Below are 144,179 nucleotides of genomic sequence, written 5' to 3' on the forward strand. Positions count from 1 at the left end.
GCAGAGGCAGGTGATCTCTGTGAGTTCAAGACCAGCTTGGTCTACAAGAGCTAGTTCCGGGACAGGCTCCAAAACCACAGAGAAACACTGTCTTGAAAAACCAAAAAAAAAAAAAAGAAAAAAAAATACCAATCCAAATTCTTACTCCCTCCCTTCCTCCCACTCCCTCCCTCCTTCCCCCCTCCAATCCTAAGAGGACAAGGCACCCTGCCCTGTGGCAAGTCCAAGGTCCTCCCTACTACATCTAGGTTGAGCGAGGTTGATCCAAAAAGAATAGGATCCCAAAAAGTCAGTACGTGCAGTAGAGACAAATCCCAGTGCCACTATCAGTGGCCCCTCAGTCTGCCACAACTGTCAACCACATTCAGAGGGACTAGTTTGTTCCCATGCTTGTTCACTTCCAGTCCAGTTGGAGTTGGGGAGCTCTTTTTAGCTCAGGCAAACTGTCTCAGTGAGTGAACCCCTCATGGTCTTGACCTCCTTGCTCATGTTCTCACTCTCTCCTCTCTTCAACTGGACCTTGGACCCAGGACCATCTGCCCAGGGGTGGCACCAACCACAGTGGGCTGGGCCCTCCCCCATCAATTGTTAATGAAGAATATGCCCACAGACCAGTCTGATGGAGGCAATGCCTCAGCTGAGCTTCTCTTCCCAGGTACGTCTAGGGTTGTGCTGTTGATAAAAATAACCAGTATCTATCCTTAAAGATTGATTTAATGTATCTTTGCCTGGTGCCCATGGATGCCAGAAGAGTGAGGAATGGATGAAGTCCTGAGTGAATGTGTATTGTTGATACAATCACAGCCATGTCAAGGATACGGAAGCCTCAGACCCACAGGAATGGCAAGGCCTCCCCTTTGTTTTGAGTATGGATATTGACTAACGAAAGATTGTATTTTAGCTAAGATCAGAATATGCATAAGGTACCTACTGCAGCTTTCTCATTCCCATGACTATAGCCTCAGACTTCTCCCCTACTTTTATGCTATATATAATAAGCATGCTGTTTCCTGTTGTTTGTGGTGCATCTCCATCCAAGGGCAAGGCCTAGCCCATCCCAGCTTTAAGTTACTTGTGCCTGTTTTTTCTTCATTCCTTGTCACTCCATACAGGTCAACTCTTAAAGCCATGCAGGTTAAGGTAGAAAATAGCAACAGATTCTCTGGAACTAGAGTTACAAGCCATTGCAGGCTGCCAAGTGGGTGCTGGCAATGAACCCGGTTCCTCTGCAAGTGCTTTTAATCGCTGACCCATCTTTTCACCCAGTCAGTACCCTTAAAAAAGGGACCTGTGAGTTCTTGACCGCTTTTTTACTCTGTGGGACTGCAAGGAGGAAATGGCAGCTTGCATCCTAGAAGACAGACAGGTTCAGAGTCTAGCCATACACATAGTCTGCTCTGACTTCCAGAATCCAGAATCGGGAGAAGCTTGTTCATAAGCTACTAAGTCTAATGTTTTATTACAACATCCCAAATTCACTAAGAGTAGCATTTAAATCCAAAGATGTTATTAAAAAGATAGTCTGCCCCAAAGCCACAGAGAAACCCTGTCTTGAAAAACCAAAAAAAAAAAAAAAAAAAAAAGATAGTCTGGAACCACACAGAAATCAGTTTGTTCAAAAAATATTTAATGAGCACTGTTATATTCTAGACATCATCTTGCTAGGGTGGGGAGGAAGAAAAGCAGGCAGTAAAAAGACGAGGGAATCCTGCCCTGTACACACAAGGAAAACGAACAAATAAATTATAGATATGATGAATCAGAAAAGAAAGTGATCGATTACGACCTGATAAGAGTATTCTGGGGCAAGGGAATGGCAGGTGCAAATGCCCTGAGGTGAGACCTACCCAAGAAGGAAAAGGGGGAGAAGCGCCTATAAAATAGAGGCTAGTTAATATGGCTGGAGAGAGAGAGTAAAGGGAACAGCTGGAGAAGGCGGGAGAGACAAGACCAGATAATGAAGCTTTAGCCAGTGTGTACTAAGCAAAAGGAAACCACTGAAGGGCTTCAGGACGGACAGTGCAGAGGACAAAGGCAGTCTGGAGTGAGAACGTGGACAGTGGCTCCGGAGGACTACAAGAGACGAAGGCAGCTTAGCAAAGGGATGGCGGGAGACGTGGGGAGAGAGGTCATACACCCAAGTGAGGACCCAATCCAGGCAGTCCTCACTTGTGTCAGAAATGTGTTAGGTTTCTGGCGTATCTGAATGGGTGTCTTTACTCAGGACTGTGGGAGGAAGGACAGGAGGGTACCTGACAACTCAAGCTCAGTAGGACCGGCATATGCTGGTCATCCATCCACAGGGACTGGAGCAGAGGGTGCTAAAGACAAATTCAGAGTTCCAGGGCGAGACCTAATGAAGACCGGAGGATAGGAGAGAAAGCATTTGAAGCCAGCGGAAGAGGATGAAACCCCCTAGGAAAGAGACTATGGTGGGACTCTGGGCTAAGATGATTCCAGCTCAGGAGTTACCTAAGGAGAAGCTAGTCGTTGAAGAGCAGGGGTAAGCTGGAAAGAGAGGAAGGGAGAGTGTATTTGGAAGAGGCCCAGGAGGGTCAAGTGCTGGGGCAGGACGATCTTCTAACAGGAAACTGAAACTAGGTAGACAGGAAGAGTGACTGACTATTCCTATAGTAAAGACAGGTGGAGCTCTGACTTTGGGAGGAAGCTTTTTTCTTACATTATTTATTTATTGGCTACATATACTACTGTGTACTATGGCTAAGTGCTGAGGTCAAAGGGCAATTTATGGGAGCTGGTTCTACTATGTGGGTCTGGCAAGCGACCCCAGATTATCAGGCTTGGTGGCAGGGGCCTTTATCCATCTCACCAGACCCAGAAGAATGTTTTTAAAGAAAGGAAGAGGCATTAGCATGCTTACAGTTCTGGTTTGAAGCAAAAGGAAAGTCGATACTCCAATGCAATGTCCCTGGGAAAGCAGGCCAGGATAGGACACAGAACGAAGGCAAACTTCATTACAAAAAGCCAGTAAGGGCCAGAGTCCAGCACGAACAAAATTATATGGAGTAGGCTGAGCGGTTCAACATCATCAACAAAAAGTTGGAGAGCTGGTGGTGGGGCAGAGAGCAGTTGCAGTAGCTTTAAGGCTACGGAAGTCACACTGTCAAGTTCTAGAGGTGCAAAGGGTGGAAGCCGCAGGACTGCGCTGCAGCTACACGCTACCGCTGCAGAAATGGCTGAGAAAAGGCAACACAGGATGTTGTCTTTAAAAAGTCAGGCAGGTAGGGCGAGGGTCTATTACGAGAGTTAACAGCAGCATCGGCCAGAGCAGATCACTTCTCCGGTCTAGGAGGGAGGACAAGGTACCCCCTGGCTTTGGCTGTACGCCCAGCGAAGCTGAATCTCAAGTGCCACGTGCTTCGTAGCTTTCATCCCGGTTAAAAAAAAAAAAATCAGTTCGCGCCCCTGAAGGCAGTTTCAGCAGATTCCCCCGGCCGCTGGCCGGCTTCTGCCTGCCCTTCCAGCGCCGGGCCCTCGCGGCCTGCTTCCGCCTCAGGATCAGACCGCGTGGGGGTTTCCATCAAGCACCCGCCACCCCGGGAATCCCCCCATCTGGCCACACACGAACCCCGCTTCCTCTAAATCTCCTCAGCCGGCGTTTGAAGCCTCCGCACGCCCGAATGAGGTTTGGACGTTCCTCCCGAGCCTGTGTAGGTCTCAACCCGCCTACACAGACCTTCCACCGTCAATACTCTCGGCTGCGCCCGAAAGGAGCCGAAGGCCTTCGGCAGGTTCCGCCGCCAGCGCGGAGGCGGGGCCTCTTGAGCGGCTCCGGGCCGAGCTCGGCTGTTTCCGTGAGTGGCCGCTGCGCACTCGGCACTGGGCGGCGCTGGCTGGCTCCCTGGCTGCGGCTCCTCAGTCGGCGGCGGCTGCTGCTGCCTGTGGCCCGGGCGGCTGGGAGAAGCGGAGTGTTGGTGAGTGACGCGGCGGAGGTGTAGTTTGACGCGGTGTGTTACGTGGGGGAGAGAATAAAACTCCAGCGAGATCCGGGCCGCGAACGAAAGCAGTGACGGAGGAGCTTGTACCACCGGTAAGAGGAGCAGGAGGAGGAGGCAGGAGCCGGAGAGAGCCGGGGGGACGGAGGGGGGCCGGGGAGGCGCCGGACACCAGCGCTCGGGGCCTTCCCCTCGCAGGAGGGGCCGCGGTAAAGATGGAGCCTCCGCCCGAGCCCCACAACACCGCCGCCGCTCGCAGCGAACAAAGAATAATGGCGGCGGACTGGAGCCAGCGGCGGCCGGGCGGCAGCGACTCTGCCTGCAGCCAGCGGCGGCGCTCATGGCGGGGGGCGGCCGGGGCGGGGTGCGAGCGAGCGGGCGGCCGGCCGCGGCAAGCTGGCGCCCGTGTTCCCGCCGCCGGCCGGGCCGGGCCGGGCCAGGCGCGGAGCCGGAGCCGGAGCGGAGCGGAGCCGCCCCGGGGGAGGCCGCCCGCCCGCCGCTCCCCGTTCGCCGCCGCCCGCCCGCCCGCCCGCTCGCTCGCTCGCCTGCCCCGGCTGTGCCGGGCTGGCAGCCCGGGCCGCCGCCTGGGTGCCCGTGGGGGGTGGAGGAGGAGGAAGAAGAAGGTGACAGTTGAGGGCAGAGGAGGTGAAGGTGCTGCCGCCTTGGCGGCGGAGCCCGCTCGGCGAGCGGACGAGCCGCAACGTCCGACCTGCTTTCCTCTCCGCTCTTGGTGCAATAAAGTTCGAAACCCAAGGTTTTCTCTGGTGCTGTATTTTGTTCTTGCCCGTCCCCTGCTCCCACGCGGTTGGAGAAAATGCTGTTTTCTGCCCTTGGCTACTCGAAGGGAGATTTTTGGCTATTTTCTTCATTCCTCGGTTTTGTAGATGAAGAATTAAAAAAACAAAAAACTCAGTAGTCATGGAAATGCATTCTTTTGGGAAGGAAAGGGGTGCTAAGAAAACATATTTGTAATAACTTTTTACAGAAACTGTTGGGATCTTGTAAAAGGGAAGCTGGTGTTTGAAAACAGTTTCGGTTTTAACCCTTTTCAATAAGATAATAATCACTTGAGGGCCATCACTCTGAAACTCTTTTAAGAAACGAATATTAGCTGAGGTACTTTTTTGTTTGATATCATTGGGGGGAGGCAGTCTTGCCAAGCTTTGAGTCATCGGATCTCCCCTTAATCTTGCTCACTCCTTGCCGTGTTTCTCACACACTTCTGTCTAAACTTTAATAGAGGATCGAAATAATTCTCACTCTAAAAATAGTCATTATTTGTGTATTGCAGTAGGTAATCCCAGTCCGAGGTTGTGACAATTCAAGCCGGTGGAGGTTGTGGTGTATCTTTTTTCCCTTCACCTAGAACATTGGCAAAGGGGACTGTCAAAAAGTCATCGACACATTAAAGATTGAAAGAGCATTGCAGTATGACCTATTTAAACCTGCCATATCTTCTCAAAAGTTACAGTGGGATTGTAGCCTCCCCTGGCATCACATCTGCCTTTAAAGATTTAGCATAAGATACTTTTGTGCCATCTATTAAAATTTTGTGCACCTACTCATCATTTCCTGACTTCAAAGCAAAACCCCAAGTAATTATTTTAGTTGCTTTGCTTTAAAAGATGCACAGTTTGTTTTTAAATAACCAGTTGTGATTGCTGCATGCAAGGCCTTTGGTTGGGAATCAATGCTGATTGATAGTAGAGTGTTTGATTTTTCAGTGTGTCAGTCAGGACTCTGAAACTTTGTTGCATTGTTAGTCTTTAGCACTTCAACAATTTGCTATTGTCAAGAAAATTAAGATGGGGTGAGGAGATGTTTCCGTAGGATTAAGAAGACACCACACAGTGAAGAATTTACACATGGTAATGATGTTGGTAAAGTAGTTTTTACAAACGATTCTTTTACAAACCAGTAGAGATGATACATGAAAATGAGTCTTTCCTTCTAAGAATAAGATTTTTCCTGGTGTGTCCTTTCGTCAATCTTGACCAAAAGATATTTTAAATTTTATTTTTGGAGAATCAGATTGACTGAGCAGTTGCAGAGGAAACTTGGGACACTTTTTGTCTGCTTTAGTTTTCAAGCATTCACCTGGAACCTGGCCTGCATTGTAATTCTCCTGGCTTGTAGGGGCCGGAAAAATCAAGCTGTGCCTTCTTCCTCTCATCCATTCATTCACTTACTTTTTATTTGTTTATTCATGGACATGTGCATGTAGGAACTAATGAATTAGCCTGGCAAAGGTGGCACACACCTTTAATCCCAGCACTCTCCGACGCAGAGACTGGTAGATCTATGAGTTCAAGGCCAGCCTGGTACACCAAGCGAGGGAGTTCCAGGACAGGCTCCAAAGCTTGTCTACAGAGAAACCCTGTCTCTGAAATCCAAAAAGCAAGCTAATGAATTATTTTTTGAAAGAATGTATCTAGTGGATACTAAAGGAACATTTCTTCTGGAGTTTGAAACTAGTGTTAGCCACTTTTGAATGAAACTTCATTCAAGAGCCTGAAGAAACAGAAACCCAATCCATAAATTTCCTTTTTCCACTTTCAGAAGCTAATGTATCAGCTCTAAATTAGAAATTTTTATTTTCTTAGAAAAGTAAAAGTGTCTCTCCTAAGGCATTGTTTTTGTTTGTTGTGAGTAGTTGTGGAAAATCAATTATGTATTTTTTAAATATCATCTCATATGCCCTTTTTAATCAGAGAATATTATTTGTGACAATGCTTACACTGGGTCACTGAAAAGTAAAATGTTAGTTCCATAAACAGGTAGATTGGTAGCTGCAGCCATACAAACTGCAGTTATATATTCATATAACCATATTTCTTGCTGTGTTACTTCCAGAACTAACTTCTGTATTTTGAATAGTTAGAGCTCAAATCTGAGCTTAAGGCTATAGCAAATATCAGAAAATAGATAATGATACCAATTCCCTGTGCATGTGTGAACTTGACTATACAGTTGTAACACTTGACAGTAGTCCATGGTGATTTGAATATTTAACACTTGCCGTGACACACATATCATGAGATGTGTCTATTTGTCGTGGAAAAATTACAAGTCTGGGTTTGAATCCCAGCATTGCCAGTCCTGTCATGTGCCTACACTTGGTAATTTTGTGACCAGGGGAAAGTGTCTACTTTCTCTGCCTCAGTTTCCTCATTTGTACAATTAGAATAATAGCATATTCTTTTGGTATTTTTAGATAAATAGAAAGGGCTTTTCCTTCAGCAAATTGTAATGTTCATCTTAGCTTTAACTTCTACCTTTGGGGCCTTTCACGGGTTTCTTAATTTCTCCAGACTTACTGTGTTTAATACACTGGGCAGAAAGTCCCACAAATCCAATGAGGAATTTCATTCTTTACTCTCAAGGAACTGCTGGCTCCACTATAGTGTAGACACATAGATAAAACATATGTGTGTTCAGGAATTCATGTTTTATTCTTCCTTCATTGATTTGTTAGAATTAAAATGTTTGACTCAATTTTATTCCTAATTATTTGAAAACAAACTCATTTGTGAAAGCAACTGTTATGTGACTATATTAAAAACCAAAATGTTTTAATTACAAAAAAAAGGAACTGCTGGAAACAGTTATTTATCATTAGAAAATAATCAAAGAAAAGAGAGCACTCTTTTTTTTTAATGAGAAGAGACCCCTCCCTCCCTTTCTTTCTTTCTTTCTTTCTTTCTTTATTATGTATACAATTTTCTGTCTGTGTGTGCCTGCAGGCCAGAAGAGGGCACCAGACCTCATTACAGATGGTTGTGAGCCACCATGTGGTTGCTGGGAATTGAACTCAGGACCTTTGGAAGAGCAGGCAATGCTCTTAACCTCTGAGCCATCTCTCCAGCCCTCAAGAGAGCACTCTTGGTGAAGTAAAAAGCAGTCCTTTTTTTGTATTTTCAGTTTTGTTTTTTAAATTAATTATTCAGATGGTTATAGTACAGAACACAAAGTTTAGCAAAAATGGCCCATGTATCTTCAGAAGCACTCTCCATACACAAGTAAATGTGTGTGTCTTCTTCACACAGGTAGTAGTACCTTATGCAGACCTGTCCGTCCCTATGACACTCATTGCCTAGGCTAATATAAATGACTTTGCAATTGGTTTGTATAAGCACTTAAAGACCGTTTAAAAAGATCTTTAAATTTTATGTATGCATGTATGTGTATGGTTGATTGTATGAATGGGCACTGTGTGTGTGCAGGAGCCTGAGATGGTCAGAAGAGAACATCAGATTGATCCCCTGGAACTGGAGTTTCTTGTGAGCCACCATGTGGATGCTGGAACCAAACCTGGGTCCTCGTCAAGAACAGTAAATGCAGCCAGGCGGTGGTGGCGCACGCCTTTAATCCCAGCACTTGGGAGGCAGAGGCAGGCGGATCTTTGTGAGTTCGAGACCAGCCTGGTCTACAAGAGCTAGTTCCAGGATAGGCTCCAAAACCACAGAGAAACCCTGTCTCGAAAAACCAAGAAAAAAAAAAAAACAGTAAATGCTCTTAACAATTCATCTCTTCAGCCTGGGTCCTTTTATGAAAGTATTTTTTAAGTATGGGTATGCTTAAATCTATTAACCTTTAGGTGAGCTGATTCTGTTTCTAGACCATACATGACCTTGTACATTGTAATGCCACCAAACTTGGTAGTAGTAGTGCACACCTTTAATCCCTGCACCCAGGGGGTTACCCAGCTGGATCTCTGAATTCAAGGCCTACCTGGTCTACAAGTAAATTGTAGGCAGGGCTTCATAGTGAAACCTGGTCTCAAACAAAAACTTTATTTAAGCAAGAATTATTTGAATGAAAAATAGTGGGGTAGTTTGTGAGAGGAAGTGACATTTAAACTACCTTATCTCTCAGCTCCACTTTATAAAAGCCTTTAGTTAAAGATTAAGATGTATACAGGGACAAGCAGATGTGTAATAAATTCAAGCCGGGCAGTGGTGGCGCATGCCTTTAATCCCAGCACTCGGGAGGCAGAGGCAGGCGGATCTCTGGGAGTTCGAGGCCAGCCTGGTCTACAAGAGCTAGTTCTGGGACAGGCACCAAAGCCGCAGAGAAACACTGTCTCTAAAAACAAAAATAAACAAACAAAAAAAGTTGATTCAAAAGGTGAGTGTAATCTGACTTTGACTTTGTTTCATTAAAATTCTTACCATCCTGACCTTTCAGTTACTATTTTAATCAAAAAAGTATTGGCAGTTTTCTCTATTGATAAATAAGAATGTTTCATTTAGTGGTTTTGTTTGGAAGGCAGGGTGATTCTTTTATATTTATTTTGGTTGTCTAAGAGAGGGTCTTGTGTGTAGTCTAGATTATGCTAGAACTCACTATGTAGCCCAGGCTGGTCTCGGACTTGAAATCATCTGCCTCTTTAATTTCTTAGTTGTAATTAGTATTTCTTGCTTAAATAGAAAATGAATAGTTTGATGCACAGCTGTCTCCTGAGAACCACGCTGTCCCCCCCCCCCCCCTTTGAAAGTCCCTAGTTGGTTAGCTGGACTAAGTAAAATACATTTCAGCCTCAGCAGAAAACAAGTCTTAGTGTCTTTTTGTTTCCTTCTTGGCTCCTAAGAGCAGCATTAAGCTATACTGCATTTTATGTGTTCATGTGACAGATTTTCTAGACAGCACATCCCACTTCTTTCTTTAGTTATTAAGTAAACCTGTCATGATAGATTGTTTGTAGATATAAGTTGAGAACGAAAGTGTTGTAGCCATACAGCCTACAGTTTTATAAGGCTGTTACTGTCACTTGGAGGCTTCCTTAGTATTATAAAATATTAACTTGCTATTTTTACCTGCTGCATGATTAAGGTGTGCCCAGAGCATTTATACAGATTTGGTGATGAGAACAGGTAGAGAGTTGAAGGTTCTAAAGGCAGATGACTTCTGAGTATTTGCAAACTATCAGTAAGGCAAATGTTTCCTCAGTGTGTTTGAGTTGTTCCCTGGGGTAGAATCAGCTCATTGATACATAAAAACTGATACCATGAAATGGCTATTTTGTTAGTTCTTCCTTCATTTTAATGTTTCATTAGAATCGTTGTTCTTGGTGTTGTTCTGTTTGTGTTTGTTTTGTTCTTGAGTCGTGTTCTCTGTAGCCCTGACTGTCCTGGAACTTGTACTGTAGAGCATGCTAGCCTTGAACTCTGCTTCCCAAATGTTGGGATTAAAGGCATGACAGTTTTAGAATTGTTGTTTTAAAATAAGTGTAAGCTTATTACATCTATAAATGTAGTTTTTTAAAATTATGAATAAGGGTAGCCATTTAGTTTTTTCCAAAATTCATTTCTTCCCTTAATTGGTACACACTCTTAAGTTCTAATTTTTTTGTTTTATGTTCTTCTCTTAATTCTTTCAAACAAAGACATTGAAAATATATTTTATTATATTTTGCCTAGATATTTGATTATCTATTGAATTACATCTTTCATATTCTCATTCATTGTAGCTTATAAATAAAAAGTGGTACCTCCCATAATACATACTTATCTATAACTTACTCACACATTAGACATTCTAGCCATGAAACATTATCCAGAACTACGAAGTAGTTCTAGCGGCTGTTTACACAAATCTCCAAACAGTAGTTAGGACTGGCCATGTAACTCCATGAGAGCACTAGCCTGTCATGAATAGGTTTGATCTAGACAAATCAAAGCAGGGTTTGGGGAAAAGGTCATCTAGGGGATTTACAGATTTTTTTGTCCTGAAAGGAGAAAAGATTGATCCTTGGTTGAAGAATAGTAAATTAAAAGCTGGGCAGTGGTGGCGCACGCCTTTAATCCCAGCACTCTGGAGGCAGAGGCAGGTGGATCTCTTGTGAGTTCACAAAGAGTGAATACCAGAACAGGCTCCAAAGCTATAGAGAAACCCTATCTCTGAAACCAAAACAACAACAAAAAAAGAAAGAGTAAGTTGATTGGGAATAGCTGACCTTGGGAATAATGACCTTGATGCAGGAGTAAAGGGTAGATCAGAAAGTAACCAGCCAGCAATGATGGAAGCTTTCTTTCCTGAACGTTAATGGATCTTTGAAACTAGGATTTGTTTAATGAGTTTCAGTTGTATCCTAATAACCTGGTTATTTGCTTGTGAGATTCTGGTTGCAGTTATGATATAGATGTAACAGACAATGTTTAATTTAACCAGGATTTAATAAAACATTATTGAGAGATTTACCCCTGCTTGCCTTAACAATGACAGGAAGAAACATGGAGGCATCCTATTTTTCATCACAAAGTGATAATTATTGCTTATTTAAAAGCATTTATATTCTTAGGCTTTTCTTTTTTGTGATTTATTTGGAGACAAAAGTCTCCCCTTCTCACTTGGCTGGCCTGGAATTCACTTTGTAGACAAGGTTGGCATTGGATCTAGAGATCTACCTACCTCTGCCTCCTGTGCTGTTGCCAGGATCGAAGGCATGCCCCACCACTAACAGCCATTATTACTCTTAAAGAGGATCGGAGGCATGCCCCACCACTAACAGCCATTATTACTCTTAAAGTGGTTTCTTGATTCAGTAGAAGCAGTATAGTTCACTGCAAATAACAATAGTAATATTCTGCTGTTATGTGTTGCTATTTATCAACCTAATTTGTTCATGGAACATTTGCTGATCATCAATTCGTAGTTGGTAGAATAATCACAGGGAAATGTGTTCAGGTACTTAAGAAAATAATTCCTGGATAGCAAGTGAAGATTGTTCAGGTGCTCTAAGTAGAATGTACATACTCTGTCTCACCCACAAAGAGCTTGAAGTGCACACTGTAGGGGATGGTGGTACAAGGGCACCTCACTGTTGTCATGAAGAACTACAGAGTTGTGAAAATTCATGTGGCAAATCTTGGTGGGCAGGCACCATTTCAGTGGAATATTGAATTTGTATAGGTGGAAGTGTATATTCTAGGCAGTAAAATATACTACAAAATGAGGACAGTGGTGTTCAGTGAACTTGCTATATATACAAATTGGTGAAGAGAGTGTTAGGTCACTGTGGATTGACAGTATAAGGAATCCTGAATATGAGGCACAAGTTTTAAGTTTTATATAAGAAACAAGAAAGATATATATATTCAGATAGAAAATACATTGAATTATCTTAAAATGTAGATTTCTTGACCTCCAGTGTATTGTAAAAGACATTATAGCGTCTCTATCAGCTTTATTGAAATGTTATTTACTATATATAATCCACCTGTTTGATAGATATAATTCAGTAGTTTTTAATGTTGTTACCAAATTGTGCATCTGTTGCCACAGTCAGCCCTGGAACATACTCATTACTTCAGAAAGAAACCATCACCCTCTAAAGTCCCTACACAGCAGCCCTAGACAACTGCTAATCTGCTCTGTGCTTTATAAATTATCTGTTTTGGACATTACATATGAATGAAATCATTTGATGCATTCTTAATAGTGGCGAGCTTCTTAGCATAATATTTTCAAAGTTCACCCATATAGTATTTATCAGTATTAATTTTTGTTGCCAAATAATAGTCTATATTATACTCATTATTTTACTCATTAGTTCTTGGACACTTTGACTAAATGATACAATGTAGACATAGTTTCATTATCTTGCCTAGATATCAAGGAAAGTGTTGGACCTTATGTCAGTCCAGTTGCAGCTGTTTGAGGAACTATCAGGACATTTTCTAAGGCTACCACACATATTCTATATTCCCACTAGCAGTGTATGAGGGCCATAATGTCTCCATGTCCGTATTAACATTTGCTATTCTATTTCTCCATTATATCCATTCTTGTGGGTGCCAAGAAAGCTATGTCATTATGGTTTTGATTTTTATTTCCCTAATGGTCTTAGACATCATTTCATATGTGTTTATTGGTCCTTTATGTATCTTTGAGAAGTATCTATTTAGATCCTTTGCCTGTTTTCAAAGTGAATTATTGATCCAGGTATAAGTGCCTTACCAGGTACATGATTTACATTTTCCTCTCTCAGTCTATTGATTGTCCTCTCTCTTTCTATCTTTCTCTCTCTCTCTTTCTTTCTTTCTTTCTTTCTTTCTCCTTTGTCTTTTCAAGACAAGGGTCTTACTATAGCTCTGGCTGTCCTGGAACTCACTATGTGCTGGTCTCAGATTTATAATACCTGCCTCTACTGTGCCTCCCTAGTGCTGGGATTAGAGGTGTGTGCTGCTACACCCTACTCTATCGCTTTCTTGATGTTATTATTTGAGGCATGGATAGTTTCATTTTTATTTCTAGTTCATCAGTTCTTTTCTTCTGTTGCTTGTGCCTTTAGAATCTTTGCCTTGTTTTTTCAAGATGGAGTTTCTCTGGCTGTCCTGGAGAACTGCGTTTGTAGACCAGACTGGCCTCAAACTCAGAGATCCATCCGCCTGTCTCTGTTTTCCAAGTGCTGGGATTAAAGGCGTGTGCCACCACCACCTCGCTGAATATTTTTCCTTTTTTTTTCTTTTAATTGTCTTATTTTCCAAATAATTCTGAAAGCCAACAAACAATACCATTTGTTTAATGAAAAGCAATTGAAGTCTCTAATGTATGTGGAGCTATGTTCTGCCTGCTGCTCTTCTTCATTGGTCTGTGTCCATATACCTTTTTTGGAGTGATTGGTGAAAGAAAACGAAGAACCAAGAAGTGACAATTTTGAACATGACATAATAATTGGCTACTTTCTGAGTGAATTTATGGTGTCAGCTTGGATTAGTGTATTTACTTAATTGTTCTATTTGGGAAATTCACTTTTAAGCTTACACGAGGTGAGTGATACTGTATTCGTTTTCTTTTAGAAATACTGAACTGTCCTTTGAAGTGTAAAGAATGAACTCACTGTCATAGGAAAGCATTTTATTTTTGTTGCATTATCTCTCTGGAAGAAGATTTCAAAGCTTTTATTAATCACTACTAAAGTTTGTCTCTAAGAAATTTCAGTTTTAATTTATAAATAGATGACTTGGAGTAAAACATTCTAGCGTAGGTCATCGAAAAATGAATTAATTTTTTATTTCATTCCTCAGATCTGTATCAATAGAGAGATAACAATAAGTGCCAGGTCATATAATCCCTCCCCAATTTCTTTTATCCCAGTCATCATTTCCAAATAGAAGTTTGCGGTTTTAAATAGCTAATTAAATAGTAATATTTGTTTAGAGGGAATATTTATAAGGAACTAGGCCATAAGTTTGCTTTATACTTGTCTCTTTTAGCAGAATTTCTCTGTGTAGCCCTGGCTGGCCTGGAACTTGCTCAGTAGACCAGAGATCCACCTGCCTCTGCACTACCACACCCGAGTACTGAGATTAAAAGTGTGCACCACCAGGCTCAGTTTAATTGCAGATTTTTTTATCTTTTTTTTTTTTTAACTTAAAGAGGAAATTTATTTTTTGTGATTTAAGGTGATTTGTACTTTGAGTTTTTATTAATTTTGATGTTTTATATAGTAGTGTCTTCCTTTAAAGAATAGTATTGAAGTTGTGTTAATCAAAATAATAATGAAAAAGTATGTCTACCTGGAAAGTTGGGCTTGATGTCGATTATTTCAAGACTAAAGATAAAAATACTGAACTTCAGATGTCTACTCAAAACCATACATAAAGAAAATTCCCTGTATAATAATACTATAATGGTGAATGCATGTCATAATATATTTGTCCACATTCACAGTGTGTTACACCAAAAATAAACCCAAATGTAAAAAATAAATACATACAATACAAATACATAAAATTTGTGCCATTGTATACAAGCCATTTGTCAGCTTCACAAAATATCCGTGTCTGCTCTAAATATAGTCTGCTAGAGCTTTGGGTTTTGTTTTGTTTTTTGGGTTTTTTGTTTTTTATTTTTTTCATTTGCTGACGGACTGGTAAGCAACATATAATTAAAGTGATTTGCGTATTTCTTTATATTCTGTAGGGTTTCAATGTTGACTATGTTTACAGTTCTCCACTTTTATAATACTGGTGACTGAGAGGGTAGCCCTGAAGCCTGTAAATTCCTTACAGACCTCAGCATCTCTTCCTGTCTGTGACCCATGCCCTAGCAGCAGTCTAACCTTAGGGGACTGAGTTTTCATTGTCCGTATCTGACTTGTAAACATTTCACCAAGAAAAGCATTTCAAGACCTACTTCAAAATAATTAACACTGCTTCTTCAACTTACAGACCTCTTAAAAGCACGTGGACAGTCAGTGTCCATTGAATGTAGTGGCCTCACACAACCACATCGAATAGAATACTGAACATTTAACTTCTGGTCATAACTTTGGGGTCTTTACAGTTTGGGAACGGAATTAGTTTATAAACCAGAACTTCAAATGTAAAGACTGCTTCACTCTTTCAATATGGAAACACTTTTATAAAAATATTTACTTTTTGAAGGTGTATAATCCTTGTTTCTAAGAAGCGAGCTTCCTGGTCCGTCTGGTGGCACTTTCCTTTAGATGTTACCTAAAGGGTCAGCTTCATGAAAAGCTGTATGAGATGAGTGTTTGCAAATGAAGTTCACTGGGAAGAGGTGGGATGAAAATGTTGCCCTGGGAAACGAGGCCAGTGAGATGGTTCAGGAGTCAAGGTACCTGCTGCGACGCCTGATGACCTGAGTTCGTCGCAGAAGGTGAGAATCCACTGTAGAGTTGCCCTCTGACTGCATTCTTGCACATGTACATGGTGAATAAGTGTTTTTTTTTTAATTCACTAATGCCATCATTTGAAAAGAAACCAAGCCCTTAGCATGTCACATGCTGCATAGTTGCAGCTGCCTGCCAGGCAGCACTGTCTGTTGTTGCCCAGACAAGGAAGCTTGTTCTCAGAGCCGCGTGGAGGCTCACCTGAAAGAAAATGAGAAACTTGGAGTTTTCAACTTGCTTCTTGAGAAGAACTGTATACTAGATATTCATAAATGACCGCTATAAGTTACACAGTGTTTACACAAATCACATAACACTTCCCTAGTTCACTCTTGCTGAATATTCACTTTGAGAACTCTTTTTCCTAAGCTAGGAAACTTTTTAAGACTGGCACTCCCATAGCATGGTAATTACAAAACTGCAGTAAGCCATAAATACTGAAATTAAAATTCTTCTGAGTTAAGCAAATAAATCGGGATTTATTAAGTAGTATTGCAGTGTTGCTGTCTGCCGTGTCCACATGGAGTGGTGGTTAGGTTATGCTGGTGTTCACTGTTGCTACAGATTGTCTTTGAAGTATGGAAAGTAAAGCCTTAATAGAATTTATTCAAGGATTTACCAGAGTGATGTGGTGTGTGTGTGTGTGTGTGTGTGTGTGTGTGTGTGCGCGCGCGCGCGCGTGCACGTGCCATGTGTTTCTGGGTACCTGCAGCAGCCAGGCGAGTGTGTCTCATTTCCTAGAACAGGAGTTAAAAGCAGTTGTAAACCATCTGATGTGTTGGAAGTAGCTAATGCTGACCATGGAAGAGTAAGCAAACACTTTTAACTGATGAGCTCTCTCTCCAGCCCCTAGAATTAATTTAAGTCAGTACGTTACAATCGCCTTCTTGTTACATCTTTTTTGTCTTCTGTTATCTAGAGAAGAGATTTAAGTATAGATTTTTCTGTTTAAAAAAGACCTTGTTTTGAAGGGCTCAGATATTTTGAGAACAGATTTAATCAACTTGGTGTAGGTAGCTATTTATTTTAGTTGATCTCATTGCCTGTCTTCACTCATTATCAAATCTCGGCTTTAGACAGTTGGGGTTAATGAGTATTGAGTAAGGTATGTGTCTAAAATGGTGTGCATATGATGACTGAATATGATTTTTTCTTACCTAGTTTCAGTGAAGGGATGCTATATTTACCAGGAAACTAGTAGTCTCAGAAACTTGGAACATTGCTCAGTTTTGAGTATTGACTACATACATTTCAATTCTGGTAGACATATCAAAGCAGACAAATAGCGAATGTTTTGAGGTGACAGCCAGGAAGAACTTTACAGGGGTAAAGCACTTCAGAGGAGTGCAGGCAGTACCACATGGCTATTGACTGTGAGATACCTCTGTCATTCAGAAGCTGGACTTCTTACCTTTTTCAGTAATACTTCAGGAAGAAGCACCTATCAGAGGTGGAAGGACAGGTTGGCAAGACTTTTAATTTTAAATTCTTTGAAAAACTAAAACAAGTACAAAACAACTAGAAATTACTGTATCCCATGGTGGGTATACTTTTACAAAACGTTTTTAATTAATGTATTTATAACAACAGAATTGTAAGATTTATTTTAAAGATCTCTCTCTCTCTCTCTCTCTCTCTCTCTCTCTGTCTCTGTGTGTGTGTGTGTGTGTGTGTGTGTGTGTGTGTGTGTAGGTGTGTACATGTAAGTGCAGGTGCATGCTGAGGCCAGACGTGTCAGATCCTAGAGCTAGATAGAACTAGAGCCGAGCGTGAGCTGATGGAAGGCAAGTGCAGGCCTCTGAATGAGCAGTGCACACTCTTAGATGCTGAGTCATCTCTAGCCCTAGACAGTTTTAAAATTGCCCCAATACGCCTTTTCCTCAAGTTGCCCTGGAAACCTCAGAGTTCTGTTTATGTGGTTCCCTTAAATCCCTGGAATTTTAGGAGATGAAAAAGAGTTCATGAGCTTGTTCTTCTGCTGGGAAATCTTTCCTTGTTTTAATTGAGGTCCTTTCCATCTTAAACAGCATGTGTTCCATTAGTTAGAAGTTCATTTCTTTGAACTTTTATCTCACATCTTGAAAAGAATTAAATTTGTGAATTTAGAGGCTTAAATAGCCATGTTATGAGGATGGATTTGTTCTCTTTTTTTTTAAAGATTTATTTTATTTTAGAAACATGCCTGCATATGTGAGACAAACGTGTTAGTGCAGGTGCTAGCAGAAGCCAGGAGACAGCCTTGGATCCCCTGACGTTGGAGATACAGGTTATTGTGAGCTGCCTGATGTGGGTGCTAGCAACCAGATAGGGCTCTGCAAGAGCTGTCAGTATGTACTCGTCACTACTCAACCATCTACAGCCCCCTGAAAACGGATTTGCTTTCCAAAACTTGCAGACTATTGAAGATTTAAAGAATTGAGGTTGTTAGGAAGATGAGAATAAAAATGAAGAAAAAGTGAAGGTTCACAGCCTCCTTTTCCCTTAGTGATTGTAAACGTGGCGCTTTGACTGGCGTTGATGAGCTTTCATTTGTGTTAACTTGGTGTAGACAGAGAGGTATTGCTGCCAAAGTTATTTCTGATACAGCACATTTCTGTGGAGGTGCCGCTTAGGAGAATTAAATGCTACTTGTTAGGACAGGTTCAGTGGTCAGCCTTCGTAATACTGAAGAATATACCACAATATACCCAAAATACTGCCACTGTTTTTACTAATCTGGTATTCCTGCACACTTCTACCATCTGCCGGGGTAGATATTTTATTTGCCTGCTCTCCTTCCCTGCTTCTGCACAGTAGAATATAAACTCTATGAGGAAAAGTTGTCTAAAATTTCATTCTTTTGTTTTCTCTTAGTAGTTTGATCAATGCTCAGCACAGATACAATGTTTTCATATAAGAATAATGTATATAATGTAAATTGATAAAATTTAAGGCTATTTTTAATAAAGTATGTATCAGTAAAGGGAATTATTTTGTTGTGAGTTAGCCCGCTGCACTTTAAAAATTCCTAGTCCAATCATTTTAAGAGTTACGATTTTAAAAAATAGCACTGTGCCTGTGATGGGGTAGTAGTGATGGCAGTCAGAGGATGACTGTGGAGTCGAATTTTTGTTTGTTTGGTTGGTTTTTTTGTTGTTGTTTTTCCTACCTTTGAGAGGGCTTCCAGGGATCAAACTAAGGTTGCCAGGCTTGCATGGCAAGCCGCTTTCCCTGTTTGTCTCCACCCCAGGCTAATTTTTATATTCTTTCTTGTTCAGGACCCCACAAATTGTTTCTGATAGGTTAATCTGTGTCTGGATATGACAGTTGGGTTGATGAAAAATCTGAAGATTCTACACATGTTGCTACACGGTCTGTTCTTCCCATACTAGAGGACATAAATGGCACAAGTTTTGAAGTGGGACATGAATGATCCTGTCAGCTCCGTCCAGCTGGCAGATTTCTGTTGTGTCGCCTTCAAGGTGAAAATCAGAAGAAGAATATCTGTTGTAGTTGAGTCCAAGAACCTTCTCATCTGCATGAAAATTCTTACCAGCACTGTTTCCTTATGAAAGACACAATTTTGCTGTTGCCAATTTGGTTGGTATCTGTTTAAGCTAAAAGTTAACAGTTTAAGCTTGATCCCTGCCCTGAGTAAGGGCTGGTAGCCATCTGCATGAAGTGATAATAAAATACTAACAGTTTAGTTGGGGGCTTGTAGCCCTTGGAAAAACCATAACTTCAATGAGAAAATATTATCTAATTAGAGTGGGGAAATAAGAAAATCATAGCCCTGTTTTGAGTGTCTGTGGCTGTAACTACTTAAATTTTCTGTTCTTTTATTATGATTTAGTACTGAATGCTATTTTCTAAACCAAAATCTCAAAAGAAGCCTTATACTTTATGGTTTTTTTGTTGTTGTTTTTTTTTTAAAAAAATGAGTAGTCTCAGTGTGTTGTAAATAGAAACAAAAAATGTGACCCATGTGCAGATTGCCTTTGATCAAGTGGTAGAGTGAAACTGTGTGGATGGCAGCGTAGCTGTAAAAGTACGTACGGCTTGGAATAAAGTCTTTATAAATGATTGTGTACATTTTATCTGCAAAGGGAGCATTATAGTGTTCATTTGTTGCTCCTGAAATGAGTTCTTTGTTCCACATATCATTTCCTCCAGGTCAGAAGTATAGATAAATTTTGGATAGCTAAATTGTTTTAATTGTTTTATTTTTACAAACTATATTTTTAAAAAAAAATTTAGAGTATAACTGTTATGATAATTTAAAGTTTCATGAGGGAATAATAACCAGGTTATTTCAGGTTTTTTCCTCCATTTGTAAATACAGCAAACAGTCAGCCAAAATGGTAATTTTAACGTGAGATTTGAGAAGATGTCAGTGGGTATCTCCAAGTCACTATTGAAATATAGTTTTAGTCAAAGCTCAGAAATGTTACTCATGACGTTTGATGTTGATATTTTTTTCTTTAAACTGTGCAAACACTCTTGAATCTTTAGAAGGAAAAAAATCTCCAACCAGTACTGATAGTAAAGTATGTAAAAAGAATACCAGACACTTGTCACCCTATAAAAGCCCTGTAGTTGCCACTTCCAGCTGAGCGTTTCATTTCTCACACTCTTTCCGTGGATGCAGCGTGACATCTATGCTTTTCCGTTTTGTCTGTGTGTGTGCTTTTAACGTAAATGAGATCCCTTTCCATTTAATGTCATTATGTTGTAGACAGTTCTCTTTTTACTAAAGTAATTCTTTTCATAGGTCTCTTAAAGATGATTTTATGATCTTAAAACAAATTCTACATCAAATACCTTTTAACTGCATTTTTGTAAAAGTTTCATACTGACTCAGTATTCCAACTTTGATGATTTTGTGGCGCTCATAGCAGTTATTTTCCCAGTGTCTTGGCGGCTTTATGACTGTTTTAAATAACCATTTGTCAAGTCTGTGACCCTTTAACTTTGTCGTCTGTGTTTTATGGGTGCTAGTATTTCTAACTTTGTATATTAATTTCTGAAGAAACATTTTATCATCATTTTAAACTTATAAATAAATAATGATGTATTTAATATTTGATACGTGTTGATAGTATTATAATGATCATAAGGATGTGTCAATTTTGATTCTTAGTTTTAGAGTTGTTTGGTAAAGCATTGAGATTTTCCGTTATGTGAGGAATGAGTATAGATATTGCTCATAGTACATTCATTTTTGTCTGGTAATATTTAGAACGGGTTGCTTCTTGTTACCTGAAAATTTACTATTGTACCCACTGCTGCTAGAGGCTCTGCTCCACTGACTTCTGCTGCCGTTAGGTGCCAGAGCACTATACAGATCTGCAAAACTCTTAGCAAAATGGGCTCTACATGTGCTAGAGTTCAGTACTGACAGTCAAGTATTTCAAAATGTGTTTTGCTTCTGTGTTGCACTCTGCCATGACTGAGGAGTGGAGTCTCTGATGCGGCTCTGGCTTTAATCTTACATTTTTACCTCTGTGGTCCACTGTGTGGGCTTTTGAAACCTGGGCTGATTTGCCTTGGTACCTTTTGTCTACTAGTGTGTGGCTTACAGTTGCTCTGCTTCTTGCTCTGACAGGAGGAAATGCCTAGAGGAGGGACCTGACGCTCGCCCTACTCTCTACCCTCTTTCTGAACCTGACCTGTGCAGCTTGAGAGAATGAGCTTTGCTGCCCTCTGCCCTCCTCGTTAGTAAAGGAAGAGTCATGAGAGGGACCATCCCTATTTCCTGTTAGCAAGAAACATCCAAGGAAGACTTTGAATTTCTTCATTGTTTGTTGTTTGAAGGTACTAGGTTTATAGCTCAGCAGATTTGAACAAATTGAGTAAAAGGTCAGCTCTATTCTGTTTTAACTAGATTTCTAAGTGCATTTAATAACCTAACCATCACATAGACCTATTTATAACTTTAAGTTTGCCTTTAAAGTCACGAAAGTACAAAGCACTGTAGTGCTTGTAACGTTCTTCCATGTTATTGTAGGTAACTAAATGACCATGGAATCTGGAGCAGACAACCAGCAGAGTGGAGATGCTGCTGTAACAGAAGCTGAAAACCAACAAATGACAGCTCAAGCACAACCACAGATTGCCACATTAGCCCAGGTATAAATACATGGAGAGATCCCAAGAGAGTATCAGAATGCCGACTCACTATTAGTATTAGCGTATGTTTAGAAATGATAGTAATGACTAATTAACAGTAAAATGCATCATTAAACATTAATATAGTTTGTGTAGTGACATGATCCAGAAATAATTACTTTTTTAATAACAAATTAATTGGCCCTCTCAAGGCAATAAAACCTTGATTATGACAGCTGCCTTGTTTTTTTTTTTTTGTTTGTTTGTTTTTGTTTTAATACCACACAGACTTATTTTGGGACCTGGAGGTACAGATATATTTGGAAACCTAAGTTTATATAGTCTGATACTAAAAAGCAGATTAAGCAAGCAAATTGAATCAGTCCTAACAATGATAGCAGTCTCTCCCCTGTGCATTCTAAGTACATTTAGTCTGGTTTTAAGTATCCTGTCCTTAAGGCCGTCATCTCTATATTTACTGTTTTTCTCTCACCTGTTTATTCTTTATTAACAAATCTTTACCTCAATATTCATGAAAACAGTGCTTAATATAAAAATACAAATATATATAAACCTGTAGGGTAAGACTGATACTTCCTTTCCCCATTTTTGGAGACAGAATGTCTCTGTGTAGCCCTGGCTGGTATCAAACTCGAGAGAGATCCACCTTCTTTTGCCTCCACAGTGCTAGGGTTAAAGGTGTGCACAGCCATGCCTGGCTGGTTCCTCTCTAAAGTGAAGCTCCCGAGAAAAATAATCCTGCCAGAGGCTTTGCTTTGCCCTAGCTCAGCTAAGAATCTGCAGTGGAAATGACTGATTAAAATCAGTCCTGAGAAATAAAGGGCTCGCCACAGGTGGGATGAGGGTGGGTGAGTCAGATACCGGAGCTCCAGCAGGAACAGAGTAGGCAGGCTGCCTGTCTTTTCTCGTAAGAAAACAGGGTTTCCCCTGCAGATCTCAGACGAGGCAGCACTTAGTGAATACAGGCTTAGTACAACATACTCAGAGAAGTTGGGGCTCATCTGAGCATTTAGCTAAGCAGGTTCCTTGATGATGACAGCCTTCAACATGTGTTCTTCTGGCCTAGTTGTTCCCTCAATATATATATATAATATATATATATTTATCTTGGGAATTCTTTCTCTTCTCATGACTTTCTTCGGGAATTTGTATTCTTAATAAGGTAGAGCATGAAAAGATTAGCTGGCATAAGAATTCTTGGTAAGAAGACTTTCTTGAAAATTATCAGTTATTTTCTATGGTCCACCTAGTGTTGTTTACAAAATTTGAGATCAAATTCATTTCTTATATCTAGCATATTATAAAGTACTTTAGGTCTCTACATAAAAAAAGTATTAATAAGTTGGTTCATTTCTGTTCTCTGTATTTAGTCATCCCCTCTTACAGTGAAAATTCACATCGTCACTTTGGGGCAGTTTCTTTCAGTTAATTGGTGGTTGTTTTGTATGTCTTTTAGGATCCTTGTGATCCAGATATTACGCTTCTGAGACTGTTTTTGTTTGTTTCTTTATTTTCCTCCTGTTTTCTTTGCTGCTTTTCATCCTTTTTGCTCTGCTTTTTTGGGAGGTTCTTCTATACACTCCATCCTACCGTTTGAATCTTTATTTTGCTAACATGTTTCCAAGTGTTGTGTTTGTTCCCTGGGTAGTCCTTTGGTGTTTCCGTAGTGTCTCTCCCTTTTCATAGGGCAGTGTCTTCTATCCTCAGGGGAAGGGGTTTGTTTGGGGGATGGTTTTCATTTTTGTCTTGTTTTGGTGATTATTTTTAGTTTCTCTTTTTTAGATGCTCATATAGCTCTTCATCTTCATTTCCATGTGTTTTGGTCTCCATCTTTCCCAGTAGAGGCGTCCACCAAATTCTTAACACTCTGGATGTCTGCCCAGGATTAAAGTGGGGGGAGATGAGGGGATAGAATTGTATGGTAGAACTTGTACTTAGCACATGCAAAGCTTTGGGCTCATGCCTCAACATTAAATGATAAGTAGATAGATAGAAATGACTAAGAAGCTACTTTGGAAGCTTTGTGGATATATTTGGAGTCCAATAGCTCCAAAGGATGAACTTAACTGTGGGGAATGGTGATCTTAACTGTTAGTGTCTTGGACCTTCTCCTTGAGTTTGACTAGGCCCCCAGAGGCAAGGGAGAGAAAGGGCTGGGATTTAATAGTGACCAGTCGTTCTGGTGTTCCGTGGTTAAGACCCATTATCTGTAGTACTTCTCCACTGTTCTCCTCTGTGGGCCAGACTTTTCTTCTACAGGGATTGAAAGGAACCATTTCTTTCTGAAGAGCCTCCAACCGCCCTTTTACTTACTTTCAGCCCTTCTCTTCATGCCACCTATTACAGTGTTGGAGATCCTCAGCACCTGGATTTCTGTGGTACAAATCAGACTTTCTCTTCCTCCATGAATTGGCCATCTATGGTCTTCTTAGTTTGTTACTATTAATCCATCTGCTCTTCAGCCTAGAAAACTCTGTTGCCTCCTTTCCTAGTTTCCACATTTATATGATTATACATATAAAAGTAAAATCAATTTCATGAAATATAATTTGGAATTCAAAAGGGAACATGCTCAGTTTATCATTAGGCAGCCCTCCAGCACTGAAGACTTAAAAGTGAAATGTGTAGTCAAGAGTGAACTTTAAGAACGCTTTTCTCCTTTCTTCTTATCTTGTTACAATTACATTTTTTTATTTGCCCATCTAAGTTCCTTTACAAATACACCACACTTTAAAAATTTTTTCTTTTAGTTTTTAACAGTTCGATACAGTCATATAATATATTTGGGTCATGCTCATGACCCCTTCTTTCCAAGGTCCTTCCACTCTGATGTCCTTCTGTTGTTACTGTTGTGACCCACTGAGTTTAATTATGGCTGCTTACATGAGCATGAGGGGGCGTTACTGAAGTGTGGACTTGCAAGGGGTTGTACTAGCAAAGAAGATGGCTGTCCTCCAGCAGCCATGAGCTGCACTAGGTCCTCAGAGAGCTTGGGAAGCCCCCCCCCCCATTCTCTCCATGATAGAACGTTATAGGCTCCATCCATACATCTCCTATGCAGTAAGGAGACCGTGTTGAGTTAGTGTACCAGCAATGTGCTGTCCAGAGCAAAGGGTTTCACAGCACCCCTTCCCTCCTGACTCTTACGGTCGCTCCACCTCCTCTTGTACTGTGTTCCCTGAGCCTTCGAGAGAGGTGTGTGTCATAGATTTTAACATAACTTCCTGTTAATTCTGACTCCGTATAAATTTTTAATACCAGCTTTTAAATGCTAGGAAAACATTGTAAAGCTAAGGCAAGATAAGATGATTATGATTTTGTCAATGAATAGGAGGGGCAAGAAAACAAAATCAGTGTAAATAAGAAAGATAATCAACATAAAATGATACATCTTATTTTCCTTTTAGAATTTAAAGTTTAAAGAAACCTGTGGTTTTGATGATGAGAATGTGCAGTTTTAGTTTATTAAGACAGTGCATCACTGTGTCCCTAGGCTGGCCTCACTAGAGCAGTCCTGCCTCACCCTCCTCAGTCTCAGGGTTCCAGACATTCACCACCCAGATGATAATGTAAAATTTTAATAAATCCAAGTAAAAAGTAATATAAGACTTATTAAACAAATTCTATAATACATTCTATTATGTAGTCATATTTTTAGTAAATATACAGAGATATTTATAATAGATTTTAAAACTGAAAAATAGGTTCCATGATAGAGTGTTGTAAAAACTGAATGCGTCTGTGTGCCTTGAGAACCACCTCTCAAGCGTATTTCACTTGGGAGCCACATGCTCCCAAGGTAGTTGTGAATGTGGCCCAACACATTTGTACATGACAATATCAAAGGTTGGACACCTGTGATAGGAAAGTGCCTCACAGGCATAGCAGGCACAAATAACAACAAATAAAATAAAAACATGGCAGATATGCTATGGTAGTGCTGGTAGTAGGAGTACATGGGAGTTTTAGCTAGGCCTTACAGTAACTGCTGTTTGGGAGTCTGAGGCAGGTGAACCCCAAGTTCAAGGTCAGCGGATAATTAATTGAAACCCTGTCATAAAAGTGACAAAAGGAGAGCTGGAGATAAACCCCGTGTTAGAGCTAGAGTACTTGTCTGTTTCCCGCCCACATACACAAGAAAGCAGTCCGGCTGTTTGGTACTCTATGTTAGACTACATGTCTGTGGAAAAGCTTAGGAATAACTAGGGTAGAAGTCACTGAGCTAGCTTGTTAGCTTCGCCTTTAAAGGATGCATGGGAGAAGACAACTAGGGGGTTAAGATGAGACAACCCAGAGTAACTTGAGGGACCGTATCCGCTTAGTTCGCTCTTCGATTCTGATGTTATGAATAGACTACCTATGTTACTCTGCAGACAGAGTACTCGGCACATTTAGAGAGCCAGGTAAAATTACACATAACTGCAAGTGACCAGAGAGAATAGAACTAAAAACAGAGATTTTGTAGCCATCTAAGAAAAAAGAAACTTCTAGTTTTATTTTTTGTGCTAAAGATAACTTGTCTTCAAAAGATCTTTTTCCCAGCTTGATGGAAGCATCCCCTTCCTGCTGTGTTTCTCTGCAAATTCATGGATAGTACTGCACCTTTCACCACACCCCAGCTCTCCCAAACCTGTTTGCCACTGCTAGCATCTTTAATTCCCCTCTTGCACTGGTCGTTCAGAAAGCCTTTCCTTACCACCTACTGCCCTCCTTCTGGCCTTTATCACCTACCCTAACTACTGTATAGGCTTTCTCATGGCCCCACCTCCCGTGCTCTCCCGCTGAAGTGTCTCTGTTATTCAGCCTCTAGAGTGACTTATCTAAAATGGAAACCTTACCAGGCTATTCCTCCTATATTCTCAGAATAGAGAAGGTTGTTTTTTCTTTTTAAGACAGGGCCTCAAATGGTAGCGTAGGCTGACTTTGTTTAAACTTGCAGCATCCTTCTGCCTCTACCTCTTTAGTATTGGTATTATGAGCATAGGCCACTCTGATTGATGAAAATGCAAGATTTTTATTTGTTTTGAGACAGCGTCTTACTGTACCCCTGGCTGGTCTGGAATTTGCAGAGGTCTCCCTACATCTGTGTACTGGGTTTAAAGGCACATGCCACTGTGCCTGGCTTGAAAACTCTTTTAATGTGTGTAGGTTTTTTTTATGATTAGACCACTGAAGCCTTTTGAGCTGCTGTATCTCTGCTTCTGACATTGAGCAGTGGTATGTGTCTTTCCCTGTATTACACACACACACACACACACACACACACCACACATCCTAAAATACCACCTGTTAACCAGTTTAGTCATTTTTTTTGGAATGGGAGGAATTGAAAGTTTTAATTATAATTCATATACTTTCTTATTAATGAAAAGACATGCTTATAATTAGTATAAACTAGAATATTATAATATATTTTAGATTGTGTTGTTCTAAACTTAGTAAGTCCTATTTGCCCAAATTTGAAAAGTTAAGGTTTTAAAACATGGTTTATTTATTTAACACCAGGGTATTCTGAAAATTTTGATGCTTAAGGCCAGCATGTCTGTTGTTGACCTTGGGTGAATTAATCTCTTAATATGTTTTTGTCTTTAAGTGAAGATAATTCTTATTACTTTGCCCTTAATTTTATAAAAAAAAGCAAAAGTAGATATCAAAGCAGGCCAGAAACTGTAAAGCAGCATATGAAGGAAGTATTCTGTAGCCTTGAGAGGATAACTAGAATGCCTGGGTAGATACCACATGAGATAACTGACTGTTTTTGTTTCTCGGGATAGGCTGAAAAGTAGAGGGGAAGAGGGATTTGTATATGGTTTAAATTTTTTAAAGAGTATTAAATCATTGATTTCTTTCACATTGTTGAAATACTTACAATCAGGAAGGTCATACTTTTGCTAATTATAAGCTACTTCATATTGAACTTGAGAGGTTTCTGTGATGGTAATTGCTTTCCATGTTTCCTTAGGTATCCATGCCAGCAGCTCACGCGACATCTTCTGCTCCCACCGTAACCTTAGTGCAGCTGCCCAATGGGCAGACAGTCCAAGTCCATGGAGTTATTCAGGCTGCCCAGCCATCAGTCATTCAGTCTCCACAAGTCCAGACAGTTCAGGTATGTGTATAAAAAGTTCTGCATATACTTTAACAACTTGTTTATAGCCGTTTCTGTCTCCTTTTAGTTGTGAAAATAAAGACACATCTAGCGTAGATTTATTTTATTCATAGTAAAGGAATGTGTTGTTTCTGTATATTTCTGCTATATATGCAGGGACAGACCTAAGGAAAATTACTTTTTTTTAATCTACAGAAAAAAAGCATTTGTTTAAATTATTTTAAATTAGTAAATCCATGCGATGAGTGGAAATGTTTGGGAAAGGCCTGTGGGGCTGATATGCCTCAGTTAAGGGAAGTTAACCTGCAGTGAGCCTGAGTTTGTATGGGGAAAAGACTGAGATAGGATTTGTACTTAGAGATCACATCAGACATAAATTGGCTATGTAAAAGGTAGACTTTATAACTTTGAAATAATAGTATGTTCAGGAGGTCCATCATAAGACTTTAATTGTATCACATATACTGTCTGACTCTTTGGAGAGTTTGTTCCTTTGGGGTAAAAGGGAATAAAGGCACTCTTTCTGAAGGTGACTACTTAGGCCTAGGGACCCAAGAGCAGTGGCAGTGTATTTCTTTGCCAATTCAGCCGATTGAAGGAAAAAAAAAAAAAAAAAAAGAAAGACTGAACATTCATGCAAGTAGGCCATAACCCCAGCCTCCCGTTTCATATTTTTTACTTCACAGTCTTCCTGTAAGGACTTAAAAAGACTTTTCTCCGGAACTCAGGTGAGTCCTAGGTCCTAGATTTGAAGAAAACTATTTTTAGAAAGGAAGGTGAGAAATTATTTATGTCTTTGTCCTTCTCTGTGAACGTGGATTTCAGGGTTACATCAAACTCTCAGCCTGAGTGTTGTACCTACTCATTACTTGGTTATTGCTTAACCCTCTGTAACATCTCTCCCCCAACCCTAGTCCAGAACTGCATAAACACTCTGACAAAGAGGAAGCCGTACCTTCTGGGGACCGTACAGTTAGAGGGGAAGTCCAATGGCTGAAATACTGTGAGCTTGCCAGAATTATGCCTTTCTGGTGTTGTGACCTGGTGACCCTAAGAACTAAACAAAGTGGATTCTTTTCACTCGAACTGCTTTCTCTCCCTTCTTCCCTCACACCCTTTCCTACTTTAAGGAAAATTTCCAGATTCAACAGGCTTCTCCTTTTCTTCCGCATTTACTATATGGTGTATCTTTGATTTCTCTTGCTCAGCCTTAATTGTTTTTGATGAGAGCTGTTGCATTTTCCATGTAGGGTAGCCAAAACTGACTGATAATTGCATGGGGGAGGAGTGCTTCCTCCTTTGTCCTAGAACAGCCATTCTGTTACTCTCATCCAAACCCATGTCAGGGTGTCAGCTTTATGCGGAGGTATTGAGATGCTGTTACCTCTTCTACTTTTTCTTTCCTTTGGTTTGCTTGACCACTGAAGGGGGTAGAAAGCTGTTGTCGTGTGAAATCCTGAAGATACTGGGAATGGACTTTATTAACAAGTTGGTGACAGTATTATTCAAATAAAGGCCTGTTTCTAGAAACTACAATCATAAGTAGTCTTTTGACTTAGTTTTTGTTCATTGAATGCTACGTTGTCATCCTCCATATTATCTCATTACTGATTCCATACCTGAATTCTTCTCTAGAGCATAATGGGGAGAACATGGTCTGCTAGTCAAGAGTTTTAGAGACTGGACCTTCTTCACATAGTAATAATCAACTGACATTGAGCACATTTGCCCTTTCTTTCTTTTTCACTTAAGAAGGTTTTATTTTAATTAAGAAATAAAACTAGGCTACAAAATGTGTATTACAGTCCTTAAGAAAATGTGATATTTAATTGTTGCTTGTCTTCTTTATTTTAATCTTATTTTGGGGCAACATAACTTAAACCCAAGTAGTAAATGTCCTTAACTTTGTTAGAAAAATATATTTGTCTTTTCAAGAATACATTTTCATCACAGTGAGCTATATAATTTTAAAAACATTTAAAAGAGAAAAGTTGGACTCCTTGAAACCTGGATTATATGGAGATGTATCTGTATATTTTTTGTTAAATACTCTAAACCAGGAGAATGTGTTAAACTTACAGTTATTTCAGCCAGTCAGCAATGTTAGTGTTAATAACTCAGTGATAGTGGTGTAGAAGAGGTTATCAAACAGAGTGACATTGTCCCTCAGACTTCTAGATGGTAGAATGTTAGTATTATAGAATAAAATCCCCAAAATATCCAGGGTATGTGTCTCTCAATGGGAGAATAAGAACAGTGGTACTTCTTTTTTTTTGTTTTGTTTTGTTTTTGTTTTTGTTTTTTTCGAGACAGGGTTTCTCTGTGGCTTTGGAGCCTGTCCTGGAACTAGCTCTGTAGACCAGGCTGGTCTCGAACTCACAGAGATCCTCCTGCCTCTGCCTCCCAAGTGCTGGGATTAAAGGCGTGCGCCACCACCGCCCGGCAGAACAGTGGTACTTCTGTTGATACATCTTAACATAGTACTATCAGAGATTGAGCTGTATTAGTATTCCATGTACAGCTTCACTGTGCTGCCCCAATACATTCTTCCATGTACAAATCACATCTCATTGTGTACAGGGTTGGGAGTGGCACTTACTGTCTAAAAATGTACCAGAAAGGATTTATAGATTTTATTACTTTAAATTATTATATCCATTTCTTCAGCAAATGTTTATTGATCACATGCTGTGTGCAGTCACTGTTCTAGGTGCTATCAGAGACAGCAGTGAACAAACAATACCTCTGTTCTCATGAAGATCACATGTGAGTGGAGAGACACACTATGAGAAAATAAAATATGTCAGGTGAGGATCAGTGCTCAGAGGTTAATAAAACAGGGGAAAGGGCAGATCAAGATGCAAAGGGAAGGTTGCTGCAATTCATTTAAGGTGGTTGGGGAACACAGAGAGCAAATATCAGAAGACAGGAAAGGCAGCTGAGCCAGGCCAGTGATAAAAACAGTCCAAAGATGTGGAAATGAACATGTTTGAAATTTGAAAAGAATAGCATGATAGTGCTGGCTCCCTAAGTAGAATAAGGAGGAGGAAAGCAGCTGGAGACTCGGTGTTGGTAGACACATTTTTTTCATGCTTTGTGATATGACGGGAACAGTAGTGAAAACTTTATATAATATGGTGCTTTTGTGGCCCTTACACAGCATTGCTGTCGGCTGACTTAAGGGGAGGAGGGGTAGCTTTTGTTTTTGTTTGTTTGTTTGTTTGTTTTGTTTTGTTTTTTCGAAACAGGGTTTCTCTGTAGCTTTTGGTGCCTGTCCTGGAACTAGCTCTTGTAGACCAGGCTGGCCTCGAACTCCCAGAGATCCGCCTGCCTCTGCCTCCCGAGTGCGTGTGCCACCACTGCCCGGCTAGCTTTTGTTTTGTTAACCCAAGACAAGTGTTCCAAAGTTTCTGATCTTGGTGGTGGCAAGCGAGGGCTTTGAAGGGATATTTTACCCAGTAGATTTTAAAAAAACAAAACAAACAAAAAATTATACTATCATTTCTTGGTGGTGGTGAGAAGGGTGTTAGCCACAAATGAAAGAGTAATTACTTTTTAGAAGAAGCTTAAGCTGTGGAGAAATTTGTAGATGCTTTCTTAACCTTTTTCATGGTAAACATTGTAGGTTTGTTTTCTTTAAAAACTCCTATCTAAAGCCTTAGGCTTTTCTTAGTTTTTTTCAGAAGTCTCAGTCTCGGTGCTGCTGAACTTCCCTGGTAAATATGAAACTAGCTGGATATGGAGACCATGCCTTTAATACTGGTGTCAGGGAGGTGGAGACGGGGATGGATGTCTGTGAGTTCAAGGCAGGCCTGGTCTCCAAGGCAAGGTCCAGGCCAGCAGAGCTATATATATAAAATGAGATCTTGTTTCAAAAAAAAGAAAGCCATACCTTTTTGCTAGAGGACAGTAACCAGTTTAGATACAGAGATCAAATACATTGGATAAATGACATTTACAGTTTACCTCGTTGATAGATGGAAATGAAAAAAAAATTGTTTTACGCACAGCTAAAAGGTGCTTGGTTTTGCTAGTCTCTACATTTAGAATTCTCTTTTAAACTAGTAGGTGTCCAATCACACTTCCAAAACCTTAAGCCTAGGTGGACAGGGCAAGTGCTGCTGTATAGACAGCCCTTGCAGGCCCTGCCTCGGTGCTGCGTGGGATTAAAGGCGTGCACCTCATCCCTGACCAGAATTGCTGTTGAAAGATGTCAATGATCTTTCAGTGAAGCACATTTAAGGACATTGTTCTCCGTTAGTGAATAAATTAAATATTTATGCCTATCCTAAGAACTTTTATAAGTAACATTTAAAATTTACAAGTAAATATATAAGCCCATGTGAAAATGTCTTAGTTGCCTGCGTACACAAGATGTGTGTGCCTGGTACCTGTTGATGCCAACAGAGGGTATCCTTGAGACTGGAGTTTGAAGGTGGTTCTAAGCTGCCACGTGGGTGCTGAGAATTGAACCAAGGTCCTGTGAAAGAGAAGCTGGTGCTCTTTTCTGAGCCATTTCTCCAAACCCCAGTTCTCTTGTTTGTCAGGGAGATAAACAGAGCAAGTTTTAAGATCAATATTCTATCTAGGCTTTACTAAGCCTTTTTGAGTGAAATATTATCTAAACCAGGAATCTTAACCGTAGCTAATCAAAAACACTTTAAGTTTGCAAAGGGTTGTATACTTTTAACATTTCTTTATTTCTAACCACTGTATAGTTCTTTTGAAATGTCAAATTATAAAAATAAATAATTGTTTGGGTTTTTAAAATGTCTGAACTGTTACAGATGGCCAAAGATAAAGACATGTTTAAGGAACGTGGGGAGTCAGGCAGTAAGGGACATGTCAGGAGGATAGGTGAGAGGGGTTCTGCTAGAGTGTGAAATCGTGGAGCCTGCTTTTGGATTTTAACTTTTATATGTTACGAATACTTATAAAATTGGATTTTGATATTTTTGAGTGTAAAAATCATAGACCCTATATGATTTTTTTTTAAGATTTTATTTTTCAAGAGCAGCTAGTTTCACAGCAAATTGGGAGTTAGAGAGTTTTCCCATGTATTCCTGGCCACCACATACATAGCTTCTTCCATGTTAACAACCCACACACCAGACTGCTATATTTGTTAGAACTGCTACATCATAATCACCTAATTCTAAGTGTAAAGATGGTACACAGGTTTCTCTCGGTGTCGGTACATTTTATAGCCATGTGGTTTTCCTCATTTTAGTTGATTCTTTCCATCTAAATTGGCAAATCTTTGAGGTTGGAGAAGGGCAGCAAGTCCACTGCGTTGGTATAGGAAACAAAACTATGACTAGAAAGGCAGTGTTACATTTCAGACCGTCTGATTAGTGTACTTACTTACATATTTTGTCTTGTTTTTGTTGAATTAGATAGCCCAGGTTGGTACCTACTATATGGCATGGATAACCTTGAACTAATTACTGACCGGTCCTTCTGTCTGCACCTCCTTAGTGCTAGGTTTGCACACATAAGCCACCAGACCTGCTTTCATATGGTGCTTGGGACCAAACCCAGGCTCTTGTTCATCCTTAGCAAACATTACCAACTGAGCTACATTCCCAAGCCCAGTATGTAAGTAACTAGCTCATAGAGCTTGTTTTAGTGAGTTTCAATGTCAATGAGGTCTTCTGTGTGCAGTGTGTGTCCTTAAGATCTTGGCAGTTGTTAAGAGCAAGGTATGGTGGTACATATAATAACCCCAGTGCTTGGAAGCAGGGCTGGAAGAATTGTCTGTTTGGGGCCAGCCTGGGTGACCAGAAAATACTCATCTGCCTCCCTTTTCCTCCAGGGAAAAATAATAAGGGTGGGGTATATCATATGTAAGAGTCAGATACAAAGAAAGCCAAAGGGGAACTAAGATTAGCAGAAATAAGTACCCTTGCCACAGTACTGCCCATTGAATTTACTGGTTACTGATTTCTCATGTTCTTTTAGTGCTTTTCCTAGTTTATGATCTTCTTTTAATCTGTGAGAACATTGGTGTAGAGACAGTGAGCAGGCTAGGTATAGCGGCTAAAGTGTTCCTTATTTCTCTCTGAAGTGAGCATACATATCATGTAGCGCTGTCAAAGGGGGTGAGTGCCCAACCTAGAGTCCTTAGCATGGACTGAATGTGGAGTTCTCTTGGAATTTCTCTTTGTCTGAGTATAGTTTTCCTTGTTGTTGTTGTTGACTATTTTGAGGTGGTGCTAACCCACACAGGCCCTCTTGTCTTCTTTAAGTCTACTTCTCCGTGTGACAGCATCATAAATACCTCATGGAAGAAAGCACACGAGGCCCCTGCAATATAGACTAGAAAAAGTTGTTATGAATGAACTTTGAGTCTAGAGTGATCTAAAGCACCACGAGGTTGTTGCTTCTGATAGCACTGACACTGGGACCACCAGGATTTTAGTTCTGGTGAAGTCTAAAGTGAAGTGCTGACTGTGAGCAGGGTCCACATTCCTTAGCTTTGTGGCCCCAGTGAGTTGCCTACCCTATTGTGTCTCAGTTCTTCTCTCTTCTGTGAGCATAAGACCAGGGCTCATCTGGGATCTGATGTTTACTGTGTGAAATAATGAACTATATGGCTGTGTTAGCATGAAATCTAAGTAAGTTCTTAGTAAATTCCAGTTTCTCTACTCCACAGAGTCTTTATCCACTCATCCTCATTTTCCAGTCTAAGGTCTCTTAACAGAAATGCATAACCCATTCATTACCTTGAAGCTTTACCCAAAAATAGTTGTAGAATGCCAACTTTGAAGCATATTTATGTATAGTAGAGGATGTTTACTGGCTTGCAGGAAAACAACAGTGTCTTCATTAAGCTTGCTATTGCTGTGATGAAGTACTATGGCCAAAGCAACTTGGAGGAAAAGGTTTATTTGGCTTACACTTTCTTAGAACTGATCATCGTCAAAGGAAGTCAAGACACTGAACTCCAGGGTAGGAACCTGGAGGCAAGAGCTGATGCAGAAGCCATGGAGGGGTGCTGCTTACTGACTTGTTCCCCATGACTTGCTCAACCTGCTTTCTCGTAATTGAGGACTACCAGCCTAGGATTGCCCCACCCACAGTGGGCTGAACCCTCCTGCATCAATCACTAATTAAGAAAATGCCCCTACGGACTTTCCTACAGCCAGATCTTATGGAAGCATTTCCTCAGTTGAAGTTCCTTCCTCTCTGATGACTCTAACTTGTGTCAAGCTGACATAAAACTAGCCAGGACAAACAGTCTACAGCATGGTAAAGAATCACTGACTTAATTGTACAACTGTAAATATGTGTTTGCAGAACAATTATAGGAAAATATATTGTTAGAGACTTAGGGCTATTTGTTCTTGTCCTTATGTTGGAAACCTTATTTTGGTTGGCAGTTCTGTTCTAACAACTGCAAGAAATAATTGCTGTTTGTAATACATTCAGGATTGGTTGCTTGGGAGAAATTAAAGACATTTTCAGGACAAATGTTCTTGTTTCCATGACATCATTTTAGTCTGTAGGAGATGAGTTGTCTTCATTAAAAACTGAAGTGTGTATAAGAGTTATATTTGTATTGGACTTAAATATTTTCTAGGAACTAAATTTGATAATCAAGATAAAGTTATTCTTTGTTTTCAGATTTCAACTATTGCAGAAAGTGAAGATTCACAGGAGTCTGTGGATAGTGTAACTGATTCCCAAAAACGAAGGGAAATTCTTTCAAGGAGGCCTTCCTACAGGTATGTGACTACTAGAGTCAGGAACATGCGAAAGGCTTGGACTTGGCAGATAGGTGTCAGACACTGAGGCAGCTGCTCAAGCAAGTACCTTGTAGATGATTTCTCTGCAGCTACTTCTCAAATAAGTTGACATTTACTATACAAAATAAGACTATGCCTTACTCTAAACCAGTGGTTCTCAACCTGTGGGTCATGATTCCCAAAGACCATTGGAAAACACAGATATTTACATTACAATTCATAGCAGTAGCAAAATTATAGTTATGAAGTAACAACAAAAGATTTTATGGTTGTGGTCATCACAATAGTAGGAACTATCTTACTATCTTAAAAGGTCACAGCATTTGGAAGGTTGAGAACCACTGCTCTCAACAGTTCTGGCAAAACAAAACATTTTACCCCTCATTCTGTTTTTGTAGTTGTGCTGACTGCTGCTTTTCCTTTTAAAAGTTTGGAATACATTTGAAGTATAGCATTGTTCAGGGGGAGACACTAGTGATCTACTTAGCTATACATTTACAGATTTTTTTATGTCATGATACTTAGCACACACCTGTATTTAATAGTTTTCAGTGCAGTACTTTGCTCACATCCTCTGGTTTGGGTTCAGTCTTTCCTTGCCTCCTCAAAGGAGGTCCAAACAGTGTGTTTATCAGTTGACTTTATGTTAAGTATATTTAAAAACAACGTGCCTGTTAATCTCTTAGGCTGACTTTAGAATTCAGTAAACTTCAGAATTTTACAGTTACCTTCCCTGTTATTTTAAATTGTGCCTATTTAAGCTTCTGTTGTTTTTTGGGTTTTTTGTTTTTGTTTTTTGGGGTTTTTTGTTTTTGTTTTTGAGACAGGGTTTCTCTGTAGCTTTGCTGCCTGTCCTGGAACTAGCTCTTGTAGACCAGGCTGGCCTTGAACTCACAGAGATCTGCTTGCCTCTACCTCCCAAGTGCTGGGACTAAAGGCATGCTCCACCACTGCCCGGCTAAGCTCCTATTGTTTACCATTTATTTTAGATTTATTTTGTTTTATGTGTATGGTGTTTTGTCGGCCTACGTCTATTAACCAGTTGTATGCCTGGTGCCAACAGAGGTCAGAAGAGGATGTTGGATACCCTAGAACCAGAGTTACACATGGGTGGGAGTTGCCTGTGGATGCCAGGAATCAAACCTGGGTCTTAACTCTGAGCCTTCTTTCTAGCCTCACTCCCTTTTTTTAAGGGAAGTTGATGTCTCCCCTTCCTCCGTGTGCCTACTTACAGTTGTTACTATGCTCTTTTTCTGTCCTCACAAATTATGAGTTCTAAATATTATTAGTCAGTTGATTTTGAAATCTTAAAAATTTTATGTTGTGGTGTAGCCCAAATAATAAAAGACCAGAGACAGATAAAGGGGGTAAAGATCAGAGAAGCAGAGCAGTTGGCACTAGAGAAATGCTCAGACTGGAGGGGCGATTCTGACCGCCTAGACTGCACTGTTGTCCACAGACCTCAGACTCCACACTCCAGTGAGGCCCTGTCTCTCTCCCTTTATATTCCTCTCTCTGCCCAGCCTTATCGCTGCTGTATCTACCTCCCCAGTGCTGGGGTTAAAGTGTGTGATCCCAAACACTAAGATTAAAGGTGTGTGCCACCACTCCCTGGCCTCTAGTGGTTTAGCTTTGCATTCTGATCTTCAGGCAAGCTTTATTTATTAAAATACAAATAAATTATCACTGCATCATGGGGTATATATTATAGGTAATATGTCTAATCTGTTACTTATTTTATTTTGTGTATATGACTGTTTGAATGTATTTCTGTGCACCGTGTGCATGAAGTACCAGCAGGGACTGGAAAAAAAAAAAGATGTCAGATCCTCTCTGACTGGAGTTACAGTGTGAGTTGAAGCTAGTTACTGCTGAGCCATCTTTCCAGCCCGTCTCTTTTGTTTTAAATATAGCAAGTGTTAGATTTTGAGACGTTAAAGTATATCTTACGTTAGTATATAATATCATTGATCCTGAAGCGAATCCCACAAAATACTAAGAAAGAAATCACATGACTTCTGTAAATCGTATGGAAATCATAGATGCAAGTTGGCCAGATGGCTCCAGCAGATAAATGTGCTTTCTCGAGCCTAGTGACTTGTTCAAGGGTGGAAGGGAAGAGCCAACGCCACAGCGTTGTCCTGTGGTGTCCACACACATGCCTCTGACCACAGTCACACTCAACACCCATGGAGACACCAGCTTTATATTGAGGGCAAAATTTGTCTTAAATTTTTTCTGGCCAAAATCCTAGCAAATGTTATTTAAATAAAATATGCTTTAATTGCTTTAATCAAATGAAAGCTTTGAGACAAAGCATAGAAAGACTGGGTTATAAAGTTTGTTGTCCTACCTTGTAATGATACTTTCACACTGAGTAATAGTTATATGAAGTTTATGAATTCTTGAAATGTAGCCTTTATATCTAGATTATAACAAACTGTTTAACAGATGCTTATAACATGCTTGCAAGTGTGGAGAAATGAAATTGATAATATAAAGTAGATTTTTATTGGAACAGCCTATCCTTATAAAGCAGTTGGCTTGTGTGCAGCAGGAAGGTGCTCCATTTGCTCTCACTTGGCTTGAATTTTTACCAGTAATTGATCTGAACAAACAGAAGCCACGTGTATTAAATTTTCAAAGGACAGAACCATAGGGCTAATAAGTGTGTGAAGAGAATGAGTATTTTGAAAGATCATAGCAGGCAAAGAAAGCAGGCTGAAACAAATATGGTGATACTATAGTGATAGTTGTAAAGTCTCCAAAACTGATTATAAAACAGGTGTTCAAATATTTGATTCTGGATTAAGAATTTATTTCAAAAAAGTTGTTTATTCTCTTCAACCAGTATGGTCTAGAGCAACCAGAAATAGAATGTGAGCAATGTCTTAGTCTGCGTGTTTGGATTCTCATACAGAAGGGAGCTAGATCAGAGTGTGACACTAAATGATTAAGTTTTAACCTTTAACCATAATCCTCAGTAAAGGATATATCTTCATGTTACAGGTTTGTTTAATTATCTGTAAATATACATATTTAGAGCCATGGAATGCAGGGTGTGTAACTGGGGAAACTGAGGCAGGAGAATTTTCACTTTGTCAACCTGAGATTAATAAATAAGACACTTTTTGTTTTGCTTTTTTCAAGACAGGGTTTCTCTGTATAACAACCCAGGTTATGACTTTAAACTCACAGAGATCTACCTGCCTCCACCTCCCGAGTTCTTGGATTAAAGGCCTGTGCCACCTCGCCCAGCAAGATACTGTCTTAAATTCAAATTAAGTTGGATGGTGGTGATGCATGCCTTTAATCTCAGCACTCGGGAGGTAGAAGCTAGCGAATCTGTGAGTTCCAGAACAGCCTGGTCTACCCTTCCAAAGGATCTGGGTTCAATTTCTAGGACACATATAGGAACTCACAACTGTAGTCATAGGGTCTGCAGCGCCCTCTTCTGGACTCACAACCATCTAACTGTAGTCATAGGGTCTGCAGCGCCCTCTTCTGGACTCACAACCATCTAACTGTAGTCATAGGGTCTGCAGCGCCCTCTTCTGGACTCACAACCATCTAACTCTAGTCATGGTCTGCAGCGCCCTCTTCTGGACTCACAACCATCTAACTCTAGTCATAGGGTCTGCAGCGCCCTCTTCTGGACCCTGCAGGTACCAGTCATGCAGACAAACACCCAAAGGTATTTAAAACAAAAACACCAAAGTAGTTTTACTTATTGCAGCCCCCCTCAACACACACATACCCACACCTTCTTTTTTTTTATTTATTTTTATTTTTTTTATTTTATTTTATTTTATTTTTCTGAGACGGGGTTTCTCCGTAGCTTTTTTTGGTTCCTGTCCTGGAACTAGCTCTTGTAGACCAGGCTGGCCTCGAACTCACAGAGATCCGCCTGCCTCTGCCTCCCGAGTGCTGGGATTAAAGGCGTGCGCCACCACCGCCCGGCTCCCACACCTACTTCTTATATTTAAAATCCCTTCTTTGTTTGGAGTTTATTTATATGTTCGTGTTTTTTAAACTTTTGTCCTATATGTTAGCAGTTTTCTGATGTTTATAATTTATTCTTAGTGAATTTTATTCTTAATTAAAATAGCTCCTTATTTTTCTAGGAAAATTTTGAATGACTTATCTTCTGACGCACCAGGGGTGCCAAGGATTGAAGAAGAAAAGTCAGAAGAGGAGACTTCAGCCCCTGCCATCACCACTGTAACGGTGCCAACTCCAATTTACCAGACTAGCAGTGGGCAGTACAGTGAGTAATAAGTTTTTCTGTTATGGAAACTGTTAGATTCTCTCTACAGAAATGATAAATGCCATTGTTGTTTACCCTGTTGTCAGAAACCTGCAATGAAAAGGCTTTCATTTCTAGTGTTAGAAATCTGTAGTGAAAAGGCTTTCGTTTCTAGTGTCAGAAATCTGTAGTGAAAAGGCTTTCGTTTCTAGTGTCAGAAATCTGTAGTGAAAAGGCTTTCGTTTCTAGTGTTAGAAATCTGTAGTGAAAAGGCTTTCGTTTCTAGTGTTAGAAATCTGTAATGAAAAGGCTTTCGTTTCTAGTGTTAGAAATCTGTAGTGAAAAGGCTTTCGTTTCTAGTGTCAGAAATCTGTAGTGAAAAGGCTTTCGTTTCTAGTGTCAGAAATCTGTAGTGAAAAGGCTTTCGTTTCTAGTGTCAGAAATCTGTAGTGAAAAGGCTTTCGTTTCTAGTGTTAGAAATCTGTAATGAAAAGGCTTTCGTTTCTAGTGTCAGAAATCTGTAGTGAAAAGGCTTTCGTTTCTAGTGTTAGAAATCTGTAGTGAAAAGGCTTTCGTTTCTAGTGTTAGAAATCTGTAGTGAAAAGGCTTTCGTTTCTAGTGTCAGAAACCTGTAGTGAAAAGGCTTTCGTTTCTAGTGTCAGAAATCTGTAGTGAAAAGGCTTTCGTTTCTAGTGTTAGAAATCTGTAGTGAAAAGGCTTTCGTTTCTAGTGTTAGAAGTACGTAAGTGTTTGAGTCAGTTACATTTCTTCAGTTTAGTACAGGTTCTTGAAGCAGTCTGAAAGTCTTTGAAGGACTAAATAGCTAGATTTAGCTCTCACAATGTTAAGATGTGTACTCTTACAGATAAAGGAACACTATGATGAAGACCAAAAATAGCTCCAACAGTTAACTGTTTATCTAATCCTGCCTTCTAAAAATAACATTTAAAAATCTTTGTGTTTAGGGTTTCAGGTGGGAGTGTCATTATGTTCAGTTATTGTTGTTCTCATCTAAAAGGTGATGTAGGCCGGGCGGTGGTGGCACACGCCTTTAATCCCAGCAGTCGGGAGGCAGAGGCAGGCGGATCTCTGTGAGTTCGAGGCCAGCCTGGTCTACAAGAGCTAGTTCCGGGCTAGTGACACTTAAGGACAGCCAAGACTACATAGAAAGATCATGTCTCAAAAAAAATGAAAATAAATCACTGTGTGTATTAATGTTTTGCCTGTGCACTGTGGTTGTGCCTGGTGCCTCCAGAGGTCAGAAGATGGAGTCAGAATCCTCTGGAATTAGAGTTATGGATGGTTGTGAATCACTATGTGGTGCTGGGAATTGATCAGAGTCCTTTGAAAGGACAATAAGTGCTCTTACCTGCTGTGCTTTTTTTTTAACTTTGACAACCATTAATTTCCATTTCATATCTGCCCTGATTTAATTCTGTCATACCTCTTCCTTTTTTTTTTTTTTTTGTGATCTTTTACCTGACTCCATTAGAAGGCACTTTTGAGTTATAAAAAGCATTTGTGTAAATGTCACTTTCTCTTTTTCTCCCTTTAGCCTTACCTTCCAGTGTATCTCTTACATGATTCACACACAAATTACTAGCTTTTTAATGTCAGTATAATGTTGGCTTGCCTGCCGGCAATTTGTATTCTAGCTGTATTAAAAATAGATACCTAAAGCAGTATTTTTAGCTTTTCCAAAACAAACTTTTGATATTATTTATAAGGACTTTTTAAAATATTAATTATTTTTATTTATGTGTGTGTGTGCCTACATGGATTTATGTGCATCACATGTGTGCAGCTGCTCTGGGTCAAATCCTTTGGAGCTAGAGTGGCAGGTGGCAGTGAGCCCCCTAATTTGTTACTGGGAATCAAGCCCAGGTCCTCTACAAGTGGATAGAGTAAGAGCTCGCTCTTAGCCACTAAGTCATCTGTCTGGTGTTTCTGATGAACTACTTTACTATCTATGATAACTAAGCTAAATAAGCTTAGATGGATCTTTTTTCCTTTTTAAATTCTTTATTGGCAGCTATAAAGGATATCCCCCTCTCTGTGTTTAATTTTTTGTTTGTTTGTTTTTCGAGACAGGGTTTTTGTCTGTGTTTAGTTTAAGATAATTTCATACCCAGCTAATTTTAAGTATTCAAGATGGTTCCATAAGATGAACATACTGTGGTATAACACATTCCTATGAACAATAGATTCACTGTTGCAGAGAGTCTCACTTGAACTAGAAAGGATGAGTTTTAGACAAACCATATAGAAACTGAAAAGAAGTATACGATTAACTGCTGTCCCCTTAGATGCTTTACTTTTCATATTAAAATTAATAGTTAGTATTTAATTATTAATATTTAAATACACTAGTACTTTGAGTTTTTCCTTAAGCTTTATTCATTTTATCCGCTCTCATTTTTGTATGTGCACGTGTGCCTTTGATGAGACTGATTAGCATTACATTCTGCATTTTTCCCCTAAGAAGCATCATAATGAATACTCATATATATAGCAAACTATGTATTTTGTAACTTGTTTATTTTTAAACTTAATATTTTATTATATATGTATGAGTGATCTACATGTATGTCAACACCACATGTATGTGGTGCTTATGGAGGCCAGAAGAGACTTTGGATCCCCTGGAGCCATTGTTACAGATGTTTGTTAGCCGCCTTGTAGATGCTGGCTTGAACTCAGATCTTTTGAAAAATTAGTCATCTAAAGCCCTATATTTTTAACCTAGTTAACATGGTTATCAAAGATAAGGGTTAGAGGTTTATATAAACTATAAACTGTAAACTTCTCTCGTCCTTTCCCTGTAGGAAGGATTGTATATATCCCTCCTTTTTCATTTTTTTATATAAGTTGTCCTATACATGTAGAAAAATCTCAGCTAATAAGATGTAATTGTGTTTAGATTAAGTTAAAATATAACATAATCTTTCCTTAGTTTGTATTTCTTGGGAGTCATTAAGTTCACTTAGAGATAATTTATAATTATCTTTCTATTCTTGTTTTAATGAATTTTGTTTTGCTGAAAATATCTTACTCTTTTAAAATAATCAGGTGAACAAGTAAATATTACACAGTTAGAAAAACATGTTTAAATCTTATGAAGCATTTTCAAAGAAATGTTTATGTATGTGATCTTACTTAATGTTAATAACAACTACACATCTCTACAATCAGATGTTTTTAGATTTCGAAGAAATGTAACAGAATTGCCAGGCAGTGGTAGCACACGCCTTTAATCCCAGCACTTGGGGAGGCAAAAACAGATGGATCTCTGAGTTCAAGGCCAGCCTAGTCTACAAAAGCTAGTTTCAGGACAGGCTCCAAAGACACAGAGAAACCCTGTCTCGAAAAAAGAAAGAAAGAAAGAAAGAAAGAAAGAAAGAAAGAAAGAAAGAAAGAAAGAAAACAATTTACATTCATTTAGCTTTTTCTGTGTAGTGTTGTATAAAGGTGATTTAGGTTTTTTAAGAAGGAAATGTCTGTTAGGTATGTATTCATTAATTTCCAGTTGCCAAATAGTGGCAGATGTGTTTATTCATCAGTCAGTGGAAGACCTTATATGAGGACTCAGAGATAGAGTTAAAATGTATTGAGATACTTTATCTAAATGATGATCTTGAGCTTTAATTTTAAACTTTAGGAGACACTCATATTACTATGGTTCAGGCTATTTCGTTTCTTCCGTTGATGAAATTTTTGGTGGGGATGATGGGTAGCATGTGCTAGCGACTGAGCCCAAGGCCTTAAACATTCATGGCCAGCAGTGTATTACTTGATTCTTTTTCTTTTTTAAAAAAATTACTTATCTATTTTTTAATTTAAAATTATTTATTTTGACATGGGATCCTACCATTTTTCTTCAGGTTGGTCTCAAAAGTCGTAGTCTGATGTGAGTTTCCTGCCGTAGCCCCTGGGGAAATGTCATGCTATTCACATGGCATTCAAGTGCATTACTGACAGATCTTATAAATTGCTTTAAAGTTAGAAAACATAGTTCACTGACATGATTCTATTAATTATATTTTAACAAGCATTTATTGGGTGCCTCTTACATTAATTTCCTCCCTACAAGAAATGCATATGTTTAGGGCAGCAGATATAAAGTAGTAGCCGAGGCAGTGAAGTGCCATTGTGGAGGAGAACCTCCAGTGTAAATGAGTTCACTATTATCACCATGCATTATTTATTGTAGGATAGCTCGTGAGTACACTTCTCTTGTGAAAACCGGATATGCTTTCCTGAGTACACATTCACTTGAATATACCGAGTCTTGCTTAGTGATGATTTCACATTATGCTTTGCCAATTGCATGGGTTTAGTGCGTTTTAAAGGTTATGTGGTGTTAATTAAACTTGTAACAATAAAATTCATTGGGTTTTAGTTGCCATTACCCAGGGAGGAGCAATACAGCTGGCTAACAATGGTACCGATGGGGTACAGGGCCTTCAGACATTAACCATGGCCAATGCAGCTGCCACTCAGCCGGGTACCACTATTCTACAGTACGCACAGACCACTGACGGACAGCAGATTCTAGTGCCCAGCAACCAAGTTGTTGTTCAAGGTAATGGGGCTAAGAATTTATATATGTGGTGTGTTCTTTTAAAAATTGATGTGTGCATTCAGGAAAAGTAAGTATATTACAAAGCACTATTAAAATAGTTTCTTGAGTATAGGTTAGATATTAAAGATTTAGCTATGTATGCACTTAATACATAAATAAATTTCTCATGAAATTTTCTATTTTTTCACTTGGACAAAAATGTCATGGCATAAAAACAACTATTGTTTAGCTTTAAAAGGATATTACCTATCTTTAGTCCCTTTAGTAGTCAGGGATAGGAGAAATAGGATAAATTAAAAAAACTCAAGAAATCACAGCTAGGCTATATGGACTCAAGTAACACCCAACTACTATGCCCCCCTCTTTTAAACCCCTACCTCAGATGTGCTAAGTCGATATTAAAGCGGTTTCAGTGCATTCTGTCCTGTTATTTATATATGCATACATATGTATATACGTTTACACACGCGCACACATATGAAACTTAGATTGTTTTCCTAAGGTCATCAATTTTGATTTCAGATAAAAAGTTCCAAAGAACATAGGTCATTATGTAAATTTTCTGCTCTTTGGAGAACAGTTGTTCTTAAGTCCTCAAAGGTCTAGAGGATTTGGGTTGTTCTTCCTTTTACCTCCTTTATTTCAGGAGTCTGGAGAGTGTTAATTATTCTCCATTAACTCATTTGAACAGTTCATAGTATAGACCAGATTAAAAACTGATAGGCTGAAAAATAATAACATTTGCTTCTAAAAATATTTTTGTTAATAACAAATGTTGCCTGTGTTAATGAGTTATATCACTTTACCATGGATAATTACTTTTAAATGGTACCAAAATACTAAGAGAAAGTCTTTTATCTAACCAATCCCTAATATATTTATACACTATATCCTGTTAATAGACCAGTGATATTTGAAAATATATTTTGCTTATTAATGGGAGTAAAACACCTTTTCACTTTACATGCAGGTACTCAAAAAATTGTAAATAAGGATGTCAGTGAATTTGAATTCTCAACGTCAGTTTGAAGATGGTAACATGTTTAGTGTATAAATCTTTGTCACTCAGATGATACAACTGATATTTTTAACTGATGGATGATTTTGTAAAGATCTTCAAAATCTCTCACGTAGTATTAGGTTACTTATTAGGACAGTAATAGTTTAAAACATTAAACTGTTTTTAGAAGCAAATAATAGACAAATTGTGATTATATTTCTTTTCATATATTGTAGATTATATGGTTAGAAAATCCTTAATCTCAGCCCTTGGGAGTCAGAGGCAGGTGGATCTCTGAGTTCTAGGCCAGCTTGGTCTACATATTGAGTTCCAGACAGCCAGGACAACATAATGAGACCCTGTCCCAGAAAACCAAACAAACAAACAAAATATCCAGCTTGAGTTTATTTATTATCACTTATATTAAAGAATAATATGTTTACATATACTATGATTGGCACCCAGTAGCCCACTTTTTCATACTTTGAGTTTTGTTTGAATTAGAAATTTATAATAGTTGACCATATGCTTATTTTCTCTTCCATTTTGCTATTTATGAAAAATCATGGTCGTTTTTATGTCGTGGCAAGAGTCTGCTTGAAATTTTTTAATATGAATTTATCCAAATCAAAGGAAGACACTGAGGACTATATCTAGGAAGATCATCTATGCTGGGCCTCACTTTCCTTTTAGACTTAAGGTTGGTAAGCATGTTAATCACAGAATAGATCTCTATTCCAATTCAACGTAAATGTAAGACCCAGCAGAGACACTCAGACATCCTTACCTGTACCTGTACTAATAGTACAGTAAATGGCATCTTCTTTTTAGCCAGAATCATCTGTTCCGTTTCCCTTCTAATCCAAGTATCTTTAGATTGATTGACACACAACTGAATCGGATTGTAGTTATCTGTAGCTCATATCTTGTTTGCTCTTTTTCGCAGCTGCCTCTGGAGATGTGCAGACGTACCAGATCCGCACAGCACCCACTAGCACCATCGCCCCTGGAGTTGTTATGGCGTCCTCTCCAGCACTCCCCACGCAGCCTGCCGAAGAAGCAGCGCGGAAGAGAGAGGTCCGGCTAATGAAGAACAGGTACCTGTTCCCAATGCTTAGATGCTGTGGTCACATATGTCTCTAAATTTGAAAATATGTGTATTTGAAAATATGAATTAAATTACAAGTTAATGTGTTCAGTTTTAAAGTATTTGTTAAGAAATGATCGACCTTTTCTAAAATAAACCATTACATTTAAGAAGTCTCAAGCAAAGACATTGTTATAAAATCTAAGGCAGAAGCACTTATAAAGAAAACAATTCTAAGTAGACACAGTAATCAGAATTACAAAGCACTTCAGAGCATGTCTGTAATTTGTCTCTGTTGAGCAGAAATCCACCCTCTTTAGAAAAAGATGGAGAGGCTGTGAGGCCATGTTGAGGAGGAGGCAGTGCTGCAGCTTCTCTCCTCCCCCTCCCTTCCTTGTATTGGGGGTTGACCTTAGGGCCGGTTTCCTGTTAGACAAGCACTCTACCACTCATTTGGACCCTGACCCCCAGCCCTCTTTTAAAAAACAGGGTCTTTTACCTAGTCTGTTACCCAGATTGACCTGAATTCACTCTGTAGCCTACAGAGGCTGCTTTCAGTCTTCTTGTCTCAGGCTCCTGAGCAGCTGAGACAAGTCTACTAGCATTACAGCTTCTTACCTGCTTAGAGCATTGCCCGTTATGAGCACTTGTTCCTTTACTGTTATAGACACAGTTTCACTTCTTCTCCATTTATTTTCTTTTCAGATTTGAATTTTTCTATGTTAGCGTTCTGAAAGTTACTGTGACAGAATACCTAAGAAATCAATTTAAAGAAGAAAAGATTTATTTTGACTCAGTTTCAGCAGTCTGTGGTCACCTGGCAACATTGTTTTTAGGCCATGGTGAGGCAGAACATCATGGCCAGGATCCTGCTGTGGAGCAGATTGTCCTGCCTCATAGCAGAGAGGAAAGACTGGTAGTGGCTCACATGGTGGGAGCCCTGTGTTCTCCTTCTGTGTGCTGCTGCAGCATACACATGCCCCCAGCTTCCTCCCCTACACACACTAAAGAAACAGTGTAGAAAGTGATTCCAGAAGACACTCATTGACCTGGTTTCCACAAGCATACATGCACATACCTGTACACATATGTGCACATGTGAACATTACACATACTTATACCTCACACTGATATGAATGCGTCTAAGTTGTGAGTGATTGGAAATTACAACCTAGTCTCGAAGGGCACGCTATAATGACCATTTCCCTTCAGCTGAGTTCTACCTCCTAAGTTTCTCTACATCTTGCTATGCAATTATGACCCTATCCATGGATTAATCCTTGAACGAGGTCAAGTCCTCATAATTGACTAACTTCTCAGAATCTTGCCGTATTAGCAGCCAGGCCTTCTGAGGAGCAGTCCATGTGAAACCATACCACTCCCCTACCGCCATCACCCAGCCCACAGGTTAGAACTAGGGCCGCCGTCCTCAAGATGTTTGCTTTCATGAGCTGTACAGAGATGCCTGGTTTTTAAAAACATGGACTGTAATAAACTGCTTTTGCATGGATTTAGTTCTCTCTCTTTTTTTTTTTTTTTGGTTTTTCGAGACAGGGTTTCTCTGTGGTTTTGGAGCCTGTCCTGGATCTAGCTCTTGTAGACCAGGCTGGTCTCGAACTCACAGAGATCCGCCTGCCTCTGCCTCCCGAGTGCTGGGATTAAAGGCATGCGCCACCACCGCCCGGCTTGCATGGATTTAGTTCTGTTCGTCAGAGGGAGGTTTTCCATACTCTGAAGTAGTTCCCTTCCTTTTCTGGCTTCACTAGAATCCGGCTTCTGTGACAGTCAGATCTCTCCCGTGTGTCTAGAGAAGTGAAGCCTCCCATATACCTGTCTAGTAGCTCCTCTCGTTTAGTTTACCTCTGTGAAGTATCCGATTTTTGAATGCTTATTACCCTAATATTCTTTGGTTAATGCTAAGTTATAGTATGTTTTAGGCACTAAACTTATACACACACACGTGTGTGTGTGTGTGTGTGTGTGTGTGTGTGTGCGTGCGCGCGCGCATAGGTTTTACCTCATAGCAAGGTAAAATCTTATTCCCATTTTGCAGAGAAAAAGGAAGGTAAATTTCAGAGAAAAGCTAAATATGCAGTCAAAAGTCTGTATTTTAAGAAAGTAAAACAAATTTGAACTTGTATCTGGCGACAAAACCAATGAACATGTCACTTCCCTGCTGGTCTTCTGAGCAGAGTAAAAGCACTGTCAGGAGACATGCAATGCCAGGAAATAAGTGTAGAATGCTAACCTGGGGTGCCCATTTTGTTTAAAGAGTCAGAGAAATAAAATAAACTCCAATTTCAAGGTGAAATACAAGATTCAAAAGAAATTGATACTGCAGTGTTGCTTTAAGCTGTGCCTCCAGGACCACCGTGTTGTCCTCTTTACTGTAGGTGCTTAGTAGAAAAGTTAGAGCAGCATTCACCAGAATCAGTGACCCTCATGACACCGAACACAGCCTGTCTTATACCAAACTGGATAGGAAAAAGTTGGGGAGCCCCAAAATTCTACAATGTCCAAATTGTCATATTTTGCAAGCATTCTGTATTACTACAACAACAGTCACAAAATGTCAGTGTCATAGGACATGGCCTCTTCTCTCACTTAGAAGCTGTGCATTAACACTCCAGATCAGTTGCCATGGCTTGTCTTCATAACTCGTCCTCATTGCCAGCTGCTTCCTGGATCCCCGAGGAAGGAGCAGAAGCACTTCCGGGGCATAGCCTTTCTGTGGCAATAAGGAAGGGGCAGTGCTGCTTTGATGTCTATATTTGAGGGAATATTTTTTGTTTTGTTTTTTTCCAGGAGTAGATTCTCTGCTTCTCCCTTGTTTAGAGAGGCAGTCCCTCATTTCTACCACTTCACTGCATTAGTGCTGGTCCTGCAGATCCAGTGTTCTGCGTGGAGATGGGACGCACTAGTAGGCTTACTCTACAGTGCTTTTATCCCCTGAGACATCTCCTCAGCTGACCACTGGGGTAAATCATTTGCTTTGGCTCTGGGGACCATTTGTGTTCCACTAGCTACCACACTGGAAAGGACAGGCAGAGTCAGTGGGATGTAGATGGGATTCTTCCCACAGAGAGGGCATGATTCTGAGGTTAATAAAGTTTATTTACTTCCCTTACTGTTACGTAGCCAACCGTATAGAGGATTTAAATAGGTTTTCAAAGATGGAGGTAGTAAACAGCTAAATAGATTTGACCTGATTAAAGACCTTTGTTCAATGCAGAACAAAAGAAAAATAGCAAAATAAACATTAAACTAGGCATTTTAACAGTGTCAGGTTAGAATTGAAGATATGGGTTGCAGATTTATAGAAAATAAATATTATAAAAATATGAAAAATTCCAAAAAATATAAATATTAAGGTACCTCCATCCAACTGTGTACAGCTTGCCATTAAAAATAAAAATATAAGGCTGGAGAGATGGCTTAGCGGTTAAGAGCATTGGCTGTTCTTTCAGAGGTCCTGAGTTCAATTCCCAGCAATCACATGGTGGCTCACAACCATCTGTAATGAGATCTGGTGTCCTCTTCTGTCATGAAGGCACACATGCAGGCAGAACACTGTATGTAATAAATAAATCTTTAGAAAAAATTAAAAATAAATACATAAATAAAAATATATCTTAGAATATTTTTTGTAGATCAAGTTACAAAAAAATTAGTCATTTTTGCATATTGCTACAAATAAAAAATTACAAGTAAAACATTCTTCTTGTTAGTAACTTAGAAAGCATAAGCAAAAAAATTAACTGCCTCTAACTGCTTCATCTAAAATAGTAAAATTCTGCCTCGTCTCGTGTGCATGCATGTGTGTGTATACGTACATGTACACATACACATTTTGGTATGTAAGTTTTAACCTTTTATTTAAAGTACTTTTAGATTTACAATAGAATGAGAAAAATACTCTGGAAAATACCTGTGAAAAAATTAAGGAGGGTAGGTAGGACTTATTTTGGTCCATGGATTCAGAGGTTTTAGTGCCTTGACAGTTAGGTCCACTGCCTTAGACCTGTATCTGATGCCAGTACACCCATGTGGCTGAGGCTGCTCACCTCATGGCAGATAGGACTAATAGGAAGGGGTCATGCCCACGAGACATACCCAGAAACCTACTTCCTCCACTTAGACCCAACTCTACACAGTCCTGCCACCTCCCAATAGTCTATAGAGTTTGAGTCCATCAGCACTGTCTGTTGTAATCATCTCTGGATCCATTCTCACAGACAGATGAACACGGTTATGATGTAGCAAACTCTCGCCTTTGCTCCACAAAACCAATGGCAAGGTACAATTGGTAGCCTTGTGTAAATAAATAAGATGTTGTCTAACAGGCTGGTGTGGTGCTGGCTGCATGCCTGTAATCACTGCACTGGAAGGCACAGGAGGAGGAGGAGGAGGTGTGGGTTACAAAGAGAGAAACCCTGTCTCAAAAAAAAAAAAAAAAGAAAAGACCCTTTAATAACCTTTCCTAAATAGCTCTCTCAATCCAGACAATTTAAGAATCAAGATTAAATGTGCTTCTTCTGATACTAATTTTCTACCACGGGTTCCTTTTAATTAATATTTACAAAGTGTATCCTTAGATAGCCTTTTGATCCTCATATGTCTTTGTCTTTTGAGATAGTCATCTTTAAGATAACATATAATTAAGACATTGCCTGGGGACTGCAGAAATGGTTCAGTGGTTAAGAGCACTAACTGCTCTTCAAGAGGCTCTGGATTCAGTTTCTAGCATCCATACGGCAGCTCTGTCTGAGACTTCAGTTCCAGGGGATCTGATACCCTCACACAAGACATACATGCAGACAAAACACCAATGCACATAAAATAAAGATAAATCATCAAAAACAAAAACTTTAAAAAAAATTTTTTTTTTGAGGTTTAGATCAGGAATTCACAAACTGTACCGTGGATCAAATCTTTCTTGGAATCAGTTTGAGTTATATATGTCCATGCGTGCTTATATGCCAACAGACCCTAAAATATTTACTATCTAGCGTTTTATAGAAAAATTTTGTCGTCTTCTGATGTATCTTCTCTTTTCCTCCTCCTCTTTTCTTCTTCTTTTTTGTTTTTTGTGGGAGGTTGGTTTTGCGGGGCAAGATTTTTTCTATGTAGCCTTGGCTGTACCAGGCCAGCCTCAAAATCAAGAGATTCTCCTGCCTCTGCCTCCCAGGTGCTGGGATTAAAAAGGCCCAGCTTGGGTTTATCTTTTTTTAAAAGGTATATGCATATTGTAGATAATTTTTTTTGTGCAGGTGCTTACACAGGTCGTCCTTGAGCATGCATACAAATAAATGTGTAGGCCAGAGGATGACAATGGGTGTTCACCTTACCTACCTTGTAGATAGCTTCTTATATTGACTCAGAGCTCACTGATTGACTAGAGTAGCTGGCCAGTGAGCTTGGGGGATCTGTCTGCCTGTTTTCACCTTCCCAGCGTAGGGATTATAAATCCAGGTTCACCCTCTTCCCTGACTTTACATGAGTATTAAGGATCCAAATTCAAATCCTCAGTGGTGCACGGCAGGTGTTTTCTTGACTGTCCAACCTTTTGGCTTTACAACATGACATGTACATCGTAATGTACAGATGTGTTAGCTCATATTTATTTATAAATACCCTGGGACACATGCGGCCTGTGGGTCATAGGTTGGATACATCTGTTTTAGAATATTTTTTAATTGGAAATTTTTAGTACATTCAACTTTTAACTCTCTGTTTCTTTTTTAGTCCATGGTTTAGACTGATGTATTTTTTTTTTTACCTCAAAAACTAATTTTAAATCTGTTTCTCAGAAATATGTATCTATTGGCAGTGAATTCTTCCAACCTGGTCTACTTAGCAAGACTCTGTAGGGAGGAGAACCATGCTGTCGTGCACATAACTCCTCCCAGCTTTTTGTTCCTCCCACCTTACTGTGTCCCTTCCTTCATGACATAGAATTCTTAGAACTGCATTCTTTCCTTACTGCCTGATGGGGTTCCTGGAGAAGAAAAATGTAAAAACATGCAAATTCCTCCATTTTCTATACTCTTCAGAGGTTAAAACTGCCCTTCTCTGTAAATTTCATGTATTTTAGAGGAAGTGAGAAAATATATTTTCTGTTATCCATTTGCCACTATCCCAAGTGAGGATGTGCTTTTTGTCTCCTTAAATTTTAGCAACCCTCTTTATAACAGAGTAGGAGTAACTGCAACCTTTCACTACATCCTAAGGCAAAAGCTAGAAACAATACACATTTATTTGTTTGTGCATGGAGCCAGAAAACAATCTGGTGGTGTTCTCAGGTGTCGCCCATATTTCTCTCATTGGCCTGGAGCTCATCAAGCAAGCTTGACCGGCTGGCAAGCAAGCTCTAGGTACCCACTATCTCTGCCTCCCCAGTGCTGGAATTACAGACGCATACCATCGTGCCTGACATTTCTACTTGACTCTGGGGTCATACTTGTGTGCCCATCTATGTAAGACAGACCCTACCAACTGAACCATCTCCCCAGTCCCCAGTACACATAGTTTTTAGTTCAATAATTAATGCAGGTTAGATCGGAAAGCCTGGTATATTTTTGATGGATGTTATTTTGTAGCACAATTTGGCTTGGTGTATGACTCAGATGTACATTCTTCTGCTTCAGCCTCGTGTGCACTAGATTTTGTAAACAGGTATCACCATCACAATACCAAGTTAAAACTTAGGTAAATTTGTAGGCAAAAGAGGGAAAGTGGGTAGTGTGGAAGGATTAAAGGGAATCACGGACTAAATTGACCTCTAACTCATCCTCCCGTAATCTTTTTTAGATCAACACCTTCCTCTAGGCCCTAAAGGACTCTACTTGCCTTCCTTATTGTGTAGTGGGATGTTGAATTTTCTGAGTCTTATTTCTGGAGAAAATTTCTTCAGTACTACTGTAATGTTCGCATCTATCATAAATACAGTACCACTTGAAATATCTAGAAATAATAGCATAGTAGGCAGTATTTTATGTCTTTTATATATTGGTTTATATATTTTTGTAAAAGCTCTTGAGGTATATAACATTGTCATTTTTTATACTCATTAATAAGGCTGAGTACTTTACCTCTTCCTTGATAATTTATAAAAGGTGTGTGTGTGTTATTTTCCATTACAAATGATTGTTTATTAAAATTGCTCAGTTTTTCTTGTTTTACAAAGCTAGAATCTTTTAACTGTTAGGATCATTGAACAATAGATGTAGCTTCTTTGGGGTTTGTTTTGAAGCCTGCTAAAGATAAATTTTTATTCTCTTAATATCTCTCTGTCTCTCTCTCTCTCTTCTCTCTTTTCAAGACAGGGTTTCTCTATGTAACAGCCCTGGCTATCCTGGAACTCCCTCTATAGACCAGGCTGGCCTTGAACTGACAGAGATCCGTCTGCCTCTGCCTCCTGAGCACTGGGATTAAAGGTATAAACCACCACCGCCCAGCCTGTTAAGGTTTTTCTAACCTTTGTTTTAATCATTGTAAAAAAAAAAAAATACCATAGCAGAATTTAATTTCTTGACCATTTGTAACTTTATACAGTTCAGTAATATTGTGTATATTGTCATCATAGTTTAATAATAGATTTCCAGAACATTTTTATCTTGCAAAACACTTAATCTGATGACTCATGCCTGTAATCCCAGCTACCCAGGAGACTGATGTAGAAGGTTTGCTATGCGTTTGAGACCAATCCAGGGTACATACTGAGTTCCAGGCTATCCTGAGCTGTAGAAGAAGAAGAGCCTATCTCAAAACAAGAACCCTAAAACTCCCTCTGTACTTAAACAACTCCCCACTACCCCCATCCCTGTCCCTTGGCAGCCCTGAATAGTCCCGTGAATTTCTCTCCATTGAAATAATGTTGGCCTTGAGCTGTAAAGTACTCATTATATAAAGATATGTCCCTTGTATCCCTGTTCTCTCTAGAACTTTAATTGTGAAGGGGCGTTGGGTTTTGTCAAAGGCCTTTCTGCATTTAATGAGATGGTGATGTGGTTTTAGTCTTTCCATTTGTTTGTATGATGGAGTATATATATGTTTTCATTTGTTGAACCATCCCTGCAGCAGTGGGATGAAGCCTACTTGATCATTGTGGGTGATCTTTTTTATTTGTTCTTAGATTTTATTGGTTTGTTGTTCTTGTATTTTATTGATAATTTTTGCATTTTTGTTCATAATAGGGAATAGGCCTGTAATTCTCTTTATTTATTGAGTCTTCATGTGTTTGGGGATCGGTAAATATGGCCTTATAAAACAAACTGGGCAGTGTTCTTTTTTCTCTGTTTTGTGGAGTAATTTGAGGAATGTTGGCATTAACTCTTCTTTGAAAGTTTGGTAGAATTCTATGCTAAAACCATCCTTAGTCCTTGGCTTTTCTTTTCATTTTTTTTTTTTTATTGGAAGGCAGTTAATGACTGCTTCTATTTCACTACGGTTTCTAGGTCTACTGAAATTGCATATGTGATCTTGATTTAACCTTAGTAAGTGGTACCGATTGAAAAAAATTATCCATTTCTGTTAGTTTTTTCCAATTTGGTAGAACAACTACTTTTCAAGTATGTCGTAAACGTAAAATAAAATTAAAAGCCTTTAGCCTGGTGGTGGTGACAAATGCCTTTAATTCTAGCACTCAGGAGGCAGAGACAGGTAGATCTTTTTTTGAGGCCAACCTGGTCTACAGCGTAAGATCCAGGACAGCCAAGGGCTACCCAAAGAAACTCTGTTTTGAAAAAAGCAAAAAATAAAGTATGTCCTTAAGATTCTCATGATTTCCTCAGAGTCTTATTATGTTCCACTTTTCATTTTTAATTCTGTTAATTTGAATATTCTATCTCTTCTTCTTTTTTTTTTTTTTTTTTTTTTTTTTAGACACTTAGTAGTATGAACTTGCCTTTTTATCCCCCCGAGACAGGGTTTCTCTGTAGCTTTGGAGCCTATCTTGGAACTTGCTTTTGTAAACCAGGCTGGCCTCAAACTCACAGAGATCCTCCTGAGTGCTAGTATTAAAGGCTTGCACCACCACCACCCAGTGATGAACTTGCCTCTTATAGAACCACCTTCATTGTGTCCCATACCTTTGAGTATGTTGTTTATTCATTTTCATTCAATCAGTTCTAGAAAGTCTTTCTTTCTTAATTTCTGTCTTGACCCATTTTTCATTTAGTAGTGAGTTGTTCAATTTCCATGAGTTTGTAAACTTTTTGTTGTTTCTGTTGTTGATGTCCTGCTTTAATCCATGGTGGTCATAGAGGATGCAGGGTTATTTCTGTTTTTTATATCAGACTTGTTTGTATCCAAATCTGTGGTCATTTTGCTGAGAAGAAGGTATATTCTTTTGTGTTTGGGTGACGTGTTCTCTAAATATCTGTTTGGTCCATTTGGTTTATGATGTTTGTTAGCACCAGCATTGCTCTTGTAAATTTTTCAGTCTCTCACTATCCAGCTATTATGAGATTTGGTATGTGATTTAAGCTGTAGTAAGTGTTTCTTCTATGAACTTGGATGCCCTGTGTTTGATATATAAATGTTGAGAACTGCAATGTCCTCTTGGTGGGTTCTTTCCTTTGAGTATGTAGTCTCCTTCTCTATCTTTTCTGATTAATTTTGGTTTGAAGTCTATTTCGTCAGGTACTAAAGTGGCTACACCAGCTTGCTTCTTAAGTCTGTTTGCCAAGAGTGCCTTTTTCCATCCATTAGAGAGAGAGAGAGAGAGAGAGAGAGAGAGAGAGAGACTGACTGAGACTTTTTTAAAGGGAGAGAGACCACGCCCCAATGGGCTGATATCTCAGCGGCTATTGGACTGTGGTTGCTCTGTGTTGCCTAGTAGGAAATTCTTCTGGGATTCTGATGGATGTGGCCACTGGGGTTTCTGGGTAAAATGTATGTGTAGGTATTGGGATCTGACACTTAGGATGGGACTGGGGCAAGGTACACAGGAAGGAGGAAAGCAGGGTGTTCCACCAGGATCTGCTTAGTCCTCAGGGATGGGGCAAGGAGTGAGGAGAGGCCCTAAGAGATAGTCTACTACAGAGCTGTGGATGATTGGGGGATGAGGAGATGGGTGGGGGGGCATGGAGGCCTCAGCAGGTGATCTGCTACAGAGCTATAGATGAGACTAGGAGATTAAATTGGGAGAGGAGATATGGGTAAAGATCCACAGTTAGCCTACCTGTTTTTCTGGTCAGGATGCTCTATGGATTCCCAGGGAATTCCCAGGAGTTGGTGTCTAGGATGCAGCAATGAGGTGGGGGGAGGGAAGTAAATGGGGGCGGGGGAGATCTGTGGGATCCAGTGAAGATGGGACCAGGGGTGCAGGGAGCCTCAGCTGGTATTCTATACAGAGCTGGGGATGAGACTGGGGGATTGGATTTGAAGGAGATGGGGAGATCTGATCTGCAGTTAGCCTACATGCTTTCCACCAGCCTTCTTTTTTTTTTGATGTGTAGCTCAGTGATTCACTCCACGGGTCCTTCTGTCTTCTATCCCACCCCATTGTTGGCTCTTTACCAGGGTGCTAGGGATATGAATCCAGTCCCAGTGCTAGTATATCTGGCCCTTTGCCTACTGAGTGAGCTATTTCCCTAAATAGCTCCCCAAAACATTTTTTAATTAGTTGAAAAAATGTTTTTACATTTCATGTGTGTGCAAGTACATGTGTAAAGAAAAAGAATAGGTTCTTACCTTCCATCATGTGGAGTCCAGCAATAAAGGCCATTGTATACGTGTAAAGAAAAAGAATAGGTTCTCACCTTCCACCATGTGGAGTCCAGCAATAAAGGCCATTGTATACATGTAAAGAAAAAGAATAGGTTCTCACCTTCTACCATGTGTAAAGAAAAAGAATAGGTTCTCACCTTCTACCATGTGTAAAGAAAAAGAATAGGTTCTCACCTCTACCATGTGTAAAGAAAAAGAATAGGTTCTCACCTTCTACCATGTGTAAAGAAAAAGAATAGGTTCTCACTTTCTACCATGTGTAAAGAAAAAGAATAGGTTTTCACCTTCTACCACGTGGAATCCAGCAATAAAGGCTACTATATACGTGTAAAGAAAAAGAATAGGTTCTCACCTTCTACCATGTGTAAAGAAAAAGAATAGGTTCTCACTTTCTACCATGTGTAAAGAAAAAGAATAGGTTCTCACCTTCTACCACGTGGAATCCAGCAATAAAGGCCACTATATACGTGTAAAGAAAAAGAATAGGTTCTCACCTTCTACCACGTGGAATCCAGCAATAAAGGCCACTATATACGTGCCATCTCACCAACTGATAACCTCAACATCATTTATTGAATATTTATTGTATGTGCAATACTATTTGTTCATTTCAGCTGTTTCTCTGGAAAACATTATATTCTAAAACTAGTGAACATAAATTTTTGTGTGTCTTCATTTTTAGGGAAGCAGCAAGAGAATGTCGTAGGAAGAAGAAGGAGTATGTGAAATGTTTAGAGAACAGAGTGGCAGTGCTTGAGAACCAAAACAAGACATTGATTGAGGAGCTAAAAGCACTTAAGGACCTCTACTGCCACAAATCAGATTAATTTGGGATTTAAATTTTCACCTGGTATGGTGGAAAATGGACTGGATTGGCCACAACCAGAAAGACAAAATAAACATTTATTTTCTAAACATTTCTTTTTTTTCTATGCGCAAAACTGCCTGAAAGCAACTACAGAATTTCATCCATTTCTGCTTTTGCATTAAACTGTGAATGTTCCAGCACCTGCTTCCACTTCTCCCTCAAGACTGTGCGGCACCAGGAATCATGAAGACTTCTGCTCCCCATCTCCCGCCTCCTCAAGAAGTAATAATTTGTTTATTTGTAAATTGTTGGGGAAAACGAGGAAAATGAAATCTTGGCTCTTTGGTTTTTAGTGGGTTTTGTTTTGTTTTGTTTATTTTTAATGATTTCAAGGTTTGTGATGAGGTCCATGATTATCTTAGGGTAGAACTACCCAGCCTCTTGAACTGAAGTAATGTGTGGAGCACATGAGGAAAGTAAGTGAGGGACAATGAGGTGTTGATTGCCAAATTGAGGTTTTTTACAGTTTCATTGTGAATTATGTAAAACTTTTCAGAGACAGGCCCTCTAAAAACGAATTTTAGTTTGGTGTTGAGGAGTAGACTGTGTTCTTTTCTTCCATACTAAAAGTTGTCCTTGGTTCTGAGAAGCATTTTGTATTCGCCACAGCTGTCCTGTAGGGCAGTTGTTACTTCTGAATCCAGTTCTATGTGTTCCATAATTTGAATACATTCAAAGAAGTAACCAACTGAAAACAAGGACGGTATTTGAATTTTGAGTTAAGTTAAAATCCAAGTACAAAGCTTATTTTGGTTAGTACTAAATCTTAATGAACAGATGCTGGACAGGAAGCCAACTCCTTAGTTATATAAGAAGGTTTTAATAAATAAAAGCTTTTGTCCTTGCTTTCAAAACCCTTCTATTGTCCATTTACCTAAAGAGCTATTTCTAATTCACTGTTGCAGTTACTGTGCCACCAACAGGAAAACTTTCAAGCTGCCCAAGCAAAGTGATGACTTTAGAGAAGCAGCCCAATCACAGCCCTTTCTGTGCTCGAATAGATCAGGAATCTATTTAGAGGTGGCTCTAAAATGTAGTATAAACGCACACAGAAAAGCAGTTTTCTTCAGACATTGGATTGTCTGCTGTGGCACAGCATTTGGCAAAAATCTTTTTCTCCCATAAAAAGTGGTACTGCCTTAGTTATCCAGTAGCTATTCTGTTGTCTCTAAAGAAGCTCCCTACTTAAATCCTGACTCAATGGTCTGCATTTATGTGTAATGTTGCTTCTAATAAGACTTAGTAATAACTCATTTTAGTCACAAAGTCTGATACGATCTAAAAGTTACTCTTTAAAGGACAAACATGAGGGAGGTGGAGGCTGGTATGCTAGATTATTTCATGTGTGAGGAAGAACTTGGACTCAGAAGGTTGTTTTATATTTTCTCATGGGATATTAAGAAAACTGGTTTTAATGTCAGTATATACATTTGAGCATGAAATATTTGGCCCATTTTTTAAAATAAGACTTTAGGTTACTATCTGTAAATGTCGTATGTTGTTTATAACAAACCATTGTCTCTTTTAAAGGATGAACAGTTTGTGAAGGAGCATCATTCTAAGGCTTGAGTGATGTAATCCTTGTGTTTGGACAGTTCACCAGAGTCTCAAGAAGGCTTTCAAACGGCTGTAAAGTTTGATGTTTGTCCTGCTGAGCTTACTGGGAAGGAGATAGCATGCAAACGGTGTGGGTACCAGCACGTAGATGTATCATTTGCTAAACTTGGTTAAACAGATATGAAACAAAATAACAAATCTGTTGACAAGCCGGAACTACTTCACATTAAGTCATAATGTCAGATTGAACATTTTAAATGTCACAAGTGAAAAACTTGCCTAGTGTGTAGAAGTTGTATTCTTTTCTAGGTGTCTGTCTTCAAACGTTGAGGCTTTCTACAGTGGTCTCCTTAGTGCTTTATAAGCCAAGGCAGTCTCAGGCACACTTACTAGCTGGATGAATTGGAAGAGGCTTGGGCCCTTGTGCCTGGAACACGACTATACTGGTTTGAAGCTGGTTACTTAATAAGGTGAGAAATATGTGATGTTGCTAAATCTGACTTGAAGATTTCAGTTTATGCAGAAAGAATCATGCATCTTTAATGCAAGCTGTTTTTTTAAATATGAGAATTAGAAAAAACTTTGTTTTTGAGCTATTTGGAGAATCTTTATTAAGAAAATAACATAATTTTTTAAAAACGCTTATATCCAAGATTGTATGTGGCCACATTACCAGTGATGTTTTTCTCTTGATATTGGCCAAAAGGGAATGAAAATGCTGTCATAGGAATCTGTACATATGCTACTGATTTGCCTAGAAAATAGCAAGTTTGGTATTGCTCACTTTGCATATTTAGGGCCATATGGCACTTTTATCTATAGGACAGATTAACTCTAATAAAAATGAAATGGGGAGGGGTTTATTTTTGATATATTACTCTTCTGAGTTTTCAAGCTTTGATAGTGTTTAACGGAAAAGTGGTTTAGAAAGGGCTAGATCCAATATGTTCATATTAAAAAAATTGATATGAGATAAAATTTAAGTTCTTTCTTTAACAAAAGCAAGTACCGTATTAGTAACCATCATATTGTTATAGGTGCTGTGCTTGTTTAGATGTTAAAGAATGGGTGGGAGAGTGGCATTGTGTAATATATATGTACATATATACATACATACATACATACATACAGTATATCATCAGAACGCTCGGAGAGCTCTTATGTCAGGAATGCTGAGTTTTGTAGCATATTGAGGTCAGATAATATTCCACACTTCTGTGCATTCTCCTGCATCTCTTCTGCTGGTTTCAGTGACTGTATTACTCCAGCACTCATAACTGGTTTTTATCCTTTATTTTTCTTCCAGTTTTTTATTAGTTTTCTTTGGCTTGATGCTTTTGGGTATGTTACCAGTCACTTGAAAACTCCTGACCCCCAAAGCTTTCTTGTGTTTGTTCTTTCCTGCTTTCTTTCTGGCAGCTATAAAATTGGTAAGAACATTGTGAACATAGCTTTTAAAAGATTTTTTTCTCTTTTTCTTTTTTTCTTTCTTTTTTTTTTTTTTTTTTTAAGAATCATATTGGGCAAAGACTTCTGGTGTTTCCTTTGAACAGGGAATTTGTCAGGAATGTGTTTTGATGGCAGGTCAGCAAGCAGTGCTAGTGTCCAAAGCACAAAGCCAGTCAGGCAGGCTGTCTGTCACAAGTCATCTGGCTGAAGTCTGTCTGTCTCTCAGGACTCCTCCCTGCTGGTTTCCACCATTTAGGGTGACGTGGAATCAAACAAGGACCGGGGCTTAGAAACCAATGGAGTTATCCAACCTGGGTGACTTCAGTCTAGACTGTCTTCTCGCCTTCTCTGCCAACTCCAGTCAAGCTAGTAACACGAGTTTGTTTCTCTACCAATAGCTGTGTCGTTTCCAGCTCCTTTCAGAGGCTTTATTTTGCCTTTGTAACACTGAAAAGCTATTGGCATATCATTCCCCGGGGCCCAATACAAAGGTTGTATATTTCCTTGGGACTGTACTTACATTAGTTCTTTGAAAATGGTCGCTGTCACTTGCACTTTTTTTTTTTGACCCAGTTTGGGTATCAGCAACTTGGGAAATTCCCTCATTGGTCAGCTGTCCACTGACGCTTCTGTCTTCCTCCTCTCTTCAGACATGACTCCGTAATGGAAGCTCTTTGTTGGCTACAATATCGTAGCTAGTCTAAAGCATGTTATAAAACTAAATATCTGGGAATTAGCTGTGGCTAGGCCAGTAAGTTAAAATGTGAGCTGAGACTTTTTCATCATGAGTAAATATTGAAGGAAGAATAAATACTTTAAATTTCATTCTCACCCCAACATTCTATGTAGAGTATACCAGAAATTTTTCCAGAATATTACGAACTTTGTTAAAGCAGTTAACTTATTGTCATCATGGGAAACCCTGTAATAATCATTGTTACTAAATTATTTTCATATTAAATTTGGCTTTAACTTCAAAGAAATGCTGCCTAAACCTGACTGGCTTCAGATGGGGCCTGCACAGGTGAAGTGCTGTAGAATAAGCGTGTCCACAGTTGTATAAAGCACAACTAGAGTCTCTGGGGGGTGCCTTGTGTGTGGCTTGATTACTTTCAATGTTAATAATGTTGACTCTTCAGTTAACAGTCACTGTTATGTACCAGGAACTGGTTTCCTTGACTTTCTTTATCAGTGGCCGAGAGAGGCATGTAATCCTTGAGGGGTCGAGCATATCATGAAGTTGAGTCAGTGTGGAAGAATTTCAAACAAATAAAACAGGGTGCTGAAGTTCCGGCTGACTCACCCTCACGTGGTGTGCTCCTGGTGAGTGAATGTAGCCTGCAGCCTTTGTGTGTCCTGAGGGGCAGACATACTTTCATAAGGACCAGAAACATTTGAATGGAGGAATTATATTTCAGGTGTTTTAGCTTGAAATTTATTTTTTAAAAAAAGAAAAATTAAAAAAATAAATAAGAGAGCAAAGTTTGGGAAGCAAGTTGGCAGTATAAGAACAGGCAGAACAAATGCTGGCCAGTTCTCGCTCTGGTACTTGTGGGGGCAGGTCCAGAGGAAGATGAACAATCTATAGGAAGTATGTGAGAAGGGCCCAACAGTAGCAACTCGTACTTCCCAGGCATGAGTCACTACTTGCCCATAGAAGTACAGTGTTTCTAAGCTTCCGTCTGAGGAGCATCAGAGATGAGAGGAAATCTGAGATGTTGAAAAAGAGAACAGTAGGGAAGAAGAGTCTGCAGATCATGATCTATGTTGGCCACATGAAATGATTTATTATATTTGGGAGGTTTTATTTTCTTATGTTTTTTAAAATTAAATTGGTAAATGCTTTATAGACGTATTTTTACCCAGGTGCCACTTCAATATGTATGTAATAAAGTTATTTATATTAAAAGTGGGAAATTTGTCAACATTTTTTCTGTGCGTGTAGATTTATTAGGATGGCGAAGTGTGTTAGTTAGCAGTTTTCTGTGTAAAGCTGTCTTTAGCTGATCTGTGCACATAGGTTATAATGCCCCCAAGGGATTACAAGGAAGGATCATTCCCAGCCTGGACATGTCACTTGAAATTCTTGAAAAGATAAATAAATAACCAGGGAAGTCCTAGGAGGATGTCTGGCTTTTTGGTTTTTCCTTGAGTACTGGAGTAGAGAATACCTCCCCTAGAACTGTCAGCACAAAACAGGGTATCAGCCTTTAACTCTGATGTTTCTATTGGAGTTGAGTACTAATAACTATGAGGAGGAAAATACATTTCTAATAAAAATTCCTTATAATCTAGAAACATATCTGTTTAAATTTTTTTACCTAAATCTTTTTGTGCTTTATGTGTAAAGAATAAAAATACCAAGATACCATGCATTTTATTAACACTATGTACATACTGGCTGCTTTGTGTTCAGAATGGTAGCGGTTGCTTTGTATATTGAAGTGATCCTTGTGAATTTGTGAAATATTGTCATAAAGTGCTTTTCTTACTGTAATCTTTGTGGTATCAACTGTCAAAATGCCCTTTTTACACAGACATCTATGTGCAGAACACATAAACATGCTTTTAAAACTCTGGAAAGTCTCTTTTTTGGGCCGGGATCTCTCTCTCTTTCTTCCCCAGCTAGTGCGTGTGTTTACCTGTTTTCTTTGACTTGAGTTTATTAATTTTATGAAATGAGCAAAGATCTCATTGAATATATCACAGGCTTGCAATGCTTAGCAACAGAGCACTGTAATTCACACAACACACCTAGAGTCGATTCTGCTGAAGTCCTCACTTGGCCTGTTGATTTGCGGGTGTTGCTGTCCTGTTGAGTAACTCATAGAGGCATGTCCAGCAGCTCAGTCAGGAAACGTGTGCATTAACGAACAATAGCAAACTTCGCAGACCACCTTTATTCTGAGTACGTAAACTGCAACAGAGGGTGGGTACAGGCTCAGGAACATGGGAGGCAGAACCAAAGGCTAGGTTGGGCTATCTCCAGTGAGGTCCTGGGGGAAGAAGGGTATGAACAAGGGAGTTCTGGGGTGGGTATGGCTACCATTGCCAAAGAACTAAGAATAAAAGATCCCTGTAATATTCTACGGTAAATTCTGAAACTTGTAAAAAGTTAACATTTTAGTCCTAAATTGTGTAATGTTTCCTGTTCATTAAATGCGGTCTTGAAGCTTGAGTCACTTGGAGTTCTGTTTCTCCCTTCTACAGAACCACACTTACTAAATTGCTAAGATTTCAAGAGTGAAATGATGGAACCTAGTGTGGGGGTGCACACCTTTAGTCCCAGCATTTGGAAGGCAGAAGCAAACCTGATCTACATAGTGAGCCCCTTTCTTAAAACACAAGGGTGAGAGAAAGAACGCTATATCAATGTATCAGTGTTAGGAAGACAAGTGTATACCAGAGTTGTGCCAAGCATTTCAGCCCTGTGATTACATTACTTGGAATGTTTGTCTCCATGTTGACTGTACCTGACATTCATTTGCGGGCACACTTCTAGAAACTGACGTGACAGTCCTTTTTCTCAAATTCTAAAACAGCCCTCCAAGAATATAATTGTAATAACTTTGTATAGTGGGCAGCCCTTTCCTCTGCAATGAATTCTAGACTCATTGCAAAGCACAGATCCCAAACAGAACTTTTCATTTCTTCTCCAAATCTGTCACTTCAGACATTTTTCATGTCATAAATGCTGCCACTGACCATTAAATTGATTGTCAAGCCGGGCGATGGTGGCGCACGCCTTTAATCCCAGCACTTGGGAGGCAGAGGCAGGCGGATCTCTGTGAGTTCGAGACCAGCCTGGTCTACAGAGCGAGTTCCAGGACAGGCTCCAAAGCCACAGAGAAACCCTGTCTCGGAAAAAAAAAAAAAAAAATTGTCAAGCCCTGGAAAGTACTGTCTTCATACGGGCCATCTTGCCCATTAGATACTGCGTTTTCTCCACGGTTTAAGCTGCCATCAGATGAGGACTAACATCAAGCAGGAGGCAGACTCGTTTCCAGGGATGAATATTTTTACTTTTAATTGAGATACAAGTAGCAAAATTCTGTAGAGTGAATCACTTAGCTGTAGCAGCGTGCTTGGCGCTCACGCTTGTGCAGCTGCCATTTCTGTGCAGCTCACAAACATTCCCGTCGTCTGGATAGAATCCTACTCCCACTAAATGGTTACCTTCTCTTTTTCTTCCTGCCTCTGGCAACCCACAGTCTGCTTCCTGTGAATTACCAGTTCAGAGTGTTTCAGATATTCACATGCTGTGAATATCTGAAACACCGTGCCTAGCTTTTTCCATTAAGCGTGTTTCTGTGCCCCTGGAATTGAACCCATACCCTTTCCATACTAGTCAGTGCTCTGCCACATTCTTTATCTCCGAATACGTGGGAACTGAGCCCTGGGTTCTTGCAATGCTAGACAAGGAATTGCCACTGAGCTGCGTCCCTTAACATCTTTCATACCCGACTCCATCATCTTTGTTGGTTTTGGAAGAAAAACTGGACTAGCAGAGCCACTTTCACACAAGGTAATGGCGTTGGTGGATTTTCTGGTCTGTTTTCCCTTCTACCCTCATAATTGGCATCCCATGTCAATAGTATTTCTCTGCTGTGAATTATCAGGATTTTTAAACTTAACCTTTTCCTGGTTATACTAAGAAGCGTTTATGATTTTACAGCATTAAAGACCTTTGAGCTAACAAGCCGCCTACTGTTGGAGCACAACTGAAGACTGCCTAGATTGCTCGGCTTGTGCAAGGGCGAGAACATGCCTCTAGTCTGCTAATGCAGCCTCACTACAGTGACTCCCCTTGCTCTTTAAAGAACGAGGGTGTGTTTGCTATGGGGTGGCTATGGGCAGCAGAAAAGTTACAACACAGAAACGCACGCCTTCTACCAACTCAAGTCAGGTGCTGAATCCAGCACAAGTTACCAGCACTGCAAACTTCGCTTCTGTTGTTTTTTGTGGGTTGTTTTTTTTTTTTAAGTACTCTTAAGGTTTTGCTCTGTTAAAGAACTAATAGGAAATGCTTCCAGTAAAGTATAGCAATTATGTGGGTTTATATAACAAAGTGTGTAAGAGCCTGAGACAGGAGGTTCAATTTAAGATCATCCTGGACCAGGTCTCAAGGGGCAAAGAAAAGTATAGCAGTTAAATGGCATTGGTTACTGGTAGATCTTATATACATTCATGTAGTTTCATTATTAAGAGAATGTTTTACTATTTTAATAGCCCGAGAATCTGTTTCTTGGAGATATACCTTGGGGACGGAGAGGGGGAAAAAGCAGAAATGAAGTGATTCATTTAGGTAAATCATCCACAGTGTTCTCTTTGTTTACGGATCAGTGTTATCGAGCTGCCTTTATGACCACCTAAAATTTAGTGGTATGCTGTATTTCCAGAATAAATTGTATTTGCTGAGAATATCACAGGCAAGCTGGGAGTGATGGCACACATCTGTAATCGTATTGCTGGGGAGGTGGAAGGAAAAGCTGTCCCTGGTCAGCCTGGACAACATGGCTAGGCTGTCTAAATGTAGTGACAGTCATGATTCTATCCCCCAAAGAATCTAGTGTTCAGGGCTGGAGGGGTGGCTCGGGTAAGGAGCACTTGCTGCTCTTTCAGAGGACCAAGTTCAACTCCCAGTACCCAGGCAGCTCACAATAACCTGAATTCTAGCTCCAGGGAATCCAACAACTCCAGCCTCTGTACACATTAGCATGCATCTACCTGTACACAGGCACATATAATTAAAACACCAGTTATTAAAATCTAGTATTCTGTCCATTTACTTGGACAAATTACAATTCTGCTATCTATGTAAGAGAATAAATTTTCTGACAATTGCATCTCCCTACAGGTATTTTCTTCAGCCCAAGGTTTTGCCCCTTATAGCCAATGGCCAGACCACACAGATGTAAAGGCACTCACACGCATGTATGTGCCTGTGTGTGCCTATGTGTGCGTGCGTGCGCGCGTGCGTGTGTGTGTGTGTCTTGCCCCCACGGAATCTGACTTGGAAAATATTCCAAACCTAAACCAATAAAAGAGCTTGACTTTCACCTATTATAACCAATCTCTTTCTCGACTCACACTATTTGTAGAACAAAGGGAGTGGAGGCATGGCAGTACTGTTGGGGATATCATCTTCAGCTGTGTGCCTTTTGTTTACGCTGCATTTGTTTAACTCTGTGAAGCTGTGTTACTGTGCCTGTCTAAAACACCTGATGGTCTAATGAAGAGATGAACAGCCAATAGCGAGACAGGAGCAAGGATAGGTGGGGCTGGCAGGCAGAGAGTATAAACAGAAGGAGAACTAGAAAGAGAGACCAGCCACCCAATCAGTCATGGAGTAAGTCTGAAAGTAAGATATACAAAAGCCCAGAAAGAAAAGGTGGTTGGGTTAATTTAAGGAAAGATGGCTAGAAATAAGGCAGCTAAGGTCAAGCGTTCATAACTAAGAATAAGCCTCCATGAATGATTCATTTGGAAGCTGGGTGGGGGTGGGCGCCCCCAAACCAAAAGAATACAGCATCACACAACACAGTACTTTCAACCTTTTCTGACCCGTAGATTTTCTGAAAACACCATGAAGGCTGCTAAACGCTTGGCGGACTTGGCAGAGCAGCAGGTGTCTCAGCTGCCCAGCCCGTCCCACCTGGCTTCATTATCTTTCCCCAGAGTCTGCGATCTTAAAGGACTGAACATCACTATTAGCAGCACTGGGTTTTCATTGCAACGGTGGTGACGCTGTCAGGTTGTCATTGTTTCGGAGAGCGTCGATGTCATGGTGCAGTGGTATGTCAGTCAGTCAGCTATGGATGTTCCCAGAAACAGACATCATCAAATGCCCATAGCTTTTAGCTCACCTCTATTAAAATAAAACTTTTAACTATACCTAAAATTAACTAAAACCAAAGGGGCTGGGTATAGCTGTGAGGGATTTTTCTCAGTTAAATCATTTGATGTGAGAAGACTCATCCTAAATCCAAATGTTCTGAGGTGGGAAGATCCACCTAATCTGCGCCAGTTTCTGGTGACCGCCTATGGAAGAAGGCGGCCCTCTCCGTCTCTCTGCCTGCTTGGCGTCAATCTCACCGAAAAGTTCACTCCCTCACTGCCATTAGAGCCTCCTGCTTTGGGATTCTGGCATGTACTGAAGACCAGATGAGACATCCAGTCTTGTGCACTGAACAGCTAGTGGATTCTTGGACTTTCCATTAGTAGATAGCTATTGTGGGACTAGGTGGACCACACAGCCTGTAAGCCACTCTGATACCCTCTCTTCTCTCCCCCCACTCCTTCCATACCTTCCCCTTCCCTGTTCTGTTCTTCTAGAGAGGACCCTGACCAATACGACTACCATTTTTAAAGGATATAGAAGACAATGTAAGATATTCTCATATCCAAAATATTTATTAAAGGAAAATGAGGCCTTGAATAGTGTATACAACAAGTTCAACACATTTCTATTACCAAATGCCATTGTCTAAACTGCTTAAATTTTTAGATAAATGTAAAAGGAAAGCTGGTTTTGATAACTTTATTCACAGAGGCTACCCAGATGGCTCAGGATGTAGTAACTTGGGTTAGAGTCTGCCCAGTGTGCATGACCTGGGCTTGCTCCCTGGCACCACACAGCATCCGTGGCCTCTAATGGACTTTACCCTGGTCACTTGTTATATGCTTCTTACTGGGTAAAGGGAAAGAAAGTCAAAGAGGCCTCCAGCAGCTTGCAGCCCACAGGGAGCCCGAGATCCAGGCGTGATTACAGGCACAATATAGGTTTGTACCTTGGGAGCTAACGTTCGTAAAATCAGAGTTAACTTTTCAGAACTGACACATAAAAGATGAGGGAAATACCTAAGAAACAGAGACAACCACAGCAAGAAACAGCAAAGCTGAAACAAAGCATTGTGGAGGAAAATTTAAGGCCACAGTTTTATGTAATTTTAAATGTAATTTTTATTCCTTTGCTTACATTCTTATCCTTGAAATCTGCTGACAGAACTCATCCTCATCTCAAGGTGCCTAAGAACTAAATAGTAATCCGGGTGCCGTGGCACACCTGTATCCCAGCACTCAGAGACAGAGGCTGGAGAATCACTGTTTGAGGTAGGCCTGGTCTACAGTTCTAGACCAAGCCAGGGCTAGAGTAAGGCCTTTTCTCACAAGAAGAGGAGACTTCAACAGCACAAACATTAAAGCAATATATGCAGTAAACTTGGTTTACACTCAGCAGACGAGAAAACCGAGACAAACATACAGCCCAGAATGTACTGCTGAATCTCACCAATTTAAAGACACCTTTGCTCCATTCTTTTCAGAGCGTTAGTGGGAAATGCTTACCAAGTGCGCACACTGGCTAAGGAAAGAACGCCAGGCAAATCTCACACGTGCATTCGCTGCTCAGCAGTGAGCAGTCGTGACACACTGTTATGGCAATGTGACAAGGTGAGTTTGTCTGCAAACAACACATGCGCTGTGTTCTTTGAGCAGCTCTGGTTGGATGGACGGGAGTTGTAGTTCTAAGACCTTACCTGACACATTCAATTCTTAGGGAATAGTGCCCACTACAAGTCCTCCCTCTGGCTTCTCTTCTGTGCTCTGTAAATATGGACGTCCTTCTCGGGATCGTAGTGAACCTTCCGCACAGCAAACTGCCTCTCCAGCATCGTTAGGAAGTTATTATCCCGTTCATAGCGAATTCGGCAAGCTAAAAGAATCACAGAGTGGTTGCTACAGAGGTACTCCAGGGTCTGAAGAAGATCTGTGAAGGTATCTTCTAAGTATATGACATCAGCTCCAAGTATGAGATCAAATTCTCCAGGCGAAAAACTTCCCAAATTTTGTCCCCAAGTCAGCTCCTTAACAACAACTTTGGGCTGGATATGGGGAGGTAAGTTGGCTTCAACATTTGACTTGAGAAATTCTAATGCTACTTGTCGATCTGTGATAGTCACATGCGCACCTACAATGTGGACAACAGAAAATAAGGTGAATGTCATACATCCGTAGTGGGCAGAGAGGGTCTGCTTCACTTAATCCATGCATTATCTAAAAGTCGCAGATACAAAGAATACCACGACCTTCCACAGGCAGATAACCAGACCAAAACAGAACTCCTTCTACTGTGTAAAAAAGTGAACCCTCAGCTTGCTTCTGTGGCACACCTACTGACCGCCAAAGTGGTTCTAGCGGACCATAGAGCCACAGAGTGACATGCGGAGCTCTGGAATTCTCCACGAGAGCTGGTCCAACCACCACGAGTATCCACCACTGAACTTGATTCAACAGGCCATAACCTCAACGTAAAATAAAATCCAAGAATGAAAAATTGATAAGCAGAGTATGACTATCAAGATCAGAAGATACAAACCAAAAGTCTGCTTTGGAGGAACCAACATTAAAACAGAATCACAAGAGAATGTGCAGGCTACATTCATTTACACTCTTCGGAAGCAGTTGGGCTGTCTGTGTGATACATATATAACTACTGGAAACAGCCATGTTACAGCCATGGCGGGTTAGTCTACAGCCATGGCGGGTTAGTCTACAACCATGGCGGGTTAGTCTACAGCCATGGCGGGTTAGTCTACAGCCATGGCGGGTTAGTCTACAGCCATGGCGGGTTAGTCTACAGCCATGGCGGGTTAGTCTACAGCCATGGCGGGTTAGTCTACAGCCATGGCGGGTTAGTCTACAGCCATGGCGGGTTAGTCTACAGCCATGGCGGGTTAGTCTACAGCCATGGCGGGTTAGTCTACAGCCATGGCGGGTTAGTCTACAGCCATGGCGGGTTAGTCTACAGCCATGGCGGGTTAGTCTACAGCCATGGCGGGTTAGTCTACAACCATGGCGGGTTAGTCTACAGCCATGGCGGGTTAGTCTACAACCATGGCGGGTTAGTCTCATTACAGCTCATCTAAAAAGGTGTAATCATGTCGAGTTTTGACATCAGAAAGTTTGAAATTTAAAATTGTTTAATTCCTTCATAATAGTATCTTTCCCTTGTATATTTTTTCTAATCGCCCAAAGGATCCAGCACCTTTCTGGTGGCACTTCCACCAGGTGTTTCTTATCTTACACACTAACGCAGCATGTAATTAAATCTGAGGTTTACAGTTCTAGATGGTGACACCAATAAGAATGCTCAAGCTGTGACCATGCAAGCCGGGACCCACTACTCCAATGACTCACTGGCAGTGTGCTGCCCAGGAAGCAGAATTCAGTGACTGTTCTCTGAGAATGAAAACTGCAGGCAGCCTTCCCGGTTTGAATCAGTACTTTTTTGTGTGTGTTTCTGGGCAGGATACAGAGCACCACTACTGGCAATCCCCGAGTGATGGTAATCATTGAAGCTTCACCTGGGTATGCACTCTGAGCCCTTCTCTACTGCCTATCCTGGAGACAGAGCTCTCCCCACTAGGTACTACTAACTTACTAGCTTCCAGAACTGCCATAGGCTCTTAACAGTACCCTTTACACCTCCAGTTCTACAGGTATCTAAGCGCCCACTGGCAGCCAGGGAGTCAGCACCCTGCTCACTCCAGCCATACTCAGCTGAGCCTGCACAGGCCTGGTAGGAAAACCTGCATTTACCAGGTTGGTTCCAGCCTAGTGAGTAAGATACGGTAAGGAAGGGCATGACATTGGACCAAACACGAAGGTATCAAATGACTTCCCGTAGGATGAATACTACAAGTAGAAAAGCAAGTTACTATTGTTCATAAATGATGAGGGAAACGGAAGTGGACCTAGTAAAAACAGCGGGCTGTCACTCAGGAACGGAAAAACAATAGGTAAGCCATTGCCATCACTTTTAGTTTCTGTTTTGTTCTTTTTGTTTTGTGAGCTGGTTTTGGTTTTTTTGAGGAAGAGTTTCTCTGTGTAGCCCTGACTGCCCTGGAACTCACTCTGTAGACCAGGCTGGCCTTGAACTCAGAGATCTGCCTGCCTTTGCCTCGAGTCCTGGGATGAAAGATGTGCACCACTACTGCTGAGCTTAGTTTTCATGTTATAAGCACTGCTCTACTGATTAAACATTCAAACATAACCATGTGCTAGAAACATAAAGCTGAGCAAGAAAATCCTTACCTGGAGAAAGCCAAGAGTAGCCATGATGCAGTGGGAGGCAGAGCAGCAGGGATGTGCTCCGCGCCAGGAACCACACGTCAGAAAGAAATTCAAGAGAGGGAAAGGCCAAAGGAAGAGAAACCTGAACTTACACGGAAGATAAAGCCATGGGCTGGGGAAGGAGAAAGGCCATTCAAGGCAATAGGCACCAGGCATAAGCAGTGTGGGTCCCGGGAACTTGTCAAAACATGAAAGAAGCTGATGAGCTACTGTACAGGAGATAGCCAAGCCTGCCCACAGGTCTGGGATGTGGTCTGCAGCAGCAGAGGCACAGGATGTTTAAACACAGGCCACATCAGCAATTCATTGACATTCCAGACAAGGGTCTGGCAGCTACTCCCGGAAGTGAAATCAGAGAGACCAAGTGAGAGGAGGCTATGGTCATGAAGGGCAGATGGTGGGAGCTTAGGTCAGCCTTAGAGAAATACAGAGTCAGGGCTGCTGAATTTGAAACCACAACCCATGAACTATGGTCCCATTCACCAGACCACACAGAGAACAGTGAGTCCACCAGGCCCACTTGTCATCCAGGCTGTTAGAATGAGACTGACTGTTCAGCCTGTCCCTCAACACTGGGTGACCCCCTGGATACTGATGCTAACTCAGAAGAAATGCTGGCAGGAGCTAGCCAGGGTGTGATGGGAGTTTTCAGGACCACGGGTCCAAGGCTCAGCAGAGTCGTGGGGACGGCAACAAGTCAACAGATGGTACCTTCCTGAGCTCTGTGTTTCAGGACAGGAGTCTTCAGGCCTGACTGGGCATCAGATTACACAGAAGATTTTTTAAGTGAAAATTCTCTAACATATCCCAACATACAGAATCTTTTTTTCAAAATGGGATCACCACACCCCAACCCCATGTATAAAGAGTTCCCAAGTAGCATAAAGACTAGGGATTTTCTAACTAAAACTCCAGTTTGAAAGTCAGAGCTAGATTCAAAGTCTCACCACAATCCATAGCTTTACAGCCTTGGGCAAGTTATTTACCCTCTATTAACACCTCAAGTGTCAACACTGGAGGAAAACCCGTGACTGAGTCTACTTCCGATACAGGTCTGCTCTGAGAAAGGCACAGCCCAACCACACACAGGAACTGCTCCTCTTACTGACATTCTGCATAACATCATCTACTTTTTATGCAATCTGTCTTTACCTAGTCCTTCCCTCTGGACTTAAAAAACTGTACGTGGCTTCCTAAGATGTGGATCTGCCTGCCTGGTCACTGGGTGCTACTCACACTGACCCAGGAGACACTTGGTAGGGAGTCCATGGACTTAGGGATAAATGACTGAGTACCAAAACATGAACTTGAAAAAGAGAACAACCAATCCCTTTCCAAATGTTTCAATCACTACATGTTTTAATTCTGTTTCTATTTTCAAAACTTTTCTCATACTCTCAGTTTTTAACCTCAAAATTTCTCTAATCTAATACTTTATAGTGAATATGAAAATCATGCAACAACACAAATGCTTATGACAGGGATTAGAAACACACACACGTACAGACACGTACAGACGCACAGACAGAAGATCATGACAACTGTGATTATGTAAAATACAGATGGAGAAAAAAGAATGAAAGGAAATACATAAAAATGCAAATAGGAATTCTGCTGCAATGATAAATATTTTGTAATAGAGTCTTATTAATTTTCATGATTTCCAAAAGTCATCAATCTAGCTAGTTAATGCTTATTTGATTTTTAAATTCTAAGCTATGTGTACATATGTGTGTGCATTTGTGAGTGCAAATGCCCAGAGTCCAGAAGGAAGGCTGGATCCCAAGTTCCAGTCAATTGTGAAACACCTGATGTAGGTCCTGTACAAGAGCAGTAGGTCATACAACATGCTCATCACTGCCCAGCCATCTCTCTGGCCCCAAGTTCCTTCATGACTTATTCCCAAACTATCCAAGTATCCAGTGTCTGAGTAGCTGGTACTGTTCAAGGGTCAAGAACACAGAACAAGTCATGGTTTCATTTCTCAAGAGCCTCAATCTGAGACACAGACACATGATGTGATTGTTATCCTTCATTCTCAAACAGTGTTTGAAGAACCTTATCCTGACTTCTTCAACCCTATATTTCTAGACTTCTCATTAGAAAAAACAGCACTGGGGCTGGAGAGATGGCTCAGCAGTTAAGAGCACTGGCTGCTCTTCCAGAGGTCCTGAGTTCAATTCACAGCAACCACATGGTGGCTCACAGCCATCTGTAATGAGATCTGGTGCCCTCTTGTGGCGTGTGGGCATACATGGAAGCAGAATGTTGTATACACAATAAATAAATCTTTAAAAAAAAAAGAAAGAAAAGAAAAAACAGCACTAAGAATAGTAACATGTGTGCATGAGTATATGAGTATATGCACACAGGGGAATGCGCATACACCCACACACATACCCCACATATACCCCACAGCACAGCTTTTGTCAGCTAATGAGCTAATTAGCTAGCTATGCGTGATGGTAACTATGTATGCTGGTAACTAGCTATGCGTGACGGTAACTATGATGCTGGTAACTAGCTATGCGTGATGGAAACTATGTATGCTGGTAACTAGCTATGCATGATGGAAACTATGTATGCTGGTAACTAGCTATGCGTGATGGAAACTATGTATGCTGGTAACTAGCTATGCGTGATGGAAACTATGTATGCTGGTAACTAGCTATGTGTGATGGTAACTATGTATGCCGGTAACTAGCTATGTGTGATGGTAACTATGATGCTGGTAACTAGCTACGTGTGATGGTAACTATGTATGCTGGTAACTAGCCATGTGTGATGGTAACTATGTATGCCGGTAACTAGCCCACCTTCAGCCTCACTGTGGAGCAAATACAGAAAAGTCATTGTTAGAGGTTAAACACTATGCCCAAGATCAAACAACAGAAACAAATGTGGCAAAATTAATTCTAAGTACAACTATATGCGTATGTACTAACTTGTCTCTACAAAACTTGGCCTGTGTTTACAGTAGAAAACGGGGGTTGGGGAAGCTAGTGGGAAAAGCCTACAAAGAACCTTAATCTGAGCTTCTGTGTCTTGACATCCGTTTGTGAGTCTCAGATTTCTGCGGATAAGGACCCTGGAAGTGGTTTACTATCTCAAAACATCGGTATCATTTGAAAAAAAAAAAGTTAAAAGTAATATATGACATAAGGCAATGCTATATCCTCTAAGGATAATAAAAGATGTGGGGCCAAGCAGAGTCTTTCCAATAACTGATGGTGTTGCTGAATAAAGTTTCCCTTGAATCAGGGACATGGAGCTAGAGACTAGCTGACTGGAACTGGTCAAAGAAAAACCAGAAATTTGGATAGAGAAGATGCACAGGAGTGGAGAGAGGTATCTCCTGCAGTGTTTCTGGCCAAAAACCAAAGTCACCTGGTTGCTTCTAAGCTACTCTGATCTAGCAGGTTTTCACCCCCACATCTGACTTCTGAATTTTTGTTGATAAATAGAATGATAAAGACTTAATTTATACCTACAGGATCATGGGATCAGAAGCCCACAGGGGAAGCTGGCTGACTGCTGGGTTGGGGGCTGCAAACAATAATTAAATATCATAGATTCATATGCAGTCAGTAAGCCAACAGAAAAACACCATTATGGTTTTTGCTAATAGACAGACCAAACAATCAATTAATATATACCTTAAAAACTTTTTTTAAACCTTGATTTTTATTGACATGTATGGGTGTTCTGCCTACATGTATGTCTGTATACTACATATCTGTATACCACATGTCTGTATACCACATGTCTATATACCACTTGCATACAGTTTCTACAGAAACAGAAGAGGGTGCTGGGTCCCTTGGCACTGAAGTTATAGGCTTTTGTGAGTAGTCATGTGGGGGCTGGGAATCAAACCCGGGTCCTCTGAAAGAGCAACAAGGGTTCTTCACTCCTGAGCAATTCCTAGCCTCTAAGTGTACTTTTATCCACTAGCCCTGCCATTGCTCTCCATCAAGATCAAAGAAAACAACACAGACTACAGAACCAAAACAGAAAAAGGAATACTGAAAAATAATGAGTCGTCGGAGAAAAAGGTGGGACAAGAGTGGCTTAGGTTGAGCCTAAAATAACCGTAGCGTATGAATAATTCAATGTTCTGCAATTCCAGACATCCCCCGTCAGTTTCCTCTGAGAACCAGTAGTGTTGGGAGTATTAGCCTGGGAGCTTCTTACAAATGCAAGCTCTTAAGTTCCCCTCTGGAGCCATGAATCAGGACCACACTGTAAGAGGAGCTACAGGTGACAATACTGAGGTGGTCAGTGTGACAGATAACATATGACACGGTAACTTGAACACCGAATCAGAAGTTGTAGAAAGAAGTCAACAGTAAGAGAAAACATAACAATGAGACTTAAACGTGTTCTAGGGGAAAAACAACACTCTAATCAGCCCAGTACCGTGGTGCAACACGCCTGTAATCCCAGCTGCTCAGCAGGCTTACAGTTCAACGCCAGCCTGGCCAACATTATAAGACGCCATCTCTGACAAGAACAAAAAGCAAAGACCTAAAGCCCATATCAGATGAAGGCTGGTAGATTGATAGGTAGGTATCAACTAATTACAGACCATTGATATAATCACAGACCATTCATATCATTTCTTAAGGTGTCAGAGTACAATTGAGTGTCCATCAACCCTAGAAGGGAAAAACCAGCCATTTTCTCAACAATGAGGGATTAAGTCTGGTAGTCTATGGATTTAGCACTTTAAGACAAAGAAATTGTACATAATTCTACCTTGGCATCACAAGATCAAAGAGAGCAAGGTGATCTCTCAGTAGAAGAATGAGCAAGAGGATGAGAGAAAGAGGAAACTGCTGTCAGCCCCAGAGCTGAGACCAGCAGCAGGCCGCCCACAACGCATGGGAAAAAGAGGTTAGCTCAGTGAGGCGGAATGCCAACCATGTGCTTTCCTGGAAGGAAACAAGTGTACTTCCCAGTGCGTTCCTCTCACTAAGGAGGGGCCCAGGCCACTGTACTCACCTAGCAGGGCAGCCACTATGCCCACCAGCCCTGTGCCAGCACCAAGCTCCACAGCAGAGCAGCCCCCGAGCTCCACGGCCCCCATCTCCAGGTACGTGGAAAGAACAATGGCCTGAGTGGGGAACACAGGGTGATTATGGTCAGCAAGTGTCTGCAAGATGCCAAATGCTGGCCGGAAGAAACAAGAACCTAACACACACACACAGGAACTCACCTGCTGCTGTAAGATAACCTATTAGAGCAAACACAGGTGCAGTGTGGCCAAAGCCATGCCAGCCAGGGGGCAGCTATATCTAAAAAGCGTATTGTTTTACTGTGTCACAGCCCACAGTTACATACTAGGAGTAGAAAGCAAATGTCTTCATGGCAGCCTTTTCTTTAACAGCTGAAGACAGAGCTATCAGAAGCAGAAAAGCAAGAATCTTTTCAAACTATAAAAACCTTAAGACATGATGTTAATTTTGGGCTATGTCTCCACACGTTCTTTGTGTGGTATTTCAGAAACTAACTTAATGAGCGACCAGGGCAAACAGGCTCCTGTTTTCCTTCCAGTCTCCTGATACTCTGGGAGCAATCACTGGTCAGCCATCCCACTTCCCTCAGCTTTCAAAATGTAATGTATGAAAGGGGCCGCGGAGATGATGAAAAACTTGTAAACTGGGTAGTAACGGTGCACTGCCATGAACATACTGAACAACCCAGGGCTTTTACATCTCAATAAAACAATCAACTTTCTTCTTAAAATGATAGTCTAGTCTTAGCTCGTGGACGTTTCCACAGGCCCTCCAGAACCGACTTACCGCATCCCAAACAACTGCTGCGACTCCCAGTTGCCTCCAGTCCTGACGGATCTGGATGGTGTGGTTCGCAAAAGAGAAGGTGGCAAGAGGCTTGTGGAACTTCTGGAGCCCTATCTCCGCGCTCTCCTCATAGGGTACCAGGGCCATTTCTCCTGGGTCCAACTCTTTGCTGGGACCTGTCTTGCAAGAAGAATCCTGAGTGACTTAGTAACTTCAGAAAGCTTGTTGAAGCTATTCTACAAGATCAAAGTAAGAAACAGGCTGAGGTGTATGCAATTTCTTCAACAACTTTTCCTCTGAGTCTTAGAAGAAGTGAAATTTGGCTCCGAGTTCGTGACAACTGATACCTCTGGGGGAAACACCTAGACCTCGCCTACGCGCCCCTGCCACTCCTACGTGGGCTTGGAACTGCTTAAAGGTGAACGAAGTGACAGTGACAGCCCTGGGCACCTGCCCTGTCCTGTCCCAACACGACAGAACAACAGCTCCCGGCTCCCATATTTTTTCTTTTCTTTCTTTTTTTTTGGTCTTCCCGCCTACATCCCCAAATTCAGCTGGGACAATGGAGCCAAATATGTAGGCTGAATCTTAACGGTTCGCCCTGACTTTTGGTCCTCGCTGGCTATGGCAGAATAGAGCAGTCATTCTGCAGGCTGGGGTAGACACAGGCATAGAAAAGCAGCACGGCTCGGGGACCCCAGTCCCGCCTGCCACCCCGGGGCCACAGATGCGCCACGCTCACGCCCGAGTCCCGGGACCCGCCGCGAGTGGGAGCGGGACTCCGCAGGGCGCTCCACCCGGCCCTTCGGGACCTTCGGGACCTCGGAGGGAGGAGGAAGGAGACTTAGCTCACCAGCCACCCGGCGGCCTCTCAGTGCAGAAACTCACCCGGCCTCCGGGCCGCGCAAGCGCACCAGGTTTCCCCCAGCAGCGCAAAGCTCCGCCTAAAGAGGGCAGATAAGCGAGAGGAAGTTACTTCCGGGAAGGGAGGCTCGGGTTTCCGGTCCGTTACTTTAATAGTGCTGCACTTGGTGGACACGGGTTCTGTCGTTCCTAGCTACGTAGGGCCGCTTGGTCTGGGGCGCGGGGAAGAGAAGGAGATTGCGCAGGGGCGTCGGGTGCCCTGCCCGTTGGAAAAACGCCACTGCCTTGCCCCGGCTGCCCTTGTGCCGGTCTTATTTCTAAAAGTGGGCAGTTAGTGGGTAAAGTAGAGCACGAAGCGAAGTCTTTGTTAGCATCGCACAGCGCGGTGGAGCCAGACCACGTGCAGCTGATTGGGGCGCTCGAGTCGCCCCCGACACCCAGATCCCGCCGGTCAGCCTGGGCTGCAAACCCGGCCCCCGACCCCACCACCCAAGGGTCCCCGCGTGCCTGGCCCCGCCGAGTCGCCGCTGCCTAGCCTCGGCCAGCCGCCAGGCGGCGTGCCCGACCTCCGCATTTCCAGCGTAAGCCAGTAAGATCCCTTCCCTGGAGTTACTGAACTTTCGGTTTGGGTCATTCCTTCCTCTCCATTTCTCTTAGTAAGTCCTTTCTTCTTACTTGCTCTGTGGATCTTTGCTGTCTCAGACCCTCAGCATCCCTTTTTCTTTTCCTTATTTTTAAATCTCAGGGTTTTTTTTTCCCCACTAGAACTGTTGATTACTCCGATTTAAACAGTGAATACTTTCTTTACAGTGTGCCCCCATCAGTATGCACAGTTATTAAAAGAAATCCCTTCCTTGAGATTTTTTCCCATTTCTTCCCTTTGGGAACCGAGCACTAAGCACAAGAAAAAGTGTTTTGAGGCCAGAAAAACGTTCAAATTTTTAACTGGATTTAACTCCCCAGACTCCTGGAATCTGGCTAGCCATTCTGTGTACCTGTTCTCCATCTTCCCACAGAAGAATGTATACAGACACGGTGCGGGGGAGGGGGAAATAAGGGAGGGAGAGGGGAGAAGGGCTGGCAAACGATTGTATACATATGTATATGACTGTAAAACTTCCCTAAACTCTCCAGCACTCTGCTGATAAGAGCATTTGCAGCAGTACAGTTACTTAAGGTATCCCTTTTGCCCCCTCCTTAGCTCCCAGTGTTGTAATTATTACCGACTTACTCAGAAAGGGTACACATATGCTTAGGAGAAAATACAACTTACATAGTAGTGTAGACATTAAAGACAGCTCACATTTTATCAAACCAAAACAACCAGGGGCCCTCTGAATATCTGAAAAAAATAAAATTTTAATCCTTAAAAAAAAATGAGCACATGAGAAAGGGTACATACTTAATTGCTCAGCCAGCCACGGGCCTGTTTAATGCCCCTTCAAAGGGATGCTCCCCACAGCCTTGCTTCATAATCGACCACATGAGCTGCTCTGGCCATTAGAACATGGGCAAAAGTGCCTCTCACAGCTGTGTTGTTGCTCTTTCCCCATGACCCCAGGACTATATATGTGTGTGTGTGTGTGTGTATATATATATATATATATGTATATCTATATACATATGACTATATATATATATATATATAAAATATATTTAGTCTCTCTTGTCTACATAGCCTTGGCTGTCCTAGAACTCACTGTGTAGACCAGGCTGACTTTGAACTTAGAGGTTGTGTGCCACCAGGCCTAGCCAGGACTTGTATTTTACATTCAGGAGTCCTTAGCACAACCATTAGGAGCAGAACTGAATCAGGAGTGAGAACAAAACCTTTGCTGTAATTGTGACAATCTGGGGGTGCTGCAGCATTACCTAGGTGGCAGAACAGGGGTGTGAACAAGCCAGGAGACTTCAAAAGTGAGGGAAAGGGTCCTGGAGAGATGACCTAGCAGTCCAGAGCACCTGTTGCTCTGTAGAGGACACAGGTTCAGCACCCAACCCCCACAAAATGACTCACAAACATCCAAGACTCCAGTTCCAGTGCCCAGTGCCCTCTTCTGACCTCTGCAGGCACCAAGCACACATATGGTGCACAAAATGTGTGCAGTCAAAAGAGTCATACAAAATAAAAACTGGCTTAGAAAAGAAGATTAAGTCAGGAAATAAGGTAAATGTTTGAGTGTGGGTGTTGAGCCTTTTGGCAAGGTAGGAATTCTTTTGGAGACTCGCCAGGCATGTAAGAACTTCCTCATTGTCCTCTTGACTCTCAGTGACAGCATCCGCTGAGGACCCCTAAGAACTGAAAGACACTTCACTGGCAGTCCCATTTTGTTGGGATTTGGTTGTGTTGCAGAACATTTGTTTAACTATACAAAGACTCGTTGTATTTGTTTAACTATGTAAAGGTGTGTTGCATTTGTGTAACAACTGTGTAAAGGTGTGTTGCATTTGTGTAACTGTGTAAAGGTGTGTTGCATTTGTGTAACTGTGTAAAGGTGTGTTGCATTTGTGTAACAACTGTGTAATGGCGTGTTGAATTTGTTTAATTATGTAATGGCGTGTTGCTGTTTTACCTTGCCTGCCTAAGGCACCGGATTGGTCTAATAAAAAGCTGAACAGCCAATAACAAGGGAGGAGATAGAGGCAGGACTTCCAGGCAGGGAGAGTAAGTAGGAGGAGTAATTAAGGCTGGTGGTGGGGAGGTGGGGAGAAAGAAAAACAAGGACAGAGAGATGGGGAGGAAACAAGAAAGTAGGACCTAGGGAGCATAAGGTAAAAAGCCCCAAGGCAGCTGGGCGGTGGTGGCGCACGCCTTTAATCCCAGCACTCGGGAGGCAGAGGCAGGCGGATCTCTGTGAGTTCGAGACCAGCCTGGTCTACAGTGCTAGTTCCAGGATAGGCTCCAAAACCACAGAGAAACCCTGTCTCGAAAAAGCACACACACAAAAAAAAAAAAGCCCCAAGGCAAAATGCAGATGAGTAGAACCAGGTTAAAGTAAACATGGGGCCTTCTTGAGGGTGTGTTGATAGCAAGCTGTGAGAGGGAGAAGGGGGAAAGTAGAGGTGCATAAAGATCTTGTTAGGAACAAAAACTCTGAAGTAATGACAACTATCTTAGGGAGGTCCTGTGTTGCTTTCTGTAGCCCGGGGTCCTGCAAGTTTCCAGAAATCATACATAGGCTTAGAGGTATTCACTTTCCTTTCCTACCACTGCCCAGCATTCTTCTCTTAATCTGTCCACTGTCTGTTTACTCAAAGACACAATTATTAAACTTTCAGAGATAGGTAAGTGGAAAGTTCCCTCCCTATTGCAATAGCTCCGTGTATGCATGTGTGTGTACACGTGCGTGTCTGTGTGTACGCGTGCATGTGTGTGTACGTGTGTGTACGCGTGCGTGCGTGTGCACTTTCGTGTGTGGGCGCGTGCGTGTCTACGCGTGCGTGTGTGTATGTGTGTGCACTTTCGTGTGTACGCGTGTGTGTACGCATGCGTGTGTGTATGTGTGTGTACGCGTGTGTGAGTGTAGGCATGTGTCTGTGTACGTGTGCATGTGTGTGTATGCATGAGTGTGTGCGCGTGCGTGTGTGTGCGCGTGCGTGTGTGCGCGCGTGCGTGTCTGTACGTGTGCGTGTCTGTACGCGTGCGTGTCTGTGTGTGTATGTACGTATGCATGTGTGCCATGGCACCTTTGTGGAAGTCCAAGGACTGTGTAGTCCTCAATATCCTCATTTGGGACCAGATGTCACTGTGTCCTCAGCAGCTCATGCCATGCTAGCTGGCCTGCAAGCTTCTGGGAGTTCTGGTTTCTGCCTCACTGTGTAACTCTGAGACTGCAGACACACAGACTTAGTACTTGTAGGAACCCAAATTCAAGCCCTCACACTAGCATGGCAAGTGGTTTACCCATGAAACCATCCCCCAGCTCTGCAACATCTTTTTATTTTTATCAGCCAAACAAAGACTGCCTGCTTCCATCATGTAACAACTCCAAGAAGAATTGAAGAGGACACTCCTGTTTTCTGGATTCTTCCATGTCTGAGGTCACAGAAGCAGCAGTCACATTGCTGCCACTTGGTTGCCTGTTCTTCTCGCCTCGCCCGAGGCTTTCTGTAGAATTCATCGTGGCTGTGGGCAGCTGCTGTTGTTACTTCTTAGAGTCTATTTCCTGTTTTCCTGGAGCAGTTCTTTCCTGCTAATTGTCAATCTGGGATCCAAGTTGAGTCAGCTCCCAGTCTACAATTTACAAATGCCCCTCTACTTATAACGTGTTTACATTCAGATAAGCCCAGTGTCAGTCAAAATTGTTGGGAGTTGAAAATGCTTAGGACACACTGAACCTAACAAACATCATATAGCTTAGCAACACAGAATGCTGCAGACAGTCCGTTGCTTCTCCTTGTGATCATGTAGCTGACTGGAAGCTGCAGCTTGCTGCCCTGTTCAGCATCCCAAGGGAGGTTTGTGCTGCATATATCACCAGCCTGGGAAAAGCGCCAAGCTCAAAGTATGGTTTCTGTTAAATACACATCATCTTTACACTGATGGAAGGTCAAACTATTACAAGTTGGAGACTGTATTAGCTGTGAGGGGCTTATGTGTCAGTTTTCCATATATAAAATAAGGATAATGAGATGACTGAATTAAAAAAAAAGTACTGAGTTCCTACTGAGAACTGATCTCCCAAACAGGACAGCACATATAATAGTTGCTGTTTCTGTTCTATATTTGGGGTGTATTATTCTCGGACCCAGTTCTATGACTAGGCATAGGTCCGAAGCCCGGCTGTTGGGCACATTCCTTCCATCCGAAACACACGAATTAGAAGTGAAGTGGCTAAAGCAAGGCTTGACCAGAGCCCAACCAAAGGCTGTTGGCACTCTCATAAAACAAGGCTGTGGGTGAAGGGGAGAAGCTGGAGGTGGTCCCAGGAGAACTGAAGCAGTGGAGGCGAGCCCTGATAGAGGGAGAGGAGACTTCTGTTAGTGCCCTCTGAGCACCTGGATCCAGTCAGCCTAGAACTTTCCATCATGTGAGCCATTACATTCTTTAACTAGATTAAGCCCTTTGAGTTGGATATTTGGTGTTGTTTTTTTTTTTTACAGAAGAAAAACAATCCTAATCCATTCATTCCAGCTGATCCCTTGAACAAAGCTAATCCATTCAGTCCAGCTGATCCCTTGAACAAAGAAGACAGAAAACCATGCTGTGGGGGCTGTTGTCAGAGAGCTGAGTAAATGGAGACACAGATGCCTGCAGAAACCCTGGGGCACAGCTGCCAGGCTGCCAAGTGTTTCTAGTGCTAAGCCTTTCTTGGATACATGTGGGCTCCTGGACCCCAGGGTTCCAGAGTAATGGGGAAAAGTGCCCCTTTTTGCTTTCTGTCACTTGAGTGTCTTATACATACAATGCAGGATCCTAATGAATAGGTGAATTGTGTTTTTTTTAAAAAAATAAGGCATGTAGACAGACTACAAATATTCTGTAAATTCCTCATACATGGTTTAGTGATGCTAACTGACCACACATTTGCCAAAACAACCCTGTCCTAACTGATGACGGCGGCGTGTCAGGAAGACATCCGGTTTCTACCACACAGTCAGCAAATGGCTAGAGTTAGAATAGGCCCCACAAATATTTATGGTATGGCAAGCCAAGTGTGACGGCACATGCATTTAATCCCAGCACTCGAGGTGGAGGCAGGTCAGTTCTCACATACACAGTGAGACTCTGTCTCAAAAAAAAAAATTATGACATACCGCACGATCGCTTCCATTTTCCTGTCCATCCTAGGGCAGAATAATGCACAGGCAAAGATGCCCTAGAGGTGGCTGGGTCTCTTCCCTGGTCCTGAGGAAGCTCACTCTCCAGCGGTTTCCTGTTGCCCTACAGCTCTCTAGCTTCCTCTTCTCTCTCCTTTCCAACACGCAGGACTGTAAGTGGCCCAGACTTGCCTCACGGTGCTTGTGGCCTGGTCCCCTACCTGTAGTCTATCTTGTGCTCTCTGAACAGCCTCAGATCCTGCCTGACCCTGCCTCATCCGTCCGTCACCTCAGACTTTTCTACAGCACGTAAAGAAGCCCCTCTGGCCTCACAGCTTTCTTCTGGGCATTTGGAGCAGCTGTCTCTGGTCTTGATTTCTCCCGCTTCCCCGACATGGCCTCTAGGTTTTCCCTAGGCTGCTGCTTCCAAGGAAACTTGCTTTTCATTTTGTCGCACAACCCTGCAGATGTGGCCACTTTACTAGAATCCAGCTTGTTCAAAGCTCCCTCTTAAAACAAGCCAGGTCCTCTGCAGCAGCCAGAGTGATGCCACAGAAAGAATGAGGAATTTGCCATGATAGGCCTTGAATGTGTGCTATTCTCTAACAGTGTAGCTTGATAGAGATCACTGAAGCTCTGTGATCGTCTTTCCTCTTCCACAAAGGACACTAGTGATGAGGTCCATCCCACACTGTAGGGGCTAGTGATGAGATCCATCCCACACTGTAGGGGGCTAGTGATGAGGTCCATCCCACACTGTAGGGGCTAGTGATGAGGTCCATCCCACACTGTAGGGGCTAGTGATGAGATCCATCCCACACTGTAGGGGCTAGTGATGAGGTCCATCCCACACTGTAGGGGCTAGTGATGAGATCCATCCCACACTGTAGGGGGCTAGTGATGAGGTCCATCCCACACTGTAGGGGGCTAGTGATGAGGTCCATCCCACACTGTAGGGGGCTAGTGATGAGGTCCATCCCACACTGTAGGGGCTAGTGATGAGGTCCATCCCACACTGTAGGGGCTAGTGATGAGGTCCATCCCACACTGTTGGGGGTTAGTGATGAGGTCCATTCCACACTGTAGGGGCTAGTGATGAGGTCCATCCTGTACTGTAGGGGGGTTAGTGATGAGGTCCATCCCACACTGTAGGGGCTAGTGATGAAATCCATCCCACACTGTAGGGGCTAGTGATGAGGTCCATCCCATACTATATGGGGGTTAGTGATGAGGTCCATCCCACACTGTAGGGGGGTTAATGATGAGGTCCATCCCACAATGTAGGGGCTAGTGATGAGTCCATCCCGCACTGTATGGAAAAACCCTCTGGACACTGTGGCACATACTACTGATTCTAATCCAGACTAGCAATAAGACTTAAGTAAATACGTTTAAACAACTGACTGTCTTTTTCTCATTGTGAACCTTAACTGGGGACTTAGCATTTCTTTATGTCATTTTCCTCATCTGCAAAGTAGGAACAAGTACCAGGCCCCGAATGGCACTTGAGGAGGAAGGTGATTCACGCATGCTCAGAGATTAGAAGAGAGCCCAGCACGCGATGAACACCCGTGTCCTTTATTTCCCCGCGCTTGGCTGTTGGGCCAGCTCTCCCCTAGAAGACAGGATTTGCACCCTGAGAGGCACACTTCACCCCTTCTTGCCTTTCGGTGGAACATTTTACATCTGCTTAGTGTCAGCTTGTGTACGCCTAGGTGGCCTCTGTCCTCAGTGGGACTCTCCACTGAGCCGCCTCCAGGAAAGAAGTCCAATTTCCCTGTCCCTTTCCCTTGGCACTGCCTGCAGCCCTGGCCATGGAATCCTGAACATCCTGTGAAGGACTTAAGTCATCTGCCAACTCTTGGCTTATTCTGAACTTGATACTTCATGCATGACAGAGTCTTCTTGCTCCTCCTTAGACCCATATTTTCCCCCTCCGAGGCAAACACTAGTATTTCTAGACTAACCACCTTTCTGTCTGTGTGCCAGAAGCGGCAGCAGCTAGGGGCAGCCAGGCTGACCCTGACCTATGGTGACCTGAGAGGGCATAGCCTCAGCTGTAGGGGCCTCACAAGGAGTTGCAGACTGTTGGTCAGTGTTCTAGCTGTCTAGGTCACCCCCTCTGTGGTCCTCTCCGGTCACAACCACTGATCTGCCACATCCCCACCCTACCCCCTCCCTGTTGCCTGCACGCCGTCCCTACTACTATGTTGTTTTCAAGAGTTCTTCTTCCCTTTAAGTTTAATTTAATATAGCAGTCTTTACCTTACACCAGCAAAATACCTGTGGCAGTATGTCATTCTCCATTTTAGGATTCTCAGTGACCTCACTCTATAACTAGACCATGGAAATCTGCTCGGAGTCAGGACCGGATGCTGAGCAGCTATTTCCTCCAAATTAGAACATTCCCTCTTGGGACTGGGAAAGACTCGCAAAGTTAACAAAACAGTATTGGTAAAGGCCCCGCCTCAGGGTTACAAAAGCAGTAAGAACTGCTCAGGAGAGGAGTCTGTCCCATCATGGAGCTGCCTTCAAGCTGGGCAGCAGGCTCCGAGGATGTGGCTTTGGTGACTCAGGCTGGGCGGGCTTCTGAGTGCTACAGCTGCCTTCTTGTCACCCATGCTCCCGTGAGTGACCCCGCAAGCTCACTGCTTCTCCACACCAGGTGGGTGGAATCGTCCTTGTGTCTGTTGTCAGTGCTCTATCTGGGGTGTTTACGTCTCCCCCAGGAAAGTCATGCAGCACCAGGTTACAAGTTTAGTTCATTCTAGTTATTGCTCATTCAGGACCATCTCTCCAGAAGAAGCCCCTTGTACCTGCCACAGCAGGACAGGGTCATGACCCCATTTTCAGGATCTTATGTTCAGCTGGCTCCAAGCCAGCAAGCCACTATATTAATTCCCAGGGCTGCCATTGCAAAAAAATGACAACAAACTAGTTAGCTTAAAACATGTACACACAAAGAATTTTGGAAGTCACAAGTCAGGGGGCCGTGTCCCCTCCACAGGAGCCGGAAAAGCATCCTCCCTGACCTCTGGTGGCCTTGGATGTGTTCCTTGGCTGCAGAATGAGAAATCTGAACTCTACTGCCACCTTCCTATGGCATCTTCTCCCTGTGAACGTGCTCCCTCTTTTCCTAGGACATCAGTCACTGGGTCTTGGACCCCTACTAGCCCCAGACTACCTCATCTTTCCCATCTTTCCTTGATTATATCTGCAAATGAGTGTCGATGGTCCCAGCACCGCAGAAGGAAAAGGGATGTGCACTCAGTAGAGCTGCACTTCAAAGTTTGCATATCATCCTTTCCCAGGCTGGCGGTGTTTGTCGGGTAACTTGAGATGCTGGCCGTTGTCTCACAATCGACCTCTTGATCTTAAGGAGGAACAATATCCACAACACAGTGGACTAGATTGCTCAGCTATGTTGTTCCATAGGTTAGATACTAGTCAACGCCTCCCTTTTTTCTGGTTCTAGGCATTAACCCTGTGGCCTCAAGGAAGCAAGGCAAGCACTCTAATACTGAGCTGTATCCCAGCCCTCTTTTTACTTTTTGGAGACAGGGAGACAGGGTTTCACGAAGTTGCCTACGGTTAGCCTTAGACTGATTCTGTAAGCCTAGGCTGGCCTCCTGCCTCGGCCTCTCATGTAGCTGGGATTCCAGGCCTGCACCACCACGTCATCTCTTCAATACATTTTTGATCTTAAATGTTTTCAGCTTACGATTGATTTATAGGGAGCAAACCCCATACAGTAAAAAAAAAAAACATTTGTATCTGCAAATAATGCCACATTGACAGGTCTGGGTGTGTTGTGCTTTGAATGAGCAATGCCCCCTGTAGGCTCAGATGTTTTCCAGTTAGTGGTGCTCTTTGGGGAGCTTATAGAACCTTTGGGAGATCCAGCTTTGCTGGGGGAAATAAGCCAACTATGCCACTGGGGGCTGGCTTTGTGAGATTATAACCTTGCCCCACTTCCAGTTTGCTTTCTCTGCTTCCTTTCTATGATTCAGATGTCTCTGTCAGCAAACTTCTCTGCAGCTATGCTGTCCTCACCACTATGGACTCTCCTCTAAACCAGAGCCCAAATAACCTCTTTTCCCCCTAAGGTGCTTTTGTCATGATGTTTCCTCACAGCAGCAGAAAAGTAACTGATACAGAATTTCGGCTTCTTTCTACAAGGACAATAGCCAGTAACCCAAACTGCAGAGACAAGTGAGGAAGGACAACAATCTGATGAGCATATTCATAAACAACTTCATACTGAAAATGGCATGGACCAGTGTTGGTGCACGCGGGAGCAATGCCTGGGTTTAAGTCTTCAAGATCAACTTCTTCCCTTTGGGAAAACATGACAGTAACATCTACATCATTGGAGAATTGGAAAGTAATGGAAAACCGGATGACCCATGCCAAGTGCCACACAGAGGCCCTACACAGCCATCATTCACTCCGTTGGACTTTGCTGTTTCTAACTTAGAGAGCTAGTGGACAATACTGACTTACTGCTGTGTGTTTAGTTTGCCACTCAGAATCAGAGTTTTTTTTTTTATAAACTATCTTTTTTTTTTTTATTTTACATACCAATCCCAGTTCTACCTCCCACTCACCTGCCTTCTCCCTAGAAACTTTAGGCCGTGGTGAACTTTCGTGAGTGCAAGCCCAGGTAAATTGGTTAGGCCAGGAATCTCCAATCCACAGAAAGTGAGGAGAAATCTGAGTCGCTCGTGTTTCAGAACTGGAATCCACGCTGCTTGCTGGGTACATTGGTCTTTATTGACAGTGCCCTGCATTATAGTTAGTATGAAGAATATTCTGTACTCCCAGTTTATAAACAAAGATACTAAGATATAAAGCTTTTAAAAGGATTTCTTTTGACTTTTGAACTATTTAAATGTAGCACTCCTCCTACTGTTTGGTCTAGGAAACCATTACTCTGTAAAATTAAAGGCCCCACATGACGTTTATTTATGTGGGTTATAACTGTTGATGTGTATTATTGTGAGTACTTGTTCTGCAAGCATGATGACCTGAGTTCAAATCCCCAGCAGCACTCATGTAAAAACCTGGGCACAGCTATGCTTGCCTGTAACCCCAGTCTGATGCGGAGAGATAGCTTCCCAGCCAGACTGCCCTAAATGGGAAGATCCTGGTCCTGTGAGAAGAACGCTTCAAGGCAATAAGGTGGAAAGCAACAAAGAGAATGGATGTCCAGTTCTTGCCACCACATGCATGTGCACAGGTACAGAGTCACGTGCCTACACACATGTGCACACATGCACACACACAGAGTTAACTAGCATATGACTGCAGCTGGGCCAGGGAGGCAGGTAGGCTAACTGAAGATCTGCACTTTACCCTTCTCTCCTCCAAATTCAACCCCTCAATCTCACCCCAGCTCTATAGAAGAACACATGCGGAGCCCTCCCCTCCTCCAGTACCCCTACCTCAAGTGGATTACACATATCTTCGCCTCTCACGTTCCCTCCCCCACTCATCACTTTACCCCTGCCCCCAACTCCAGCAAGAACTGCCTGGAAACCCAAAGCCACTGTGACCAGGGACACAGGCTACCTGCGGACCTTCACCTCTCCCTCCATTTCTCCACTCTAATCTCCCATTCTCACCCCCAGCTCTGTAGTAGATACATTCATCAAAGAAAATGTTAAATCTAAAAAAAAAACCCTGGCTTGAAACATCCAGGAAATCTGGGACACTATGAATAGGCCGGATCTAGGAATAATAGGAATAGAGGAAGAAGAAAAAACACATGTCAGTGGCACAGAAAATGTTTTCAACAAAATCATAGAAGAAAAATGTCCCTAGCCTAATGAAGAAGATCCCTATCAAGGTACAAGAAGCATACAGAGCACCAAATAGACTAGACCAAAAAAGAAATTCCACTCCACACATAATAATCAAAACACTAAACTTGCAGAGCAAAGAAAGAATATATTAGAAGCTGCAAGGGAAAAAGACCAAGTAACATATAAAGGCAGACCTATTAGAATAATCTGACTTTATAATAATGGATACTCTAAAAGCCAGGAGGGCCTAGACAGATGTTCTACAGACTCTGAGAGTCAGAGATGCCAGGCCAGACTACTATACCTACAAAACTTTCAGTTATAACAGATGTAGAAAACGAGACGTTCTATGATAAAAACCAAGTTTAAGCAATATCTGCCTACAAACCCAGCCCTATAGAAGACACTATAGACAACCTAAAGAGGTTGGCCGCACCCAAGAAAACAAAAGAAATAAATAACCTTAGACCAGCAAATCAAAAGAGGGGACACACATACACTCCACATCAAGGATAAATAACGGGAATCAACAAACACTGCTTATTGATATCTCTCACATTCAGTGGTCCCCACTTCCCAATAAAAAGATACAGACTAACAAAATGGATACAAACACAGGTTCTAATCTTCTACTGCATCCAGGAAACACACCTTGACATCGAAGATAGACATCACCTCAGGTATAAAAAGATGGAAAATGCTACTCCTGGTAAATGTAGCTAAGAACAAATGGCTGTAGCCATTTTCGTATCTGACAAAATACACTTCAAACCAAAACTAATCAGAAGCGATAGGGAGAAAGACTACAGACTCATCAAAGGAAATTCACCAAGATTACATTGCAATTCCTAACATCTATACACATCTACAATATCTATCAAATTCATAAAAGAAACACTTCTATAACTTAAACCACATATTGACTCTCACACAGTAGTAATGGGAGACTTCAATACCACACTTTTGCCAATAGACAGGTCATTCAGACAAAAACTAAACAGAAAAATGCTGAAGCTAACTGACATCATAAAACAAATGGACCCAGCAGATATCTATAGAACATTTCGTCTAAACACAAAAGGATATACCTTCTTCTCAGCACCCCATGTTATGTTCTCCAAAACTGATCACATGCTTGAACACAAAACAAGTCTCAATAGATACAAGAAAACTGAAGCAACACCTTGCAGCCTGTCTCACCACATGGGTGAAGCTGGATATCTTCAACAACAGAAATAACAAAAGCTTATAAACCCATGAAAAAAGAACAATGCACTACTGAATGAAAAATGGGTAAAGATAGAAATTAAAAAATTAAAGACTTTCTAAAACTGAATGAAAATATACATGCAACATACCCAAATTTATGGGACATCATGAAAAAGGAGGTTAGAAGAAGCAAGGTCATAGTACTAAGTGTGTACATAAAAAAATGTAGAGATCTCATACTACTAACTTGACAGCACACATGAACGCTCTATACAAAAAGAAGAATTCAAAGCCCCAAGGAATAGAGGGCAATAACTCTGGGCTGAAATCAATAAAATAAAAACAAACAAAAGGATAAAGAATCAGCCGAGTATGGTGGCACATGCCTTTATCCCAGCATTCAAGATCTCGGTGTTCTAGGCCATCCTGGTCTACAAGTGAGTCCCAAGCACAGCCAGGGCTACACATAGAAACCCTGTCTCAAAAAAACAAGCAGACAGACAGATAAATAATCAATGAAACAAAGATTTGGTTCTTTGAGAAAAACCAGAAAGAATGACAAACCGTTATTCAAATTAACTAAAAGGCGGAGCTTATCCAAACTGACAAATTAGAAATGAAAAGTGGGGCACCACAACAGGCTCTGAGGAAATCCAGAGAATCTTAAGGACCTACTTTTACAGTCTGTAATCTATCAAATTGGAAAATCTAAAAGAAACTTGAAACTTTCTCAATACATAAACTTACCAAAGTTAAATCAAGGTCAGATAAACAATTTCAACGGACATATGACTCCCAGTGAAATGGAAGCCATAATTAAAAGTCTTCTAATCAAAAAAAGTCAAGGGCCAGATTGTTCTAAGCACAGAATTTTATCAGACTTTCAAAGAAGAGTTAATGCCAATGCTCCTCAAATTATTCCACAAAATAGAAACAGAAGGAACATTGACAACTTTGTTTTACAAGGACACAGTTGCCCTGATACCCAAACCATGTAAAGACTCAACAAAGAAAGAGCATTATAGAGCAATTCTCCATTATGAGCATAGATGCAAAACTTTTTAATAAAATACTTGCAAACTGAATCCAAGAACATATCAGAGACTATCCCCCATGATTAAGTAGGCTTTATTCCACTAATGCAGGGATGGTCTAACATATATACATTGATAAATGTAACCCACCAAATAAATTAACTCAAAGACAAAACCCACGTAATATTCTCATTAGATGCAGAAAAGGCCTTTGACAAAATCCAACACCCTTCATGATAAAAGTCCTGTAGCTATTAGGGATACAAAGAACATGCCTCAACATAATAAAGCTAACACCAACTTAAATGAAGTGAAACTCAAAGCAATTCCCCTAAAATTAGGAACAAGATAAGATTGTCCACTATCTCCATAGCTATTCAGTTAGTACTTGAAGTCTTGGCTAAAGCAATAAGACAGCTAAAGGAGACCAAGGGCATACAAATTGGAAAGAAAGAAGTCAAAGTATATGCTCACAGATGATATGATACTATTATACATAAGTGACTCAAGAAATTCCACCAGGAAAATTTTCCACCTTACAGCTGAGAACCACTTTTAGTAAAGTTGCTGAATTTAAAATTAACTCAAAAATTAGTAGTTCTCCTACACAAATGACAAATGGACTGAGAAAAGAAATCAGGGAAACAACACCTTTTGCAATAGCCTCAAATAATGTCCGATATCTTGGGATAACTCTATCATAACAAGTAAAAGACGTGTGTAATCAAACCTTAAAGACATTGAAGAAAGAAACTGAGTGAGGAATATATCAGAAGATGGGACGATCTCCCATGCTCATGATCAGCAGGATTAACATGGTCATCCTCCCTCTCAAAAGCAATCTAGAGATTTAATGTAATCCCCCTCAAAATTCCAACACAATTTTATATAGATCTTGACAGAACAGTTTTCAGCTTCATGTGGAAACAAACAAAACAAAATCAAAAGCTAATATAATCCTGGATAATAAAAGAATTATGGAAGGCATCACTATCCCTGGCCTTAAATTCCATGACATAACTATAATAATAAAAACAGCACAGTAGCAGCACAGGAACAGACACAGTGATCAATAAAATTGAATTAAAGACCCAGACATAAATCCACACACCCCTGATATTTTATAAGGAGGCCGGAAGTATACACTGGAATAAAGATAAAAAGCAAATGGTGCTAGTCAAACTGGATGGGTGCATGTAAAAGAATTCAAATAGATCCATACTTACCTCCCTGAACAAAACTCAACTCCAAATGGATCAAAGATCTCAACTTAAAACCAGGTACTCTGAACCTGATTGAAGAAAAAGTAGAGAATAGTCTTGAAATCATTGGCATAGGAAAAGATGTTTCTGAACAGAACACCGTTAGCACAGGCAATATGATAAACAATTAATAAAGGATCCCTCATGAAAAAAAAGCTGTGCATAGCTAAGGTAACTATCATTCATACAAAGCAGCAGCCTACAGAATGAGGAAGGATATTTACCAAATACACACCAATAAAGGACTAACATCCAGATATCAAGAAAACCAATAACCCAATTTAAAAATGGGGTACAGATCTAAATAGAAAATTCTCAAAAGAAGAAACTCAAATGGCTGAGAAACACTTAAAGAAATGTTCAACATCCTTAGTCATTAGAGAAAGGCAAATCAAAACTACTTTGAGATTCCATCTACACCTGTAAGAATAGCTAAAATAAATAAAACAAATGACAGTTCTTGCTGGTGATGATGTGGAATAAGGGGAGAACTCATCCATTACTGGTGGGAGAGCAAACTTGTACACAGAGTTCACCCTGGAACTCTGTGTGCTGGTTCCTCAGGAGGATGGGAATCGGTCTACCTCAAGATACATACCCAAAGGATGCTTCATCCTACCACAAAGATACTCAACCATGTTTGTTGTGACTCTATTTATAATATCCAGAAATTGAAAACAACCTAGATTCCCCAACAGTGTAGGCCCATATTTCTGTATGGCACAAGAGCCATAAGCGTGGTCTGAGCTGATCACGTAGCTCTGCAGACAAGCTGTCTCTGCGTAACAATAGCAAGGATGTGCTCATTCGAAATGTAGATCTCCTGAGGAGAGGTGTTGGCTGAAACTGGTCAGGATATTTGGTGCTTATTTCTTGGTAATTTGGAGGAAGTCTTATAGAGATGCTAATTCATGGCCTACGTGACTGCTAGCATACAGGTAGATGCAGACTAAAAGCCCATTCACCTGGTTACCTAGGAGACAGCCTAATGTGTTTTCCTGCTCAATTGATGTGATGAGATATAAGGTGTTTGGAGAATAAACGGGAGAGCTTTGAGAGATCTTGCCCTTCCATGATGACCATGTAAGCTGCGTCTGATTATTCCTCGCGACTCTGTTCCAGTCCAGTTAGGGAATCTGTGTTGGACCTGCACGGGCCCCAACACAACAGAAGAATAGATAAATAAAATGTGGTACAATTAAACAGTGGAGTATTACTCAGTTGTTAAAAAAAATGACATCATAAAATCTGTGGTTAAATAGACAAAACTAGGGAAAAAAATCATGCTGAGTGAGGTAACTCTTACCTAGAAAGACAGATATTGTATATATTCACTTATATGTGGATATTAGCTATGAAGTCAATGATAACCAAGCTCCAGTCTGTAGAACCACAGAAGTTATGCATAGAGTGAAAGACTGGGGGAGGCATCGATCTCTGCAGGGAAGGAAAATAGAACAGGATGGATGGATGGGGTTGTAACAGGAGGACCAAGTGGGGAAGAGGAGAGGACAGAATGAAAGGAAGGGAGTGCAGGAAGAGATAGCCAAAATTTAGGGACATTTGAGGTGTAGTGTGGAAACCCAATATAGTAGAGACTTCCTAAAATGTAGCAGCACCAAAGAGTTACACACTAGCCTTGAATGGAGTATAGCAAAGGTTTATATATTTGGGGATAATCTCACAGTAAGGGTAATGATCTGCAGTCCTCTGTGTGCCCTGAGGCCTAGAACAGAATCCAGCAGTAAAAGGGGCCACACATGCTTTTTGTCTGCACTTATAGTATTGTCAGGGGAAAAGAAGAGGCAAAACATATATAAAAATTAGAATTACAACCAGCACAAACTACATCAAACAAGAAACATATGCTAAATGTTTCAATAGTTATCTTATCCTAAGAAGTCTACGTTTTATATTAAAAATGGCTTGACTAAGTCATGAGGGGAAAGTAACTATGACTATCTCATCTTCAACCCCATCAAAGACCTGAGAAGGGAAATAATATTACCTGAGTAAATAGGAAGTACAATTAAACAACTTCCAAACGGTGAAAGAAATGACAGAGATAACCGGCTACCTGGGCAATGATGTGGGATTCCCTCTGTATGCTGTGGATATGTTTTATTACCATTGGTTAACAAAGAAGTTGCTTTGGCCTATGATAGGACAGAATAGACCTAAGTGTGAATGCAGGGAGAAAGAAGGCAGAGTCCCCTCCACAAGCTAGAATCATACCCAACATTACTTGGGTAACCAAGAATCTGAGACTAGATAGCCCAGGGACCTGGGGTAAATCCAAATACTACACTGTTCTACTAAGAGGAAATAGCAATAAAATGACTCCTAAATGACATTCTGCTATACTCATAGACCAGTGCATTGCTCATCCATCATCAGACTTCCTTCTGCAGCAGATGGAAATCAATACAGAGGCCCACAGCCAGACAGTATGATAGACCTCGGAACACTCAGCCCTAAATGGGATTTCTCTACCAAATCCCTCCCCTCAGGGTTCAAGGAACCCAGCAGAAGATGAGGCAGAAAAAGCGTAGGAGCCAGAGAGGATGGAGGACACCAAGGGCCCTCTAAATTAACAGGACTGACGAACATCTGAACTCACAGAGATTGAGGCAGCATGCAAAGGGACTGCACAGGTCTGCACTAGACAGGGCCCTAGAGCTAAAGAGAGGAGTGGACACATGTCCTCATCGTTAACCCAGAAGCTATGTCTGGTTGATAACTACATGCAAATAAAAACTCATTTTTCTCCAAGGGAGTCTCACTGAGGAAAACATTCTACTCTTAAGGGTAGGTTGCATGCCGAGCAGTAGATGACCAACAGAAAAGGAATTCAATGGCATCTTTGGACGTTCATTTTCTCATAGTGTCATATCAGAGCTTTTTAGATCATACATACATACAGATAGATAGATAGATAGATAGATAGATAGATAGGTAGGTAGATAGATAGATCATATATACAAATATATACGTGTATGTGTATCTATATATATTATCTTTTTACCCTGTAGGTCCTTTGTGTATACGTTATAGATTTCAGCTTAACTTTTTACAGGATTCCTGAGTGTGCAAAAGAGTACGTCTCTGCATCTATGCTTGTTTCTTGTCCCTTTTCTTGGACTTTTTCCCTTCTGTTTGTTTTATCCTATTCCAAAGTGTTAGGTATTATTTTATTTTCCTTAGAAACCTGTTTATTTTCAAACGAGAGGCAGAAAGGGGGCGAATCCAGATGGAAAGGGAGGGGATAGGAGTAGAGGGAAGGAAAAAACCATAATCAGGACATAATATGTGACTAAAATAACTTTCCAATAAAAGGAAACAGCAGCTGTATGTCCGTTATGTATTACATCACAGCAATGGCATCATTGCACTTCTGGAAGTCTCTGGAAAGCTCCATAGTGAACTCATGCAAGCATGAGCGTGAAAATGGCAGATACCACCTCAATAAGTTATAAAAACAGCTCTAAAATTCCAGTCCTCTAGAATAGGGTCAGGACCCCCCAGAGCCCGCAGGTCGCATCAGAACCACTGCCCTAAACTGTTTCCTAGACGTCTTAGCAAAACTATGTCCTCTGTGTAAGCTACCATTCAGGGAACACAGGAATCTTATATACACTTCTGTGTTCAGTAAATACATATATGCTGTCAGTACTGAGAATAAGTTCACAGTATGTTCGTACCCTGCCTTCAAACACAGTTTTTAACTCTGACCCTGGGTGAATCTAAGTCTCCACGTTATACCTAAAATTAGTGTATTACCAGTTTCTTCATAGACATACTATGAAAATTAAATAAAATATCCTTTGTTTAAAAGGGCAATTTCTGGGGCTAGAGAGGTGGCTCAGTAGTTAAGAACGCTGACTGCTCTTCCAGAGATTCTGAGTTTAATTCCCAGCAACCACATGGTGGCTCACAACCACCCATAATGAGATCTGGTGCCCTCTTCGGGCATGTAGGCCTACATGCACAGAGCACTGATACTTAAAAAAAAAAATACATAAATGAAAAAAAATTAAAGTGTAATTTCCTAACCCCCCTTTACCATCACAGGGGAGCAAATGCTTGGGTTCTGTCCGGTGAGGTTTGTGACTGATAGCCCTGGTTTGACCCCTTTCTCTCTACATATGCACACCCTTGGAGGCAGGCAGAGACAGGGGGCTGGGTCTTTGAGTCACTGATTGGTGGATAGCTGCTCAACCCACAATGATTATTTCATGAGCAGGAAATAATAACTTGGCTTATGTTACTGAGATTTGGAGTTTATTACTGCTGCAGTGCAGTGCAATCCACGTTCAGTGTGGTGAGTTCAGGCTGCTTCAGCGATAGGTGGGTTCTAAGGGGTAGGCATTTAAATAGAATTTTAAAAAACGCAAAGGAAAGAAATATCTAAAGTGCTAGAGGGAAGACATTCCAAGGAAAAGAGATCAGACTATGCAATCTCCACCCCCTGCAGAAGAGAAAAGCTGCCAGTGGCCCTGCCCCAAGCAGAGTGGACTTAGGCAAGCTTAGCCTGAAGAAGTTCCAAACTGAGAACCCAAACTCCTCAACAGCCTTCATCTGTGAGAGAGGAATTTCTACAGCACCACTCCCTCCCCACCTGCTCTGGATGGAGATGCTAAGTCTGGAGAACCTTGATGCCATCAACCTGTAGTCAGACTTGTCCTAAGGTGTCAAGAAGTCGGAAACAATCCAGTTCAAGTTGATGCCATACAAGAACCCTATAGGGTCTGTCTAAAACACTAAAGCCACTACCTTTGCTAAGCTCTTCAATGATTCCCCAGTGCCTCACCAAAGAGAAGACAAGTGTTCAGTTTCAGAAGGAAATGGTGTCACACGCAGGGACATGAGGGCTCTCCATTTGTTGACGAAATCAAATCTGCTCTCAGCTGCTGATGACTGCCACCATGCCCCATCATGCCCCACCATGCCCCACCATGCCCCATCCCCCTCTGTGGCAGCACAGTGGAAAGCAGCCACTGTGGGTGTCCTGTGCTTGTGTGCTGGTATGGTTTACACACACATCTGTGACTTTTGGATGATCAGTACTAAATAAACATTTGAGTGAGTAAATGAAGGAATGAATGAATGAAGGAAGGATCTAATATGCAACCATTACTTACCTCACTGCAAGAATTTTGAAATTAAAACTGTCTCCAAGAAAGTAAAACCGTGAGTAAGGGTCGGGTATCAGTCTAGTGGCCAAGCAGAGTTTAGGCCAAGCTGAATTCTTGGCTCAGTCCTTTCAACTTCTAACCCTGCAGAATAATTTTAGTGCACCAGTACACACGACAGAGTCAAAACTTACCATGATTCTCAAAGGCCAGGGGAAGGATCCCAGACCAGTACACTGAAGTCTTTTCCTGTCTTCTAGCTTGCTGTTCCAGTCAAAAGTAAGTGACTTCCCTGAGAGCAGGTATAGCCTGAGGCTGGCCAAGATCAAATCATTAAAACCTTAGTGCGTGTTTTTCCCTAGTGAAGACTGTTTCTCCTGCTTGCAGCATTCCTTAGTTGCCTGTGTTCTCTGTGGAGGGATAAGGACTCCTGTTCCCTTACCCACGTTAGCCTGTCTATTACTGTCTCCCCTATTCAGCTCATGTTTAAGCAGTCATGTTGGTGAGAATTGATGGGCGTAGCGTCTGACATTCTTAGGGGTGACAGTCTCACAGCAAACCCCCTCATGCTCTGGCTCTTACAGCCCAGGCATAAAACATACACACAAGTGACTTCATAAAGACTGAGCAGGCTTTATTTATGTATTTAAAAATATGTATGTATATACATATATGCATATAGCAAAAATTATGAAAAAATAAGCCATGGATTTGAAACGGAGTAAGGAGAGTTATATGGGAGGGTTTGGAGAAGGAAAGGGAAGGGAGAAATGATGTAATTATATCATAATCTCAAAAAGTAAAAGAGAAATTATTAAAAATAAAATAAAAAGAGGAGGGGATTAAGAAACAAAACAAAATACCCAGTGCTTGGCAGCTAGACCCTTGGCTTTGGCTGGGAACTCCAAGATAGCTTTGCCCCCATGAGACCAAGCACCATGACTTCTCTCTACCAACAAGAACTCATTTGTCTTTTCTTGTTTCCCCTCATGCTGTGGTGCCTTCCAGTGCCTGGCCACCCCACACCCCACAGCAGAGTAGTGTCCAGCCAGTAGGTAAAAGTAAAATATAGCTGAGCACCAGGAAGATGAACTCATTCTCCTCAGAGAGTGTGTTTGACCCTCTCCTGTCATGAGAAGCAAGGGTTCCAAACAGAAGAAGCTCTGTGGCAGGAGAACTTTCTATAAGTTCTTCCTTGATGCCTGCTTCAGCCATGATGCCCTAGTAACAGGCCTGACACATGGTCCACCTAGGTCATGTTCATCAGCAGTTCTCCAAGAGAGCAAAGCAGCGAGTCCCTTGATAGGAAATGTTTCTAGAAGGAACATATGGAGACTCCAAGTGGGGCTAAATATAAACCTGTATTCACAGGGCTGAATCAGGAGCAAAGACATTTTGAGCAGGAAGAGCTGGATAGAGAAGCTTTCTCTCAAAACAGGCTTTTTCATGGGAGTGCACGTGTTTTGCTGAACATGTGGATTTATAGAATAGGAGAGACACCTATAATTAAAAGTGAAAACCAAGCAAGTATCTTCTGAAGCCAAAAACAGATGTCATGCCAATCACACCACAGAAGCATAGAGGCTCTGTCCACCTTCAATGCCAACCACGCCACAGAAGAGCCAAGGTTCTAACCACCTTCAATGCCAACCACGCCACAGAAGAGCCAAGGTTCTATCCACCTTCAATGCCAACCATGCTACAGGAGCAGCAAGGCTCTGTAATTCATTCAGAAGAAGATTCCTTGTAGTAATATTTCATTTGTATTTTAATAAATAAAGCTTGTCTGAAAATCAGAATGCAAAACAGCCACTCTAGTCAGCCGTACAGGTCAGGCAATAGTGACACACACCTTTAATCCCAGCAGCCACACGGGTTAACCATAGAGGCCAGGTAGTGGTGGTGTACCCCTTTAACCCCAGCACTAGAGAGAAATATAAGGCAGGATGAGACAGGAACTCTCTCTTTCAGCCTGAAGATTTCATAGAGGTAAGAGCTCTCTGGTAGCTTGGCTGCTTTGCTTTCCTGGTCTTCGGGTTGAACCCCAATATCTGTCTCTGGCTTTCCTGGTCTTCGGGTTGAACCCCAATATCTGTCTCTGGCTTTCCTGGTCTTCGGGTTGAACCCCAATATCTGTCTCTGGGTTTCCTGGTCTTCGGGTTGAACCCCAATATCTGTCTCTGGCTTTCCTGGTCTTCGGGTTGAACCCCAATATCTGTCTCTGGGTTTCCTGGTCTTCGGGTTGAACCCCAATATCTGTCTCTGGCTTTCCTGGTCTTCGGGTTGAACCCCAATACCTGTCTCTGGGTTTTTACCTACCTGTGCTGTGCCACCTGGCTTGCATTATGGGCTTGAGACAATCAGAGAACTTACATCGCTCTGAAATGCCCCAGCACGGAGACTGCCTTTGGTATAGGAAAGTAGCGAGTGTCTGTGAAGGCAGCATCCAGGAGGCAAAGGAAAAGCAGACTGCAAGTTGAGGCCACCCTGAACCACAAAGTAAGTCTCAAGCCAGCATAAATTACAGAGTAAGGCCCTTTCTTAGGGTGAGAACGAGCGCTCAGTCTGTTCAGCTCAAGATGCTAGGAGAAATCTCGACATTGCCAGGATGAAAGGACAGCAACAACAAAGAGAAAGCAGAGAAAGCAGTCTAGGGACGCAGCTCAGTGCTACAGCTTTGCAGCACCGGCCTACCTTGATCCCTACAATCTCTCTCTCTCTCTCTCTCTCTCTCTCTCTCTCTCTCTCTCTCTCACACACACACACACACACACGGAAGAAAGAAAGAAAGAACAGGAAGAATGGAGGGAGTAAGGAAGAAAATATTTACTAAGCAACCACCATGTGTATTATGGCTGGTCAGCATCCTCTTCGATTACGACTTGAAATATTCCCAGTGCAGGAGTCCCCACGAGCCAGCAGAGAACATGCTTCAGTATGATCAGCAGATGCTTAAAACTATGTTATGTGTCAAACTGTTTTTCTGTGTGTGTGTGGGGGGGAGAGAGTTGAGAGAGTTGAATTTATGAATTAGACACAATAGAACAATTAAAAAATTATGCTGTAATAGAATCGACAAGAGTATGATCTTTCAGTGTTTTGAAGTATCCTTGCCTTCAACCTCAAATAAAGCACTTTATGTATCCTCTGTGTCGTGGCCAGATTGCCACCACTACGACTTGAACAGTCTGCGGCAATTCTTCCGTAAACTGCGGATGACTTGAACACCTGCATCACAAAACCACCACACTGAATCTGGTCGTTGGTGATACGGCGTTTTGGAGAGTAACAGAGCCCTTCATGGTCCAGCTGTATATCACACAAGAACCTAGGAAGTGGGATGCTCACAGCCATCAAAGTTTGACCTGGACAGCAGCTCCTCCGTTCACTGCCATATCAGTGGAAAGAAAAGGTGTGGGCTCTGGCGGAAGGAGGCAAACTAGAAGAGGGCTGTATTAAGAACTGTCATGGGAAAGAGAAATTCATGAATAGAAACTCCTTAGAGTTGGGAGAGGGGATTCAAAGAGAGAGAAAAGCTATTGGATTCCAAAAACCAGGAACCTTGTAGGACAATGACAGAAGCTGGACAAAGGCTGAAGTAGTCTCTCCTGAGAATGGGTAATCCCCGAACCGATAGAGCGCCACACTCCAGTCACATGATCAAGAAGATGATGGAGCACTGCTCATGCATCGCCCATCCATATGGGGGTCGTTGGAACCCCCTTCTACCCCCTGCCTCCAGCTTTGACCTTGACTGTCTGCCAACTGTTAGGCACTTAGCCAGCACTGAGACCCTGTGGTGGCACAGGTGTCTTAAGTGCTGTTCATTGTACTAATCTTCCTGTGTTCTCATCTTCAGTGATTGGCCTGTAGCTTTACCCATGTCTCAGACATTGAGATGTAGTTACAGTCTTTCTTCATTACATCTCGTATTTAGTTCCTTATCTACAGGGTACTCTGGTTGTTTCCTACTTGGAAGCTTTTCGTTAATCTTCATCCCTACTTAAATTTATTCTGACTAGCTGCACTAGCTATAATGATGTACGAAGAACAGGGGTGCTTTACGTTTGTTCCTCAAGGTCTGGAGGGGTGGGAGCTGGTGACTTTCAATACTGGTTGAGAGTTCTGCCCTTCTCTCCTGTGACCAGCTTGGTCATCCCACGTTCAGCCCAGCCATAGACTCTTTTATTTAATCGTCCTCAGTGTCTTGGGCTCTGCCATCTTAACCCTTTATCTCCTTTCGACTCTGGCGTCTATTCTCAATGCAATGCGTGTGAGCAACTTGCAGTTTTCACCACAGGCCCCTTTCCCTCTCTGCCTACAGAGGGCTAGCTCCTGCCTCGCCCAGATGACTTCTGAGTGACGTATGGGTGGGTGGCGTGCAGTGTGGAGAGACACTGGACAAAGGAGCAATCCATGTCCTGAGAGTGATGGAAAGAGAGGGTGTGATTTGGCCATATTACTGCAAGTTACATATACTTTAAAGCATATATATACATATATTTTATATGCACATATAATTCACATATATGTATGTGTATACATGTATACATATGTGTTATATATAACATTTAAATACACACATATATGTGTGGGTATGAAGGGCTATTATATTGCTCTAAGGAGATGCTTATCCCCTCTTTAGAGATAAAAGTTCCCAAGGCAAAGATCATGTCAGTGCGCTGAGGTGTAGGGTCCAAATTTTGCCTTTTCCATGCAGCAAGCTTCTTCAGGGTGGCATCTGGTATGACATGTTCTGACCTCATTTCCCCTTCTTCAAAAGTTTTAAACTAAAATCTAGTAGAGGATTTTCCTTCTTCCTTTAGGGAAAAGTATTACCAAGAAAACCTTGGCAGCAAGTTTTTCTGTAAATAATTTTTTCTGAGACAGAGTCTCACTTTGTAGCATGGCTGACTTGGAACTCATAGATATCCACCTGAGTGCTGGGCTTACCACACCTAGCTTGTGCCTTATTTTTATGAGTTCTGTTGTATAACTATTTCTCCCAACTTTATTTATTTATTTATTTATTTATTTATTTTGGTTTTCAAGGCAGTGTTTCTTTCTTCCAACTTTAAGTATTCATTCCTAGCTTGTAAGACCCAGGAAGTAATACCATTTACAAGGCTCAGAAAAAACATAAAAATTACAAGACTCAAAAGGCCTTTCCCTAACACTGTCAAAGCATCAGTAGTTACTGGGAAGATGGGACTTTGGGATTGGAAGTTCTGCAAGGAGCTCGGACACATCTTTCCTGACGTCATCACTCAAATCCTGGGAGGACTCTTTCGTAATGCAGCTAGCTTAAGACATTCATGTCTCATAAGCAAATCTCCTATACGACTCTGTAAGAAACCTGAGGAGCTCACTGGTTCATTGAGCTAGACTTTTTCGGTCTCTCATGAAAGCCCTTACATGAATAGCCGTTGTTCACATCTCTACAGGTGAAATCATATAACAACTTTAGTTTAAGTATTTAAATTATTTTGTATACATTTCACTTGCTCAGAGCCCTTACATGTTTGCATTGAATAATGGCTACTCAACTGGATCACTGTCAAGCAAAATCAAATGCTGGGGTACAGTTCTATACTGTGATCCAGGCCACTGCTTCTTCAGAAAGGTCTGGATTGGGACAATCACCAAAGTCTCCCTTTCCACACTGACATGCTCTGCAGTGCAAGAAAGAAATGTGGTGAAAGACTCAGAGTGTTTAACACATTTGTTCTACAGGGGACATGCATTTAAGATGCAAAACCACCATTTTCTTCAGCGACCAATTCCATATACTAAACAAATCAGCACTTGGTCGAGGCAAAGAGCAGGAATTTCCATATGTGTGTGTGTGCGTGTATCCACTTCATAGACTGGTAATTTGAAAACACTTATCAAAGTTTATATATATATATATACATATATATATATATATATATTCACCATTCCTTTGGAGATTTTCCACAAATTTATATATAATGATTTAAATACTTAGAGGCTTTTTACTCAAATACATTATTTTGCACATAATTATCATATCTTATAAGGCAGACTGTACTAGATGCAAATGCAATACAGTATAACAAAAAGGCAAAATCAAGCAAAATAAACATACTTTTGATCTCTCAGACTGTATTAATAATCACTTCAGTGTTGTTCATAATATAGAAAAACAGAAGTCAACCAAGTGACCAAAATGAATGTTTCTGTGCAGCTATAGGTCACCATGTAGCCATCATAAATTATATTGCTGGGAGACACTAGACAATATTGACCTTAGGGAAATGAATGGGACAATGTATTTAATAAAGTTTTCTATAAAAATATAATTGTGCTAACAGTGTTGAGTAACCAATAACAGCTCAGTCCAGCATGTGAGACAGAGGGAATAGACTGGACATATTTCTCTTAGGGAGAAACAACCAAACACAATAGACAAAAGGCTCTGGAAACTAATGCCACCATTTTTTACTACCACATGAGTATTCTCCAGAGATAAGTGTAAGAGAAACTAGCAAAGTAGGCAATGCCATTAAAAGCTGACAAGATGAACACCATGTGGTGATTCCATGCAGTGGATTAGCACTTATCCACAAAAGGGAAAGGAGTCCCGACATGTTACAATATGAATTAGCCTTGAAAAAGTCTGAGTGAAATCACAAGATACTGCAGTGCATCAGATGGTGCTGTTTCTGTGGAAGTGTGCAGGATAGATACCCTCCAGAGACAGAAGAAAGAATAGTGGTTGGGCAGGCGAGGGGATGGCAGAGAATGAGGAGCTATTGGCTACGAGCCTGAGGTTTCTTTTTCAGAGGACGATTGTGCAAGTCTGAGAACATACTAAGAACCTTTGTATACTTGCTCTTCGTGAATTTCATAGCTCAATAAAGCTGTTTTCAAGAGTGATGCTTGGACCTGAATGTAGCTTAATGAAAAGGTGCTTGCCTAGCATGCGTGAGGCACTGGGTTCAAAGTCCAGTACTGAGAAAAGGAGATGTAAGAAAGACAGAGGGGGAGAAAAGAAAGGAGAGAGGAAAAGGAGAAAGAAAACAAAAAATTAAGTCTTTAAAGCTAACAATCAGGCAAATATATGTAAATCTATCATTATGCTTGTGTTTTAGGAAACAGATTTTGAAGTCTCCATTGTATTTTACAATAAAATTTTACTCTATTCTTTTAAAGAGAAATTATCTCTATATCTTCATTTTACCTTAAGGAACAATACTAATTACTAAAAACTTGATCTTTTTCTTTACTTTCTAAGAAACCCTAACAATATAGTTAAACTATAGATTCAATAATAACCAGAAAAATGTTTCCAAATTAATGAGTTTCAGATTTTTTTATCCACACTAAGAATATTTTATTTTTGCCTTGTATATAGCAACTTATAATATAATAGCAAATATTAATAAAATAATAAATATTAATGGTAGACTCATGAATTGATATTTATCAACCTCTATACTCTGGTATCTGAAAGTGTGGTGTGACTCAATACATTAATTCATTTAATATTCGTTAATAAGTCTCTCAAAATGGTGTAAGTCCTCATTGGTCTGTTTGATTGTGACTATTGTCATCTTGGCAGAATCTAGAGTCACCTGGAAGATGAGGAGGCTCTGAGCGTGCGCGAGAGGTATAACCTTGATTACATTAAGATGGTGGGAAGAGCCATCTTAACTGTGGTCAGGACCATTTCTTAGACCAGAGATCCTAGACTAAGTCGAGAGAGAGAGAGGGGCCTGAGCTGCAGCAGCACACAGGCGTTGCTCTCTCCTGATTGAGCAGCAGCATGCATGCATTGGTCTTCTGACTGAACAGTTCAGCCTCTTGCTGCCTCGACTTGTCCCCCTGAAAATGTGCCCTGATATCAATCTCTTCTCCCTTAAGCCATTTTTTGTCAGAGTATTTTAACAGAGCAAAAGAAGAAGCCACTAAGGCAGCCTATCAAAATTCTGGGTTCGGGGCTGAGGAGAAGGTTGGTTGAGTGCTCCTGTTGCAAGCATGTGGTCCTTCCTGGGTTCCCCTCCCAAAACAGACATTTTTTTAAAAGATCCGGCGTGGCGGATCACACTTGCAATCCCGGTGCTGGGGAGGTGGGGGCAGACTGACTCTGTCTGCTGGATCTCCAGCTGTCAGGCAGGCCTTGAATTTAGGACCTATGTGGAGGAAGTTGGCCACAAGGAGCGGTCCTTGAGATTCCTGGTTCAGACTCACTTTTCTGCTCTCTGCTTCCTGATTGTGGACCCAGTGTGATCTGCTGCCTCTTGAGACTGCTGTCGTGACTTCCTGGAAAATCATGACGTCAGAGGCCTTCAAACTATGAGCCAAAATAAGCTAAGTGGTAGGGTCTGCTGAGGTAGATAAGGCTGTTCCCCTACCCCAACAACAGGGAAACTACCGGGTATGTGTCTCTGGTGTCTAAGAGAAAGGAGATGGGCCATTCTGATTCTGTGATGTTTACCTGTGGCTCCTTGTTACAGATGATGGTTTTGTTGGGTCAAATATTGGACCCTGAAGTCCAGTCACCAAGGAGGAGTCACCCCAAGAGACCACTTTCACACTGCAGTTGATGTGAGGATTTAATTAATTCTGTCATGACAGTGTCTTTCAGCATTTGAGAAGCCAAAAAGACCCCGAATAGCTGGTACCGGGTTTTGTTTTGTTTTTTTATAGAAATAGAAGGGGAAATAAGGGGGGAAACCCAGGGGTTATTTTTCAACTATTATGATTAGCTTATTCAAAGAGCTACTGGACTGAGCCAGGGTGGGAGAGTGGTTGACAAATCAGGCGGGGTAAGGAGGAACATCTGTGGGTTACTTTGACCCCTCTTCCCAGGGACTGAGTCAAAACATCAGGAACTGAGTCAACACCTAAGGGTTATCTTGCCCCTATTCCAATAACTGAGTTCTAATTGGAGAACATTCACAAGGACTCAGGGAGATAGAAAGTTCCCAACATTTCAGTACATACATGTATAGTTGTGAGGTCTTTGGTTCCCAGGGGAGGGAGGAGAACTACTGCTGAGAGGCCTCAGAAATGGCCTCAGAGTTGTCAGAAATGGCTTTAGAGCTATCCTAGAGTTTTACAAAAGGAGCCTGGGCAGCCTCACTCATCCATGGCCAGACCTAGAAGATCAACTTGGGAATTTTCTGGGTTTGATGTCTCCATGCCACAATGTGCACGAGGATAATCAACTGCCCAATGTCCTTCCCTATGGCATCTTGGACAAAGTCTCGTGGGACCAAGATGAGGATTAGGGCATGCTCAGACCCAGTGACCAGTTCTACCACATTTAAAACATGGGCCTGGTGGTTCTCGAGCCCCAGGGGGCCATAGAGCCACACAGACAGCACGGAAAGCACGGATCAGGTGGTCTGTCACGTCGGCCGGTCAGAGGGCCATGGCTAGCTCATGACAGTGATTGAGGGCTTTGTCATTCCTCGCATGGTACACCTTAAAAGCCAACTCTAAGACTTCTGCCTGCCCGGTCAAGGGGCCTTCCTCCAATGTCTAAGTTTAGCCTTAATGTCAGGGTAGCACTGAGAAAAAAAAAAAAATGAGTCATGAGTAGCTGTCTGCCTTCCGTGGTTTCTGAATCTAAGTTAGTATATTGTAACGCGGCTTTAGTGAGGCACTCCAAAAATGCAGAAGGATTTTCCTTTGTATCTCGAATGACCTCTGAGAGCTTAGTTTAGTTTACTGGCTTGAGGGCAGCCAGAGGGAGACCTGCCAGGAGGCAAGTCAAAAACTGGTCCCTAGCTGAAATTCCACATGGAGAGTTATAATCCCAGTGTGGTTTTCACTTGGGGACCACCTCTGCCCCTGGGGGTGGGGGTGCTGCATGTGTTTGGTGACCCTCATCTGCACGTAGTCTGGCCTGCTCCCAAACTCGCCTGCGCTCCTCAGGAAGTAGGTTATTAGATAGGATCATATAGTTATCATGAAAGGTGAGATTATATGACTGGGTAACATATTGGAATTGCTTTATGAAAGTGTTAGAATTAGAAGTATAGGAACCCAGTTTTTGTTATATATGGGAGAGTTCTGAGAGGGAGAAAGGAACATGTACCCTAACCCATCCTTCTACGCCGGCCACCTCTCACAACAGGAGAATTGCAAATGTCTTGGCTTGGTCAGGGTTGGGTTCCATAGCAGCTCATGAGCGTGTGAGAGGAGGGTAAAGGTGGGTGCCAGAGCTGGGCTGCTGCGGCCAGGCACTGGAGAGGAAAAAAACGATCCAGCGGGGTTGAGGGGGTAGTTAGTGAGGGGAGAGGGAGCTAAAGAGTGAGGGGAGGGAGGTGGCGAGGCAGCGGGAAGTAAAGGAGCAGAAGTATCTGTCTGCTGAGGTCAGGAAGGAGTGGATTCCTTAGAGGAAGAGCTGAAGGAATGGGGGTAGGAGCTGAAGGAACAGGGTAGCTGCCCGCTGAGGTTGAAAACGCAGAGGTTCATCACTGGGTCCAGAGCGGAAGTGGGGGGGGGGTTCTTCTGGCTGAGATGGCACAGTCAGGAGCATGTGAGCAGGCGAAAAGCTTGCAGGGACAGAGAGCTTAGGCTTAGAGCTTAGATAGTAAAAGCCTTGGATACAAGGAAACGCCTTCCATTTGCCTGTGTGCTGACAGTAGTTAGAAAACTCCTGTAGAATATCGGGATCAAAAGTGTTGTTAGGTGGCCACTTCAAATTATTATCTAAATAGTAACGAGGCCATTATTTTTGAACAAAGATGGACAAGTGTGAGAATCTGTAAGTAGGGCATTAAGGCCTGGGGTTTCAGGGCCTCTAAAAGGTATCCCAGGGGTCTTGGATGGCTTGCTACCCATAGCTAAAACTGTCAAAAACCTGTGAAAACAGCGACACCACAAGGCCTATAGGGGGACATCTCCCCTCTCTAGGCAGGGTGTGAAACAGTGGTGAACACTGCAGGGGCTGTAGGAGAGCATCCTCTGCCTCCAGGGCAAGTGTTAAAGCCTAACAGGCTCTGGTCAGGGTGACTCAGAAGCCACAGGGGGGACCACTGATGAAAAGAAAAGAAAGGGGCTGGAGAGATGGCTCAGTGGTTAAGAGCATTGCCTGCTCTTCCAAAGGTCCTGAGTTCAATTCCCAGCAACCACATGGTGGCTCACAACCATCTCTAATGAGGTCTGGTGCCCTCTTCTGGCCTGCAGGCATACACACAGACAGAATATTGTATACATAATAAATAAATAAATATTAAAAAAGAAAAGAAAGAAGGGAGAAAGAAAAACGTGAGGGACCCTGGGTCCTCGGTCATGGGAGGACTGACCCTGGTAGTCCAAACACAATTTTAGCTAAGGGAAGCAACCCAGAGATGAATGTCAGCGAAGGGCTCAATCCTCCATTTCTAGAAACACCAGAAGATTGCCGAGAGTTCAACGGTCAGTTCCTCGGGTTAGGAGAAATGGTTAAGCTGACTAGAATGGGGAAACTCGCCAATTGAAGCAGGTGGTGTTCAGGCAGATGGAACACGTGGTTGTTGTGGAAAAAATAGCCAGATCCCAACCCTGGGAGAGGGGCTCGGGGTGAGAGAGTCTCCTGAGTCTCATGGCACCGCTGAGACGGAAACACGGAACACGCAACAGACCCTCCTAGGGGTTTACAAGAGGGGGCGTGTGCAGGCCTGGGGAAGTCAGTGTGGAGAGAGAGAGAGAGCTGAAGATGGTGCGTTCGGCTCTTAAAGGCCGCCTAGCGCATGCGTACGGGGGATGACATGGCTGTGTCAGACGCAGATGATGGAGCTCACGCATGCATCACAGGTAGATGATGCAACCATGCTACATATGGGTCACACAGGGTCCTTTATGATTCCTGGGGCCATTAGGCACTTCTGCCTGAGGGCTTGTCCACACATGCGTGGTCCCGGAACCTGTAAGTGTCAGCCGTGTTTGGTGGCTGAATCATTACAATGGCCACTCGTGATTAGCTAGTTCAGAGGGATACTCTCACAGTCAAGTCTAGATGAGAGCTATCAGCCAACATGATTTCTACTAAGATGATCGTTTCTCTACAATGAATACTCAGTAGAGAAGTACAGAAACAAGCCAGGAGACTCCTACATCTGTCTAAGGCAGAGTTTCCACTATTAAAGAACTTTTATCAAAAGAAAGTAATGTTATGCACTACCTTTAAAAATTGAATTTTAAGCCAGGCAGTGGTGGTGCATGCCTTTAATCACAGCACTTGGGAAGCAGAGGCAGGTGGATCTCTGTGAGTTCAAGGCTAGCCTGGTCTACAGGAGCTAGTTCCAGGACAGGCTCCAAAGCTACAGAGAAACCCTGTCTCGAAAAACCAAAATAATAATAATAATAATTATTATTATTATTATTTTAAATAATAATAATAATTATTATTATTATTATTATTATTTTAAGGGGCTGGAGAGATGGCTCAGTGGTTAAGAACACTGGCTGCTCTTCCAGAGGTCCTGAGTTCAATTCCCAGCAACCACATGGTGGCTCACAACCATCATTCTAATGCCTTCTTTTGGTGTGCAGGCATATTTGTAGACAGTACACTCATACCTTAAAAGTAAACAAATAGATAAATTTTTTTTAAGAAATTGGATTTTAAAAGGAAATCAAGTAAATGGAGAGGTATTCCATGTTCATGTTCATGGATAGGTAGACACAAATTAGTCAGTGTGTTATTCCTTCACAGCTTGGTTTCTGGATTCGATGCAACCCTAGTCAAAATCTAGGAGTTTCCTTGTGGAATAACACCTGATCCTAAAGTAATGCACAGAATCAAATGAGCTGGAAAGGACAACACAGCATTGAAGGAGAAATGCTAGACAAAGGAACAAACATCAAGGTTTTAAAAAAAGGTCATTTTTCACAAGTGGTGCTAGCACTAGATATCCTCACACCCCCAAAAGGAAAATAAACCTAGACACAGGTCTTATATCTTTCACAAAAATTTCTCAAAATGATTCACATATCAAAATTTAAAACACAACACTATACATTGTTGTGGAATAATCCTCTTGTATACTGTAAAGATTTGTCACTCAAATTTGTTTATTAAAACACTGATTGGCCAAGAGCCAGGCAGAAAGTATAGCCAGGACAACCAAACTAAGTATGATGGGAAGGAGAAGGGCAAAGTCAGAGAGTCGCTGGCTAACACAGAGAAGCAAGCCATACTGAGAAAAGGTACCAAGCCACATAGCTAAACATAGATAAGAATTATGGGTTAATTTAAGTATAAGAATTAGCTAATAACAAGCTTGCACTATTGGCCAAGCATTTATAATTAATTTAAGCCTCTGTGTGTTAATTTGGGAAGCAGCCCAGGTATTTGGAAAGCAGTTGGGACAGGAAACAGTAAGTCTCCAGAAGTTAAGATAAGAAATGCTAGATGACCTTGACTATAGTACTGTTTATACAAACAGCAAAAGCAAATCTATGAAAAGCAATGGACATGCTGGTCTTCATCAGAATGAACATTTAAATACAGTGAGAGGAGAGACGCCAGAAAGTATTCTTTTCTGCAGTGCTATTGATAGAACCCGGGGCTCTGAAATGTTCTACCATGAACCCGGAGCCGCATCTTAGCTCCATCAAAACCTACACATGATTAGTGATTATCATGAAGAATATACAAATAAATCTTCAACTTTGCTGAGGTGGGGGTGCTGGAGATGGCAAGGAACTCAGAAACTCAATAATAAGAAAACAAACCAAATGGGCTGGGCGGTGGTAGCCCACAACCTTTAATGCCAGCACGTGGGAGGCAGAGGCAGGTGGAACTCTGTGAGTCAGAGGCCAGCCTGGTCTACAGAGTGAGTTCCAGGACAGCCAAAGCTACACAGAGAAACCCTGTCTCGACAAAACCAAAAAATAGAAACAAAAACAACAAGAACAAAAAACAAAAAACAAAAACAAATAAAGAAAAAGAAAACAAACCAAAGAAGTTAGCTGATACCTCATCAAAGAGAATATGTACCCATAAAAAATTTCTTCCACATTGTAAGACGAAATGTAAATTAAAACAACAGTAAGATGCCATTGCTGATGTATATGACATTCCAAACAATGACAATGACAAATGTTAACAGAACAGCAGAGCAGAGTAACACTTCAGGCTAGGATGTAAAATGACATGACAGTCATTTGGGGGATAATTTGACAACATGTCAAAATCCATATATACTCATCACATGACCCCATGATTGTGAGGCCTGGAATTTTCCCAAAAGATCTAAAAATGCAAGTTCACACAAACCTCCACAGCTTTGCTCATAATCACCAAAACTTGGAAGCAATCTTCAGGGGATGAATCAATAAACTGCCATATAACCAGACAATGGAATATTATTCAGCACTAAAATAAAAAAGGTCTTGAACATATATGAAGGAACACTAACTTTACAATATTACATTATTACTGAAAGCAAGAAGCCAATCTGATAAGAGTTAGAGAAATACTTCATTTAGTAAAGTTTTTGGTACCTAAGCCTGAGAATCTGAGTTCAGATCCCAACATCAAGGTAAAAAGCTCTTCCAGCATGGGGTGTGAGCCTGTAATCTCGGTGTTGAGGATATGCAGACAGAGGATCCTTGGAGCTCACTAGGTGAATCTTGGTAAGCTCCAAACAGTGAGAAACTCTGCATCAAACTAAGGTGAGCCATGATAGAGGACAACACCTAACTTCACCTTCTGGCCTCCACATGCAACCACACTCACACATGTGCATACTCACAAACGTGTGCACATGAGTAACACACACACACACACACACACACACACACACACACGGGAGTCAGGAGGATGGGGAAGAAAGTCAATCCAAAATGGACATGTGCTGTATAATTTTCAACTACTTGGCGTACCAGAAAAGGAAAATCTATAAATCCAGCAGAAAGCTCTCTGGCTACCAAGAGTAGGTAAGGTGGGGTGGACTTCTAGCTGACTAGGGAATACAGGGATTCCCTGCACCGTGAAAATGCTTTCAAAGGAGCTGTGACAGCAGATACAAGTCATCAGACATTTGCCCTAATGCAGAGTCTATACAGCGCCAACAGCAAACTCCAACATAAACTGTGGATTTTGGACACTCATGATGTGTCAATTAAGTTCACTGATTGAACCTCTGTCCAAACCTGGCAGGGGATGTAACAACGAACACATCAAAGAAGAGTTCGTAGGCGGGAAGATGTGAGACCTTTGATTGACAGAACTTCCAGGCAGTGTATTAGGAGGAGCATCCCGGATGGCCCTGACTGAGGGCAGGACGGAATTCTGTAGGCCTTGTTTCCCCGGAGCAAGTTTGGCGTAGCAAGTTTGGCGTAGGGCAGAGATCAGACTTCAAAGGCTACTGAGTGACCTGCTAGCTAAGGCTTGACTGTCAGGGGAGAGTTTAATTTCCACTCTGCGTTATCATGGGTTTTGTGCATATTCTAACACAAAGGCTTCAGAACAATGGTGGCTTTGATGGCGGACAAGGAACACTCACAGCTAAGCAAATACATTCCATCTGAAGGAATTTTAGTTTTCCAATGACAACACCACCGGCAGCATTATATTTAACGGATTCCAAAATTTTATACTTGCTGCCATGCATCTTAATGTTTAGGAAATACAGTCCAGAGAGTTCCACTCCACTTGTGCTCTTCTCCCACGATCATCTCAGTTACCTAGCGATGACAGAGGTAGCCTTTCATGCTGACGTCATGTACTACCCACTCCACCCCTTAACTGAGGAAGAGAAACCTACCGCAGGCCGCAAACTGTAAACACTGTCTCCACTGACATTCCATTAACGGTAATTCCTTTCTCCGCGCTCAACAGTGGAGTCACAATGTTAGTGTATATAATTCGCACTGGATATTTAATCCACGTTAATACGTTTTAGACACGAATTAACAAGAGCAACACAAACAGCAGCACTGGGGAGATGCTGTGGTCTGAGTGAGCATGATCCCTGTAATGGTAAACATAAAACACAGCAGGTCCCTGAACGGTGGCAGTGGGCAGCAGGTCCTGAGACCCTGGCAGGCCACAAAGGCAGCCGGGCCCCAGGCAGAGAGCCGCATGGTGGGTGAGAGACCTAGACAGGTAGGCACGTCATGCAGAGTGAGGTTGGATATTTATTTAGTGGGTTATGGAAGGGAAGGGGAGAAGAAAGCAGAGAGAGGCAGAGGGGGAGAGGGGGAGAGAGAGAGAGAGAGAGAGAGAGAGAGAGAGAGAGAGAAGGAGAACCAGAGGGGGGAAGAAGTGGGAAGAAGGGAGTGAGGCAAATGCTCCCTCTCTGAGAGAGAGAAGGAAAGGAAGGGCTGCAGGCAAGAAGGAAGACCTGCCTGCCTCTGTTCTGTGGTGGATGGGGGAGGGAGTGGGTGGGGCTTGTCTCTTAAAGGGACAGGACAGACCATTACAGTCCCCATAGGCTCAGACATTTGCTTAGTCACTAGGGGGTGAAACTATTTGTCTTAGTTAGGGTTTCTATAGCTGTGAAGAGGCACCATGACCATGGCAACTCGTATAAAGGAAAACATTTAATTGGGGTTTAGTGATTATCACCATGGTGGGATGTGGCAGTGTGCAGACAGACATAGTGCCGGAGAAGGAGCTGAGTCAAGACTAAAACAAGAGTTTAATTGGTTAATAGGCAGGCCACCGTGTGCTAACCACGCTGCTGTCTGAGTAACTGGCCCTTACCATCAAGCCTGTAGGAGGACTCTGTTTCCACAAGACTGCCGACGGGTGCAGTTCTTAGAGCAGATCCCCTCATTTAGAGATGGATGACTGTAATTATTCCAGCAGCTGACCACATCTACTGGAAATCCGCAGAGACTCTGACCTCGAGTCCCGTGATGTAATCATCAGAGTGCCTTGTAGTGAAGACGCTGGGCAGGGATGCTAAGTGTAGGGGCCAATGGTAGCTTTCTCCTCAATAACCCAGGACTTGATTCGCATTTGCCAGACTGTGCTGAAGCATCAGGATGCAGTCCTGGAGTCTCGGGTACCCTGAGGAGGAAGGATATTGAACTACAAGGGAAAGACAGGGCTTTCTATGAGACTCGACTACAGCAGCTGGCTGGGAAGGACCCTCGTCCTGTCTCTCACAGTTCCTATTTGTCTTCCATCACACAAACTTCCTGACTCCCTTAAGAATTTTTGGTGTCTTTGTTGCTTCTACTTTTATTGTTGTTGTTGTTTGTTGTTTGTTTTTGAGAGCACGTCTCACCCGGTAGCCCAGACTGGCCTAGAACTTGTTATATAGCCTAGTCTGGCTTTGGATAACCCTCCTGCTTCAGCCTCTCTAGTTCTTGGAACTACGGGAGTGAGCACCACAGAGGGCTCCCTCCCTTCAGAAAATATTTAAGTCTGGCAATCCCCAGCTACACTAAAGGGTTTGAAAGTTAATTCTGTTGGGTCTGACTTCAGGGAGTTTACAGGCTAGCTGAGGAGGTGGGCGTGTTAAACTGCACCTCTGCAGGCAGTGCGAGGGCCTGGGACAGTCCGAAGAGGGCTGGTGAGGGTGGGATGGGCTCAGAGAAAAACAGGAAGCAGTGTGACAGCTCTGGGGAATGCGGGAGTGGCTGGGAGCCACTATCATTACCTCTGAGGTGTGTAATCACACTGCCTAGCTGGGGGCGGGGTCTGAGCATCGTCCAGCTTGGCTGCTTCTGACCTTGCACTAGAGACAGTTGAAGACAAAAGAGTCACTGTGAGAATTCATATTAACCAGCTTGTATTTGTTGCTCTGCATGACTCTGGGAAGGGTCCCCTGCCTCTCCTTGCCTCATTTTTTTCCCATTCTTTCCTTTTTCTTTAACAGTAGCATTGGTTTCCTTGAATGCCGTCATCGATATTCAAGATTGCATTCCCTTAAAACAACTAGACCTCAACCTTCCTAGTGCTGCGACCCTTTAATATAGTTCCTCATGTGTGATGACTCCCCCAACCATAAAATTATTTTCATTGCTACTTCATAACTGTAATTTTGATAGTTATGACTTATAATGTAAATATCTACGATGCAGGATATCTGACATATGACCCCTGTGAAAAGGTTATTCGAACCCCCAAAGGGTTGCGACTCACAGGTTGAGAACCACTGAGAACTCCTGGTTTTGATACTCTCCAGTACTCATGAACTTTGTGTTTATCTTTATCCTCCTTCTGTAGTAGTTGCCAGGGACAGAAGTGCATCACGGGCAAGATCCTTCTGAATCTCCATGTTTAAGAGATCTTGCCCCCCAACGGTAGCGAATACTTCACCCGATTGCATTAACATGTAATTTCTAGAGGTGATTCACAGCAGGTGGGGAACAAGAACTGGAAGTTCAGATGCTGGGCAGGGGCTGCTATGGTTTGTGTGTTTGGCTCCTTTTAAATTCATGATTTGGAACAAAGTTGCCAAAGTAACAGCATTCACGGTGGGCTCCTGCGGTGGTAAAACCCCGAGGACAGAGCATGGTGAAGAGTCGGATACCCTTAATGAGATTTGAGCGGTTCTTCCTCTCACACTGCCACTCTGTCTGGACGGCCACAGTGTTCATCTTCTTCAGACTCCATCCTGACAACAGACTGGGCCCTCACCAGCCATCTGAAACCTGTGCCCTGATCTTGGACTTGGCAGCTTCCAGAGCTATGAGGAATAAACATTTTCATTATCATGTTATTTTATTTGTATAGGTCTTTTCTCTGCATGCGTGTACTTGTATCACATGAACGCAGTGCCTACATAAGCCACAAGAGGGGATGGGATCCCCTGGAGCTGTAGTTACAGATGGTTGTAAGCTGTCCCAGGACTCAGACCCTAGTCCTGCCGGTGCTCTTCACTGCTGAGCCATTTCTCCAGCTCAGAGAAATAGATGTTGTTTTTCTTGTAAATTACTTAGTGTGAGCCATTTTGTTATAGCAGCACAACCAGCCTAGAGTCCACCAGGAAAGAGTCTAATGACACACTCCGCCTGGCACACCCCATCCTCAGTGTACCTCACAGCCTGACTCCACAAACTGCCATCCTTGGGCTGACTTCAAGTATTATCTGCGAAATGGATCATAATTGAACAGCAAACACCAAAGATTACTTTCTTCTAAACTAATCACAAATGATCTCTGGTCAAAAGAGGTTGCTGAAATTTTATTTTACAATTTACAAATGCCCAAATCTCTGGATTTTTGTCCTTTGACATTCATTTAGTACTTCCAAGTTTAAACAAGTGATAATGGCTCTGTGGACCTGGTAATTGCTTCTTTCTGATACTCTGCCAGGAGTTAATTTACATACTTAATTATTAAATCTATTTTAAGGGGGCTTGGTGTAATGTAAGTTGACTTGTTTTCAATATTGCTAGCATTCAGAAATAAATTCAGAAGGGACCCTACTTCTCTACAAGGTGGATAATTTGCATGTTTTGTAAATTGCTTAGTGTGGCAGAAATGTTCAGTAATCTAACCCTAAGAAAAAGAAGTTCCCGTGCCCACTCCACCTCTCCTCTGGAAAATGTCTGAAGTGTGGCAGTGTGACATTTCTAATTTCTTTTTGAAGGTATACTTCGGAGGAGAGTTTTTTGAAAATAGTCTTCGTGAAACAGATGACTACTCCATCAGAAAATGTGGTCTACTTTAAAAGCCTGTGGAGCATGCTTAAAGTGTCGATGTTAGCTACTGGGGACAAATTATATTCAGTGGAAGTTTGAGAGAAGCCACAAGGTGCATAAGATGGATATATTCGCTGTGATTACTCTCCTTTGGAGCTAGAAAATAACTACTTAGGAAGGCTATGACTGAGAGTAATTGCTGTTTGATGGAGAAAAACTGGGGGAAATAATTATAAGAGTGAAGAAGATATTCCCGAACCATCTGTCATTTAAAAATAAGAAACAAAAAAGGGAAACATAGTATTCTTTTTTCAGAAAGCCCTAGAAGCCGATACAAAAGGCAACATTCTGATGGTGTGCACAGAACAAGGAGGCTGATGGAGGGATGCCCCACGCTGAGGTATGTGACGGCATTTACAGGACATCTGAGACCATGGGATGATGATACCCACACTCGAGGTCGACATTGCTGTTTCTCAGTTGCCTTTATTTGGCATTTCTACATAGTCAAAGGGAAAGAACACATCCAAATGAAATGTCAGTAATTGGAAGCAGGAGACACCAACAGAAAGATATGTCCTCCATTCAGGGTAAAGGTACACAAAAGATGGTAGTAGGTGAGTCGGTCTTTATCACCTGCCATTTCCTACTGTGTTTAACGCGCGTCATCTTGGTGAGGTAGTGAAGGACACAGGCTTCACTCAGATAATATCTGATTGGCAGTCTCTTCTTTGGGGGCAGGCGTGTGGAAGTCTATGGGTAACAGCTTTTGAGTTGTCCAGGTTTGCCTTACGGAAGGTCACATGTGGCGGGAAGGAACGGGAGAACTGTCCGCTTTCCTTCAACCATAGACTCAGTGCCAGATAATAAGAGAGGGCTGAGGAGCTGAAGCAGTCCCTGCCTCTGGGTTTCTAGCACTCCATTTACGTCCCTGATAACACTTTCCCTTTCCTCTCTGACCTGAACACTGGGGCAGGGGCGGGGTAGCTCTGTGAGACTCCTCTTTGATCCAGCCACTGACCCTAGCCTTGGCCTGCCAAGCACTGCCACGGGAACTACTGCTTTTTGGAATCAAAGGAGAGGCCTGGAGACTACATGTTCTGTGTGAAAAGTTTGTTTGTATGTTGCTTTTACTTTTTTTGAATTTGCATTCCCTTTGTGTTTTTGTATTTAACCTCCCTGGCAGTGCTTGATGTCCTAAGGGGATATTGCAGACATCATAGAGCCGTCCCCTTTGTCAGGCCGTTCCTCTGAATCTATGTTCCCCTATGCATAGCTTCTAATGAATCCATGGCTTTAGGAATGGGTTAGACAGCTCTCTCAGTCTCCCACCGAAGACGGAAGTTACAAAATCATCCCACTCTAGCTCATAGTTGCATATAATAAAGGATAATGTATTTAGGGGTGGACTCACAGATCACAGGCTTCTGCACTAACAGGAAACAGGACCAAATCCAGAAGGCGGGAGAGAAAGAGCGAGCGTGCTTTACTTAGGCATTTATAGTTTAAGAGGCCATGCCCAAGTGGGATGGTATCTTAAACGCTACTGGCTAGAGGATTTCCTATAGCACCTCCCCCCCTTTTTAAAAAAAAAATAAAAGAGTTCTAAGCCTAATACAAAACTATTTGTAAGAACAAATATCAAGTATAAAAATTAGAATTACAACCAGCATAAACAATATTAAGCAGAGAACATATGCTAAATGTTTCAATAATCATTCTATCCTAAGTCTAAGTCTTGTATTAGAAATGTCGTGGCTAAATCATAAGAGGAAAGTAACTACCACTATCCAATCTCCAACCCCATCGAAGGTCTGAGAAGGGAGACAGTATTATTTGAGTAGGCAGGAAGGGCGATAAAGCAGTTTCCAAAATGTGCAATAAATGACAGAGACAACCAGCTACCTTTTGCATTTGCAATGCAAAATTCTCATTTGCAATGTTGAAGCAACCAACTTTGGCTAAGGCTTAGAGTAACTGACAGACCATTTTCCGAGGCAGGAGAATTTTCAGAACCACCTTACCCTGTCTTGGCAAGGTTTGGCAGTCTTTTTTCTTGTATCCTGTTTATCCTGTCTGGACATCCTGCATTTTGTCAGTGGTCAAGGCATGGGCAGTTCATTGTGCAAAGGCCAGTTTTTCCAAGAAGAAAACAAGTTCCAAGTGGAGTGTCTTCAGTGCTCAGCATTCTCTCGGGAATAGATCAGTGCTGCCAGGAGCAATCATGTCAACAGAAGCCTAATTTATTTAAATGCCTTATTTTCAGGTCTTTGAAGTGGTTGAAGATTACCTATCTTTGCAGAATACAATCTCTATGTATCTAAAGAACCTGATTAGTTTAACTATAAGTATGACAAACATGAATGACTATTGACCTGTAATACTCAATACCTATATAACTTAAAGACTAAGACTCCATATTAGAATATTAAACAATCTTTAAACAACTGTGCAGAAATTGAGTACAATGTCTCAAAATGTAAACAATGTACAAGTATCTTGATCAGAGGTAGAAATATATAATGCAATATGATAAATATATCACAAAATTGCATCAATATACAAAATGTCTTAAGCAGAGGTAGAAGCATGAACACAATATGACAAAATAACTTTGCATAGGTGTACAAATATTGTAAACAAATAGGAGCATATTCAATATGACAAATATAATTTGAATTTTATCAATATACAAGAATCTATACCAATATAAATTGCGTATAAATAATAGCCCACATTCACTCTATTACTCACTATTGTTATTAGTATGAGTAAACTCACACTAAACTACCGATTATCTCATCCGATTTCCTTTCTTTTTTCAAAGAGATCCTGAGCCTACATAATTTCTACCCAGCCCCCAACCCCATACCAGTTGTAATCACCCCCTAAATGATGTCCCTAACCCTGAAAACAAACTTTGTTAGGAGAGGGGACGTCTTCTTCCCCTCTCCTAACTTCCAGCTGTCATGGGGGTAATGTTCTTTCTATGGGATCTTGTAAAAGTAAAATGATAACGAAGTTTCAAGATTACTGTCTGGTATAATTGTAAATAGTCTCTGAATAGTCAATAGGATTTTTCTGAGGTTCCTATTTGAAATTCTGGCCAGAATGTTGTAAGAAGGTGCTATTTCAGCTAACAAAGTTGGAACCATCTTGAGCAGCTGGTACCCAAAACCGATCTATCAGCATCATGACGTCATATCAACCAGGTGGAGTCATTGTTGTGGGGCCCCATCTTCTTCCTGGAAACTTCAAAGATTACTGCAAGAAAATGTATCATTCATTGTGGAAAACTTGAACATTATTTATATAGACATATATTCAAGAAAGATACAATATAGACAAAATAGGTATGGAGAAAAGTAAAATTTTCCTAAGATCTTTCTTCTTTCTGTCTCATATTAGATGGCTCCTGACATAAGACAGAAACTCTGAATTTTTCTTTTAACAACATGCTTGGAATTAGAGAAGGACAGTCATTGTCCAACTTCAAAGTCAGCTTTGATTTTTAAGTGAATTTATATTTCTCTGGGGTAATAGATATTTATATATATGTACAGAGAATATACATATGAAATTTTACCCTGCAGATAACCTGTTCTCATAAGTCATATTCCTCTTTGTTTGGTGATCCTTTTTGGATGGTTATTTTTTTCTCTTTAGGCATCCAAACATCTAGGGTCTCTTAAAAATGGATGCTAAAAAGAAATCTCACACTAGCTCAGAATTGAGTATAATAACGAGTTATTTATTTAGGAGTAGACTCACAGAGCACAGCCTTCAGCATGAACAGGGAACAGGAAGAGAGAGGGAATGTGAGCCTTACATCAGCATTTACAGTATAAGAGGCCCCGCCCAAGAAGGTGGGTAACTTAAAGGCTACTAGCTATAGAATTTCCAACAGCAGTCTCTTGACTTTTTGAAGATGAGTATTTTCCTGCAAAGACAAGAACAGGACCCTTCCCCAACCCTTATGAGGTTTCTTTACCACCTGTATGAGACGTCATTTCTCTTTCTCAAGAGGTTTCTCTTTTTCAAACCGAATTTTTATTACTTTTTATGGTATCCATAGCTTTTCTTCTCCTTTGGAAACAAGAGTAAGATCCCTTCCCCAATGTAGCACATCTCCTGGTTTCCATTCTGAGGTCAACACATCCTTGAAATACACTGATTTAATTCAGAAGTTTTCTACTATACAATGTTTCTCTGCTGACATTGTTCCTTTCTCATTAGTGTTAAGAAAATTCAAGGTCAATAAAGCATTATGCAATCAATTTCTGGGAATACTTTCCATCCCTTTCTGTTTGTTTAACATGTCATTTATAGTTAAATTTGATCTTTCTATAACTGCCTAATATGTAGGATTGTTTGGTATACCTATACTATGCTTTATATTATAATAAGCAAAAAACTGTTTCATTTTCTTAGACACATATACTGGACCATTGTCTGTCTTTATTTGTGTAGGTATACCCATGATGGCCATAACTTATAATAAATGCATGTTTACTGAATCAGCCTTTTCTGAACTCAAGTCAGTTGCCCATTGAAAACCTGAATAAGTGTCAATGGTGTGATGTACATATTTTAATTTTTCAAATTCTGTAAAGTGAAACATCCATTTGCCAGATTTCGTTCCTTTGAGTACCCTTTGGGTTAGTCCCTGCAGGTAACAGTATTTTGGTTATAGAAAGAACAAGTAGGACATCTCTTTATAATCGCCTTAGCTTGCTGCCACGTAATTGAAAACTCTTTCTTTAAACCTTTGCTATTGACATGATGCTTCTTATGAAATTCAGAGGCCTTCAGCACACTTCTAATCAATAATCAGTCCATTTCTGCATTACCTTGAGCCACAGGACCTGGAAGACCTGCATGGGATTGGATTGTGTTATGTATATGGAATAGAGCCTATTCCTGATTATATCTTGAACCTGAATGAATAATGAAGTCAATTTTGTACCATCTGGTATAAATTCAGCAAGATAACTCGTTCTGCATATTGTGAATCAGTTACTATATTGAGAGTTTTTTAAAATCCCTTAGTACCATGAACATAGCATATATTCCTGCTTTTTAGAAATAATTACCAGGGCTTACACCTTATAATTAAGTAATGTTCCACCTTACTTAAATCTTCTGATTTGTAACCTGTATTTCCTGATTTATTTGCATCAGTATAAAATGTACATGCTCCAGTTAATGGTGCATCACATACAATTCAGGGAAGAATTCAAGTATTTCTATTTATAAGGTTAATTCTATTACTTTTGGGATAATTACTATTAATATCTCCTTAAAAATTGTACAAGCTCTTTGCCATGGTTCATTTTCTTCCCATAATTTTTTAATTTCATTAGTATAATTTCTGCTGGGTCTATACCTGCTAGTTGACAAAGTCTCAATTTTCCTTTTATAATTAATTCAGAGACTTTTTCCACATAGATTTTTAATTCTTTACTTGGTTTATGTGGTAAAAATATTCATACTAAGATAATATCTTCCCTCTCCATTAAAATTCCTGTAGGGGAAATTCTGGAAGGCAACATGACTAGAATGCAATTTATATTTGGATTCACTCTATCCACATGTGACTCCTGTAATTTCTCTTCAACCACAGTTAATTCTTTCTCAACTTCCAACTGTTAATTCCCTGGGACTATTTAGGTCTTTGTCACCATCTAAGGTTTTGTTTAAATAAATTATTAGATCAGGTTTTATCCCAACAGCTGGTTATAGAACTGGAAATGTCTCCTAACAATCTTTGAAAGTCATTAAGAGTCTGCAAATGGTCTCTCTTAATTTGTGCTTTTGTGTTCTAATTTTCTGTAAACATATTTTATAACCTAATTGATAGAATCTCCTATCTGTATTTTTTTCAGGTGCAATTTGTAATCTTTATTTAGGCAAAACTTCATTACTTCTTCAAACATTCTTTCTAAAGTATCTGTATTTGAATCAGATAACAAAATGTAAATTATAGATTTAGGAAATTGTTTATATATTATTTACAATGGCTGACCGACAAAGTATTGGCATAGGGTGGGGCTACTGGGGGAGGATGGTCAACTGGTATCTCCTAGTAGGCCAAGAATTATTAAAAGTAGGCACTGTGAAGGCAAATTTTTCTCTGTCCTTTTCTTGTAAAGGTATAGTGAAGAAAAAACCTTTTAAAACAATAACTATAAGAGGCCATCCTTTTGATAATAGAGAAGGCAGAGGAATTCCAGATTGTAAAGGGCTAATAGGTTAGATTACTTTGTTGACAATTCTTAGGTCTGTCACCATTCTCCATTTTCCACATTTCTTTTCAACAAATACAGGAGAATTCCAAGGGTGGTCAATTCTTCAATATTGTGAGCATCCAGTTGCTCCTGTACCAGCTGTTCTAAAGCTTGCAGTTTGTCTTCTGTTAAAGGCTGTTGTTTAACTCATATTGATTTATCAGTTAACCATTTTAAAGGCAGGGCCATTAATATCCCTGAAGGCTTGCTAGTTGCTTTATGTTCTTGTATAGCCTGAATGGCTGGTGGCTTTTGTTTATTATGCCTTATAATATCCTTCCCAGAAATACAACTTTTGGGACTGTAGAAATATTAATCTGGGTATTTCGTTGCTGCAATAGGTCATGATCCCATAATTCACTGCAATATTAGCTACATAAAGCTTCAGCCTTCCTTTCTGTCTGTCTGGCCCCATGCATTCAACCCATATCTTGCTTGGTTCACTTGAGATAGAGTTCCAGTTCCTAGGAATTGAACATCCACTTCTTGAAGAGGCCATTTTGGATGCCAAGATTCTGGAGTAATGATACTCACTTCTGTAGCTGTGTCTAGTAATCTCTCAAACACAATGTTATTTATATGCACTCTTAGCTTTGGTCCTTGATCATTTATAGAAGTCTGCCAAAATATACATTTCCTATTTCCTACTGGAGTTTTTGATTCATCCTCCATGTCTATTCCATTATCCAGAACAGTGTGGTTTTATACAGTATGCACTGGATTATTCAATTTTCCTGATGAGACATGTTCTCCACAGTGACTAGGAATGACTGGACCAAGTTTGACATGGGGGCCTGTGAGAAGCCCCCCCATGGAGTTTCCCAATAGTAATGGGTTGACTTGTGCGTCTTTTGTTGATCTACATTTATTGATCCAATGTCCACCTTTGCCAGACATCCTACATAATCCAGAAGGCTGAGACTGTCTATTCTTGCCATTCCTAGAGGAGACATTATACCTAGGAATTCCTTGTCTATAATTCCTTTTCAGATGTTCTATCCCACCACAATTAAAACATTTGTTTCCTCATACCTTTGGAAATTGCTTCTCCTACCCAAGCCTCAGTATTATCATCAAATGTCTCAGAGTTCATTGTATTCAGGATCTATTCATCTATTGGTGCTGATCTAACCTTTAAATGGCCAAGTATCTTTTTTGCATTCTAAGTTGGAATTTTCAAAAGCCACAGTTTCAATAAGTACACATCTAGCTTCTGGGTCTGTTACTCTAACTTGTATAGCCTTAGTTAATCTTTGTAAAAAAGTCACTAAAGGCTTCTCTCTGGCCCTATTTAACCTTGATATATAATCAAATTCTCTTTCCTAGTTCCTGAATCCTGTCCCAAACATTTAAAATTGCTGTGCTACATAGGGACAAAGTGTGTTTGTCATAGAGAGCCTGGTCTTGAGGATTGAAGTAATGGCCCTTGCCAAGAATTTGATCTTGGGAAGTCTCAAATCCTTTTGCTTTTCCCTGTTCCTGTTGTTCTAAAATTTTTTCCTTTTCTTGCCAATAGTATTTCCATAGCAGCTGGGGTCCATTTTCTAGGACCACTGAGATTAACTGAAGCCAATCATGTGGGTAGCCTTATTGTTTGAAGTCCATATTTTCACCATTTTCCTAACAAATGGTGGATACAGGTCAAAAAATACAATTGCTTGCTTAATTTCTTTTCGATCTCTCATACCTATAGGTTGCCATGTATATTCTTTGACTACCTTAGGGTATTTTGTGCCAGATGGCTTCTTGGAGGGTAATACTGAATAGGCATCTAAAACTCTGGGTAAGTACCAGACTCTGGCACACACTGATGAAGCTAAATTCTGTCCTTGTACTTTTCTGCCTGCTTATCAGTTTTGATAATTTTCTCAATCTTTTCAAATCTATTTACTACTTCCTTTTTGTAAAGCCCAAATTTCCTGTCCAGTGTTCCATTCTAATGTCCTCATTGATGATTCCAAGGTATGAACAATAATGTCTCATTCTTGGACATAATTTTGATAGCATGCATATTGCCTTCCTGAAGAGATAACTTATCTGTTAACCTATCATAACTTTTCAACAGATTCCAATTGTTAATTTCAATAGCACAAATTCTTTCAGATAATGTCTAAGTATCCTTTGACATTGATTGGATTTAATCTGTCAAATTAAGGTTAACCTTTTCAATAGTATTGATTTTTTTCAACTAGCTGTTCATTATTAGTCCCTAAAGACTGTATCATTTCTAAAAGTGCCTCATCTTGGCTCTGTTATCAAACCATTTTCTTAACGATATAATATGAAAAACAAAACTTTAATTCCCCAAATCAAATAAATGGATGTATAAGAAAAATCACAATAAGCCTTGCAGAATACCGTCCATAGTATAAGCAAAAAGGTTATTAAATTCCTGAATGGTAATATTGTCTTCTATGTATAACTTTTCTCAGGCTTCCTATTAACTTACATTAACCCATAATTCTTGACTGTGTTAGCCACATGGCTTGGTACCTTTTACCAGCGAGACATTCTCATCTTGCTTCCTCTGTGTCTGAGTGGCGACTGCAGGTGTGACAGAAACCTCTGCCAACATCCCATCACCAGGAGCCCCCACTCTCACCGTGACCCTCAAGGCTCTCCATATATGGGAAAGTCTGTTAGTATTTGATTACCTAAGGGAGCTGAAGCCATGGATACAGCAATGTAAGACCAGCATGTACATGGATGCAAGCCTGTGCCAATTTTGTTCGTTTCCATGATGCTGTAGTATTTATATTTATGCTTTTGAACTCAATTATATCGCTCTGATTTCTCCTTTTTTTTTCAAATTTATTTATTTTTATTTTTGTGCATTGGTGTTTTTCCTGCATGTGTGTCTGTGTGAGTGTGTCAGATCCCCTAGAACTGGAGTTACAGACAGTTATGAGCTGCCGTGTAGTTGCTGGGAATTGACCCAGGTTCTCTGGAAGAGCAGCGAGTGCTCTTAACCACTAAGCCATCTCTCTAGTCCTGATTTTTCCTTTTATTATATGATACTTATTATGGTCTTGAATCTGGAATGAATGTAGGGCCTGAGGATGAGGAGTGTGCTGGCTGGTCTTATTTCAACTTGACGCACAAACTAGAGTTACTTGAAAGGAGGAAATCTTAACTGAGAAAATGCCTCCATACAATCCAGCTGTAAGGTATTAATTAGTGATTGATGATGGAGGGCCCAGTCTCTTGTGGGCAGGGTCATCCCTGGGCTGGTAGTCCTTATTTCCATCAAATGGCAGGTTGAACAAATCCTGAGGAGCAAGCCAGTAAGCAGCACTCCTCCATGGCCTCTGCATCAGCTCCTGCCTCCAGGTTCCTGCTCTGTTTGAGTTCCTGTCCTGACTTCCTTTGATGATGAGCAGTGATGAAGAAGTGTAAGACAAAAAAAAAAAAAACCTTTCCTCCCCATGCTTTTGATCATGGTGTTTCACCACTGCAACAGAAGCCCTAACTAAGACAAGGAGGGAAGAGTTTTTTGAGAGGAAGAAACTATGACATAAAGGTTTGGGCCTTGACCTGGCGATGTAGCTCAATGATAGAGTTCTTGCCTAGCATGTGCAACACCATGGGTTCAATGCCCAAAATCACAAATCAACATATATACACACATATGTGTGATATATATACAAATATGTGCGTATATATAAACATCTGTATATGTGTGTATGTATATATACATATGTATATATAAAGTTTGACGTTCAGTTGGCCAAATTTTACATTACTTTTGGTTCAGCACACTTGTAACCTTGAAGAATTTTCTAATGCTTGAGAGTCACTTCTTCTGCTTTGAAAATTTACCTTCCTACTTAGAACATGTTTTAAGCTAAGTACTTCATTCTAAACAGTTAAAGCATCTCAGTGGCATTTATTGAAAGAGCTCTCATGTCTCATCATCATTTACTGAAGGCCTGTGTGTAGTAGGACTCACTTGTCGCTTTGTCCTCCATCCTACACTTTCTCTCCATGACAGCAGCTTTAGTTACCACAGCTCTTGTAGTTCCTAAAACTAGGGAGAGCTTATCCTGATGCATTCTCTTCTCAACATGTATTTTAAACCTTGTTCAGCTTTCCTAAATGAACCATTTTTGTTTAAAAGTCATACTGGAATTGCTTAGTATTTGTATAAAATTCATTGACTTAATAAGTCCATTGACTTGAGAAAAACTGATAGGAATATGGCATATGTTGATTTGAAATTTAAAAATCTCTCTTTAAACATGGTTCCCTTTTTTAGGGCACCCTTTTTATTAAGGTAGTTTAAGGTTTCTGTGCTTGTCTCATTTCCATCATTTAAAAATTATTTATAGTCAATATGGCAACTTCATCTGTTCTGTTAGTAATTCTTGCTTTGGTTAGAATTTCTGTGTACTCTGTCTTTCTGCCTCTTTCTCCTGTGTGTATGTGTGTGTTACATCTTTTTGGTTCTGAAGAAATTTGTTTCCCTTTTCAAAAAACATGTTCCTATATTATCTAGTGAACTATTAAATCATTTTTAGTTTCATTTCTGGTTATAGTTGCGATTGCAGGCATTGCAGGTATGTGCCACCAAATCTTGTTTTCTGCTTTTCAGAACCCTAACTTGGAGAACTGGAAGTGAAAACATTATGTATGGTCTTCCTTGAAGACGTTCGTGAGAATTTTAACAGTTGAACAAAAATCAAAGTATGGAAATAAAAATATTTTACAAGGTTCACAGTTCCTAGCTGTGGCCAGGGAGGAAGAATGGAGGCAAGCAAAGCTGGGAACAAACTTGTCTGCTGTTTATTCTGCAGAGAATGAGAATATGTTTCGTATTTGTCCTTATAATCTCCTGAAATACACGGAATTCCTGTAAGGTCGTGTGGCACTTCAGCACAGAGAAGGACAATGTCGCATTTGAAAACCACTGTTCGTTCATTTCCTGTGCAACGAGCCTGAATGGAAATGGGAGGAAAGGCTTTGTATTTAAGTTCCTTCCTGATTTTCCCCAAAGGAACGGGGATAGTTAGGTGTTTCTCCTCCATGAGTAGACACAAGCAGAAAACCATGTCCACACTGAGATGCGGGACTCACTCACGGCAGAAGCACTGTAACTACACGCACAAAAGAATTTTCTGCTGTGGTAGGGAAAAGTTCTTCATCACAAAAGCTCCTTTTAAAGTTATCTAAAACCCGAGAAAGTTAGCTTGAGGCCTTTGCCGAGCATTTTGAAAATACTATTTTCTTTTTAATTTTTAATCTCAGGCTTAAATTTTCTTGGTGTGAGGCCCAATCTATCACCAGCAGTGAGTCAGAAAGGAGTGCTTGAAATAGTTCTTGTGACATTTTCTCTGCCCATGCCTTGTTGCCCAAGGATGGCCAAACCTATTTCTTATGCATCTAATTATTTCACCAAAACCAGAAAAATATTCCTATATTAAAATAGTTCATCAGATTACATAAAGAAATTTAAATATATCTGCCAAAGTGTGAGACAACTGACAGCATTTTATAACATCTATTAATGTGAACTTCAGGTCTGCGATAAAAATTATAAGGTCTAATGTGACCCAGCAGTTTCCCAAGCTCGTTTCCCCAACCAGGAAGATCTACTCAATGACTACTAATCACTAATAAAGAAAAATGCTGTAGTAATGATGCCTTTTCAAAATAGTAATACAAGCCGGGCGGTGGTGGCGCATGCCTTTAATCCCAGCACTCGGGAAGCAGAGGCAGGCAGATCTCTGTGAGTTCGAGACTAGCCTGGTCTACAAAGCTAGTTCCAGGACAGGCTCCAAAGCCACAGAGAAACCCTGTCTCGAAAAACCAAAAAAAAAAACAAAAACAAAAACAAAAACAAAATAGTAACACAAAAGCAAATCATTTACAGAATATGGCCAGGGACAGACCATATATTATGGGAGTCAAAAAACATCTGTTTGGGGGGACATGTTTATCCTTAACTAGACTGACTTGTACAGTAAGTGGCAGTGTGATCTTATGGTATAGGATGCAGTAACAGAAGCTTTGTGTCTGATGCCCCTCCTAAAACCCTAAAAAGTAAATAAAAACAGACTGTCTAGTAAACAATATTTTAACCTAAAGAAGGCCACAGCTTTTAAGAAATGTTGCAGTGAAGTCCGCTAAGAAGGTTTGCAGTTCCTTCTCCAGTCTGCCCCACCTTCTTCAGGCCTAGGGAGCTGGAGGGCTATGGAGGCTGGTGACTTTGTACTGCCAGAGAACTTTGCAGTGTTGATCATACACTTGTGTGTCATCAAAAAGAGCATGAGAAGTCAGGAGGTGATGGCACACACTTTAATGCCAGCACTCGGGTGGCAGAGAGGGTGAGCTAGTGTCTACATAGAACCTTCACCCCCACATTCTAGTGGTTTTTGTATAGGAAGGTACTCTGCAGGCTACCAGAAGAGAAAAGCAAACACCAACCCAGCCACAAACCCTTTCATCTACAATCTGTCCTGCCGGCAAAATATGCCAGGGCAATGGTAGCATACAGGTGTGAGTAAACAACCACTGTCTGATTTGACTCCATGAGATGGAACCCATACTCAACACTGTGTGGGAAACCAAGATCCAGAGACCAGAGAGCCTAGAGACCTAGGCCAAAGAAAACACTGCTGGTCTAAAACAGAAACAACAATCAAAGGCCTCCTAACAAAACGCTGCTGCTCTCACAGACCTGTGCCTTCTTCCCCATCATCAGAGCAGCTTCCTCCTGTGGCAAAATGGAGCAAATACAGAGACCCACAGCCACAAAGCCCTCCCCTCAGAGCTCAAGGAATTCCACAGAAGAGGAAACAGAAAGAATGTAAGAGCCAGAGGGGATGGAGGGTACCACAAGAACAAGCCTTCTAGATGAACTGACCAAAGCTCATATGTGGACTCACAGATTGCAGCAGCAAGCACAGCATCCGCAGAGGCCCGCAGTATGTCCTCTGTGTGTATATATAGAGAACTTCTGGTTTAGTGTTTTTAGGGGACTCCTGAATGTGTGAATGAGGGGGTGTCTGATTCTTGTGCCCTTCCCTTGCAACTCTTCCCCTTCTGTTGGTTTGCCTTGTCCAACTTTGATGTGATGGTTTTTGTTTTATCTTAATGTATTTTATTTGTCACATTTTTTGTTATCACTTGGAAGTCTGTTATTTTCTAATGAGAGACAAAAGGGAAGTAGATCAGATAGAAGGGGAGGTGGGGAGGAACTGGGAGGAGTAGAGGGAGTGGAAACTGTAATCAGGATATACTGTATGAGAAAAGAATCTATTTTTAATAAAACGGGGGAAGAGACAACAAAATCAAAACAAAAAAAATAAAGAAAAGTAACAGAAGTATGACTCTCAATTTACTTATGACCTGCCAATGCATTCATTTAACACAGACGCAGCACCTACTACATAAGGCAGGGTATCTGCCAAACAAATGGTATTGTAGCCACTATACGTGATAGGATTTAGGGGCTCTCTGAGATCAATGCCTCGGAAAACATTACCAAAGAATCTAGACTCATGAAAGCAGGGAATTTGGACAAAATTAAGGGATGATGATACTAGAAAGATAAAGGGACTCAGAGAACTCCAACTCAAAAGGGACCTAGGTTGGTAAGAAATTCATGGGGTGAGGGAGGCAGGCTGAAAGATGCCTCTGCCCTGTGTTCAACCCTCAGAACTATGACTTATTACTCTACACAGCAAATGGACTGAGGTGGTTACGGATCTTGAGAGGGAGGAGGTGGTCTCTAATTATCTGGTCCTCAATCTAAGTGTCCTTGTAAGAGATGAACGTGAAAAATGAGGTTGTGCAGAAGCAGAGATTAGAGTTCTGCAGCCACAAGCCAAGGAATGTCTGATGTGATCAGAGGCCGAGAGAAGCGAGACGGGCGTCTCCCTCCAGTCTAAGAGGACAGCTCAGACAACTCACGTGTGATTCAGTCTCCTGTCCTCGGAGACATGAGAGAATGGATTACTATTCTTGTAAGCTACAGAGCTTGCGGAAATCTGTGACAGCATCCCTAGGAAGCTCGCCCATCTGCTCCCTATCTCCTGTGCCTGTTTTCTGCTCCACCTCCTCCTCATAGGTAATGCTCTCCTGTCCCCCATTCCCTCATTAGCCCACCTACACTCAGCACCCAACATTAGCACATCCTGTGTGTGTGACCTTCTCATAGGGTTGTCGCAGGACGCCAATCAAATTTGCATTTCAGATAAACAAGTAATCCATGCATGAGCTGGCATATATTTATATTAAAAAGTGGTTGAAATTTGGATTTAAACAAGTATCATGTTTTATTGTTTTTTTTAACCTCTCCAAATCTAGGAATAATCATTGGTTGTGATGACAGAGCCCTACAGGGAAGAAAATAAATCTATCTTCACAGTCATAAAGGTTGGGTGGGACAACATTAAGGCACTAACTAATATCCGGTCGGGGCCTTGAGAAGGCACCTAACGGCACGAGGGAGGGAGTGTGTGCTCATCTCTTCCTCTTCTTGTAAAGACACTCGTGTTATTCTAGGAGGCTCAGCCTCATGATCCCACCTAACAAACTGCTCCCCAAAGTCCTGCCTCCAAATGCCACTAATGTCAGAGTCTATGGCTCACACTGCCCACACACCACAGCATAGAATCTGATCATTTTATTCCTGGCCTTTCTTAGTCTGGCTATTTTCCCTAAAGATGACCTCACCTCTGCCTGCTACTCCCTAGTTCTCATGCCTCTATAGCAGTCCTCATCAGAACCTTCTTATCAGCACTGCGACAATGTCTGCCAGGATGGCCTTTAATGACTTCATCTGTATAACATTTACAAAGTTGCAGAACAAAAACATAAGCGACATTTTATCTTAAAATAAAAAAACAGAATTAGAAATTCTAATTTAGGGAATTATCTCTCTGCTGACTACTAATTATATTTTTAATTTACTGTGATCATAAACCAGAGTGCTATGGTTAAAGGGCAGGTTTATAGGCAAATAAATCACAAATTCGAGTTAGCCAGTGAAAACATAACTTGCTCTTTTCTGTTTTTATAGTCCTAGAAAGCAATACTTGATAAGGGCTGGCATGCAATAGAGCTGTTATCTGAGTGTGGGAAAAATCCCACATATTAGTAATTACATTATGGCTACATCTGCCTGATGAGTTCAGATGCCTTTTGCAAAGACTGACCATTTTCCCATCAGAAGTGAGGTACAAAGTAATGTTTACTTTTCCAAAGATTTGTCACAGCCGTTTTCCCCATTCCTTTGTGAATCATGCTGGCTCATCTGTTATAACTTAGAGAATTACAGTTTACGGTCAACACGAGCCACCGTGATAAATGTGACTGGCTCGTGCAAAAGTCCATGTACATTTTCTTCAGGACAAAAAGAGGGAAGAGTTCCGGTGGAGAGGCAGTGAGAAGGTGAGAATTTCAGCAGCGGGAAAGCTGAAGCATGGCGGAAAGTTTAAAACAAGTAGATTCAGATTATGGTTGCCAAAGGGGAACAGAGTCAAGAAGGTTTCCAATCAGTGTTCTATGAGCTACCTGAGATTCACTCAGTGGACAATCTGTAGGTTCTGGGACAAAGGGATGCCTAAAGAACCATTGGTAAAATGGCAGGTGAACACAACTTACCAAAATCTTGGTAGTGTTCTAAACACAATAATATAGCATATCAGGGCTAAAGAGATGGTTTAGCAGTTAAGTGTACTGCTCTCACAGTGGACCCGAGTTCGGTTCCCAGCATCCACATCAGCTGGCTCACAACTACTATAATTCCAGCTCCAGAAAGCAGACACCCCTGATTTTCTCAGAACCCTGAACTCATATGTGCATACTACCTAGCCCACATAATTAACAAGAAAATTATATCTATATAATATATTAAAATCATTTTTATCATGCCCTTTTCAAGATATTGTGTAATTGAAAAAAATTCAGGTGATATAGATAAAAATTAGAGCCTACCAAACAATGGCCTTGCATTGTATTATCTACTTATATAAAATTTTCATCGCCTATAAGACAAGGTGGGCACAAACCAAGAGAACTCAGAAGCAAGAAGGGCTGCTGATACGGAGAAAAGGCCTAGGTTTTGGACACCCCTTAAGGACTTTTCTCTCCTTGTTTTGGTTTCAGTTTCATGGCTGTAGGGATTTAGGAAAGCCAATCATTTAATTGCTCTGCTGACTGGGCTTAATAAATTAGGTTCACTTGACTAAATCGCACGCGAGAACTAACCAAGAGAAGACTCTGGAAAGACAAAGAAAGCAAATCTAGTTTTCTGGTTCTCATCCTAAGGCAGTTTCCTTTCTAGAGAATTGTCCAACAGTGGTCTGGTGTCCAAGGATCTTCAGGGGCTGCCTGAGAAGACCTTGAGTATGGTCCTGAGTATTGTCTCAGGATTTTTTTTCCAACATCTACACACGTGAAAGATGCATTATCAGATAATTCCTATCCAGTGAAGAATTTGAAGTGAGAATCATGGTATTATACAGAAAGAGCCTTGAGTTTATTTCAAGATGTGGAAAAAATTGTAATTATTGATGACTGGTTAGTGACCAGTCTCTTGTGGCGGTACTCAAAATGATCAGGAACATGCCATCTGTGACAGAGTCTATGACGTTGTTGAATGATCAGAAAGGAACATGTCAGCTGTGACTCTAGAGTCTATGACGTCATTGAATGAACAGGAACATGCCAGCTGTGACTCTAGAGTCTATGACGTTGTTGAATGAACAGGAACATTCCAGCTGTGACTCTAGAGTCTATGATGTTATTGAGTGATCAGGAACATGCCAGCTGTGACTCTAGAGTCTATGACATCATTGGATGAACAGGAACATGCCACCTGTGACTCTAGAGTCTATGATGTCATTGAATGAACAGGAACATGCCAGCTGTGACTCTAGAGTCTATGATGGTGCTGATTATAAGACACTGGAAGGTCAGCAAGAAAGCTCATCTGGTAAAAGCATTGCTGTCCAAGGTTGGTGACCTGAATCTGACTGCCAATGAAGGAGAGAATCAACCTCTGGAAGTCATCTCCTGACCTTCATGTGCACACTGTGCAATGTATAGCTGCATTTGCACACCACACACACACACACACTAAATTAAACTAAATAATTCCTTAAAAACTTGTAATCCAACTGAGATAACTCTTCCCATTCCAAAATTCCAAAGTTCTCCAGGACCCTTTCATAGAAGATAATATTGGTGGATAAAATCCATTAATACTTTTAAAATAGTCAGCCCTCCAAAGGAAATGCCTAGGACCAGAACACAAAGTAAAACTTGAAACAAGAAACATGTATGTACAGTCTTATATCAAAGTAGTCCTGCCTATAGGCATTAAAGGCCATCAGCCATGGCTCCTTCGAAAAAAAAAGGACCAAAATCCAGCAGAAGCTTATACCCTGGGTACTTTTAAAGATATCTCCTTTGAGAAATTAAAACCCATGTGAAGATAGGTTAAAACTTTTGCTCCTCACATGATGTGAAACCCCAAGCCTAGAAATGAGTATGAAAATGGATCCTGGACATGGAGATGGCTAACTTTACCCAGCGACTGGATTTGGGCTGAGAGACGACTCGATTAATAAAGCACTTCTGGGTATGTATGGGAACATCCCGCAGAGACCATCAGCACGTAAGACAGCAGCAGGGGGAAGAAGACCTGCACCAGCGTTAGCAGCATCCAATGGGCTGACGGCTCAGATGGAACAAAGAAGGAAAAATAAGCCAACCAACATGTAAATGTTCAATTCCGTGGGGCCACTACCCATGTACCTCAGTACCTCAGGCACCATGTCTTCAGCCCTTCCCCTGGCCTCACACCAGTGACTCTCCAGGAAGCTTAAAAGCCCTCAGCCTCAGCCTGGAGCCTTAGCATCGGTCCTTCTTGTTCTGAGGTGTCCAGGTTGTTAGGATGAGCAGCTATTGGACTTTCTGTCTTCCTAGCCTGTAGACAGCCATTTGACTTCAATCATGTAGTCCAAGCCAATAAATCCCCTTTGAAATTACATTCTGATGCTGATATCCCTTTAGAGGACTCGGACTGATAAAGAGTTGGTAGATGCTATGATAACCGTGAAAGAAATTAACACAAAAATACTTTGGGGGATACCTTTACCACACTCAAGGCTCAAGGAACATTAAAATACAACGCACCTGCTGAAGATATTACAACAACAACAACAAAAAAAACAGAGAAAATGATCCACTGAAGGAGAGGAAAGAGACAGGAGAATTAGCACTCAAGGATCTGGAGATAATTGAAAATAAGAAATAGTGTAATAAAATTAAAAGACAGCAAAATAAGTGAACACAAGAGCAAAAGAAGGAATAGCTTATTAGAAGAAAGAAGTGTTTGATACGACAGTACAGGGTACTACACAGCCTCTGCTTCTTAATGGACCCGGACTGAAACTACGGAAGGAAGGTAGGCTTGAGCCCCTTTTCACTGGTTATACTCCAGAGTGAATCGCTTGTGTGAATCTCACTGAATCAGAAAGCCACTTGATGGGAGCTGGGGAGATGGCTCCGCAATGAGGAGCACTTGCTGCTCCTCCAAATGACCTGGATTTGATTCCCTGCATTCCACATGGCAGCTTGCAATCAACCGTAACCCCAGCTCCAAAGCATCCAATGCTCTCTTCTGACTCCCACACACTCCACACACATATTACACAAACATACATGCAGGCAAAATACCCATGCACATAAACAAAATAATTAGAAAGCTATTTGGTAGTTTTAATTAGATTGCGAATGCATAAACATTTTTGCTGTGACTTGAATGACATCAGGCATTTGAAAAGCTGGTCCTCAGCTGGGGGCTGTTTGGGAAGGATTGGGAGGCATGGCCTTGTTGAAGGAGGTGTGTCAGCAGGATGGGTTTGAGGCTTGCCATCCCCAGTACACTCTCTCTGCTCCCTGTGTGTGGATCAGGGTGTGGGCTCTTAGCTGCTGCTCCAGTGCCATGCCTGCCTGCTGCCATGTTCCCCACCCTGATGGTGATAAACTCTAACCCTCTGAAACTATAAGTCATAAATAAACCCTTCTTTCAGTAAGTTCTCTTGGTCATGATCTTTTACCACTGTAAAAGAAAAGCAAAATTCCAGTCCAATGACAGACCCTGTCTCAGGTGAAAATCAGCTGAGGGGCCAACCCCAGGGGCCAACTCCAGCCTCCACAAGCACGTCATTCACCTGCACACCCATACGAACATGTACACTCCCTACATAAATACACAAACATAAAAGCAAGCTAAAAACTAAATATGCCTCGATGGTTGCATAGCATTTCCTTATGAGTATGATATTCATTTAATGATTCTCATTGTTGTGAATTGGATTGCTCGTATATTTGATGTGGGATGCCTCTCTGTGTTCTGTAAATATGTTTTATTACCACTGCTTAATAAAGAAGATGATTTGGCCAATAGCCAGGCAGAATAGAGCCAGGTAGGAAATCTAAGAAGAGAAACAGGATAAATGTAGGTGGGGGTAGAAGGAAACCCCAGCAGCCACCAGGGAAGCAAGATATGAGGTAACAAGCCATGAGCCTCGTGGTAAGATATAAAATAATAGAAATGGTTTAATTTAAGTTGTAAGAGTTAATTAATAATAAGCATGAGCTAATAGGCCAAACAGTTTGTAATTAAGATTAAGCCTCTAAGTGATTATTTTAAAAGAGCCTGTATCATGACTGGATGGGATACAGCAGTCTCCAGTTACATATCATTTTCATTACTAATAGCTCTGCAACAAGTAATTGTGCCCTTTCTCTATGTCCTTAGGCTGTATTTACGGCATTTTAAAGTCAAGAGGCAAGACTTTATAATTCTAGTATTCAACTGTATTTCACTTACATTCAGTTAAGTTTACTGAGCATGCATTGTTTGCAAGGTCGCTTTCCTCCAGGTGCTTGTAGTTTTGCTTTTTTCTCTAATTATCAAAGACATCACATGAATTATAGACAATCTGGTGTGTGTGTGTGTGTGTGTGTGTGTGTGTGTGTATACGCATGCCAAACATGTGTCTTGAGCGTTTGAGTAAAGCAAAAAATTAAAAAAAAAGTACCAAAGAATTCTACTATTATTTACATTGTTCTTAAAGGAACCATGACAACAAAGACAACAATATGAAGGTTTGCTGGGTACTGAAAATTTTCATGAACTATGTTTGCTAGTCAGGTGCAAAGGTGATAGAGCGCTGTTTAGTGCGTGCGATCAAAAGAACATATGTGCGCTAAGCCAGTAAGGAGAACCAAATGACAACCTCCTAGACTTGTTTCCAATTCTAATTCTGGATTTGAGAAAATTTAGTACCTACATTTGAAAGTTGTACTGAATTACCAAAATGCTCATCAAACCAATGAATACACACCCAAGAGAGCATCTCCACAAACACCAGCTCTTCATTCCATTTTCAACCAAGAAAACAGTAGTCTGTGATCACAGAAACTAAACTCAAGCAAAATTTCCCTTTGCAAAAGGGGTTTTTTAACTTTGAAGAAGCTGAAGCTAAATTATGTTGTGCCTGTGTCAGGGTTAACACCATCTTCATTTGTCTTGTGCACATAGACAAATTATATGGCTTGTCTGTTCAGGTTCTTCAAAATCAGGTAAAATAATTTTATGTACTAAATTTTAGAAACAAAGAAAGAGATACAAGTGGAACAGGGAAGAAGAGAAAGCAAAAGTCCCTCCTATTAAATTCTTGGCTTTAGATCTCACTCTGGTGCAGAACTCTACAGGGCCACTGTTCTAATTTGATCTTTGTTGCTATGGCAAATGCCATGACCAAAAGCAATGTGAGGAGGAAAGAGTTTATTGGGATTATACTTCCTGGTTTCAACCCATCACTGAGAGAGATGAAGGCAGGAAGTCAAGGAGGAGCAGAAGGAGGACCCATGTAGACACGCTGCTTACTGGCTTGCTCACTCAGGCTCATCCTCAGCCAGCTTCCCTACACAACCCAGGACCACCTGCTCAGAGGTCACACCACCCAAAGTGGGTTGGGCCCTCTTGCATCAACCCACAATCAAGAAAATTCCCCCACAGACGAAGCCGCAAGCCAATTTGATGGAGGCAACAGCTGCCCACAGTTGAGACTCCGAGCTGTGTCAAGTTGAGGCACTATCTGTTGTGTATATTTGCACCCTGAAGAATCCTAGGGGGTGCGATTCACATAGAGTCCTGATTGTGAACTAAGCATTTCCATTCAACAACGCAACAGACAGCAATGACTTCAGAAAGCACAAATGACAATAGCTTATTGTATGAAGGAAGTCCTTTCTAAAGAAACAAAAGTGGTAATCGTGTGGACAGTTCAGGAAAATGAGAAACTCCTTTGGAGGGGAAACATTCATACATAGCACCAGACCAGGCTGGTGCCATCTCCAAGGTTGTAAACGTTTATTGTCAACAGTAAAAGCAATGAACATGGATCAAAAAGTAATCTGAGAAAACTTGATCACTTCAGCTTAAAACTCAAGTAATTCCCTAAACAATGGCGAGAAAGAGGAAACTCGGAAAGGAAACAGGAAAACCCTCAGGCTGGTTTTCACATTGCATGCAGTTTTCCTGGAGCTTCCAGTTCGCCTGTCACGGGAGCTTTCTAACTATTGGCTAAACAAATGAGCAGAGAATAGAGAAACCACAGAGATAGGCCCTGACCTCATGTCTTCCAGCCTGTGAGTAGAGAATAGAGAAACCACAGAGACAGGCCCTGACCTCATGTCTTCCAGCCTGGGCAAGCCTCTGAAAAGTCAGAATGATGCTTGCCATCAGGACTGGTTTTTAATGATAGCCACTTCCCCTGTCTCCCTTAGCTTTCTTTCTGAGGCCAGTACCATGGAAGCCGAGGATGCTGAGAGGACATGCCCAGTGCTAGACCCACTGTGTGGCACATGGTGTTTGTGGCTGCTCCGTATTCACTGGATTTTGTCAGCGCGTGTTCTTGTCCCATGGAGTCTTTGTGCACCCTTAGATGCCACAGAAACTTCCTGAAGAATAACTCAGATAGAAAGAGTATGGGCTTGGGAATTTATGCAAATCCACGCGTTGAATCCCAGCTCTAAGTTCTGAGCCAATGGCACTTTATAAAAATTGCAAAGCAAGTTTACTGGTTAGACACCAAAGGATGACATGTTGACTTAATTTGCTCTCTAGGGCTCTTCTATGTTAAAGCTCTCCTGAAAAAGGATGTTCACAGTGAGTGACGAGCATTTGACAGTGCCTGGAGCACAACAGAATCTCCAATAAAGACTAGGAAGTGTAGAGCAGCCGTTTACCAGCACTGAGCAGGGAGCCAAGGTGGCCAAGTCTACAACGACTGACTCCAGGCTTACAGATGTGTGACCCTGTGCAGCCCACTTCAACCCCGGGGCTATAAAATGAGACTAAGGAGAATATTGTCTTATGGAAGAACTTTGAGAAGTGAGATATTTACAGACAAAGAACTTGACACAAGTTCTCAGCACAAATCTCAGCATTGTGATGGCCAACTGTGAATCTGTTGGGAAGCTTATACACGGCAGTCTCAAAAGGTAGTGCCATTGCTCTCGGGTGCCCAGCAGAACTTGATGTTAAGGCCCTGCAGCTGAAGACACTACACACTTTGGTCATGACATGGAGAGGCCAAGTTGATACTGACCAAGAAAGCCTTCTTCCTACTGTGTTAGCTTTCATAGTACTGGAAGATGCTGTGTAAGCTCCTGGGGTGGGGGCAGTAATCAACAGTCTTACCCAACTCTGAAGCCTGTGAGCTATAATAAACATCACCACGGCAAGCTATACCCATGTGCACACTAGTGGCATGAATGTTATGGAGTGTGGTGGTTTGAAAGAAAATGGTCCCCAAAGGCAGTGTCACTGTTTGGAAGTGTGGCCTTATTGGAGGAAGCTTTGAGGTCTCTCTTGCTCAAGCTTCCCTGTGTGTGACAGGCAGGTGACTCCCTACTGCCTTCTGGTCAAGATGTAGCCCTCTCAGCTCCAGCGGCACACCTGCCTGCACACTGCCGTGCTTCCCATCGTGATAATAATGGACTAAATCTCTGAAACTGTAATCGGGCCACCCCAGATAAATGTTCCCCGTCTAAGAGTTGCGTGGTCCTGGTGTCGCTTCACAGCAATGGAAGCCCTTAAGACACAATGGTAACAATAACTTTCTGGTTGAGCTTCAGGCCTGCAGGAGGAAATGCATGCCTGGTCCTGTAAATCTTTCCAAGGATCCCTGGTTGGGGAGCTCAGAGACCCAAGAGGTGAATTGACTACTATTATTTTGCTAACTAGACAGTAGCATCAAACTGGCCTCTACATTCTTTTCTCTCTTCCCACAGATTCATGCCGCTGTCAGACTTCATCAGAGGAGTTGTTTTGCACAGTGGATGGAGATTAATGCAGAAACGAACAGTTGGCCAAAGTGCAGATACGTGTCAGTAGATGCTCGGCTATAGATGGGACATATATCACCACCATCCACCAAGGCTCAGGCACCACGGTAGGAGAGAGGACAGAAACCAGAGGTTTGAAAGGGTCAGAGTGAAAAGGTATCTTCTAGACACCCGGCCCACTGAACTCCCAGGCAATGTGTGCCTGCATCAGACCTGTATCGACATTTGAGCACACAGCAGAGAGGAGCACAAGAGCCCCCGCCTCTAACAGAGGAGCCCCCACCTCTGACAGAGGAGCCTCTGACAGCAATAGCTTCGAGGGAAGGGAGAGATGGTTTGAAGGGTGTGGTCCCTGATAGGTGAATCACACTCCCGTGGGAGGCCCCACCCCATGATACAGGGGCAGCACAAACTGGGCTTGGAGGATTATTTAAAAAGAGAGAGGTGGGTGGGGACACAAAGTTGGAGGGGTTGAGGAGGAAGGGGTGAAGGTTGAAGGAGTTGGGAGGGAATCTCAGAGCTGTTAGGGAGAGGAGCTGTAGATGAATATAATGAAAATACATCAAATGCTTGTATGAAAGTCTCAAATAATAAAAATATATTCTAAAAATACTTAGGTACTCAGATAATAATACAAGTTTAGTAATTATTCTTACTATGATTATCAGTGCTTACTGCGCTGGGTAGGGGCTGTGCATAGAGCCCATGGCACAGCATGCGCTGTGCATGCGAGAGGCCCTGGGCTTGACCCACAGCACTACCCCAAAAGAGAAAAGTGAGTCACACTGTACCAGATTGCATTTCTCATAGCAGTAATTTAGTTCTAATAATTAGATTAGATCAAGAGTTGACTAAAACAGGGATTTTCACATATGACCGACAAAAACCTGAACTGAAAAGGGTTACAAACACAATTTTTTAAAAAAATACAAAATTGATTAGCCTTTTAAGAAATGTCTTGCTATACAGCTAAACTAAATGCTGGTATTTTGGAACAATATCTGTTGACACAAATATATCCGACATCATCGGGAATTTAAAACAACAGGAGAGAGGGTGTCACGGTCCTCTGGGTTCCGGTGACACTGTCACCACAGACAAGTGTTGCTAAGACATTACATAAATGTTTTCATCTCCATGCAGAGTGTGTGGTGTGTCGGTGTTGGGCTAGCAATGCAGGGTTAAACTACAGGCCTACAGCCATCCTTAATAAGGCGCACAGGGACGGCTGAAAACAAGAAGCATAAGAATCTAGGAAGATATTCAGCAAGCTGTGTGGATCTTTTGTGTGTCGTCTAGTTGCCTGAATTTGAGATCACTCTGTAGAGTTAAAAAAAAAAAATCCCTTACTTTCTTTATTTCACCCCCTGGACATGTCTGAATATTATGCGCAACCTACAAGGTGGTGGTTTACATTTTCAAACTTGTTTTTGCTTTTGCTCAAATTTTCTAGTCCAGCAAATTCCCTGCTGTCTCATTTGAACTAAAAATGTAGAATTTTGGAAACTGCTTGATCTGGGAAGAACATGCGTGTCTCTGGGTCCTTCAGGATAGCATTTTCTTTTTCTAAGTAACACGGTGAGACCCTCAGTGCTAAATGACTAGACTTCGTTGTCTTGCTGTGGTTTCATGTTTTCATTGGGCCTTTCAGAGGTCAGGAGAGGCATTGGCCATTTCCATACCAATAAAAAAAACCCAGGGCAAGAGAAGAGAAAGCCAAAACAGAGCTATAAAATTTGTGGCCTATTGACAATGTATTTAACAACAATCCCAATACACGTTCAGTCCAAAGCGTTTCCCAGGTGATGAAGGGGATTTACTGGGGTTCAAAAACAAACACAGCTGACTTATGGGTCACAGCAGATGAGGTCT

At 41.4% G+C, this 144,179-nt stretch overlaps 2 protein-coding genes across 18 annotated transcripts; one reads left to right on the plus strand and one right to left on the minus strand.

The window, feature by feature from the left end:
• Positions 1-3,840: 3,840 nt before the first annotated feature.
• Positions 3,841-63,656, plus strand: Creb1 (cAMP responsive element binding protein 1). Of its 10 annotated transcripts, XR_005972322.1 has the most exons (11): positions 3,859-4,051; positions 21,179-21,387; positions 21,581-21,702; positions 27,665-27,811; positions 28,498-28,539; positions 35,438-35,538; positions 39,684-39,826; positions 44,205-44,387; positions 46,334-46,484; positions 57,888-58,295; positions 59,604-63,656. XR_005972322.1 is itself a non-coding variant. In XM_041631927.1 (10 exons), the coding sequence occupies exons 3-10, from the start codon at positions 21,589-21,591 to the stop codon at positions 58,030-58,032; spliced, it is 1,026 nt and encodes a 341-aa protein (XP_041487861.1). In that variant the 5' UTR covers positions 3,841-3,935; positions 21,179-21,387; positions 21,581-21,588; the 3' UTR covers positions 58,033-63,656. The 10 variants fall into 10 exon arrangements, 9 of the variants coding, with proteins under 9 accessions (XP_041487861.1, XP_041487858.1, XP_041487857.1 ...); XM_041631927.1 differs by having other exon boundaries at positions 3,841-3,935; positions 57,888-63,656; XM_041631924.1 differs by having other exon boundaries at positions 21,179-21,432; positions 57,888-63,656.
• Positions 63,657-63,866: 210 nt separating this feature from the next.
• Mettl21a (methyltransferase like 21A) lies at positions 63,867-78,978 on the minus strand. 8 transcript variants are annotated; one of them, XM_041631939.1, is made up of 5 exons: positions 78,870-78,954; positions 78,017-78,252; positions 77,217-77,328; positions 69,617-70,047; positions 63,867-63,996 (listed from the first exon to the last, which is right to left on the minus strand). In XM_041631939.1, exons 2-4 carry the CDS (start codon positions 78,161-78,163, stop codon positions 69,650-69,652), a joined length of 657 nt encoding a protein of 218 aa, XP_041487873.1. In that variant the 5' UTR covers positions 78,164-78,252; positions 78,870-78,954; the 3' UTR covers positions 63,867-63,996; positions 69,617-69,649. The 8 variants fall into 8 exon arrangements, with proteins under 8 accessions (XP_041487873.1, XP_041487869.1, XP_041487874.1 ...); XM_041631935.1 differs by lacking the exon at positions 63,867-63,996 and having other exon boundaries at positions 68,480-70,047; positions 78,017-78,192; positions 78,905-78,978; XM_041631940.1 differs by lacking the exon at positions 63,867-63,996 and having other exon boundaries at positions 68,480-69,792.
• Positions 78,979-144,179: the final 65,201 nt, after the last annotated feature.

Source organism: Microtus oregoni, unplaced genomic scaffold (genome assembly GCF_018167655.1).
Source record: "Microtus oregoni isolate MIOR12 unplaced genomic scaffold, Mior012 000038F_ref0000394, whole genome shotgun sequence".
In the NCBI taxonomy this organism is placed as follows: Eukaryota; Metazoa; Chordata; class Mammalia; order Rodentia; family Cricetidae; genus Microtus; species Microtus oregoni.

Bases quoted from the DNA above. Each gene is read 5' to 3' on its own strand.
- Creb1 (XM_041631927.1), top strand. From the start codon at position 21,589: ATGACCATGGAATCTGGAGCAGACAACCAGCAGAGTGGAGATGCTGCT. The intron at 39,827-44,204 runs GTGAGTAATAAG...ATTGGGTTTTAG, and splicing joins GACTAGCAGTGGGCAGTACA to TTGCCATTACCCAGGGAGGA. The intron at 46,485-57,887 runs GTACCTGTTCCC...CTTCATTTTTAG, and splicing joins GTCCGGCTAATGAAGAACAG to GGAAGCAGCAAGAGAATGTC.
- Mettl21a (XM_041631939.1), bottom strand. From the start codon at position 78,163: ATGGCCCTGGTACCCTATGAGGAGAGCGCGGAGATAGGGCTCCAGAAG. The intron at 77,329-78,016 runs GTAAGTCGGTTC...TTCCCCACTCAG, and splicing joins CAGCAGTTGTTTGGGATGCG to GCCATTGTTCTTTCCACGTA. The intron at 70,048-77,216 runs GTGAGTACAGTG...TCCACATTGTAG, and splicing joins CATAGTGGCTGCCCTGCTAG to GTGCGCATGTGACTATCACA.